Source organism: Galendromus occidentalis, unplaced genomic scaffold (assembly GCF_000255335.2).
Source record: "Galendromus occidentalis unplaced genomic scaffold, Mocc_1.1 scf7180000077448, whole genome shotgun sequence".
In the NCBI taxonomy this organism is placed as follows: Eukaryota; Metazoa; Arthropoda; class Arachnida; order Mesostigmata; family Phytoseiidae; genus Galendromus; species Galendromus occidentalis.
The window spans coordinates 680,865-820,189 of record NW_003805436.1 but is presented as its reverse complement, the minus strand read 5'-3'; the positions used below and the strand labels follow the sequence as shown (position 1 = coordinate 820,189).

The window sequence follows — 139,325 nt, the reverse complement described above, 5'->3', positions numbered from 1 at the left end:
CCAACTGTGCCGTTCCGGGTTGGGCGAGCCTTTGGACGGACGGATCGGTGAAATACTCAACGGCGTCTGATAAAAATCACAGTCGAGTTTTTTGTGCGACGAGGGTGTATGGGTGAATTTTTGCGCTGACTTCAGCTCCTTTTATTTTGTCGGGACAAACAGGAATCTGCTCGATTTTTGTTAGCACTCTTTGCCGGTCTCGAACTTTTTGCACATCCTGTCTCGCTCTCAGCATGCTTGCAGGAGCTCCACGAGGCCGGCAAAGTCGTCTGTCAGAGAGAAAGAGCGTGAAAATTGTGCTCTACGGACTATGGCTTTCGCGGCTAGCATTCTTCGCACGTTTGAGCTCTTTCGCACTTTGACTCTACTCACCTACTGCGATACGTACACAGACACGCAAGTGAGGACCTGTTGAATGCGAACCGTCCCCGGAGTCGCTCTCCGAGCCGGACGCCGTCTGGCTTTGCGGAAATTGAGCAAGTCTCGGATCTCACAATCCCAAGTCGATCCAGGGAATTCAGGATCGAGTTCGTTCCTCGATTTTTTTCGGTTTCGAAAAGTCGATTCCGATGGTGAACATTTGTGCCTCCCGGAAACTCGGTCATCGCTCACTAACGATTCTCAAGTGAGCGCCTGTCAGAAGTAATAAGAGGGGAGGATCGATTGTCGAGAGACACGTCTCCTTTTGAATTCTCGAATTTGATCGCCGATGCGGGCGACCGTTCGGAGAATGATAGGTCACAAGGCCATGAGCCGTATCTCAATACGATCCAATCTTTCTCCCATTCTTCCAGCGTATCGACGATTGTCCGGATACGGGTTCAGGGAGGAGAGACAGGAGAAAGGAAACATTGACACACTCAAGATCGTCGCGGCTACAATCGAAGCTTTAATTTTTCGGGTGCCTGATTGATCGTTCGAAACTCGGACCATCATTTCATTCCCGCGCCGGCTGCGAATCTCGAGCGTTTTACAGTGCTCCGGGCCAACGTTTCCAAGGAATCAATTCCTCTGCCGCCCCCCCCCTAGCGACGATGAGGAAATCGGGCAAGTGATTCGTCTTCCGGGACGTAATCTTCGTTGCAATTCGGATCACGAACTTATCCGAAAATCTTAAGAGAGAACTGGATACGGTGCAAGGAAGCTCTCACTTAGCGAAGCTTGCATCGCGGCCGATCCCAATTCTCAGAGAGTCTGACTTACATTAACGAGAAAGAAGGGTTCCGAGGTAGCGGCGGAGGATTCGAACGTGGAAGTTCGGAATGGAAAAGGTAATGCCGAAGCAGTAGCGCGAGAGTTAGGGGAGCGAGAAGGGATCTCGCTCCTAGAGGAACGAGTTTAGGAGGAGTAGGAAGGTAGTAATCGGGTTGAGGCTAACGTACCGATACGTCGGAGCTCGCGGGACGGAGGGAAAAGACAGGAGAAGAAAGCTGGAGCGACGTTCAGAAAAGGGTATGAAGTTGAGAGAAGATCATGGTACTACCGAAAATAACTCTGACCAAGAGTTTGGGTTGTTCGACGACAGAATTAATCCGCGAAGATGGAAACGAACGCAATCATCGATCAGGAGGTGAAAGAAACTGACGATCAATGGAGAAGGCATTGATTCTCGAACACGCAGCTCGAAAATTCATCCAGGACGAGGTTTCCACACCGTGATTAGTGTTTATGAGGCGAAAGCCTCCTTTCTTTCCCCGAATCCACTCACGAACTCTGTATCGGAAGAACCGTCTTGTGCCCGATTACTCCCACGAGGAAAATCCCACGTCAGAGAACTGCTCCCGCGGAGAGGCAACGGGGTCTTGCTCCAATGCGGTCGCGGAAATACCGGATAATAATCTACCCACCGATTCCAGATCTCAAGTGTTATGTTCCAGCCAAGAATTCTCCCGATACAGCTTGGTGGTTGGCGGGTGTGCGCAGGCGGAGATGCCGAACCTCAAATTAACATTTAAACAACATCTCGTCGTCGTACTGCGGCGTTCGGTCGGACGGCAGTCAGACCCAGTCGTCGACGTCGAGATGAACACGGTTGCGACGAGCCCTGCCATCGGCTGGTCGGCACTTCAACGGAGTCGATAGCTTCGAGGAGCGGAGAGGTGTTTCTGTGCAGCGGCGAGAAACAAACGAAGAAAGCAATCTTCTTTTTGGGAGTTGATATCAACGTCGAAAGCTGACGGTTGGCGAGTATCGAAGAAACAACGAGTGCTCGAGCAGAGACACCAGGGCAGCCCACAGAAGGCGACGAGAGACGGAGCGAGCGAGCGACCGAGCGACGAGCAGAGAGGAAGGACCCAAAAGCAAGCAGTCAAAAAGCTTGCCAACGAAGACGAGCAGACAGAAAACGCGCAGAGGAGGGACACTTGAACAGTCAAATACAACGACGCCACTTCTTGGAATTGAGTCGCCCGTGGCAACAACAAACTCTTGTCGTCCTCTCCGTCTCTCGTTTCGTCGCCGTCCTTCGGTTCGTCCTGCTTCTCGTTCCGCCCGGCTCGGGCCAAAATATACAGAGATCCACAGATAGCCTTGGATGCTGGGACTGACTGACTGAGTGAGAGGCAAGCACTTGTTCACCGCGTCATCGTGCCGAAGAACAGTGAGTCGGGACGTGGAGTTGCCAACCACTCGGCCATGCGCTGCTGTGGGCTCCGACTGCTGCTCTCAGAGCAACTTCTACTGCCATCTCCGCTGCCGTCGCCCCCGAATACTGCAACGACTAGCCGTCTCTTGTTCGAGCGAGCGACGTCGACATTGACAGTCAGCGTCATTGACATGACGTCCTGGCGGGCGAGCGGACAGGCAAGCAGGTGGACGGACAGGAAGGGGGAGAAGGGTGTCCGAGCGAACACTGTGTAAACGAACACTGCTCTCGCTTGATTTAACAACAAGGACTTTACACAGCCAGTCAGCCTGCTCGACCGCCCGCCCGCCTTCCTGTCTCCGTCCGTTCGTTCGTTCCTTCGTTCAACCGACCGACCGAGCGACCGTCCCTCCGTCGAACCGACCGTTTGTTCTGCCTCCCGTTCATCTATCTATACGTCGGTGTGTCCACTCGTCCGTCCGGTCAGTCTTTCTCTTCCGTTCCAACTAACGACCAAACGAGTGAGTTACCGAGTGCGTCAGTTAGTCACTGCATGAGCAGGGCTGTTAGTTAGTTTGTTAGCTGGCTGGTTAGTGGATGAGTGAGAGCGAACGGTCTGGTGAAGTCCGAGCGCTTTCGGTAAGCATCACCTACCGTACGAGGACAATCAAGGAAAGTGTGGGGGAGAGAAGCCCATTTCATTAGGCATCGGTGCGAGACTCCGAGTGTGAATGATCGATCCCCTCTCTGCTAAAATCATCCATAGTAATCCTCCGAATGAATATTCTGCCATTAATAGAGCGCGTGGCGTGATGAGCGGGCGAAGCCGAAGTTTTCGCGACCTTGGCGGAACATGATTGCCAGGAAATGACAGTGAGCTCACTCGTTTGTACAGGTTCAAGTCGAATCGGCCATCTTCGAAAATGGTCTGACCCACGTAAAGAGTCAGAATAGCGCTGGGAGCATCAATAACGAGTGCAAGCCCGAACAAGCGAACGGAGGGAGGAACGAACGAACGAGCCGACCGACCAACAAGCGAACAAACACGAACTGGGGAGGCTTCTCGCTACCGCTGCATCCACTTTTCTGTTCGACTTACACTTGTTTCTGCAGTCGCGCCGCTTGAGCACGCTTGTCCGTGGCCCTGATCGCTCCTTGTTCGCGAGCAGCGAACCTCCCGGTCTCTCATCCTGTCGCTGGCATCTCATGAGCACACGAGAGCCGGCAGGACCACGGAATGGAGGAGGAAGCTCTTGCCGAGCGAGCCCGTTCCTTGCCGTTGCTCGTTGTTTCCGGGAGCCTTCATTTTTCACCAACGATGTCTCCTCATAAGTCGGCTGGTCTCCCAGCGCGGCTCGTTACTCCCCGATGCTTCTATGTTCCCGCCATGATTCAAGAGAGCGTTCTCGCATGACGCGATCGGTTTACGTCAATTAACAGTGAATCGTTTCGCGAGCTAATCAACGTGGGGCTTCAAGCGGAATAGCATCCGGTGTGTATCAAGATGGTGTACATCAGTCGGCTAATTCCGAGCTCGGCTTCTATTTTCATCTATTCTGCTCGACCCGTTCATTTTTCTAAGCCCGCGTTTCCCTTGCCCGAACGCAATACTCGTGAGGAGCGGGCCACCGCTTCTCTCTCGAATCGGCCTTTCTCCAAAACATCGGTTCTCTACGGTAGCGATCGCAGCCCTGATCTGCCGACCATCATCTGATCTAGCCCACGGTGCAGAAGATTGGGAGAGGAGAAGGGGGGGGGGACCGCGTAAACCGTATTGGATGGAATAGCTCTCGAATAAGGAATACGGCTCAGTCTTTGAAGTGAGCCCGGGCTCGCCGGTGAGTCCGAACTCCCCATGAATTAGGACGCGTATTTGCGCAAAAGCGAGGCGCGCAAATAGTTTTTCGACTCATGTTCGAATCGCTCCTGTTCCGTCGCCGTCTGAATTCTATCGGTCTCCGCTCAAACTTGGTCCCGACTCTCAGTTCGCTCCCTTCTGCTCGGACTCACCCTGCTATCCGGAGCTCGGGTTCTCGAACTTTTGAGCATGCAGACCTCTTCCCTCGTTCCCTCTTCGCTCAGAGGCGTCTCTCTGTGTCAGTCACAGCGAGCCGCCATTGATCCGACGTTATAGACGAAATGTCAAAGAGAAGCAAGAGGGGAATTTGTCCTAAGAGCCGAAATTTCAACTCGGAGAGACGGAGCCAGTCGCTTATTTCTACCCGGGCCGAGAGTTCGTCTTCTCCTCTCTTTTCCGCGGGAGAGGAAAAGTTCGATCGATTCTTTGTCTGTCGCTGTTGACGGTAACGATGTTTTTGTTGCGTGAAATTGGCGAATCGGGTTCCGGGCTCCGGATCTCGAGCCCCGTCGAAAACAATCAATCGGATCCACCGCGAATCAAGTTTGCTTTTCCGGATCGCACAGAATCTACCGCCTGTGTCACCCCTCCGCTCTCGCAGTTTCCCACCGTGGCGTAGCTTGATGGTTTAGCAATAACATATTGTTGTCCGACACCGCCGGATCGAGACCGGATCGGGCGAGCTCACGCTTCGGGGGGAGCATTGATTCACAGCGTGCTTCAAGGGCGGGATCATGCTCATGCCCAACGTTATCGTCTAGCTCGGCCCGCAAAAATACAGGATGCTTAAGCAACTGCCGATGGCGGCTCGGTAGTGACGAGGAACATGAGCGGCTCTCGGCAATATGGGCACCGGGGGGAAAAACAGAGGAATCGAGAGGAGCGTCCGAAAGCCGAGAAAAACGGAATTCGCTTGCTCGCTCGGTGCCTTCCTGCCGGCTCCTTATGGTCGGCTTGCTGGTGGTCTGAACGCAAATGGACTTTTGGAAAATTAAGTCTCCATCGACGGTCCAACGAAAATGGCGGAACGGCTAGAGTGGATGGGTCGAGGGTGGGTTGTGCGGCGACGGCGGCGGCGAGGACGGCAGCACGACCGAGAAGGGAAAGAAAGGAAGAAAAACGAACGGACGGGAGAACGGACAGAGAATAGTGATGAAGTGGAAAATCATGATTGAGGCCATCGACACTTCCATGCTCCATTGAGATTCTCCAAGACATAGCAAGAGCGGCAGCCGTCTCCGCTGGTCACCGTAGAAAAACGGCGCTGTGCTGAAAGGATCGCTCCGGTGGAGCCTCGGTCGCGCCGCTAGATCCGAATATTTTATTCCTCCAAACCAATCATCGTAGCAAATAAGAATACCGGCGTCTGGTCGGGAGGAACATGCCGTAAATCCGGCGGACATCCACCAGATCTGATCCCCCAATGGAGGTAATTCCATTTCGGCATTACATCCAAGGCTCAACATCAATCAGGGAATTGGATTGCCTCATGAATCGTTAAGCGGTTTCCTCGTTCTTCTTTCTGTATGTTCAAATCGTGGAACTGCCCCCTCCCCCATCCTCGATCCAACCGTGTCGAATTTCCAGAGATCTTTCGATTGTTGGGAGGCATGTATTCCAATCTCCATAAATTCAATCGAGTAAACATCTCGGAGTTCGTCGCTGGAAACGAAGAGAATGAATATTCGTAGAACGAGACAGCTGACGAGACCCGACATCTTCACCTTCAAAGGTCGAAGTTCGATGTGACGACGAGCCATCCCCCGCCTCGATCACGCGTTTGATCTTCTTTTCCCGAGAGTAATGCTATGTTCCTCAGATCATTCCTTCTCGCCGTGGTCTTCTTGGCCGCGGAACGATGTCCTCGGTTAACTGACAGAATCAAAAGCCCCTTGCGGAGCATAGGGACATTGCTCCGTCGTGCTGTGTGCGATTAGAGCTGGTCCCGCCACCCGCTCCGAAAACTCCTTCCAGACCCATTTTGACTCTTATATTGACTTGATAGCTCGCTCGATCCAATCTCTTGCCGTTCCTTTCAGCCGTCGGTCGACGGCTGACGGTCTTTTCAGTCTGGCAGCGCCCAGCGCTAGCGACAGGTTAACCATAGAGAGCGATACGGGCACAAAAAGTACTCAACTTCGTCACTTGAAAGACGGCCATCTGCACGAGACAAGGAGCCAAAATAGCTGCTCGCTATTTATCCATCAATGAATCAATATATCTATCCACTGGCTTTTCCCGCTTGTCTTCCGAGTCTTCCTTTCTGTTTCTCCCATTATGTCATCTTCATACGTCTCCGCCGTCGCCCCTCCGGGTCGGCGTCGTTCTGGCTTGCCCTCCGAGGTCGCTCCAGCTGCTCGGACATCTCCGGCTCCGTGAGACTCGGGTTTCTCTTGGAAGGATCTGAAAACAATGGATTATCCCTGAAGTCCATTTCGGGATCCACTTTCGTTCATCTTTGCCTGCTCCACTGTACCAGACCTCGGCGGACTCACTCTCCATGGAGAGCACTCCTGCCGCTAATGCGGATGCGCAACACCGCGGGGACTAACGGAGTTGGAAACGTTGGGGGTGGGGGAGGAGGAGTTCGCCATATCAGGAATAGGAGGTAAGGACCCTTATGGATGACGGGAGGCGGAGCAGGGCGAGGAAGGCAACACCGAGCCGTGGGGCAAGGACAAAAAAGCCTATGAAAAACGATGGAGAGCGGTCAGAGCGAAGAGCTTATGGTCGGCTCTCTGGTTCGTTCATCGGATCCACGAACGGCCATCATGATGAACTGTTGCACGCCAACCAAGTACCATAAACGGGATGCGACAGCTCAATTCTACCGGGCAGCCCCCTGCAGCACACGAAAGACGAGAGCCTGCGGCGAATGAGATAAACGAGCCCAGTGGTTGGAAAAATTTCGGAACGAATTACTTGATTGATGAATTGCCTTGCGCGATGCACGAAAGCAGCCGGCGGTGCGGACGATGTACGGATCCGAGCACGATGGCGGGGAAGAAAACTTCCTCAATCGCTGGAGGAGAAGCGGAGTGGTAGCCGGAACGATCAAGCAATGTTCCGTTCGAGTTCTTAGGGAAAACGAGGCAAAACCCACCCAAATCTTTGAATCTCGACTCCCATATCTCATTTCCCCGTAGGTACGTGATTCCCCCGGGACATTCCTGACGGGTCCCGGTGTCACGAAAGTTCCACGGTCCCGGGAGCATCGCGTTCGATCGGGAGATCCTCTTCTCCGTTCGCTTCCGAATATCGCTCCCCAGCGATATGAGCTTCTATAATTAGGAGGATTCGAATTCCAATAAAAGAAGCTCGGGAGTATGTCGACCTCGGCCCGAATCCACGTTATCGCTCTGGTCGTCCCTACGCTTTTTTTGGCCTACTCGATCGATGGATATAGATCTGAGCCGTTCGTACAAAACAGAATCGATCAGGTGACTCAGGGTGGTCGAGCCTCGATTCTACGATACCTTAAGAGAGATCGCACACTATCATCGAATAGCGAGAATGAGCACGACCATTCAATTCCTCCGTCGCCATGGATCCCACGGAGTAGCTTTCCTATCGAGAGCCAAACCAAGCCGGGTGTTCGAACTATGCTCTGAATCCTCGTACACTAAATTATGCTCTGACTGTTCCTCCTCGTCGCATTCCCAAGCGCTTCGAACATAATTCCACGGGTGATTCCGGGCTCAGGTCCGTAGCCACACCGAAAACTTCCCCCTAGAACACCAACACGAAAAAGCTTTTCAGTGACCAATCGACTGTGAGAGGTATCCGATCGCAGGGGCAAGGATCGCTATTGACGCACATTATTCGATTGATGCGGAATCGTAGCGTTCGCTTTCGCTGCTTTCTCTTCGGTCGGCGTCCCCTCCGCTTGGGCCTGAGAATGGAGATAGATATGATGGGGCGAGAATATCTAGAGTTCACGCGCCGTAGACCTTACGCAGAGGAAGTCCATTGGAGTAACCTTCAGGTAAGGCCTTAGCGTCACTTACATATTTAGATGACTTGGCATCGCTTCCCGTGAGTCAACCTTCGATGGGGATGTAACCTTTTGACGCCTTGTGCGCTTCGAATCAGAGCACAAACGACCCTAAAATGGGTTCGGTTGGTACCAGCTTGCCGCCATCATGGTCTTCGTTGTCGACGTGTAGGACACGACATGCAGCCAGGGGTCACGAGGCGACGGATCGCGCGCCTTCACTTCATTCTTTCGACGGACCGAAGCGGCTTCAGCTCTTCTTTCTTCTTTGAGGTGATACATCGACGGACTTCCTGAGACCCAAGACATCCGACGCTCGCCCGGCGGCCGGCCGGCCAATCCATTCCCGACCGGGGAGAGAAAGGCACAGAAAGGGGAATCGAGTATCTCGCTCGGCCATTCGGTAGGGCTGCCGCCAATGCCAATTCGGTTTGTCTAGATGTGTGTACTCTATCACTCTACAAGGCAGGACTGGCAAACCGCGACGCGTCATGCCTAGGAATTCTCTCAAATTGACTGACGAGGATGCCGGTCGGGTCCTGGAGGGAGCCTGCGGTACTTGAATTACGGATATCCGCTCTCCTTCCGATATTGACCAGATATCCTTCTTCGCCTCGGTAGACGGGCGAATCGTCGGAAAAGTAAAAATCAATTTATACCGAGACGCTATAGCTGTCGATCCGGAAGTCTTCTCGACGGGCGGGGCAAACGCGGAGGTAATGGTGAGGGGGGTGAGGGGGGAGTGAGGGGGGAGTGAGGGGGGAGTGAGTAAACAACACGGCGGGGGACACGGGGAACCTGAGGTAGGGAAGGGGGAATCGGCCGAAAATCGAGGAATCATCACTCATTGGAAGTCAGGGGAAGTTGAGCGCTCGAAGAATGACGATGTCAGGTGCATACGGCTTCGCTTAAACAGATAAGCGCCTGCTCGCTCGTTGGGTCCTCGTCCGACCGGATGGCTTTTGGGAGTGTTGTCGTCGCCGGGCGTGTGTGTTTACCAGTGTTTGCTAGAGTGAGCGTGTTTGTACGTATGTGCGCGAAGTCGTTCTTCCTTATTAATGGCAGTCCTATATAGTGGAACGGCCAGTTGGTATTGTAGCCCGGAGAGTGCTGCTGTCAGCCTGTCTTCAGTTCATATGTCGTCTGTTTGTTGCTTGGCTGACTAGTCGTTATCCGCGGCAAGAGCCTGGTGAGAGGATGGTCGCGTGCTTACTTTTGTCACTTGGCACCACCGCCGCCGCCGCCGCCGCCGCTTGATTAGCACTGTGACGAAATGGCGGTCTCCCCCGCGGTATCGTTCGGCCATCGTTGTGCTCCACGACGACCCTCTCGAATGCCGCAACATCGATCGATAGCTCCACTGATCCAGCGACTCGATGGAATTGTTTGTCCGAGCTGAATATTTTCCCTCGATCGCTCGAAGCCACCGGCCGGACTGGTTGAGTCGATTGTGAATTCGAATCCTTCCTCCAGCCAGCGGTCGTCCTCCTTCCCCGTCCCCTCCTTTTCGGAACAGAGGCTGTCTTTGATCAACGAGCTCGTCAAGCAAATAAGCGAGGTGGTAGCCGATGCTCCGTTGAATGTTATGCATTGTACCTATTGAAGCCGCTGGAAATGTATTCAGAGTCCGGTGAGACACGGGGCCGGCCGCCGAGCAACATGGTCAGGACAGTGGCGTTGATGACACCGTGGTGATGATATCCTTCCCTCCAGTCAGCTGTATCCATTTGCAGCAGCAGTAGCAGCCCATCTACAAAGACACCCATCCACCCCCCTCGGCATCGGCTGCCGACTCACTCATGCACCCTCCATGGGCCGGCCGGCCTACCGTCCGGGCACCTAAGCGCCCTCCCTCTAAGCGGGATGCTTCACAGCAAAGCAGGCTAGCTCTTCCCGACGACATGATTTCGCAAGTCTATGTTCCATTTCGCTGTCGTTTTCCTGTCCCTCCCGCGGAATTGGCGGCGGGCATTACGCGACGTGTTAAGAGCGAAAAGCCCTCAACGGTAGCTTCCGCCTCGGCTGTTACCGGGAATCTGCGTAAGTATGTATGTTTCTGCGTGAGACTGTTTGTTTTCAGGGCGGGCCAGCGGGCGTTGGTTCGATGGGAGGGAGCAGAGGCTTCGGATAAATGCGTGTCGAAAAACCTCCGGCAACGGCTCTCCGGCAATCTCCGTACTTCGGGTACCCAGCCATCATCTGAACCGCTAGGCACCTAAACCGCTAGGAAAGCAGCCAGACGAACGAACGAGCCACCAAGCAAGCGAGCACACGGGAACCGACGGGTCGCGAGCTCGCTGCTTGATGACAAGGGCTCATATTAGCGCAAGTCGTATAGCGAGGTCATGGGTGGAGTCTGCGACGATAACTCTTTAATCTCGTAACTCGAAAAGCTGTTAGTGGGTCTGCTGGTCGCCCCTCCAGTCGGCTGGAGGTCTCCGCACGATTCCCCTGGAATAAATGATGCTTTCCGTATGATACCGGGAGGGAGACGGAGTAGTGATACAAAAACACTCTTGCGGCTGTGCCACAACGATATTGCGTGGCTGCAGCTCGAGCTGGATGAGGAACGAGGTTTTTCTCTTCTGAACTATCAGCTTGCTGAACACAGGGTGGGAATTTCTTTGAGGAGTTCGCAGGGAATCTCTTGAGAGGAGCTCGGAGCTGTCGAGTTACGCCTGACAGTGTATCCGTTCCGTGCAAATGATAATAATTGAAATGAGAATCCTACACTCGGTCGGACGAGGCTTGTGCATGAGCCGGCCGCTTAGCAGAAACCATGTAACGGTCGCAGATGGTGGAGTGATTACGTGATGGATGGATGGACGGCGCTAAGGGCCGACAAAGGGACAGATGAAGCGACGAGCCAGGAGCGATATGTAATGTCTCATATTAACATTAGCAGCGAGGCGACAGCGCCAGCCGAAGAGCTCGGCTTGCGTCTCGATCTTGGTCGTGAATCGGAACGGCAGCTCGGAATATTCGGGCGGATGCTGAGCTCCCTCACGGTCGGAAACGCTAAGAGGGTCCATCGACAAAAGGGCAGTGCTTGGTCTCACTCAGATCGCCGTCGAGACCGGTGCGGCCGCGAGCACACGGCGTCCGATTGAATTACGTCGCAGGGGAGCGAGCGGACCAGCGAGCAGCACGCGTTGGCCGAAACTTTTTATTTTCGCTTGTAAACTACGAACGACGTTTCTTTTCGGCTATTGCTGCCGCTCCATTCAGTCGCGTGGACTTTCTTTGCGGAAAGCTTATTTTCGGCGACGGAACGTCGTCGTCGTCGTCAACGTCGTCTTGGACTCACCGGTGTTCTCGAGCCCTGTCGTCATTTCCATAGCCGGCGTAGAAAAGGCCGTAGAAGGCAGCGAAGCAGTCATGGTACGGGAGAGTCGCACCACGAGGAAGAACAGGGCAGAATGGGAAGCGAGGGAAACGTGTGGCGGGCAGGGGACAGTACAAGTTTATAAATTAGAAATTTTATAGTCGTCGCCGTGGAGAAAAACGAGCGACGACGCGAAGCTCACATCACCACCACCATCGCCGCCACCACCATCACACTGGAACCATTGCACGAGTCTACGAACGACGCCCGCCTCCGCTTTTCAGATGGGGCCTGTCGAAGACCGTCTGTCGACTTAGTTATCTCGAACTGCCGTCGCTATAAAAATGTATTTCCGCAATTTCGAGCGCAGCAGCGGCAAGCAAAGCCGGCGAACGGGGGACGAGTAGGCAGCCGAGAGCGTCTTCTTCCATGAAATCCCTATAAACTCCTCTGGCAAACTTCGTCCGAGCCCGATTCCCCACATTCGGCAGGATAGCGAGCTTTTGTCATGCGGAGCGTCGTGAGAGTAAAGCACTGTCAAACTCTCTCGTCCGCGGAGGAATCTAGCAACTGACAGAGGGCTGTAAACAATGTCAAGTCTGAATGGAATGGTTTTTCCTTTCATAGCGTGGAAACTTCGAAATAAAACCAGTCTTCTGGCTCAAATATTGGTCGGTGTCGCTGCTTCAATCCCGGAGCCCTTGCTCTCCTCTTCCCTAGGTCAGACGCGTTCCGCGGAGGACGTTCGAGGGCCCATCGCCCTCCGACGAGGTCCCCGACGAGATCGTCATGGGGGATATGGGTGGCCGCAGCGTCATCATCTCATCTGACGCCCGAAGCAAGTTGGCCGCCTCCACGAAGATGCTGCCGCGGTGACCTTTGAGTCTGATCATTCAAGGGCGGGCCGAGTTCTCCGGAGAAGGTTCCTCCGAATGAGTGAGTTCCATGAATGATTTACGGAGCGCTTCACAAAGCCAAACACCGGTCACAGCTTTCAGAAAATGCTCGACAGAGGACCTATGTACCTCACTGACGAGTGAACACAACGACAGAAGTTGCTCTAGGTTTGGTTTTCCGAACGATTTTACCCTTACAGGGAGCGGTTTCTAATTCCTGACGCTCGAAAGGCCGGGGTCAACTTTTAGAGTTTTCCGCTCGAGCAACGTCTCATCTAGGACTGGCTCGCTTGTTCCTTATACCGATTGTCAGTCGCGCGAGCGATCGGCCATCTCGTCAGTATCTTTTCGAAAGCGTTTTACGTCATAATTTCGCGAGGGTCGTCGCCCAAACTAGGAGTATATTCCCTCCCTCCTCCACCAGACGTATTCTTCGCTGGTTGTCCGCACCCTCTCTCTAAGGGAGCTCTCTCTAGGGAAAAAACGGTATCGGCGTCTGCATGGACTTCCAAAAAGTGAACTCCTAGAAAGCCGAGGAATTCTCCTTCTTCGTCCTCGCACTGCTCTCCTGGATTCCCGAGATTATTGGTTCTGATTAGTACGATTCTTCTCTCGTCAGTTTCGCTCCAGCTTTCCACTTCGGGCTCCGAGTTCACGTTCCGAATTTTTTTCGACTCAGTCGGTCGCCCTCTCCCCAACTCTCGATCTCTCTCCTCCGCACGCGAGCTACGTTCCTCTTCGCAAGCGGGATAGGTCCTACATTGGAGTGTGCTCGCGTGTGTGTGAGCTGAAGAGATTTCGAGTCCCAAAGACGAGGTCACGTATTTACCCTCCCAGTCGACGACTTCTTGTGCCTCCTTTAGCTCATTCCCCGTTCCCTTCGGCTCTCACTCGTGATGCGTTTCCCTTCGTGCTGAAATCGAGCGAGGTACCGCAGATATTTATGAACTGAGAAACTGTGTCCTTGTTTTCCCCCGTGAAAGTCCTATGCTCCGCCCTGATGTCGTCTCCAGACCTCGTCCGATTGGGAACCCGGCGCGAACTCCGGCAAAAGGACGAGACGTAAATTCAGTCAACGGTCGACGCAGGAATCCTGCGATGCTGGGTGGATGAGCGGTGCTGTTTCAGCTTTATTGCTTCATTGTTCGGGGGGTTAAGCCATGCGCCTATCGTCTTGAAAGGTAGACACAAAGGGATTGTAGCACAGCGGCGGTGGCAGCGGCAATTGCAAAAGCAGAGACAGCGGCGATGGGGAAGGGGGCACGGTCTAATCTAGCTTTTATGAGTCATATACCGTTCACGTGACGCCGCTCGAGGGCCAACGCACCGTAGTGCACCGAACCCTCACCTGCTCAGCCGGGCTCAGTGAGCCCGGCGAGATACATGCGATGGAGGCCGGGGCGAATTCCATCGACGTCTTCGTGAGTTCGCAAACGTGGACGGGCTTAAGGTGCCCCACGAGGCCCTCGCATCCCGTCAGAGCAGCGGGATTCAGCGAACCGTTCTCCCGCTCGTCCTCTTCCTCTCGGCGAGCACCTGGACGGTCTGGCGATCGATCAGATTCGATAGAAACGTTCTCCAGCCGCTCCTTACGAGTTATTCCGATTCCAAGACCCTCTCAGGTCTTTTTCTCCGACGTTCCACCACCCCGACGCGACGTCGATCCGGCTTCCTCATTCATGGTCTCGAATGACCGAAATTCCTTCAAATATATGTACTACACGAAATATACATATGTACACGTTATATGGAATGGCAGCGCGAAACCCTATGGTGAGGTGGAGCTCGAGCCGCCATGACCATGGCTGGGTGAGGAATTCAGGTTCCAAACGACGTTAATGTGATCCGATTGGCTCGCCGCCGGCATGCAGGCGCAAGACAGAGCGAGGGAGGGAGGGAGCGATAGTCTTGGTCGATAATCTACGGTGCATCGAACGGAGTGCTGGAGGAGGTGCGGGTAGTGGTGTTCAATTACGGCTGCTCCGTTTGCTCCTGAGCCATTTGCCCACAACGCGTGAGCTATGAGCTGCGAGGAGCTCGTCTAATGAAAACTCCCTGAACACCTCTTTCGCTCGGGTGTTCGGTTCCCGGCTCGCTCAGTGACTGCGAACGCACGCCTCACCGCACCGCCGATCGATTAGTTGTGGCCGATGTTTGAAGTCTCCCTAAAATATGTTACCTAAATCCCTTCCGAGTTCGTTCAGATCTTGACTGAACGCGTTCCTCCGTCCCTCCATGCGTCCGTAGGTCCGGGACGCGGATCTCTCAAAAGCTTTTGCAATTTGTAAAGTCAACGACACATGTCGCCGACACAGTAGCTCTCATTGAAAAACGTCGACGACGACGAAGAGGAAAAAAGAGGAGCGAAATCATTAAGACTTTGCGGCGTCTTGTTCGGCCGTCTCCGACTCTGGGTCGAGTTTAAGGCTGAATGGATTTCGCTCGCGTTCCCAAGTTCGGTTGATTCTCCGACTCCGATGAGAGGAAAGGCGACTTTTCGGCGAGTAGAGTTGTGATTGAGCTGGGGATAGAGACAGACAGACAGACTCACAGACGGACAGACAGACCCTCAGACGGACTGGCTGACTGAGAGGAGAAGTCACTCACTCAGAGCGACGAACCAGATAACGGTCGGACGGCTGCCGCACTCGCGACCGGCCGACGCTAGACCTCAATGAAACTTCGATTGGAGAAGACTCTCAAAAATCTCCATCAGCTATTTTTCGCTTGACGCAACGAGTTTCGTTCGTTTATTTTCGAGTCTTCGATGTTCGAAACCCATCATCTGTTGGTCCTACTCCCCTGAATTTTCCTGATATGTTGATCCGACATTCTTTCGGCTTCCCCAATTTGCATATGGCACAACGTACCCCGCACAAAAAATCTGCATTTCGCTCGAGGGAATGCGTTCGTGGAAAGCCGTAGTCTCTCGGCCCGATTGAATTCGATACCATTTTTCCCATAAGGCAACGGGCTCCCCGTGATGAGACGATACATTCGACGATTCTCGCCTTGAATACAAATTCGAATTTCACTATTCCTTCTAATTCGTATCACGCCTAGAGCACGCGTACGTCTTGTCCGTAGAGCGGGCCCGCTTGTTCCCTCTTCACCTAATCGGTGACATGAGCGTGGGTTTAGGACGAAGCCAAAATGACAAATCACGGATTTTCCACCCTGCTGGTCTCCAAGACCAACTGCTTAACGGCTTTGCTGTCGCCCCGTTCCCGTTCTCGCCCACTCTCCAAATCGCAGCCTTTGACGTTTTTTCTTCCCTCTTTTGGTCTCCTCGCTCCGCTCAGATGGTTCAATGGATTCCCGTTCTCCGCGAGGAGCGTACATGTAGCCGGCCGGTCTGTCACGGCGGAAGTTTCCGTTCTCGAAGACCTTCTCCCCATTGAATTATTTCTTGAAACTTTAGTTAGTGACGAGAAAGATATTCAAGCGAATGACGGCGATGCTGACTTGATGAGGGAGTCCATCGTTGGAGGGAAAGTGTTTCGTTGGGAAAATCGCCCGTTGGGGAGCATTCCGGAAGTCGTGCAGGAGTACGCCGGAAATGTCTGTTAGCGGTGGTCGCGGCGGCGGCGGCGGCTCCCTGTGTCGGTCGGTCGGCGCTGCCTGGAGTGCCAGCAGCAAGTTAAGCATAGAGCCCAAGTCGGCGGCGGTCGGATTCCGGCACTCACTCAGCGTCGTCGGGAAGACGACGGGAAAGCTGGCGGGATTGTTGGTCGGTCTACGAGAGGGCTGGGCGACCGTTGGGAGTGGATGGCGTTGGCCGTAGCCACTGGTCAACACATTGTCTCTTGGACGAATGAACGCGGAGTGCACTCGACCGAAGTCTTCAGTCCATTTCGCGATGGGGTCACGTAGCTGCCGCTGCTTCTGGAGTTGCCACACTAACTGCAACCGGCCACCACGGCCACTGAGGCTCTTCATCCGACGCTTGAAGCGCTGCTGCTGCTGCAAGTCTCATCTCGCTTTCGGGACGTCTTCCCTCATCTGAGTGAGTGTGAGTTGGCCGGCCCACTGTTTTATCGTTCAAACTTGTCAAAATATCCACCCGGATGACTCTCGCGCAACTTGTGGTATCGCACGCGCGTTTCTCACCCGAATGAACGCGCGCCGATACTTTATCCGACTGAGCTAGGAACTCATTCGAGCTTTAATTGGGGTTCCCTCTAGAAATCCGGTTACGGTGGGCCGTCTCGGAGGAACTGCCGCGCTGGCCTTGAGAATGAGCTCGAACTATCGGCGCGTTCACAGGAGCTCCGAGGCTTCGGGTGATCGCTCGGGCCTCCGACAATTCGAGCACGAGTCAACCACCGAGTGTATCACTTCCTATTCTGAATGAAAACTGCGGATTCCAGAATCGAGATGTCGCGCCGAATCAGTCGTCGAGGCGCAGCCGCATCGGGTTTATCATACCGTGAATGTCGCTCACGCGGAGACTCGATCGCGCAGGGTCTCGGGAGAATTGCAATGTGTCAATCGTAGGTTTCGAACTCTCCGAGGAACTTCTATTCGTCCGATGCGAAGGACCGAGTTCAACCGATCCCACCGTCGAAAGTCCAATTTGTAGTCCGAAAGGGAGGAGCGAGAGTCTGGAATGTCCTCCGCAGCTGGACTCAACGGCCGGAACCAGTTGGCGATGGCAGATTTTCCGGACGCCGAAACTCGGCGGAAAACCTCGACAGAAATTTTGCCATGCAGAAGGAGAGAATGATATACTGTATCGACTGCTGTGGGGATATTACCGGCGAGGCGCCTTCGCGATTTCACGCGAAGACTTCACAGAGAGAAGGACAAGGGCCGGGAGAGAAGGGGGATCCTCGGGCGAAACTTTATTTCCCGAAGTTTCCGCTAATTGATGTAGTTTGTATATGGATTTCTGATAGCCGCCTCCGCTGCTCCTAGCAGATGGTGAGTCTCGCGAATCTGAGACTATCTCTCGCAAAATCATGCCGTTCCGGTCGGATGAATGGTCACCTTTCTGTCACCTGGATTTTCGGACTATCCTGAAATAGTTGTTGTCGGTGGTGGTGACGTGGTTTCGAGTAAGCCTCCGTTTTACCTCGGGACCGAAGATTTTCTTGAAGGTCAAGATAAATCCTCCCTCTCCGTAGTCACACAAAAACGGTGACCCGGGACTCCAGCGTCAAGCGACACGACTCTCGCTCGCGCTCTCGTTTTCTCCGGGTCGCCGGTCCAGCGCCCGGGCGGCCTCCGTGGGATTGACCTCTCTACGGGACTCGCGATCCCTGGCTCAAGGCCCTGTCACGGATCAGTTGTTGAAGAGCGCACCTTATGACCGCGCGATATGCGGTGAAGTTTCTATTCCTTAGGGGAGTTTTCGACTTTGGGCCTGGACTCGATTGAATCTCCGACGTGTGCTCTTTCTCTTTCTGCCAACGAGCGTAGTCGAACGGAGTCGAGCACGAACGAATCTAGACATCCCCGAACGTCAAGCGCTCGACTCGGCTGCTTAGAGCGAACATTGCGGCTTCCTCTTCTTGCGCCCTCTTTTTCATTATGGTAATGAAAATGATAGTCGTCATCCTCCAGCTGCAAGCGTACTGGCGCTGATGTGTCATTCAATATAGAGCTGTGGCGACGGTGGTGGTGGCAGCGGCCGGCGGCGGCGGCACGGCGGTTCCTTGCCCCATCTCTCTTTCCATTCTCACCATTCACCCCGACCCAGCGCCACGTTCTCCATATACAGCGGCCTTTCTCGTCGTCCTGCGACCGCAGTTCCAAGCCACTGATTTCCGCAGCTTTGTTCATTTCCTCTGTCGTGTTTGACCGTAAAAGCAAAGGTCTCCGCTCAAGAGTTCGTAAATGGTCTCGACCTCAGATAGTATCGAGCTCCTATTGAATCGAGGGCGGGCGGAGAAATAAGTTCTGAGGAAATTCCCGGGGAATTTCTCTCGGCGCGAACTCCGCCGCCCTAGTGTTATCGAGTTCCGATAACATAAGATCAATGATAGTGCCCGCTTCGGAGGAACTGCCACCAAACTATAAATCTTCACTGAGAACAGGTGCAACAATTAATGAACGAAGCATAAATTATTAATCGGGGCTCGGATAACGCGTGCTGATTCGCTACAGTCATCCAGTGCATGCGCGCGAACAAGGGGAATCGATCGCAATTAACAGCACGATTCCGACTGGGAGCCTCGGTCGGAATCGATTTTCCTTCTCATAATCGAGAGAGACAGATCTAGACGACTACATCAACATGGGCAGTAGCAGCATTTTGAATTAGGGATTGTTCATTTACTAAATTGACTTCCTCCGCGTCCACAATGACCGACCCGTGTGTCTTTTCCTCCCGTTTCTCGCTCCTCAGAACGATTTCGGGTCGAACAAAAACTCCAGGAACATTGCGAAATCAATTGAGGAGCCATGGGAGCAGGCGAGGGCTTCCATGGAGCCGGAAGGAGTTCTGAGATATCGTGAAAAAGCGACATTCATAGGGAACGCTCAACGAAACGCTCGGTAACGCTCGCTTCGCGATTTTTCGAGAGTCTCTGAGCCTCAGGACATCACAGGGAGGCTTGAGGACGCGAGGGAAAATTCGGAATCGACGTGGCTTTATTTGCGACTGTCGACTCGACTACAGACCCCATCGGATGTCTATTTCAAACGAGAGCTGAACGGATGAACGTGCGAAGGAACGAACGAGCAGGTAATTACACAGACGTTGTAAACCCTCGGTGACATTGGAACGGAAACCCGTGCGTCGTCGTCGACTTCGTCATCAAAGTTGAACTCCGAGTCCGGGCGAACGAACGACCGACCGACCGATCGATATTCACCTCTTATTGCTCGTACGTGATTGATCTGCGCTCCGCTTGCGCCCAGCAGCCCCACGTTTAATATCCGGGAATTTTTCCTCCCGCGGAGAGTAGGCATGGGAAAAATGACGCTCAAAATAAGTGTCCGTATAAATCAAGACGGTGCCGCTCCCTGGGAGCCTCAGAATTTCAGACTCTCGCGACTGATATCCGCTCGAGAGATACTGCTCGCTTTTCCCAATGCAGCAAAAACGTCAACGGAGAAACTTGTGTCGACGAAAGTGAAAGACCGCGGCACTCACCGCCCCTCATCCGAGGGCTTATCGTGCCGCCGCGGTCGGAGCGCGGAGACTCGACGCACCGTGTGTAGGTATGTTTTATTTCGGACTCGTCGGCTAATCCTCTGTTTTGTGTCCAGCTCGAATGGACCGTCCCGATTCCGACGTCACGTTTTGCGGTCGATATTCTCCTATTCATGAACTTCGCCGGCTGAAGTCTCTGTAGATCGGAGGGATGATCGGGAAATTCCCGAGAGTATCCCGCAGGCAGACGAACGAGGGAACAGCAGATTTCGAGATAATAGTTCGTCGGACGGTAGCAGTCCGCCTGCTCTCAAGCCATACCAACGGCTCTATGTGCACTATATGTAAGCAAATGAGAGTCTGCAGAAGCGCGTTGGCCCATAGGACCTTGGAGGAGAAGGAAGTCCATCGAGTAATTGCATCCTTTCATCCAGTTGCAAGTAGCATCTGGTGGCTTGCCGGGTTAGCCGGCCAACCTGCCATCTTCGATCCCGCTCGATGGCGGCGCCGCGTAGACTGATGCAGGATCGAGTAGCTGGCTGAGAATCTCTGCAAGGAGTTTGCCACTGTTGCTTCCCCTGATTCGGTGGCCAGCGAGCCGCCCACTTACGGCTATGAGCTAATAGCCCTCTCGGGGTACTACTGGACCCAGTGGTCCGGCCAGAGGCTCAGCCCTTGGCTCGAATCCTCTCGTCCAGCGGCCAGTGCGAGCTTCGCAGGACCGACGGGGCACCTATCTGAGAATCCGGAAAGTGTTTCCCTCATGATTTCGAGCTCTCCATCGTTAGTGCCAGCCGTGTTGGATCCAAGTTCTCGAGACTGGGAATTCTCATCCTGACGCCTGAATAGAGTGGATCAACCACTTCCGAGAATCTATGGTACATTGAAACTTTTTGAACATGGACACCCGCTTCGTCCCCCAGATTATGGTTTCCATTTGGGAAATTTGTTTGTTGTTTTTCAGGAAATCAGGGGAGACCATCTCTCGGTCTCCCAGCATCGATCGATGGTCGAAGCCTGAAACATCTTTGTTTTGAGTCTCACTTTGCCTTTGAGAGATTGACCGGTCTCCGTCGGAACGGAGAAAAATGCCAAAGGGAAGCGGCTTCCGAGAAGACGGTAGTAAAGTTTATATATCTTGGGGGCCTACCAGCGATGAAGGAAAAATCCCTTTCCCGCACCGATGCCCAGCCCCTCGAATTCCTGATCTCTTGGCTGTCTTTCCGACTAAATCGATGGAAGCTCGAGAAAACTCTCCCGTTCAATCTCCTCCTGAAAACCCAGCGATTCGACTCTGTAAGCTCAAAGCCCGTCCGTCCGTCCATCTATCTACTACTAGCTATCCTTTTTCTCTCTTTCTCCCTTCTCGATCTCCATGCTTGTTCCGGAACCGAGAGGAGCCACAGGGTGCAGAAGACACGAAGAAGAGTTGTGAGATAAAAAAAAGTTTGTCAAATTTATTATCTGATTTCTTTCCTTCCTTCACCGACCGTTTTCCTGTTTCTCAGGACCGTGCGGCATCTGCAGCGGTGGTGGCCTCGTCGAGTCCTCCGTAGTTGTCTATTGCCCCGTTCCTCCCTCTCTCCCTCCCTCCCGTCGACGGTGGCATGCCAACGAAAGGTGGAACGGCGTTCTCGAGACGTGGCCTCCGTCGTCTTCGTCTTGTCATTTAGCTTTCAGGGAAGCGCGGTCTTTTATTTTGGACGAGCAGCTCTTGAAGACGCCTCACACGACCCGGCGCTCATCGTCAAAGATAGCTGAGGCGCCAAGTTCAGGACGGGAGCAGCGACGAAAGTGGAACATTAAGCTTCGGCTAGGTGTAGGGACGGGGGCCCCTCTAACAGAACTCAATCGTTTTTGAGAGCAGCTGATGATTTCGCTGATGCAACTCCGACGAGCAGCCGCGGATCTCGAGTCGCGGATCCGTTGATATCACCGTCATACAAACGTCATGAGTTCCGAAACCCGAGCGGGCTCTGAATGAAAACAGTTTCCACTGCGATCAAGCAGGAATTGCAGCGGCGCGGGACTTTTTTGACGTCGGTCGTCGACGACCGCCACGACGAGTGCCGTCGTGAGGGGCGCCGAGTGGAATTCCGGCCGTCCCGAGATCCCTTCCAGTCAATGGGGAGTCTGGTAGCCAAGCCGCTTGCCGAGCCGGCAGGTCGGGTCCGCGGCTCGTCGCAGTTTATATAGAGCGGAGAGTCAAAGAGTCATGACCACTAGCAGCACCAACGACGGCCCGAGTCTGTCGGTCAGTGGACGAGCGAGCGGTTGGACAGGCGAACTGTCCGTTCATCCTTTTGATCTCTGAGGAGCGTGATTCGCTTTTTGAGAAGGAGCTCTACGGGAGGAAGCCGACCAGGCAAGCAAGCAAGTAGATAGGCGAACGAACAGATGAACGAACAGACCGACGGTAGCGACGAGCAAAAGAAGAGGAGAAAAGAACGAAAACAGAACCATAGGCTCCCCCGCGCGCCGTTGTCGTCGTCGTCGGGTGCTCGCCAGACCCTTCTATCTTTCGGCGTCGTCGTCACCGTCGGCGTTCCATTTCCTGTAGGCGTGCAGTGGTGTGCCGCTACGGCTGCCGTAGTGCGGCATCCTTAGAGAACTAATATCCTTTGTTTGGTTTTTATTTGATGTCGTTGTCTGAAGTCACATCCTCGCCCTGGGCGACCGACGCGGCGGACCGACCGTCAGTCGGTCGGTCGCTCGGTCGCTCGGTCGCTCGCTGATGATGGTGTTTCTCTCCGCCGTCGCACCCTTGTGGGAAACACAGGATACCTACGTATACGGGGAAGGTGGTCGACCCAAATAGAAGAGAAGTGGAAAACCGCGGATCTACCGACTTTCGGATACGCTCAGGAGTGCGGCGTTCAGACCCCGGCTGAGCCGATGGAGACCCGACGTCTCGGTCTCTGTCTCGGGCAACTTCGGCAGGCAGGCAGGTTAACTTTGACTCTTGCCCTGTCTTCGTTTCTGACCCCGTGTCGTCATCCTACACCGACCGCCACCGGCTCATTGAATTACAAAATCTCTCTCGGCTCGAGACCACTAGCTGGCCACCGAACGCCACCGATAAACGTTCGTCTCGCGCAAGAAACGAAAGCGACCGCCCGCAAGAACAAGCTCCGTAGCAGGAATTCTGTCCGGGGAGTAGGGGAACAGGAACAAACAGAAGAATTCCAAATGCGCTCCCAACGGATATCCTCGCCGACTTCGGCGTCAACGAGAGCCAATCTCCGTTTGTGCGAGCACTCCCCCACTCCGTCGCTAGGTGTGACGAGCAGCGGGAGCAGACGAGCGACGACGGCGACGACCTCTACTCGTGCGAGTCGACAATAACAAGGAGAGCGAACGGGAAGAAAGTCTGATTGAGTTTAAGCATGAGCAGATCCACTCACTGGTTACCCCTCCGCCCGCGCCGTACTAAGCAGGAGAAACGTGGATCAGACACGCTGACATTCGCTCACTTGCTCGCTCGCTCAGTTGCTTCCTCCTTTGCTCCGCTGGCTGGCTGGCTGGCCGGTCTACTGGGTCGTCCTAACAGGGAAACGATTCGATGCCGAGCGCTGCTGCGTACGTGGCATCCGGAACTGGATCTACAAGACAACTTATTCGCACACGAACACACAGACAAACATTCGCAACTCTTGGGAGAAGGAAGTCTGTCGGGCCGTCTTCCTGTGCAGCGAATCGGCTCTCGCTGGGCTTCTCAGACATCTGGTTTCAGCCTACATCATTAAGACGAGAAAAAACAGCGACTGCGATATGATCCATTCCTCCGGGATTCATCGCTTCAGCATGAGAACCAGAGAATTCTCGGGTGTTTGACGTTAAACGCCTTCAGAATGGCTTCAGTAGCCGGATTGAAAAACTTCGTCCTCCAGGTTGCGATGTGTTTTCCACATTCGCGGGGCTAGAACCTGCGCGCAAGAGATTCTCATGCTGGGGGCTTCGAGGAGCTGAAAATTCACGGGAGATGCTCGGATATTTTCCGTGGAGATCCGTACGCAGCGTCGGGAAAGTTCGAAAATACTCGTAAATAATGGTCTCCTACGTTCATTGATGTATTTTCTGACTGAGTCTAATGGCGTCTTGATGGTGGATCAAGATATCTCCCGAAGAATGGGTTCATCTATCGCCACACTTCAACTCCATCCAATGAGATAATCGACGGGAGGGTTCTAAATTCCGTTTCCCGATCTATTGGTCCGCCGTTCCTCCAGTAAGAACGCTCAACCCCTCGTTCAGGGGATATTTCATCGGACGACGCAGCGAGCCTAGACGCTGCGGCTGTATCGTATACCCGTGACGACGCGCGAAAACTTCATACCGACAGACCTCAGATTCAACCGAAGTTGGATACCGCGCTAAAGCCAATTCCGACCGTATACAAGCCGTCTAGGTAAGTTTGCCTATCCTCTAGCATGGCTCACCGAGCTGAGCTTATCGTTCGTCTTTGCCGCAATGACTCTCGTAAGTAGAGGCGTCCGGTTAGAAGCTTCGGGTATGATGGAGATCTCCTGCTTCTCATGCTCCGAGGAGAGGACGAAGCTTTGAGACGCACGATGTTCTTCCGGTTGTCTGAACAATTAATCTGTTCATGATGATTACGGAGAAATTCGATGGGTAGTCGGGGCTATTCTCTTAGAGCCTGGACAGTCTCTGAATTTTTTTGGCCGTTCGCAAACCAGGAAGTCGCTCCATACGATCCCGATTGAACTGAGATCGGATAATTCGACTTTCCAGGCGAAATTCCGACGGTGCATTCCGCAAAGCCCACCGCGATCGAAGAGCGAATCGTGCTCTCCTGAGGAAAGGAATTTCTAGAATAGTCGAGATGCTGTGCTAGAGCAGGGGTTCTCAACCTTTTTTGCCCCGCGGAACCCTTGTGGGGTTCCGCGGAACCCTTATTATTGGTTTCGGACTCTATCTTTCCAAATTTTCCCCTTAATCACCTTAAAACCTCCGACCACGATCGCATGAAGTATCCTGCATGCATTAGAGCTCAGAAAAATCATTCCAATCCGATAAAATTAATAAAAGTCTGAGCAGCCGAGCAGGGGCTCGCGGAACCCCAGGGTTCCGCGGAACCCAGGTTGAGAACCGCTGTGCTAGAGTCTATGGCGGCGATTTAGGGGGTTTCGTTTATGTCGAATCTTCCGCCTTCCGATTCGTCACAGTCCCAGGTTTGGAGGAGTTCTCAGTGACTCTCTCTCTCAGCTGATGGATCTGTTTGAGTCAAGCGCCTCTCGTGCTTGGGAAGACGTGATAGTACAGAGCGTTTTTCACGGGAAATTCTCTCGGTCTGAGATCTTCCTCTTATCGCCGCGCCGTGATCCGTTATCTTCGTGGAGGAATGATCCCAGAGTTTCCGGCGGGTCAACTCGAACAAAAGAGGCCGGCAAGGACATCAAATCTGGCTTATTAGCCACATTACGACAATTCATACAAGTTCAACTCGGTCAGGTGGGTCATTTAGATGTAGCTAGATGGATTCAACAGGGGACATTCTTCGGGGCATCGGATATGGAGTTTGTTGTGTCCTTCTGTTAGAAAGCACAAGGTATATGGGTGTGGAGAAGCGGTTTAATGCTGGACGTTAGTGTCTCGGACGCTAGTTAGAGGAGTTTCTTCTAGATTCTGTGGGCTCTTGCTTCGATCGAAGGCGGAGTCCTCAAACTCGAGGACAACGTGAGCACCGGAAGAGTTCGCGAAGACCTGTCCGCCGATCGTTTGGCCAGAGCGTTATCGACGGCGCCCTCGCCGATAATAATAATTTACCGAGATGAGTATTTAGCACACAAGATCCACTCTGAAGGATGAATTCCGGCGCGGATGAAGATAGGGATTCTGCGACCAATTGATGACCAAGAGACTTATTGCTCGAAACAGAATGAGGATCGACGAGGAGTGAGGGAGAATGCGACTCCGATGATCATCGAGCTCAATCCGATGAATTTAACGTCCTCGATGAAGTCTTCTGAAAACAGTTTTTCGCACTCGCTGCTTGCGGGGATCTCTCTTCCCTCTTGGTTTCCTCACTGGTTTCCCAGCTTCGCATAGGGAAACTACGAGGTCCAATAAAACTCCGGTGTCGAACCTCGATCTCCGTCCGGAACGCACATAATATTTCGATAGTTCGGTGGCCCGTGCTCATATGCTCGCAGGTGGGCGAACAAGGAAGCGCGCTCCCATTCGTGCACGAACGCAATGCAAGCCCACGACGAACACCTCGGGCAATCCAAAAATAGTCGACGCTACACTTGACGTCCCTTGTTCGCTCTCTGCTCGACTGTTCATCGACGACTGGTCAGAGGGCCGGGTGCACGCTTGCTCTGAACCCGCCAGCTATTCGGACGAACAATCCAAAGAGCGAGCGACCGAACGGACGAGCCGACAGACGGAGCGAGCCACCGACCGACGAAACGACCTTTACACATCAGCGAACTGCTGCTCGTGCTCCTCTTGCAGCTGCCGCTGTTACTGCCCTCGGGGTAATCCTGGTGATTTTCTCCGGAACAACACGAGGGCCACGCGTGTTCGTATCAGAATAAGAAATATAGCTCCTTCATTCCGGCTGCAGGTCAGCAGCAAGGCGGGCCGTCAGGAGAACGAGCGAGCGAAGCGACCGGCAGGCCGGCCGCCGCACGAACAGATCGGCAGTGAGTCCGGCGACCGGGCGGGCGAGCGAGCGCACAGGTCAGTCAGTCACTTATCCCTTGAGCCCGCTGTGTCTCTCGGTGATTATTGCAAATCATTAGATTCAAGCTCGACTGGCTTTGTATCGCTGCCACCGCTTGCTAGGTTCATTCATTCTTGGCTTCCTCACTGCGGCTCGTTTGCTCTCCTGATCCCTCGTGGACAACACCACGGTGGAACTCTGCTGAGATTTTCTCCGGCTGGCTGGGAGCAGCGGAATTCGAGAGTCATCGGAAGGGAATATTCTCGCCATGGAGGATCGTTGGCGGCGATATCGTCCGCTCACTTACGAAAAAACAGTCGATCACGAAACGCCGAGCCAGGCTCAGCGTTCGGGACCCGATCGATACGCATACCGCCCAGGTGACCAATCATCCATCAGACGTTACTTCAGATAATTTTGCGGATCATGGGCCATAGGCCGTAGATCGATGAAGATCTACGAACGATCTACCTACTGCGCGGTATTCTCGGAGACGCAAACGACGTCCAGAGGCTAATGTGCCCAACGTCGACCGACTGATTGAGCTTAACTCGCGATCCACCGGGGCCTGTCACAAAAGCAAACGTAACGGTGGGAGAGGGTGACGGGACGCCCAGTCTGCTGGTCAGGCGGGCGGGTGGACGAGCCGGCAGACGAAGCATCGGAAGAGCTCTCGATGCAAGTCGATATCTTTTATTGCCATGCGGTCAAAAAACGCGATCCCGTGGAACTTCTCCCCCGCCCGTGACCCTTCTGCGGAATAGCGATCGGCGCCGTGTGTGTCACTTAGGTTGATGAAACGCTCCAGCCGAAACGCAGTGCCCTCCGCGCCTCGCCTTCCATACTTACTATATCTCCCGTTTGTTCCCTCTCGTTTGCCCGACGAACGAGGGGCTCGTCGCCGGCTCCCTCGTCCGACGCCCCCGGTCGGCGCCCCTCTCCGATCCGGAGCCGAGCCATCAGAACATCGAGGCCGTCGCTTGTTCGTCGAGTCCAATATTTTTTAAGTGTCCCTTTGGGGAAAGTTCAGAGTCCGCTAGTTGGCTGCCGTCGCCGCCGACGACGACGCTCCCTCTCACGGACGTCCTTACGCAATGACCGCACATCGTCCTGTCTTCAATAATTGGCTTGCTCTCTTCGGCCGTGTAGGTTCTCATGATTCCGCACAGATCAGATTCGAGAATATTCCTCTCCTCCGCTCCCGCCGAAGATTACATTACAATGAGGGACGAGCGGTTGGAGAGAAGTCGAGTTTGGAATGAACGGGGTTGGATTGACGAACAGTCCGGCGGTCTATCTCCGCCGCTTGCTGACGTACCGAAAGAGTGACCCACCGACCACCACCGACAAAGTGACCAACTGACCAACCGCTCGCGCGGTCAGGCAGGCAGAGGAACCCGCGGACGGACGGACGGGCGGGCGGGCCGGCCGGCCGACGGGCGAATAACGAAGCTCGGCTTTTATTCTTCGGGCCTTCAGCAGACGACGAAGAAGAAGCGGAGAGAAGAGAAGCTTAGCAGCAAATTAATGATAGCAGGAGTTTTGCCAACGTTGGCAACTATGATTGAGGTCAGTAGTCTCCGCCCCTCGGTTCTTATTCTATGCTGTGCTTTGCTTTGCCGGTATTGCTGCGGCGGCAACGGTCGGGAAACACGAGATGTGTCCGGCTATCGATTCAGAGAGAGACGCTGCTACCAACGGCGGGTAATGATTGGCTCACTCAGTGGTATCAGCGGCGCGGCGGTGGCAGTAGAGCTGGCAGCATACGCAAGCACGTAGCTTGATTAGATAACCCCACGAACCCCTCCGCCCGTCTCCACTTTGCCTCTACTTTTCCATGCTCTCTATCTGCCGCCCCGTCCACCGACGAGCCACGACGACGACGACGACGAGAATTGCTGATATACAACGAGTGAGGCGGTAAAAGGAGACACCCAGAGACAACTGACGCCAAATCCGGGAAATGAGAAGACAGACTCCCGGACAGACGAAGAGGCCGTACCGCAGAGTATACGACTGTTTCGCGAGATCGCTGACTGCTCAGATACATGTAGACGTGTTCGCGTCCGATTGATTGTCTTTCCACGCATCTGGGTCGCCCTCAACGCGACGTCCGGCGGAACTGGGAACGCTCGGGTCGGACTCAGATGACTGCTTTTCCGAGTAGAGTGGCTCCGCGTGGATTTTCGTTTAGAAGGATTTCGGGTAACAATCCGGGTTCTTGCGGCATGGCGCCCCCAACGAGCTCAATTTCAAGGGGAACGCTCGAACTCTTGCGAGTCGACCATCTGTTGAAGTCTCTTCGCTCTGGGAGTGGCCGGCCACACGAGAAGAACTCGTCGATAGAAATTATCGACAGGAAGAGAGGGAACAATGAACGCCGAGAGAAAACAGATTTCCTCTCGAAGCCCGAATCCCGAGTAACTTTTTCGCTACTTCCCCACTTCCTGTGCGGTCCGATGTGTGGACTTGCTTCCACTGTGCACTGGGAATAGATAGATAGGCGGAGGAAGACAGATGGAAGCTACGAGAAACCAATGTTTGATCAAGGATATAGGTGAGACCGGGCACGATTTGTCATTTCCAGTTGCGATTCAGAGTGGGCAGAGACAACACTGGATCCTCGTTGACTCCAGCGACGTTCGTTAGAGCCGGCGACCGAATGAACGGAGTCGCTCCTCCCGCCAACCGAGCGACCCATGGCCCCGGCTCCGAGATCGAGAGACTTGGTCGCCAACAGAGTCCTCGAATTATTGGTGAAGAGTTTCTTCGATTTCGCGCGGAGGAGATTGGCTCCATCCTGCGAGCATTCTATGGGTTCTTTTAGAGATTGAACGCGAGTCGAATCGAGCTACGACTGCATAGCAGATGAGAGATCCGGAGATATCAATCTTCATGCAGATCCGCCAAGAATATTCCGTATTCCTAGCGACATTCCTCGCTCCTCTTCTCACATGTCCGTCCGATTGATGGGCAGGCCGGGACCTCCGCTTCAGATGCTGTGTCAATCCCACATTCGTTTTACGAATCTGCCCTCGTGACGTAAGTGGCCGTGACATCAGCAATTTCCAAAGGGTATCCGAACAAGGAGCGGGAACAATTCGCCGACTGAGTAAGCAGGCACGGATACGAGTCGGACGGACGAGCCGGTAGACGACAGGGCCGGAGTCCGACCGTCCGGCGGACAAGCAACGAGCCATTACATAAATTGCTGGGAGTGTGTATTTGCCCTCGCGAATTTCGGGATGGATTGTCACCATGCATGTTGTATTATTGCTTGTCGCCACGATTTTCATGGGCCAGGGGAAGCCATCCCAGACCTTCCTCGATCTGGCTCAGCAGCGAGCTGGTCCCGTTCCGACGGTCGGTGCTCGCCATGATTTCGATGGCGATCGAGCCGCAACTCGCTTCCCTCCTTCGCCTACGCTCCAGTCGCTATGAGGAACCGGAAGGGGAATATTGCCGTAAGAAAATTGAGCGTATATATTCATGATCGGTCTCTGTGTACAAATTCTGGAACCGGATATCTTTGCCCTCTTTTTTTGTCGCCGCATCTCACCGATGAACTGGGGTTCAGTAGTTGAACGTCCCCCTGCCGTCGGTCGACGCTGCCGTTGCCGTATCCGTGTGCTGTATTGAACGATGTAACCGAGCGTTTTTCGCTCGCTTGTGCTCGCTCGCTCGCTGGGTCCCCCGCCCAACGCTCCCGCGCGGCGGGGCTCTATGTTGACAGAGTAAACATTTAGTATAAGTGGCAGTACGTGCCGCCCGTTCAGTTTTCGGATGAAAAGGCGGAAAGGGGAATTACGCAGAATGACGGACATGCTCGGAATCTCTGCTGGGGTGACTTGTCGATGGGTGAGATTGACCGATTGATCGGATCATTGGCCGACCGAGGGACGATTCTTCCCTCGAATCACTGGTTCTTCGGCTCGACTGATTCGGAATGTCATTTGTCTCACCGACTCAAGCCCGACACTGCGATATTCGGAAGGAAGGAAGAAATGCCGAGAACCGAAATGAATTCTCGAGGGAAATTCTCACGTTGTCTACGCGTGGAGAAGGAGTAGGATTCTCTCTGAGTGGGAGCGATTTCGAACGCTTCCGGATTCATTATCATTTAGCGGAAGATAACGATGAAGGTCCGAGAACTCGCATCGTGCAGATCGCAGTTCTTGCCTCCAAGCAGGTCATCTCCTGTTTTCTGTGCTACGGGAGTAAGTCCCCGAACTTCGTCTGCGAGGTTAGAAACTCGAGCATGCTAATTTCATGTCTGAGGTTGCAAAATCAAGCTCGAGCAGCTCCGATGGCAAGTACAATGCTGAAATCATTGACAATTATATGGGCCGAAAAAGGGCGACCGATGTCGTGCTCCGGAAGGGTTTCGACCGATACCTCGGATCAATTTACAACCGATTAGTACTCAAATCATTGAGCGAATGGTTTCCTTACCTCTTGTCCTTGGAATCCCAGGCACGGAGCGGCACTGTGCGTGCCTGGATTCGGAGAAATTCTACATTGTTCTCATCGTTCTCGTGGCCTCCTACCTCGGATCTTTAGCGTACGCTGTGAGCATAGCCATGCAGATGTTCCGAAGCGTGCCGACTGTGTTTGATTGAAAATTGTTGACTCGAAACTAAGCCGGCGCTTCGTCTCGTGTGTCTTCGCGTTTTCATAAAGATTTTCCCTTATTCTCGTCGTTGATCGTTTGTCCTCGGCTTGTTCGTTTCCGAATGCATATCGCGAGTCGAAGTTCAGCCCGTGCTTTCGGAAGAAAAGCAGTGATCATCAGAAGCTGACCCTACCTGCCTTTTTCCGATCGGAGGAGACGTAGGCCCCAGAGGGGCACCTGCCTTCCCTTCCCTTCGAAAGAGTTTTTCTCCGGGCGGTAGAAATCCTCCTTTGTGGTCGGCAACGTCAAAACTCCGGAGACCTCGTTCGCTCCAAAGTCGAGCCCGTCCGAGCAGTGGAGCCGATTCGAGTAAAGTTTGCTCGCGTGCTTTTAATGGTTCCGTGCAACCTTCGATTTCGACTCAGTGAGTTGTGCTAGCCTCCAGATGCTCCTGTCCCCGAATATCTGTTTGCTACCCCTAACCTTTCCACCATGCCGCTCCACTCGACCATACATCTCTTGTTGCTTCCCGGACTTCGTGCGCCGCTCGAATGCGTTTGACTGTTACTTTTCTTTTCCCTCTCACTGACCAGGCCTCACGAGCGTTGTTCTATCGCAGCATCGATTCTGCAAGTGACGAGTTCCTCTATTGTTTCTTCCGAAGTCGCTACAAGGAGCCATTCCCTCACCGTCTTCGGTACACCACGAGGATCCCGCTCGCTGATCTCGCGAACGCCGGAAGCGCGTCCCGGTCCTGTATTTTCCCCAGACGTAAAGTGTATAAGGCCAAGCGCATGAGCACTGCCCGCGGCTTCTGTGGTACCGGTCGGGAGAAAGGAGGCGGTAGAGCGACTGGATGGGAGCTCACAAAACCAACAAACTCGACAAGGGTTTCGTTTCGCAAACGGAAAAGAAGTTGCGGCCGAGTTCAAGGGTCCACTCGACCCGGCTCGTTCACCGGAGAGCCTGACTCTTGGACGCGGACCCGGTCCGAGACGCCTCTACTACGTACTCACACCCCCTATTCTTCATACCGCTGGTCAACTATTGAGACCGAATATTCACGATTTCGACTTGCTCTCGTGCAGCACGAAAGTCCGCGGTCACGATTGCTGCTGCTGCTGCCTGTTTGTCAACTGGGTTCCTCTTACAGCTTGTTTGACATCTCATATATTGATCTGACAGCCCCGCTTCGATCCGATAGGGGAGACAGGTAACGAGCTCGCGATCGGCCTGATAATGACAAGGGAAGTAGCCCATCGGCGTTATCGGCCGTTGCACCTCGGGGTCGCTGTGGCGGAGGGTGTAGCCGGTCGCTTCGACGTCTTCGGTTCGACGCAGCGGAACGATTCTGCAGTTCGCTCGACGAGGAATCCGAGAACCGGGGATCATTTCCAGGAACATTCCAAGCGGAGTAGACTGGCTCGGCTGACGAAGTAGCCTAGAGGATTCGAAGGCAGACGGAGAGACAAAGACGTTCGCGACAGATATTGAATAAACTCAGCAGACAGGTCGATATCTGCCCCGCAAGAGAACCTGCGAGTGATAGCCTATTTGTTCCCAACACCGACGTACTGGAATGCTCGATGAGGAATCTGTATTGTTCGTCAGATAATAATAAAGGCTACGTCGGATAGGAAGCGCGCCCGACTGATCGGGGCTACATATTCTCGGACATCTCGGATTCCGGTCCGAAATTGGACGTCGTCAGCTTGCGAGAGCCTGGTGTCCGGTTGGAAACGCCTGCTGGCGACGTAATAGACGTCGGTCGTTGCGAACGATCTCGATTGTTTCCTCCAAACTATTACCATGCAGCGAGGCAACACGTGAATTTCGACAGAATCCGATCGGAACAGAGACGTCGTCTTTGAGCTTATTCGATTTTTCCTAGAAGCCACCTGGATTTGACGCCGACAGCAACGTCCAGTCAAACGGTCGAGTTATCTCCTGCGTTTGCGCGGGCTGTGATGCCTGAATACGGGTTGCACTCACGCTATCACTGATTTCAGTGAAGCCTCCGCTCCCTGTCTAGCTGGACTCTCGCTGCTGCCCTCAATGATTCGAGATGGATTTCTTTCGAACGAATCAAAGGAGCTGCTCTTCGCTACCACGGGACGGCAGCTCGGTCTACGGGACGCTTTTCGATAACATTGCTGTGATTGTCTGTAGCGATTGAGAAATCGAATCATCCGTCTGCTCATCTCCTCCAATCGTGTATGCTTCTCCCCAGGATCCATTTCGGAGCAGCGATATCGCAACCTTGTTGCGCAACATAAACGTCAAGATCAGAGTGTTTGAATCGTGCACACGAGAATTCTTGCGGCATCGGGGCGATTCCCCGTGGGGTCCGAAAGTCGCGCTCCGATCCCAAAGGAAAGAAAATCCCGAGCATCGGTCATTGAGAAATTGATGGCGCAAGCGGAGCAAAACTCAACCTGATGGATTCAGCGACGATCCTCGTCGTAGAACGATCGAAGTTTTCAGGGAAAATTCCTCGACTCGGATGATATTTCGATGATGATCACTTCGATCCTGGACGACAATCTTTTTTTGGAATCTGTCTGACTATTCCCCCGTCTCGATCTCACGGGAATTATTCTAGCCCTCCCATTCGGGATCCGTGCCGAATTTATCTGAAATTCGATCCAGCGAGATACGCGGATTCCTTGAGAGCCGAGAAGGGAGTTATTATTGTTGCCATCGTTATTATTGAGAAACTCGTCTGCTCTCGAGGGCCTTGGTAGAGGCACCTACCTATACACCGCCGGTGCTTTTATCTCGTCCGCTAGGGAGCTGTTGCGGGTGTGTTTTCATACATACAATAAGAGTTTTTGCGAACTTCCTATGTCCTCCCCCTCACCCGCTCATTCGTCCGGTCTTACCGCCGCCGTCGGTTGGTTTGACTCTATCTTATCGCCGCCGCCCCCCCCCCATCCTGTTTAGTTAGTGCTTGCATAACCCTTGATAACGAGCAACGTGTTGTCCGCTTAGCACCTGCTGTACGAACGACGACTTTTGTTCGCAACGAGCTCGGCTCATTTCGAGCCGCGGATCCCAACTACTATAAGATCATACGGACCCGACGGCGAAACCCTTTTCGGTCGAGTCCGCTGTGGGAGCTGAGCAGGTTGTATTGTAGCCTTCTGAAAGTTACGTCAGCTCCCTAACGCGGAGCGGAGCTCGGACCTCGGTCAGCTCGAGAAGGAAAGTCGCAAGTAGAGTGGAACGGCGGTTATGTCTTCAGGCGGGTCAAGCCGGGAACGGCGGTGAGGAATAAGCCCACCACCGGTTGCTTAGCTGAATGGACGGGCTATCGCGTTTTGCAATTCTCTATTGTCGCCCTCTGCGGGTAACAACGTCGCACACAATGGAACGAGATGGGAGTGAACGTAACCTCGCCCAGAGGAACGGGCCATGGATTCCGCATACAAGTAGCTGCACGGCACGGTAAGTGACTGCGGATGGCTTGGCGAGCGTTTTCCCCCGATTTCTCCGTGCTGTCCCGCGGACCTCGATGCCTTTTTAGTCTCCCGCTGTCCGGTCTCTGGGCGGGAGAAAAGCTCACTCGTTCTTCCTATAGACTGAGACTCCGACAACGAATAAAAGTCAGCAATTCGATTTTACGGCGGAACACCGGCTCCGTTATGTGGACGGAATCCGACTCGCTTGCGACAGCAGAGGCAGTATTATTGAGGTCGACGACGAGGACGGCAACTGTTTCTTCCGCCGTGTCTACGTCACCGTATGTGTATGGCGATTCTTTGCACTCCGTCGACAGATTTTTCCGGCTCCAGAGAATAAATCTACGATCCTGCTGGAATTTCCGAGCCTATCGCACCCGAGTCGAATGATTTCGGGCTCGTCGCGTCGGCTCGTTGAGAGATCCGCGGTAGTTCCTGCTTATTCCTCTCCGCGTAGGACACGGCCAGGTCCACGGTGGTTTGCCGCTGTATAATTGGAATCCGAACTCGGGTTCTGGTACACCGTTCCATAGTATGAGGATAGAGACAGGGAACACCGAGAGCCGGAATGGGGCTTTAATTTCCGTTTTCGCAATCGCTCGCCGAGTCAAGAACTCCGGCGTCCTCCGTCTCCCCCGAAAGTTCCCGTCGTCGTTCACAGTTCAATACCAATGAATACATTCAAGTCTTTCGACACGTCAAGGAACACCGACCGCTCGCTCGGGCGCCGGCCGCGAGCTCGGTGCCTGCTTACAACAATGGCTGCAGATCAACGTCGGATCAGCTCCGCATCGGTTGGGAACGCGAAGATAATTGCTCGACGTCGCGGCATCGACCGTTACTGATAAGTGGATCTCGATCAGATCTCGAAGACGAATGACAACACAGACAACGACTTCGCCTTCGTGATCTTTCCACTCTGCCAAGCAGCCAGCGAGTCCGCCTGCGAGTCTCATGCTCATTCGCCGTCGTCACCGCCGCCGCTTGACGCTTTTCGCAAATCCTTTGAGTTTTGCCTCAGCTGCTGCTGCCGCTGCGGGAGCGGCAGATGGTACAGCCACCGCCATAACGAGCTAACAAGCCGGATGGGGAAGCGTCGGCGGCGACGACGACGACACGGCAATCATCTTTCGCTGTCGTTTCTGTTGTTTTCGTCGTCGTCGTCGTCGACGTTGTTCGTTGCTACGGATGTCAAGTCCAAAGCTCGCTCACAGACCTCTTCACTCCAGCGATAAGATAGGACCTCAATAAATTATGTACTTGTCTCTGTTGTTGTTTGTGTTGTTTTTGTTCTCGGCCAACCCCTACAAAAGCTACTGTTGTCGGCTGTTCTGTACTCGGCCAGCGGCGAATCCCGAGATTGGAGTAAAGATCCTCATTGTCCGGCAATCGGTGGCGCGATTCCGAACGAATCGGATTCATTGCAATTAGCGTCCTCGAGTATGCGGCCTCTCTGCGAGCCGCGCGGTTGCCCTCGGCTCGACGCTCCGGCTCCGGAAGCGATAGATTTTCTCGCAAGGAGGACAGAGCAAACTGGAAGACATAATCGGAGAGACCCGGTGATTTTCCCTCATCGACCGCGGGTAGAATCTGTATTCGCTGTTCAACGAATATCCCTACGAAAAATGGATCCTGCTCCAGTGCTCCGAACGAGAGGAATCTTCTCCCATGGTGAGGTTGCGGTCTGGGTGTGTGCTCTTCGTGGACGCTGTAGACTTATATTTGCTCAGTATCGAATGGCGAGGCCCCTCGCAGCGGAACATGAACGGGAACGGCTAATCAATCTTCTCATCTAACCGGGGAAAAGCTAACGAGGACCCTCTTCTGAGCAAAGCCGAGCTCCGTCATCCCCGATGCCTCATGTTGCGGAGGCGGTCCTGGTTTCGAAGTCAGTTACATTAAAGGAGGCGCGGAATAAACTCGGGTCTCGCCGTCAGCGGATGCGCGCAGATCACGGCGTCGTCGGTGTCGTGGCCTTGCCCTCCGATGGGATCCAAGTGAATTTCGCAATCGCATGAACGAGGTGAGAGAGGAGTGAAGAGAAGATGTCTTCAAGACACTTCATTCGTTCATGAGGAGCGAATTAAGAAACAAACAAACAAACAGACGGTAAAACAAACAAAGACACCCTGAGCATGCTACACGCATATTCGTCGCTTTATTCCAGGCCAGTGCTCAGGCAAACCCGGCGATGACGGCGAGTCTGCGAAATTGGCGGACAGCGGAAGTAGCGGGCACCACTTCGCGGCTTTTGTACATATTGGACCCTTGTACTTCTCTTTTGCCTTTACCGTTCTTCTTTCCTCGTTACAGAGCAAGCGTCTTGCCAAAACACAGCGACCGAGGAGCGGCCATCCCACCGGCAAACCAGGAGATAGACCGACCACTTCGTTGAGGCGAGGGTGAGCGCACTGCGTCCAAGACTTTTCACGATGTTGCTTCTTTCATCTCTGTACTTCACTTTCCGAGTTGCAACCGAGTCCTTCAAGATTCTCTTCGTCTCTCTCTTCTTCCCCTGGCTCCACTTGCCGCCAAAACGATTCACGAGGCAGATCGTAATCATGAAAGCACTACTTACTCGAACGCTCCGCGGAGCCATTTGTTTCCTATTTTGAAACTTTTCTAATTTTCCATGAAGTCTTCTATCCTTCCATCAGGGCCAGAGGGAAGTCCCGATGCCTGAATGCAGTTCGCGGAAGCCGATGTTCTCACGAGTCCTCCCGAGCAGCCGGGAAACGAACGCGATGAGTCATTGAGTCTCAGAGAGTTCTTGGGCCGTCTGCCCCTGACGTCCCATCGAAGATATCCGAGCCAATATCAAATCTAGGCCTCTATTCTCCTCCAGCGTCGGGGCGGCTGGGCCAGCAGGAGCAGAAAAACAGAGCCGGGGCGAAAATCAAAGGACAACCAGAAAGCAGAGCAGTCGGGAGAGGATCAGCCTCGTCGAACACCGAGTTGTCAGCGAACGCGTCAGCTGTCCGAGAGCTCCAAATTGTGGGTTTGAAGGTCCACGCCTTCGAAACTTTGCGTTATCAGCACGAGAGGAGCATCCTCCACGAAGTTCCGTCGAGATGGGAGATATGATTGACGCCCGATAGATGCAGAGCCGTCGTTCCGAGGACCCCCGGTTACTACCTACTAGAGACCGATTCCACCTGAAGCACTCCTTGGGGCATTCCTGTCCCGAAAAAACCCAGTTCCCCTCCGATCATATCACCATAAACGCCGCAACTTTCATGCAAACACGCTGAACATGCAACTTCCGTGAGGTCGTGCTCTCGGTCAGCGCAGGTGTGATCGGGATGGTCCTAGTTCCGACTCACGACAGTCCCCGAACAAGCTGGGGTCGGTCGTTCGTTCGGTCCGTGGCTCGTTCCTTCGTTGAGGGGCTCTTTCGCTCTTGATACCCTCTGCCTCGGATGGCCGCCGGGCCGGCAAGCGGGCACCGAAGCAAGCGGGTTCTTTCCCATCGTGCCCTATCGCAGTCAGCCGAACAGCCGCCAGCCTGCTTGCCATCTCGCCCGCCAGCCAGGCAAACGGGCCGACTGGCGGGCAAGGAAGCTTCATTCGTGGAGGGTCTGCCTTGGACTTAGCACGGGCTCCGTGAGAAGCTCCGGTGCCTTCGGCGTGCCTAGCTCTGTCGCTTTCTCACTCGACAGTTGTGTGACCCTGACGTCCTTCATCCGACGAACACGAGGACCTATCGGAGTAACGGTGAGATCGAGCTTTCAGTGTGAGCATCGTGGTGATTGATTGAATTCGTTTCCGTTTTCGACTTTTCGTCCGGCCGACCCGGTCGCTTACGAACAGGTTTCTGTCCGAGCCGTGAGTCTCGCCAGTCCGAGCCGTGAGACCCGTAGCTCGGATTGAGTTGCCGCCACTCGAAATTTCGCGGTGTACTTCGTCGTAGGATCGATGTCCTCCGATGTGTTTGTGGAAATTTCTGCTTGTGAGGTGAAGACGTCCTCCTCCTCCCGCAAAGTAGCCATCTGGCGCAGCTGTTAAAGCCGACGGGGGCGTCAGCAGCGTCGCCGTCGTGTGTCGTTAGTTCGTAATACCGTTCTGCGGCTGTTCCCGGGCTGAGTTTATTTTGATGCACTTTTTCGGCCTTTCGAGCATCTCGCACAAGCATCCCTCCGATGGCTCGGCTCGATGACGAGAACACGTGGCTTCGAATCGTGACGAGTGAGTAGGGGTTTCCGGCGGGAACGTCGGAAAAGGTGACTGCGAGAAGAACTGGACAAAACAGATCCCGGTCGTCTTCCCGCGGTCGTGTTGAGACGGGTGGCCGTAATGAAGACAAATCTATTCATGATGGCTCTGTTCTTGTGAGGCAATAAGTCTGAATTAGAGAAAAACCTCCGGAGCAGACTGCGGAGCGTTGCCGACAACGAGAACGACCGGGAGCAACGAGGATGGCAACGGACGGACAAAGCGCCGATTCTCGCCACAGACCCTACCCCTGCCCTCCCCGGAAAGGAGGCGATCGAAATAGATCTTCGTGCGGTTGCTCGCCTCCCGCAATTCCTGGGGAGTTTACTGATTTCGCTCTGAGTCTTCCATCTTTCCCGAGCCCCTTGGATCGTATGCGAGGCGTCGGTTCGCTACCATTGTCCGCGGCAGCATAACGGAGAAAACCGCCTTGCCCAAGTGTCCGAGAAGCGCTCACTTGGGGAATTTCTGAGCTTAGCCATAACGCTCGGAAGCGGCCAGGGGAGCTCACCTGTCGAGAGGGTGGAGTTGTTGGTGCTCCTCCCGAATAACCGAACGACTACATGGAAAGCCGTCTAGCAAGGAGGGGCGGCGACCTCACGGTCAGCCCGAAGTTGACCACGAGGCCCGTCGTCGGCCTCGGAGTCCCTGACGACCGTCGAGAATATTCGTCTCGCGTGAAGGAGAGCTCAATCCCCACCGGAGCAAGCGAGCGGATGCTCGTCAAAATCTTGTTCTTCGGGAGAGCAAATACCGGATAAGCGTCGAGGATGTATCCGGAAGAACCGCCCAGAGGCAGAGAACTCCGCCATTTTGATCGAATATCAATTCATTTGGGATAGGAGTCAGAAAGCGGACTCTGGCCGAATATCGATCGACTCTTCTCATACCGGGATCGAGAGCAAGTATCCAAGTAGTTTCGAGTCAGGAATTCCATTGGGAGCGACACGTGGGATCATTTCTTCCTCAAACGCTTCTGCGCGGTTCCCACTCGTGCTCTTGATGACCGGGGTAATACGCTCGGTATGAGTCTGTGACCTCGAGCCCCAGTCGTTTGAGTGCGGCCGAGTGAAACCACTGTCTGTGAATTCTCTGACGACTCCGCTCGGCAGCCGGATAAATTCCTGCTCGGCTGAGATTCCAGCTGCGAGCAAGTGTTGTCGCGCCGAACTAGTACATGCACGCACACGACCCGCAGACTTTCCACTTCTTCCCGTGTTGTTCGCCGCATGCTCTCTTCTAAGTTCCACTCTCGTTTCCGCTGGTTCGTTCGTCTGTTCGACCGCCTTATTCTCCTGCCTCTTGTCGCCCACTTGGTCGCCGCTGGCGCGAGGGGTTCGCTGCTCTCCCTCAGTCACTCCGGACGGCAGGCAGGCGCCGGGCGAAAGGAACTCGCTCGCTCGCTCAGCTTGTGATATCTTGTTTGCTTCTCTCATTTTTTTTTCGCTTGCCGTTGTTTTTCCTCTCTCTGGCGGGCGTTGTCTCGAACGAGGGGCTCGTTCACTAGCCGCTCGGTCGGTGGGTCGCTCCGACCATCCACTCGCCGCCGACGACTCGCGCCGGCAACCATTGAAGCCAAAAAGTAAACTCGAGCAAAGTACATAACACGGTCCATTCAGTGCTACACTCGCACAATAACGTGAGCATGCCCGCCGACGTAGACTCACCTTGAATTCCTCCAATCCGACTGGAGGTAGCGGAATCTGGAGCCGTACGGCCTAAGCCAAGCACCTACCCGCCTACACCTGCTTTCTCCTGTCACTTTCTCCTCTCTCTGTCCTCTGCTGACTAGTTCCTTCTGCGTTCGTGGAGATTTTCTTCTTCCGAGAGAAGGGACGTTCCCTCTGTGCGCATGGCGGCACTTCCCGCAGCCTTCCGCGCAGAGGAGGGAGAACATACGGAACAAAATGGAAGGATGATAAAACAGACGCGCACTCATACCCATCAGAACATTTGTCAGGATCGCTTCCTGAGCAGGGATTTATGCCCTGAGAGATTTCCGTAGCTCTGAGCACCCGCCCGCCACCTCGAACGCCCGCCGGCCTGGAGCACTCACTCACAGTCCACACTATTGCCCGCCAACGTAATGATCCCATGAGGCAGAATTTTCCCTCGAATTTTTTTGCGGGACACGAGTTCTGACTAAACTACGGAGCGACCTCGCACTCCCGGCTGACAGCTCTACGTGGTGCTCTCGACGCAGTCGGTCGGTCGCTTACACAGCGCACTGGAGTGCGAGCGCTGGGATAATACCGGGGAATTGACATGACAGTAGCCGTCGAGAGGCTGAGCAGACAGGTTTATTACAGTTTTTTTTTTCAATTCGTCCCTGTGTCGGCGATTTGGGGAGCCTTCGTTCGCAGCAGATGTAACACTTGACTCCGAACAGCCGCACCGGGGGAACCAGCTTTCTTTCTCGTTCATTCCGCTCTCGACTGCTCTTCACTCTTCTTCGTCGAGTTGGCGGCATCGGGCCGGCGGAGAAGCGGGCGCGCAGAGGGAGATTTGAAGCAGAGTGCCGCAAACGGCTGGAGGGAAAAAATTGCGAATCGGCCAGATTTGTCCAAATGCGCCCTTTTGACAAATCCCTGTTGGGGAAGCATTGCACGAAGAACGTTTAGCTCCTGACTAAGTTCTTCGTCAACGTTCACAGCCGACTCGACGGTTATCGTCGAGCGCCCACCGTCGCTGGCCTGCGGGCCGACCGACCGAGCGAGCGGGCAGCCAGGCGCGTGGGGGGCGTTCGGGAGCTAGCTCGCAAGGCTGGCTGACGGGTTAATTCGATCATCATCTCGTTGTCGACTTTTACAGCGCCGCTGCTGCCACTCGGCGACCGGAGGCTTCCGAGACAAGTCAGTCAGAGACTTCCCTCAGCTCTTTTCTTTGGCCATTTGCATAATGTGCAGCTTCCTCCCGACTTGGGAAAGCGCTCCGAATTTCCGTTCCGAGGCAGTTCGCGCTCCTTGAGGGAGAGAGAATTTAAAAACAAAAATCTTTGAACATCCGCATTTCCGGAGGACGAGCTTCAATTAGCGGAATGTGGCGAATCAAGTGCTTGCTTGGAGCGCAGCTGACAAAAAGGAATACCGACCGAGTCCGCAGCTCGTTGACGCGATGCGTGACGCGTCGGGCTCCTGAATTGCTGCGATTCGATCTCTGCCCCCTTGCCCCTCTAACCTGCGCCCACTTCTTTCTCCCCTTGTGGGAATGCTCGTTGAGGGAATAAGACAGTCTCGTCCATGTTTCTGTCGGAGAAACAGAGATACAGGGGAGAAAGCAATCCAAAATTGTTGAATGTGCCGCTCCCTCTCGCGGTATTCCCCAGACGCGTTTTAGGGGCTTTACGTCGGTCGCTCGTTTCCTCCCTCCTACTCCAAACGGGACCCGGGGAGGAAACGACGGCGCACTGCACCGGAGCAATCATGTAACGTGATGATGAATCGCTGCTGATTGCCGTAAATCAGACTCTCGGAGGCCGCTCTCCTTCTCCGAATCGGGAAGACCATTTCGATTTGAACTCGTGAATTAGGAGCTCGCGGTTCGAGCCCCACGAGTCGTTTGTCTTGCCCGGCGTAGCCTGCGGAAGGTCTCGCGTAGTCAAACCAGGTAGGAGGCTCACATCGAATGGAAATCGCTACAAATGAGTCGAATCCCGCGCGAACTCGCTCGGAATTGATCACCGTCACAGCTGTCGCGCGCTGGAATGAATAAGACTGAATGAGGAAGGAATGACGACCACAATGAGCGAGCCAGGCATGAGGCGTCAAAAGTAGAATGTTTCCATTTTCAACAACAACATATCCGACGCACTTCGGAATCATGCGGGTGGATAGTCCCGCGCGATTATGGGAGAGAAGCAGAAGAGAGCTCTAGGAGCAGCAAGACGCTCCCGATAAAGAAATGAGCCGCGCACTAAATCGCCGTCGTCAGAGAAAGATCGATGAGTGCGTGATGAATCGCAGGAACAATTCTTAGCCCTTCGAGCTCTCACGTAACCTGGCTCGTTCATTAGGCCCCTTTTTCCCCTGCTCTCTCCTCATTGGTCTGCTTCGTCGCATGTGCGTTCGTTTTCCACTCATTCACCCCTCCTCCGGGCCCACCGAGCCCCCTCCCTAACCTCATTCATCACCCGTATTCCTCGATGCGCTCGTGGGCTCGTCTCGACCAGCCAAGCTGCTGATCCGATCCGGAGCGAATATTGACGTCAGGTCGACGAACGAGCTCCGCCGCTTTGGCCTTTTAATCTATCTGATGCGCGCAATGGCCCGACGCTCGCTCATCGGCTCTTACGTCACGGAGCCCTGTGAACGTTCTCCCTGCGTCGACTGATTCGCGCACTACTTCAATCAGAGAGAACGACGTTGTAATAATTGCTCAATCGCAATGGCTTCTATGAGTTATGACTGAATCTTTCAAGGGCTTGTAACAAAGAAGATATAGTACGAGCGTTTGAGCATTCGAATGGGCGCAAATTGTTACTGCATCGACGTTCACGGTCATGGCGCGAAGGTCAGCTTATCGCCGGTCAACTTTGATATTTTCGACCAGCGCAGCGCCGTAGGCTCGCCGACCGCGTAAATCACCTTGGCTTCTTCGGTGAAGACGAGTCCCGGAGCGGGAGAAATCGCTCCGAAGTATTCCATGCCCCTCAGAGCCTCCCGAGAAAACGTCCATTTATCACGTCCAATAAGAAACGACGAACCTGGACGTCCGAGACGAGCAGAGAAAACGATTGCCGCGGCCGAACGACCGCACGGCCGACCACAGAGCCATCACAGCTTCGAAGCAGGAGAGCCCGAAACTCGGAATCTGCGGCGTGACGCGCTCCCCAATCTTTCAGGAGAGCCATGAAACCATTTAGCGGAACATCGGTACGAAATAGCTCGTGCGTATTTTACTGCCATCCGGGATCTCTAATCTTCGTCATGATACCGAGACGATTGCCAGGTTCCGTATTCCCGCCGCTCTTCTCGTCGATACTTCACACCTTCCCCGAATTGAGATCCCGGATTTGAAAGGGAGTAGGAGAATTTTAGGATGGAGCCGGAGGATGTCTAAGGAAATCTCGTCTGACGTGGGGGATGTGATCATGATTCCTCTATCCGGAGACAAACGCTTTGGTTTTAAAAACCTTCAGCACCGAGCATCTCCTGCTCTGAGCGAGCCACCTGGTCCGCGCAGCGGCCTTCCCCGCTTTCGCGTATCTCTCCTCGACGGAAAACTATCGCGAACCGCCGTCGGTCTTCGTCAGACCCGCGAGAATATTGAGGAATACACAGAAGGGAAGGAGCGTTCAGTGTGTGCGAGTGTCAGACGGGAGAAGGACCCGATCTCACCAGGGGAGATTGACTCAGGATTAGGCAACCGGACCGCCTGCGCGAGCCGGTTTGCACTGTATTGTCAAGTCTGCGGACGAGTATACTCACTGAGTGGTTGTATGTGGGTGTGTGTGTGAACTGAGGATGGGTGACGAGCTTAATGGCAGAGGGCGATGATGGTCATAGCTTTAATTAATATGCTAATACGGCCAGATAGAATGTGGGCTCTGTTAGCCGGGGAACTTCTAATTCGGTACCGGACAAGGGCCGCTGCGTCTCCGGGCGACGCTCTCTTGCTGTTACGGTGGTTGTTGCTGCTGCTGCTGCTGCACTCCGTCCGATACCGTTGTCTAGCCGTCGGCCGCCGATCCTTGAACGAGCCGCCGGCGACCCTCCGGGGTTATCTTCACGACACAGTGGAGCCTCTGTAGTAAACGTAGGGTCGGGAGAGCCCAGGCCCGAACTTCCCAGATCCTTCCCCTGAGTCTCTCTGTTGGCTGATCGTCGGCAAATGCCGCCGTTCCCACCATGATCGCCAAAAGCATCGTTGTCGTCGTCGCCGGCAGCAGCAGCGGCTCCTCGCTATTAATTGATGCAGCCAACGAACGAGAATGGCATGCCTCATAAAATTTTATTACGTTTAATATTTTCACATTTAGCCGGCTGGAGCCGGCGCTCATAGAGCGCGCGGCCCCGCAATGTCCATCATGATCATAAAGTCGACGGGGTGTCCACAACCACCACCACCGACAGTCAGTCAGTCAGTCCGACAGTCACTCCCTCGCGCGGCGTTTGCCCGACGGATGGAACTTCAGCGCCTTCGGGGCCTGTGTTAGTCCATATGAGGCCGCTAACCTTTACAAAGCAGGCGTTCACTTTCTCGAGTTGAACTCTCGTTATATCCATTATCCCGCTTCAGCTGAGTCTGAGAACTGTAACTCCCCGGGATCCTCAGCCCAACTCGGGCCGGTTTGACGTCAACCTGTTGTTGTCATCGACTGTTGAAGCCGGCTGACTATTAGCTGCTAGTGGTATCATGGAGAAGCTCACCTCTGCAGATCGGCGGCAGCGGCGACCGACGGCAGTCAGGCGGAGAGCTGTCGGGAGGAAATTTGCTGTCGGACGATAATAGAGCGTCAGAGTGTCGGCAGGCAGAATGCTCGGCTAGCTAGAAGGGATGATGAAACGGGACTTCGTTCTTCCGCTCGACCTACCTCCTTCTCTCTCGACGCCTGAGCTCGCCTTCCCGGTGGTTGTCATCCCACTTCTACACACCGACCCGGAGGTCTTCCGTGTCGTCTGGCTGACAGAGGATAATGACTCGCTTGCCGTGCTCCCAACATTTTTGTCCCCATCCGCTCACCTTGAGCGTCGAGCGTAGTCTGAGATAGCAACGGAAATTCTTCCCGCGGTGGAAGGAGTTGCCCCTGGCCGGTCGACCGGCCGGCAGACCGCTCCCCGTATACGGCCCTACCATCGACTTCGAAAGCCCGGCTCTCCCTAGTCGACGAGTTTCAGCATTCAAACGACAGCCCTATCTTCTCTGAAGGCTCCGAGTCGCTTCTGAAAGCGCACCTGCGATCATTCTGGAACATGTCGTCCGTCAAACTCAACGAATGAACTATTGACTGCGTCTTCAAGAGAACCGCAAGTGACGTCAATAGGTCTCTTTCCTGATTTCGAGTGGAGCGTTTTCGCTCGAGTCTCTGTGAGGAAAAACACGAAAAGGAGTCGCGTTGACCGTCAAGAGTTTTGTCCCAGGTTTTCGTCAGCTGTCGAGGTATTAATCCACAGAAGTTATGTTGTCTAATTAGCGACTTCTGAGGACAGTTCCTCGACTCGAAACGACAGCATCACGCTCTTCGCCGTTTCGATTCGAGCGGTGGAGGGACCTCCTCGATCAACGGCAACAACCGTGGCTGTCAACAATTGTTGAACTCAACATCTAATGAAGGATAGTTGGAGTGGCGTATGTCCCTCAATGACTTGAGTTTTTCAGAAAGATACGCGCATGTTGCGAAATTTTTTCCCACTACCCTGTAGCGATCATTTCCGCATGATTTTCGCTGGCAATACCCGCAGCTTTTGATTTGCTCCTCTTTGCACGATCAGCACGTCGTTTTATCGGGTGTCCGACGCTGGAAATGTCTGAGTCGAATTCTGCAGTGCGAAACAAGCCGGCCTGATGCCTTGTCTCAACCTTTGAATTCGAACCGAGGTGAGCAAAGTTTCAGGTGTGTTGGGTTCCGCAAAATACACTCGAATGTTCGATCAGACGTTCCAGATTGATTTCTTAGAATCCCTTCTGTTCCATCGACATATTTCTACATTTTTTGCTCAATACGAAGAATATTCAAGTCGTTGCTGGTATCGATTCCCATGAGATTGCACGCATGGAACAAATGAGGAGGACTCATAGTGCTACACGCAATCCCCCGCAGAACCCGCTCATTGACAGCCGGTCCGCATTGTGATATACTGCGGGAATTGAATTCATTGGGATGATTTTCATGATTTCATTACGGCATCATCTGCAGTGTCCCGCCCCGCGGATTCCAGACAATTGCCCTCGACGACGCGGCGCTCCGCGATCGCTCCCTTTTGGGTACGAGACGTCAGCCTCGATCGCGCAGTCTCGACCTCAGTCTGTCATCAGACTGTCTCCGGATCTCTTGGGGCGATTGGAGAGACTGTCCCCAAAGGTTTCCATTACACTGGCCCTCCCCCAAAACGGATCGGAGACACTTGAAGGAAATGAGGAACGTCCCGCATCTTTCACTGTTTTGATTAGGTTCCGGAAGAAGACACTCCATACATTTCCTCTAGGTGTATCTGCTCCAGGCCTCCGGCTCCCTGCGTCAGGCTCGGGGTCAGTTCTATTTTTTTTGCTTACTCAGGGGAACGATGGAAATTCCTGCCTCAATCTGCGGTCTGGAGCCGCAGCTCGCCTTGACACTCTTGTGTCTGCGTCCGCGTCCCTTGTTCGCTACTATACTATTTTCCTCGCCGGCATAGGCTTTGGCCACATATACATTGAACAGATTTTTCCGTTCCTCTCCCGTCTGCGACGACGAGACGGCGGAGATTGAGCTGCCACCTGCGCCCTCTCGCACAGCTATTACCCATCGTATTCCAATTCAGGCATTCAGCGCATGTTTGTGCGAATGGACGCGACCATATATAAAAAAAGAAGGATCTGTTGCGAACGATTGAAATCCGAAGGGATGTTCCATGTTTTGAGAGGGAATGTTCCGCGGAGGGCTTGCGAAGAATCGAGATATGAGCAGAGGACAACACGAGAAGGTCGACGGGAGGACAATTTGATGCTCTCCGGGACCACAGCGCCAGGACAGCTCAACCTCCTCGAGCGTACATCTGTCCAGCGGAACGACGGAGCGACTGGATCCGCGGGCCGGATTTGTGCGAGAACCGAGGGCTCGTTCATCTGGCCGCGCACACAAATGATACAATAACTCAAACACGCCGAAGACGGCGAAGCTTCAAGTCTGACGCATGAACGGTGGACGGCCCAATTTCTCTGGACGACTCGCGATCGGTCGAGCACGATATTCTCTGGACGTTTGCACCGAGGAGCCCAACCGGAGAGGGGCCTTCCGCAATTAAGTGATATCATCGTCGCCCCTGTTGACTTCCTCGCGACTCTCTGTCGGCTCCCGATTGAGGTGCAACCTGGTCGGCCGATCCATTTAAGTGAAAGGATGAGCCCGACAGTTGTTCGGACCTTGAACATTCTTCGGCCGGCGACGACGGAATTGAGTCGACAATTGAGCCAAGGAAACCGATCCGGTGACCGAGGTGGGAGAAATACCGGAGTAGTAGAAAACCTAGCGGTACGGCTCGTGGCCGAGAGAGCCACAGCTTAGGTTGCCAACAGTATCCGGTATTCGAGGAATGTGAGGTGCTCTCGCACGTCGGTATCTAGCCAGGGAGACTGTTTTTTGAGTCTCGGTGTGCCTGGCTCCTCGAAAGACAGAAAAGACTCCTGTGCGACGCGTATCAACAAATCTCAATACTTGCGTATAACTCCCGCCGCTTTGCCGATGGAACCAGCAAGGAATGGTTAGAGGAGGCTACGTGGGCTCCGCTGGTGTTTCGCTCTGAGTCACCAGCAACAATTGGACCCGAGCGGAAAGCGGAACCCGCTTAAAGTCGTTGCACAGAATCAACAAAACGTCGAACGTTTACGAGCGGCCGGGAGAGGGCGTTAATTCGAGCGGCCGGCCCTATTCGAGCTGCGCTAATAAAATAAGACGAATAGATATAAAATAAAAAGAGGCGGCTGGCGGAAAAAGCTGCAGTCGGTGTCCTATAAATGCGAGTCGTTCCAAGCCGGCAGCGGACTCATTCTGCCGGTATATAAGATTTGTTGTTCTCTTCACAGGATAGAAACCTGTTGGGATAGAATCCCCACCGCGCCTGGGAGCTCGACCGACCGAATGCTGAGTTTATCCGACCGTCAGCGTCGCGTTGTCTGAACGCGGGCGTCGTGATCTCGGTTTTTGTAAAGCAGTCATTTCCGTGGAACGTTTAGTCATCCTGGCATCTAAATGATCCGGAACCAACGATTTCTCCAGAGCAGGATATCGGCTGTCAATCAATCTTTGCGGTGGTGTCGACTATGTCGCACCGTATCTTCACGGGATGTCGAGGCGAATGAGCAGAAGAGGCTTTTCGAAAACTGCTAATCGACATTAGAAGCGAAGACCAGTCGTCAGAGTGGAAGCTTCCCGCACCCCGAGTCGCCGACGCGGCAGGAGGATTGCGGAACGTCGTGGGAATTCGAGGGAAGTGGCATAAGACAGAGTATCGAAAGACCGGGAAAAGCATCTGGGAAACAGACCGACGGACTCGAAAGCCGAAGTGCCACTCCGTGCGCGGATTGATGTGTAAATATATCATGCTGGCTTGCTTCAATCTCTTGTGATGGTTCCGTTTCACTAGCGTCTGCGCGCTGACTCGCAGATCTGTTGCCGAGGTGGATCCTCATCTCGCTGGGAGCTGACGCCGACAAGAGACGAGCATGTTCCCCGTTCGGAAACTGAACAGGCAGCTCATTTCTCACATGGCCATCAGAATATCGATCCCACGCTCTCAGGATCGCTTTCAGTTCGCTGTAGCAGTGGTGCGCAGAAATCGATCGGCACGTGCTGGAGTCGCGGGACAGCACGAGGTTGGAGTATTGCAGGCACCGGAGAGCTCCCTGCAAGGAGGGTGTCAACCGTCGAATTCCATCAGAGGGACGGAGCTGAAGAGGCTGAACCAACAGGGAGAAACGCGGAACCGTATAGAGAGACAGAAAGAGAGCGAGCTAATGGGAGCATATCCGCTCGGATTGATCGTAGCGCTTCCGTAACGATCGTTCGTTTCGTACCTACCTGCGTTCGACCACTGTGTCTGTGTTGTAGTTAGACGCTGTTATTTCGCGCTGGATCCAACCACTCAGACCCAGGGGGAGGGCGGCGGAGGAGAGGGGGGCGTCGTCGCAGGCTCACCGTGGGGAAGGCAAGGGGTGAAGGGACGGAGTTGGGCCTGGCCTGCTGGCCGGACGGCCTGTCGCCTGGCCGGACGGCGGGCTTGCGGCCTTACAGAGCGACCGACCGACCGATCTACTCTCGCAGTTGTTTCGTCTCGCAAATTCGATTAGCTCGCTCGCTCACTCAGGCTTCCTCTCTGCGGCTCTAAGTAATCGCTTAACGGCAACCAGGCTGGCAACGCGGCTCGGCTAAATGCGTTGGCTGGCTCTCCTCTTTAGTCGTCCTTCCTGCTCATAGTCTTCGTTCGTTTCCTCCTCCTTATTCGGCGGGCGCAGGGGAGCCGCCGCCGGCCGGGCCCTTGAAGAGAGGAACTACTCGAACAACCCAACAGACGAAATGAGGCCCGCTACAACTAGCGGAGTCTTCGTCGTGGCTGGAGTAAGGACAATTCTCTTCTCTGAACTGGATGGGAGGGAAGGAATAGCGGAGCATCGTCGCACGAGAGAAAAAAGAGCGCTGGCAGGCAGTTTTCCTCAAACGAGATGAATAGTCCATTTGGCCACACGATGAAAACGCGTGCGACCAACAGCAGGCCTTTTAGAGTAGTCGCGTGCGCAGCTGCTGGTCCCACGACGGCGCCCCACCGTTCCGAATACCTTGTTTCGACTCCCTCTGTGACTCCCGCTCGCTTCCAGATCGAGGTCCGGCTCAAAGATGATTGATGCACAGTCGTACAGTCTTCAGAGAAACTGCCGCACGGGCGGGCCCTCGCTCGTTACGTGTAAAGGATTGCTCTGCGGCTCGTTTCCTTTGTGTCACTCCTGGAAGAAGCAACAGTAGACATATGGCACGGAGCCCAGCCAAGCAAACGGGAGAGTTCCCACGGTGATCTGGATCCCGAACGATGAATCCCCAATCTCTTCCCGGCCGTGGTCCGGTGGGAAGGCTGAGAAAAATCAATTTCTAAAGCGATGTTTGAATCAATTCATCAGCTTTTCGAGGAGGGAGGAAAGAGGGGCTAGAACCCTCCGAGAAATGTGAGGGATTTACGTTGCTGCGCTTGATTTCCGGTCTCTCGAGTTCTCTGCGTGTTATTCCTCCGCGGCCCTATCTGCTCTAAGAGCTCATTCCCACGAGGAGCGTCTCCCCGTGCTACAATCCAAAAAGTCGACACGTCAACTGAGTGCTCCGTCCGGCGAGAGGCCAGTACATCCATTTGGATGGTGACAGCCTCCTCTTCATATCACGAGTTATTGCGCTTCCTAAACCATTTCCTCTCCCGATTCTCTTTCCTCTCGGGACGACATGGAGGAACAGCCGGCCGGAGAGCGAGCGTGTGGAATTCCTCGCAATGAACTCGCGACTCGCAATCGACGAAAGCGTTTCGCGAGTTGCTCGACTGGAAATTGCACAGGGATTCCCGGGCACGCTCAAAAAGTGGATTCCATCTGGTAAGGAAAACACACCGACGGATGGTCGAGTGCTTAGCGCGTTTGTCACTTCCCGTGCAAACGTGCGTTTCACTTCGTGAAATGCCGCAACGACGCCGCTCGTTCGAGAGGTGGCGTGGATTCGATTCCTGTTGCCGACAAAATATTTCTTACGGAGTTTCCGTAAGGAAGAGCCGGTACTCGGCCTTGATCCTCCTGGGTACATTTGCTCTATGGATCCGTCCTCGGAAGAAATGTGAACTACAGTACCCGGGACGTCAAACCTTGGCTGTGTGGTCCAGCCCGAAAAAGTTTGGTAAGGAAATCACACGCAAGCCCTTGAAATGAGACCTGAGAGACTAGATGGCCGGCTCGAGCTCCGACGGTAACCTCGACTGAAAGTCCACAAAGGGAACGCGTGAACATCTTGAGACTCGGTGAAGTGCTTAACTTCTCTTTCGTGCGCCGGAAGTGGGGCTACTTCTCTCAAGAGCTCCATTTTTCCACAGAGCAAGCATCGTCGTAGCTCCTTTCTTCTCATGTCGGAATATCCATCCATGGCGAGATGTTTCAATGGACGTCACATCGTGTCAGCTCACTAAGAAACCGCCTCTCTCTTCGGGTTTGAAAGCTTTCTTCAGTCACCTCGCTTCTTCTTGTTAGTTTAGGAACAGCGAACTGTGGTAAGGTAGGAGAAGCAGGTTTTTGGCGCTTCGGCACGTGTTGAAGAGGGGGACGTTCTGTTGAAGTTTTTTTCTCGAAGCCGAGAGCCAGAGTGGAGTTCGCGGCATTCATCCGGTCGGTCGGAGAAGCTCCGAGCGAGTCGTCGATAATTTTTGACCTGCACAGACTATTTGGCTCGATGTGATCGCTCCCGATTAGGGCCTATCCCTTTCTGCCCATCCGCATCGTCGTTACGGGTCTCCTTCGCTCAACCATCGGCTCCGCCGAGCGATCTTTGGCCAACGAAGTGATTCGATCGAATCTAACACATCTCATTACTAGATACACACGTATGTGAACGAACGCCATCGTTCCACGATAGAGAACCGAAAGATTCCCGCATGCGGTTAGAAGAGCTCACGGGAAGACGAAGCAGGCCCGGAACGGAGGAGCGGGCAATCCACGGGGAACATCAGCGAGCGAGCGGGGCCGAAGTGGGAAGCAAGAGGAGGAACGAAACCCCCAGCGGATTCATCCGTGAACGAGAGGGAGACCGAATTACGCGGCTCGTACAGAAGAGCTGAAATCATACCGAGGGGATCGGTTTCCCCTTCGGTTCCGACCACGTTTCCCTTATCCGGGATCTACACATCAATGATGAGGGCAACGGCATGATGTGTCGTGCGCGGAGTTCTACGACGGAACGAAGTTGGGGAAGCGGAGAAAACTCGGGCTCCGGAGGGGCCTTTAGGGATATTCAGGAGGATTTGAGGCTCAATCGGGAGAATCGCGGCGGATACGGAAGGGTACGAGCAACAGGGAGGGAGGAACTAGTGGCGTTCTATTTCCGCTCGGAAGAAAATCCCTCGACGCATTTGTTCATCCATGCACCGTCTATCTGCTGCCGTCCCCGGCCGTCCCTCGTCCCCTAAGTCATCCATTCAGTGATTACCATTTATCGTAACCCTCATGCATGGATCAATTCCTCCGAGCAGGGGCCTCTCCCGACATTGAGCTCGACTGACACGTTCGATGCTTGCGCCCCGTAATCGAAATCGTCCCTGGCAGCATACGGCGACATCCTGCGCGGCCGCTTCGGGTATCGCCGTATGCTGCCTGCGTTCCTCTAGAACACCCTTCTGCAGCTTTTGTTCGCTCGTTTTTGCCGGGGTCGTCGGGAGCGAAAGCTTTCGTGCTCGTATCTGTCCGTAATTGCTCCACATTCATCCGTTGTGACGAGTTGAAATTTGTCGTGGGAGAGGCACGGATCGGCGACCACGGTCCGACTTGTTCACTCCTGCCTCATCGGGATTCCGGCTCTCGATGCGTCGAGAACGCGACGTTGGCCGCGACCGCCGTATGCAGACTCGTCGGGCGAACGAGCCGGAGTATTTGGATGTGAGGACACAGAGGAACTCGGTAGCAATCGTTCTGAGAGAAGAGTTTCGTCAATCTGCTGGGTGCTATATTTAATTGGTTATCTGCGATTGATTATTGTCGTCGTCGCTGCCTCGCGGGTAAGTGTTTATTAAGAGAGGCATCTGTTGGTAGGCAACCTGCCGGCAGATAAGGCGACAGTTTGCTGCAACAATCGGGCTAAGTGCGGAGTTGAGGTTGTTCGGCGGCGGACCAGTCGGTAAGTCAGCTGACCACCCTCCCGCCGAGCCGTCAACTAGTTAGCTAGTTGGTCGGTCGGTCGGTCGGTCGGTCGGTGATCGCCGAACGGGTGCGTCAAACTCCTCAGTTAACCCGGAGAGCTTCTTCATCTGCAATCAGGATTCGATCAGGCAGATACTCGGTCCACTCGCTCGCTCCCAATGCCGCCTTCCCCTCCCGTTCCCCCTTCTCCGCCCCCGCTCCTGCAAGCAGGGGATGTGTTCATGAGAAGAGGGATGGGCAGTGACCGGATTAAGACATCGCCGAGTTGGATGTGCGGCCGAGGACGCGGAAGCAGTGGCGTAGCGAGGGAGGCGGTCCGCCCCGGGCATCACAGCTCCGGGGGCATCACAATGCTCGATGGGAGTCCCAGATAGCCAAATTTTCCTCGAGGTTCGATCGTAATGAATAATGCAGACTTATATTGACTTCTATCGCAATCCAGATCGTGGAATGACAGATTTGGGAAATTTTCGGAAAAAATCTTAGGGGGGGGGGGCATCATATAGACGTCCCGGCACGGGATTTCGGGAATCCGCCCCGGGCATCATCGAGGCACGCTACGCCACTGCGCGGAAGAATGTGGGGAGATCCTCCGAGAGGCGCTCTCGATTACGAGAGCACGAGAGGAGTACCTATCTACCTCCAGAGGAACAGGACGGGACAACTTGAGAGATAATTTGAGAGATGGGGCCGGAGAAATTCAGGTCGGTGTCTGAATGTGGACAGCTAGGGGTGTGAGTGGAATCTCTGCTGCAGGTGTCTCGTCTAATCCGGGCATTAGGTGGGAATTACCGAGCGAAAGGAGCAGATATGCAAACAGTCTAATTAACATACATTGCTTCAGGGCCTTGGAGCCAACTCGGTCTCGACCAGCGGCAAATAAACTGACTGACTGCGAGGAGACTGAGCGATACCGGGAGTCAGACAGGCCGATTCGAGGCAAGTCCAGCGATTATCTCACCAGCCCACCGACCTACCTACCGACCGATCGACAGACTGCGACGCGAGGTGGTCTTGGAGGGTGTTCATCCCTCATCATCGTACGATACCCGAGGCCGGCCGGGATCTCACCTGGAAAAAGTGGATTATCCTGCGCTCAGAGCGATTCTCCCCTGTTTCCATAGATTATAAACTTTTTTCCGAACGCTCCTGTTGGAGGCACTGAAGACATAATAACGGCAATACCAGTCGCTCCTGGAGGAGTTCCGCGGACCCAGCCGCTGGAATGAGTCGATACCGCGAACATGTAGAGGATCTCACTCAGTGCCACGACCCTCGGATGGCGGGCTGTAAAGAAAAAGTCTAGACAACACACCCTTTGGGTGCCTCCGGAACGAAGCAGGGGATGAAACGGGAGATAACCGTGGGAGAAGCGAGAAAAAGGAGACGGGGCATACGACCACGACATACTATATGACAGCAGACGACGTGACAAGAAGCACAAGTTTCAATGAGATTGGCGGGCAAGTGCGATTTTCAAAACGTCATTTTCCTCGCCGGCTCACTCGAGGTCGTCCCACGTCCCTTCTGCCTATTTGTCCTTTGTTTGACTTTGGCAGGCCGGCTTCCCGAGCGGCCGACCGACCGACTGCCCAGTCGAGCTATGCGCCACCGCATCGTTCCGCGTTCGAATTACCGCTCCCGCTCCTTCACCTATCCGTCGAGATTGTTTGATCGAACTCTTCCCTGGACAGTTTGTTCATTCAGCGAACGCTCTATCGAACGGGCGGGCACGCAGGCCGCCAGCAGTCAGACGACGGCCCGTAAATATATCATCGCTTGGTCGACCGAAGAGCCTTCGGCTTTTACAGCCCTCTCGATTCCGTTAAAAAAAGGAAGACCGCCATAGCTCGCTCCTCCTTTCCCCGAATCGTTCTCTGTTCTCCGAAGGTCCCCCAGCTCACGTCGCCGTCGTCTATGGACTCGCTCTTTTATTTTTCTTTCCTTTGAACAAAATCCCCAGGGCTGTCCAGCAGCAATCGCTATGGGGAAACCTATCGACCGATTGCGGCTCGTCGGAAAGGAGGACGTGTAGGTACAACACCACTTTCTAAATTCATAGGTTCTTGCACAGCGATTGAATACGACGCTCGTTCGACCCGGAGCCGATAAAAAGTTCTATCCCAACGGGTACTGCCCTGACTTAGAGGTCGGAAAGCATTCCGGACATGCTTCCTCCACCCAAGCTATCTGAGGGAGCTCGAAATCGGCGAGCAGAGTATATAACATGAATTCTCGGATCGTTCGGACTCGGATTCCAGTGTCGATCATTCTCGGAGTGAGTGAGAGAGCTCCGCGGGAATCGTTACTATCCGAAACTCCTGCTGATAACGAGCATAAGTTATTTTGTGACGAATGAGTCGTTCATCACAATCTACTTCTAGTAGGATAACGGTGCGCGAGGGACACTGCGAGAGGAGGGGGTGAAGAGATACGCTATGGCTGAATGCTCCGCATGGACGTGGCGTTGGCGTGCAGACGGTTTCCGTCGCTCGTGGTGGCGGAATGACGCTACTTTCCGCGAACCGCTGCGGTCGTTGACGCTAAGGATGTCTTCGCTGATGTATTCAGAGTTGCTGTTGCGGTTTCGCTCTGCGTTACTGTAGCGACCCATCGTTTCAGCCGAATGTACACAATAAGGACGAATTATGTGGTCGGACGAATGTCACCTTCAACTGGTGGCTGAAACTGCTCGCCCTCGTCGCTCCTCAGAAGGTTGGGAGTTCCCTCGTAGCCCACTTCTAAATATCCAGACAGAAATTATTCACGAGCGCTCATGAATAATTCGCTGTCTTCTCCGGCTGAGGTGTGGCTGTCCAGCAGTTCGAGGGATCTTTGTCCACCCATCCATTCACTATTAGTTTATATCAACTGATTAACTGATCACTCGCCGCACGAATTATTCTCTGGGCTTCGACAACCTACTAATGACTGAGCTCACTATTCACGAGCGGGGTGGCCTGGTACCGATGCGCAAGGACAGAAAACGCACGGGAATCATGGAATCGATCCGGGACGATCGTAAGGGCGAACGTTGTCCCTCCGCTCATGCACGTGTTCTTCTCACGGCATGGCATGTCGGTCTTGAACATGATTTCTAGCCCTGGGAGACAATACAACGGAAGCTCCGAACTAGGAACGAAGCTGTCCGTGGTTCGAATGTGATTTTTATCATCCACGCGGTCAGCCGCTCCCTGTTTTCCCGCGAGCCGCTTGAACCGCTCGCTCAGAGCCCGACTCGCGAGCACGGAAATTGAGTTGAATGTTCTCTGTAATCATATTGCTAGATCGAGACGTTGCCCTCAAACGATTTCGGAGCTTGGAATTCAAACTCAATTAGCGCCGCCGGGGCGTAACTACGCTCGTTCGAGTCAAGATTGAAAAGTTGTTCCGAGAAACTTCTCCGAACATTTTTCGAGACAAAAGTACTCCGTAGGCGGCGCGGTGGCGGCGTTGCCGGGCGGAGGTCGAGCCTTCGGCCGGTGCTCGTTGGATTCCCATTGGCAGGCTCAGCGACAAAGGGAAAAACTCACTCGGTATCTAACACGGTGAATCGTGAGTGGCGGAGCAACTCGCTCGCCAGTTCGGCTCACGGTCACGTGAAGTTCCCCTTTCTCTCAATTTGGGGCTTTCTCTTGTTACGGCTCCTATTCTCGAGCTTTTTAATTGCGGAACTTCGATCCGGGACGCTCTAATCAGCGTGCGGTTGCTGACGAGGGCACGGCGATTCCCTGCGACAACGGTCGAGAATGCGTAATGCGGATTTCTGAAGAGCTTGCAAGCCTCTCCCACGGAGAACACCCGGCGTGAGATCGGAGAAGGGGTCGTTAGAAGCTTCAACGAGATCGCTGACTGCCGTGCCTTTTCCAACTTCGCTCCTTATCTTCCTCCGCTTGTTCTAGTTCAACCGTTCCGTTTCTTTCTCGGCACGATCCCCAGCCCGGGCTCCCTCCTCGCCCTCCAGTAGCCGTTGTCGTCGACATCTGACCCCTGTGAGTGGTCCGCGAGGAACGCCGACTGGTTGATTGCCTACGTGGGAAACGTCCGAAAGACCTCCGGGAACCGTTTCCGGAAGTTCCTGCGCATCGAATGTTCGGCCATTTTTCGTCTATCGCAATTTATCTTGAACGCCACAGTCGGGCTCACTATCAGAGCTCCCCAACGACGGTCGCGATGGCAGCGGCTCAGTGCGGTGATCCCTCTAGAGCCGAAATGTGCGATTCCGCATCGAATAACCAGACCATCCAAGAAGGGAATGATCGCGGTCCGGATGAGGACGCAGAGCACGTGACAGAAAAGAGCGGACAGCTTCTGCTGGGACTTTCGGGACTTTAGACAAGGGTTGAGTTCATATCGGAAATTCTGGACAAGGTTCCTCCCTGTTAGCAGACGTCGGAGTTCGATCATCATAGCCGCTAAACTACGGTGGGAAAATTCAGCTCCCGCGACTCTGCGCTCCGTTCCAGAGCATCAGGCTCTCCCGGCCGGTAGGATACTATCCTGAAAATGAATAAATACACAGCACCGATCTGGAAGTATCGGGAGTGGGAACATGGCTTAGTTCTTGACGTCAAGTGTTCGAGGCAGATAAGGTGAAACTAAGGTCAATATCCGTTAACACGCTGGTGTTTTTTTTTTGTGTTCCAATCCATTCCAATCTGTTCTAGTTGATGAAACGAGGGCAGAGCGAGGTCCATCAGTGAATACTCCGCGGTCCCTCCCGTTATCTCCTCTTGGGCCCGTCCAGTTTTTTCTGCTCGACTCGGTGCGGCTCCAGTCCTACTCGACGTGCCCCACCCCGAGCGTGTTTTCGCAATTGCCCTCGGTCCCATCTTGTCGTCGATGCTCGTTGTCGTTGTGATTGTTGTTTTTGTGACTGTTCGAATTTCCGGTAACACGAATGGATGAATAAATAAATAAATGTATAAAAGACGCTTCTGCGGGAACAACACTCCCTTTTGTTTCGTCCGTTCATTCATCACCGGCTCACTCCTTCATCGAGTCAGCGTCGATGAAATCGCGGCCGAGTTCAGGCTTGCCGTCTCTGCGGCTGACCCCCGAGGTCTGCGCTTCATTAACGAAACGGATGAGAGCCGCTGGGAAGTGGAAAGGCTGTGGAGAGCCTTCCTCTTCTGTCACGGATCCTTAGGGCCCACGCACGGCTCGACGAAGGACTTTTTTCGACCATGCTCGTGAGTACCGCATGAGGAGGGACTTGATCATAAAAGTTAAACTCTTTTGCATAAAAGCATCGTTGCGTTCGCTTTCACCCGCTTTGTCGCTTGCCGGCAAGTCGACTCGACGGGTCCCTTTGCATCGGTTCCTCTCCGCATCCCGTCGTCACAAAAAAAGGAGAGACTTTCAACTAACAGGCAAGTTAACGGCTCAACCAATTCCCCTACCACGGCTGCTGTCGCTGTTCTGCGAGCTAATTCCTTGTCATAAAAAAAGGAACCAAGAGCAAATCCACCCGTCAGACAGGAGAATCCGGGCCCTCTACTTCCGACATCGGTCCGGAAGGTTTCGGTTGCGAATGCACTCTCGGAACAAAGTCGAAGTTGTCTGACTGCCTCTTTGTAGCGAACAGAAATCAGGGAGCCGATCCAGCCTGTCAGGCAATGAGTTCGGAATCGAACAATCCGTCCGCCCCCAGCCTCATTCCCCACAGGAAATCTTAAGGAAAATCCATGATCTCCGTACACGAGCTCGGTCAGAGGATGATTTCTTGGACGATTCGATGCGTCGCGTCGTATTTCTGTGAGAGGAACTGACAATCGAGATCGTCACAGGATCTGCAAAAGCTGGATTCGACGATAAATTCCGTGATAGGCTCGAATTCTCGACCAGACCGATGGCGGTGTGAATTAGGCGAGGACCGCACATCAATTTTCGAAAGTTGGAAGATGATGACCCGGTTTTGCAGGCCAGGACCTGCTGCCGCTTCTGCAGAGTCGCGACTTCGAGCGATAGTCGTTCCAAATGAGCGCCTAAATGAATAGATGGACAAATTGAGATTCATGCCGTTCACAAGCGGGAGAGGCCATGCACCCCACTCATGATTGCGAGAGATACCGCACAAAGTGGTCCACCACGGGAATAGAGCTTTGAAAGGGTGGATACTAGCAGTCGCAGATCGTTACCGTACGAATGGGATTCCTTGAGAGACTAGCGTCTAGGAAAAATAAACTCGCTCCACGGAGCGGCAAGAAGCACGGAACGAGAGAGGGCGAGCGACTGGAGCCGACTGAAAGAGATGGGAATTTACATGTCAAAGCAATGCAGAGACAAAGCGGACGCTGACTTCCGACCGCCATGCCATGACCGACGCGGTCGTCGTCGCGCTCCCGAGACCACCATCGGGGGCTTACCACGCGATATTCGGGCCTCTAACTACGGAATCACTGATTGCTCGGAATATTGGGCTACGAGACGCACGCTGACTGAGTATCGCGAGCGTCCGCTCCGCAGCCATTCGTTTTAACGCGTCTGGTTCCTGTTTCCATTCGCTTCCAGCGATGATTGCTCTCTTATCGCGTCCCGACCCATACTGCCGCAATTTGACGTACACCAATTGAAGTCGAGACGTTGAAGATGATCGTCGCCGTCGTTGTCGCCGACGACTACGTGTACGGGCACCCGGAACAGCTCAGTGACGTCGACTCGAACGTTGTCGTCGTCACTGCTTAGCATCGTTGTCGACGAGGCTGTGCTGAGCCAGCTCTGCCCGAATCAGCCATTTCCTGTACGATGTCTGTGGAGTCGGTGCCCACGTCCGGATTGCCTGTTTGCGGGACCTTTGGTCGCTCTCGGTCGGTGGGGGCTTTCTTCGTATCCGAGGGGGGCCATTCGCGTGGCGAGTTCGCCTCCGCTCATGCTATGATCGTGGTTCGTCGCGTGTTATCTATCTATTTCGTCTGTTTGTGTCTTGCTCGCTCGCAATAACTACGTGAAACTCTAGATCCGACCAGGCTATTCCGGGAAGAGCAGGCTCCGGCTTTCTCCGAAGCCTTGACATAATAATTATGACTTCTCGAAAATAGGAGCTCTTCCGGCGTCGTTGAACAACGCACAAGATTCCTCCTGCCCACCACCCCTCTGTGGATTCCTCGGCGCTCCTCCTGAAGTTTAAGTTCGGGCATCTCCCTGTACGGACTGATAAACGGGGCTTGCGTCGGTGAAGAACTTCAACGACAATTTAGACGATCGGCAGACATCGTTGAGGACCGCCTCGGATTGGCTCACAGACGGCTGGGGGTAATTTAGCTTTTGGCCGCGGGGACCGCATCGTTCCGAATAGAACAAATCCAGGAAACCGCTCCGTGAACATGGTCTCATTGTACGCGTAGCGCTCGGGATCCTTTCCCTTTAAGGGCTTTTCTTCTTCGGGAAAAATCGAAATCGGGCTAAAAATCGCAAGCATCGTGAATCGTGATCTCCTCGTCGGGACCTTCAATCCTAGGCTCGGGAAAGTTAATTTTGTGACGTCGACAGACGACATATATTCCGCTGCTCTGGAAGTTTTTGAACAGCGTCATTCTAGGCCGTGGTCCAGCCGCTGTCATCGGAAGCTGCCTCGACACGAGAGTTTTTAAATTTCCCCTCTCTCACTAGGAAATCCCACAAAAAATCACAACGGGATAATCTCTGTTAGCAAATAGCCGTTTAAGAATTATCCATGAACTCCCTCGTGCACACAGTCGCACGCAGGCGCACGCAGTAAGTGGAGTCTTTTATCATTGACGCGCTCTGAACGGGCCTGTATCGGTCAGATAACGCGGATCATCGCCAGTCTGCAAGCTCGACTGCCAACCGGGCCGACCTGCCCGGTGCACGCCCGCCTGTCCATTCACCCCACCGTCCCGTCTGCCGACTGGAAGCTTCTCGACGAGTCGGTGGTTTTTGTAGCTTGTCATCTGTTGCCGTGTAGCCGGGCGGCTCAGACCGACTAACGCCGATCCAGGCGAACGGCGGGAAGGCGGCTACGGTAGGTACTCCTCGTCCTCTCGCGATAATGTCCTACCTCTCACGCTTATTCGGCGTCCGGACATCGCGACGACAATGAAGATGATGATCATAATGACGACCATGATGTCGTCGATGACGACGATGCTGTTGACGCTAAGAGAGCCCTCGGTCTTTGAGCCTCACGATCCTCGAGCGTCCTGATAGATTCACCGCTAAACACTTCTGACCGTCTGCGAGCGTCGGTCCTGCGGCCATGCTCCCCTGATCGGGGGCTTCGAGGAGCTCCGATGATATGTCAACCTGTCGTTGCTTGACCGCTCACTGACAGCCACCTTGCCGACCATGTCTGCCTGTCCGCTCCTGTGATGCATGGCTTGGCAAGGCAATATCAATGTGTTTTTTTCCATTATCAAATTCCAATATTTATCTAGCGGAAAAAGGAGATGGAGCCGGAGCTGAAGGAGACAAGGGTTACAAAAAAGCAGTTTTTCGCTGACAGGGACATCGAGCTGACGCTGCTACAACCGCGGCTGCTGGCGGAGGTTCAGGAGAGCTAGCTTGCGGCGCGCGTTTTCCCCACCCGTAGACGACGAGCGAGGACAGTGTTTGCTCGGTTCGCCACCCGGCCGATTAGTTTTCGACTCACGCGATATTCGCCCGCTTTTAAGGTTTCCTACCCACGTGCGAAACGGATTTCCGAAACCATCGAACGGGTCGGAACACCGATGAGAGCATAAGCCTCTCCGGAAGGATTCTGAGACGGAAGACCCATGAGGGTCCTCCATGAGGAGATCGGATACTTCATCGGAGCCTTGGGAAACGATTCCGGAACGCAGGCCCAGCCGGAGCTTGCGGGACCCCGCGTAGAACTTCTCAGCAACAACAATGGCGGCGGCGGCGGCGGCAGCAGCAGCAGGTTATCAAGCCGTCAAAAATGTTGGCCGTTCTCATTCCACTGGGCCTGAATAAAAAAACTTGTCTATCTCCATCCCTCGTGCGTCGTTTCTCAATTTGACGAACGTTCAACAGTGGTCGCTCGGATCGCAGCTTGCCAGCCGTCGCTTCTGTGCCTTCAAGGAGATGATTGATGAAACAATCAGATCGGCTTGATTGTTGGAGAGCGGAACCTTCTCTGTCGCAACGCGGAGAATCCCGCAAGTTCCGAGCGGGAGCAATGAGCAAACAGTCGGGGGACGCAACAGCTCCCTTCAGCGCGATGCCACTATAAATACGAAATCACTGTTTGAGTGAGCAAGTGAGCGAGTGAGACCTGCCGATTTCGAGGAGGATCGGACTGAGAGGAGGGAACTCGTAAGGATCGTTCCGAGGGCAGTAATGTAGGCGAGGAAAACTAACGGAGGACGGGTACGTGTGAAGGGATTGGAGAAGGGCAGCGTTAACAACCGAGCACGCACCTGCCGACGTGAGGTATGAATTAGGGAGAACGCGGAGCTCTACGCCTAACGGGACTCGTCTGTACACACACATTGCAGCGAATCGGAGCTCCGGGAGCTAGCTCGTGCAAACCGAGAGAGGGATTTCGTCTGACTCCGCCAATTATTTCGTCTCCGAATCCGGTCCCATCCCATGAGAATCTGACCGAGGGTAATCTATTGGATTTCGACGATTATTGAATTCCTACACACCCAGAATACATGGTCATCTCGGTAGGCGCGTAAGAATCCACAAGACCGGCGGCGGAGTTCGTCGTCGGAGGGCAAAAGTTCTAGAGAGCACGAATCTCCGTAGAGTACTAAGGAGGCTTTGACGTGCGACATCGAGGCGATAACGAAGAGGCGGCCAGACTTGTCGGGACGCTTGCTTGTTACTCTCGGAAGGCGGGCATCTCCGGCGGTCTAACGTGATTATGCCGCGGCTCAGCAGCGGCCGTCGCCACCGCCGCCGTCGACTGCACATCTAATAAGTGTCGACTACCAATCCTTATTTATTCGTTGGACGATACGGACCTATCCGACTCGAGTCCCTTAGCTCGCCGGGTAGTATTCTGCCAACAGCGCTCCTCGACTTGTTGCAACAACAGTTCCGTCCACGGCGACACGACTAAATACATAGCGGTTGCTTGAATTCTCGTCAACGGTCGTCGGTGTACGATTTTACGAGGAATATGTTCGCCTCTATTTCGGAAACAGGTCGCGGCGGTCTTTCGTCAATACACTCGGGATGCGATGCAAATTCTCTCGACCTGCGGCGAGCAAACAAACTCGAGCCGTAAACTGCGATGGAGCGCGCGCGGGACAAACCCAACAACCTCGACCACTATCGCCACGAGTCGTGGTCGGTCGACGAACGAAAAAGCGACCGACCGACCGACGCCAGCTGTGAAACGGGGCTTATGCTGCGTATATCTGTCTGTCGAGGGGAACACAAGCCGCTCTCTCGTCGGTTCTTCGGCGACCGCTCGTCGGCCGACCGGCCGGCCCCGTTGCTGTGTCCGGCCGACACCTCGAAACCGCGTCGGTGACTACCCGCCATCACCACCCCCACCACCACCGACCGCGTACAACGTATTGACTATAAATAGCGACTCATTCTCTCTGCTCAAGTCGAGCGAACCTTGTAAACATCGCTCCGAAGAGTGAAGTCGACTCACGACGGCTCCACGAGGCCCACGACCTCATCATCGAGGTCCTCCTGTGCGTGGAACATACCCACATGGACTCTTTCAAAGTTTGCCTCGTGGGATTCGAGAGCACGCGGTCATCTAGCCGTACGCGTGTCTGGGAGACGGATGAGCGAACGAGCTATTGGCCGGTCGGCGTAGCGGTCGTACGATCGTCGTAGCGGTTGCTCGATCGTCGTCTCGCCGCCGCAACGAAATATCAGGATAGGGGAGATGCAAAAAAAAGTCTCGGCTCCTATTCGCGTGCAAACGACACTGGAATTAAGTTGCACCATTATTTAATATGAAACGAGTCAATAAAGCCGCCGGGGGGCGGCGACACGATGCCGCGACCCTTGGCGAGGGAGTCTGCACGGAGTCGGGCGGACAGAGCTCCGCCATGAAGGAGTTGCGGGGGGACCGACAGCGAGCAGGCAGTCGGGCCGGCAGGGCGGCAGACAGGCAGGCAGGACTCAGGGACCAAAGCGGGAGGGGGGTCTTATTTATTAGCAAGTATATGGAAGCCCAGGCAAGTTGCCGAGCGGGCAGGCTTGCTTACTCGATGGCAAGCTGCGCGGTTTGCCTTTGGCGAAACTAACTTCCAATAGCGTCCTCGTGGCAATTAACCAGCCAAGCATCCAGCCCAGCCGATCCTCTAACCCATCCTACAATTAACCAAGCAGCCGAGTGGTAGGCCGGCCGACGAGCAAGCGTTGTGCTAACCGTCTACGCAACACTCCGTTCATCCACAGATCCCTTCCCCGCTCGGAATTTCAAAGGACTTGCGCGAGATATTCCTCCTAATCAGGTCTGACAGCCGGTCCATCAGGCGCTCCCTCGGACCTTCAGGAATCTTCGAGGCACTTGATCTGTGTGAACGATGAGAGGATGACGGCTGAAAACAAGGCAAGGAATAACGTCGTCTCTAGCTAGTCGTCTCCTTGTCCGCCTGGGTGGGCAAAGCAGGCGGGCGCTGGGTGAATGTTTGGTCGCTCGAATGGTCGTTGACAAGCAATCAGTAGGCAGACCCCCGCTGCTCTTGTGTCGGCTGGGAACGGGGCCCCACGCAGAAACCCACGCGGAACAGAGAGCGTGCGAACGGCGCGTGTGTGTGCATGCTTGCACATCCCACCCTTACGCTGCAGCGGTGCCGGTAGCTCCTTAGGCGCTGAGCGGAGAGGCTACGTATCAGTGAACGTATCAGCGGCAAGTCAGTCGAGCAGAATTTCAATCAGGATTCCTTGGTCACGCGGACCAACAAATTAGCCCGCAAACCCATCTACCGGCATCATCCTTCCAGGTGAGAGATCTGTACATCGGCTCGGTCGATCCTCCATTCGCTTCTCCGATTCAGCTCTGCTGGATGAGCTCGCCTCAGTCAGTTACTATGATAACTAGCTCCCGCTGAAGACCGGGCTCTCGGGCAGCGGCGCAAAACCAACGGTTGTTCTGGTGAATAATTGATACACTTAGGGTCTATCAGACAGGATAATCATACTTTCTCGGTCGAATGGGGATCGTATTTCACCTTTCTCGAATGGGCAGCGAAGCCTACACAAAAAATCGAAGGTGGACTGGGCTCTGAGTTGCGCTTTCGACCTTTTTCCTCCGGCGTATCCAGAATCGAGACTTCGCGATTTTCCGTTGCACTTGTCTCCAGGGGTACTCCAATCGAGGAGAGAGGGAAAATCGTGGACCGCCGGTATCCAAAGAAGCTCTACGATCCCCGGAGCCGTACGAAATCATCTCACCGAAAGTATTCGGAGCCTGACGCTCATCGCAGCCCGAAACGTTGAACTCGTTCCGTTCTCCACCCTCGACGAGATGGAAATAAGGAAACAGTCGAACACCTGCTGAGAGATACGATTCATTTCCCCGGGAGCCTTCTCCGCTAGCGTAGCTGGCGTCGGAGCGTTCCGCACAGAGAAGGCGAAAATTGCTCAGAATTGATTTTCTGATAGGAGGGCTTCCTTTTTTCCGCGTGTGTGTTCATTGAGCGACGACGAGACGAAACCGACAACCGCGGAACAGGAACGACGAACGGGAAGACCTGGAAAGCAGATAAGCGAGAAGGGAGAGGAACGAAATTCGCTCCGAAAAAGCAACCCCATTCCCGGAGAAGACGCTCGGTATCTACGGAAGGGAGCCAGAGGAAATAATCGCTACATCCCTCCTCACACCTCGAACTCGGTCGAACGATCCGATGCTCCGATCACTGCAGACGGCAGGGCTGAACTTCGCTGTCGATTGTTCGACGATGACGTTTCTGAAGATAGCGAGCCCCGTGTCTCGCGCGACTCGTTCCTGAACTGCACTCCGAATCTGCGACACGTAATGCAGTGCCGATGAGTTTCCCGAATTCACCTAAAGTGGAGCAAATCACATCCGAAGAACATATTGAGCTCGTTGTTCAATCGTTGTCGTGGCTTTCTTCTCCTCCGGGTCTCCTAGCAGCTGTGTTCCGCTGTCTCGCACCGTGTGCACCCTTCCCTCGGAAAAAATCGGATGTCCTTCGATGCCTTCGTGGATGATTATTATCAGGAGATTCTTTGCGAGCAGCGTTGCTCCGAAGCGTTGAATATCTTCGGGACACTGGACACACGGCAATTTCTCATTCTGGCCCGAGTGGTCATCGCAAAGGATCTCGCGGACGACCTCTTCGAGGAAACAGTGACTTCCCAGGCAGAGAAGTGTGGAGCCCCGGACCCTGCCCGGGACCCCCCGATCGTCTCTACTTACTATTCCTCCTGCGCTTCTCCTCCTCACTCGTCGAACTCCGTTGCTGAACTTTTCCAGCTCCACGGTATCGAGAGAGAATTTTGTGATGCTGGGATGTTCTTCCGAGAACAGAGCGATTATCGATAGCGGAATCCCCTTCTGTAGCGAGCTTCGGACTGGGTAAGCGACACCGACCGAGAGGCAATGCTTCCGTACAATCGGTCGCTGCTTTCCACAGGGAGATCGCTGGGGACAGCCTGGTCTCTCGAGTGATGCAGCATGCTCGAGGCAATCGAGTCCATTCAGCTTCCATGCGAATGCTCGTGATCGTTTCAGGTCCTGAAGGCGCAAGAGAGAAAGGGATGATTCTTATCGCCTGTTTCCTCATCAATCACTGATAGCAGCTTGTGGGAGTCAGACAGCTTCCATGATCTCCCAGGGAGATTTTTCACCGCCCTTGTGCCCTTGGACCAAAATCAAATTCTCTCATTCAAGGGCCCTCTCCCCTAGAATCGATTTCAACAAGTACCGAAACGCTCGATTGATGAGGATCGCTCGTGCAACGGTATGCGTCGGTCGCCGAGGAGCTCATCCCGAGCGGAATGCGTTCATTCGACGTGTTTACTAAACCCGGTCCACAACACGTGCCGCTCTCATCTCTCCCCGTCGCAAGTCGTTGTTCTACTTATCTGCAGCGATGATCGAGAACACAGTCGATGTAATGCTCGATTTGTCGAATGTTCTATTGGGTAGCTCCTGTGAGTGATTCTCGGGAAGTGTCGCCGTATCCTCGAAGACATCGTGAGCTTCGTCTTGAAGTGCGATACTGCCCGCCCGTGAAGGGCTCCGCAATAGCAGAAAATGGAGGTCTGTACGATGAACGATGTGAAAATTTACAATCTAGCGGCGGGCAAGAGCCTCCCGGATTGGTTGTCGGACCGGAAGAAAAGAGCTCTGGTCCGGAAAGACTCCAAGGTCCGTCATCGTATCGAGCTTATCCAAGAGTTCGAAATGCCCACGGTGACGACCCACTTGCGCGTAACTCCGGACCAGCAACACATACTCGCCTGCGGCGTGTATAAACCTCGAATACGATGTTATGAAGTTTCGCAGTTGAGCATGAAGTTCGAGCGGTGTCTGGATTATGAAGTCGTGTCGATGGCTTGTCTCGCGGACGACTACTCGAAAATGGTTTTCCTGAGCACGGACCGCTACGTCGAGTTCCATGCGCGGTACGGCAGATACCACCGAATCAGAATTCCTCGGAGTGGAAGGGACATGAAGTATATGCAATGCTCGGCCGAGCTTTTGTTCGCCGGCGATGGGCCGGACGTCTATCGGCTGAACCTGGAGCAGGGGCAATTCCTGAAATCATTCGAGTCGCAAGCAGTATCAGTGAACTGTGTACAATTCAACGAGGACCATAACCTGATCCTGATGGGCACGTCCGATGGGACGGTCGAGGCCTGGGATCCGAGATGTCAGGCTAGAGTTGCGAGCCTACCGGCGACACTCGAAGCTTTCTCAGAAGAGATGAAAGCGATTCCCGGAGTATCTGTGATTGCTTTCAAGGATCCCCTCTCTTTCGGCGTTGGCACAACGTCGGGACACGTCCTGCTGTTCGACATACGCGCAGACAAGCCGTATCTGTGTAAAGACCACATGTACTCGATGCCGATCAAAACCCTGGATTTCCACCACGACAACCGAGTCATTTCGGCTGATTCGAAAGCTATAAAAATTTACGGCGAAGACGGGAAAATGTTCACGAGCATCACGACAGCCCACGACATCAACGATGTATGCGTTTTCGGGAAATCTGGACTTATTCTGGTCGCTACCGAATCGCCAAAAATTCAACCTTTTTACATCCCAGCTCTGGGAACAGCTCCGCGGTGGTGCAGCTTCTTGGACAACATCACCGAAGAACTCGAAGAAACGAACCAGGACACGGTTTACGACGATTACAAATTCGTCACAATCAAAGAAGTCGAAGAACTCAATCTGACCAATCTCGTCGGGACGAATATGCTCCGAGCGTACATGCACGGATACTTCATCGACGTCCGACTCTATCACAAAGCGAAGCAACTCAGCCAGCCCTTCGCCTACGAGGAGTATAAGAAGAAGAAGATCAAGGAGAGGTTGAACGCCATGAGGGCAGACAGAGTTCCCGATAAGACGAAGGTGCACCTACCCAAAGTCAACGCTCGGGTTGCGCAACGCCTCATTGAGAGGGAGCAAGAACTGTTGGAGAACGCCGCCAAGGAGAACCGAAGGAAACTGAAGAAATTCGTGAACCCGATGAAAGACTCGAGGTTCTCGGAAATGTTCGAGAATCCTGACTTCGAGGTTGAGGAAGATACCGAGGACTTCAACCGGTTACGCAGCGTCATTGCGACGTTACAGAAGCCGAAAAAGGATTCTTCCGAGAGGGCTGTGGAGGTCGACGCATTCAATCCCGATGACAATGATGGAGGCATCGCGGACAATGACTCCGTCAAGTCAGACATGTCGGCTCTCGACAGCCTCAGTGAAGGTTCCTCCGATGAGGAACTCGACCGTGGGAAGAAAACTCCGAAAGATCCGACGGCTGGTTTCACTCAAAAGTCCGGGAGCGATATCCTTAGAGGTTTCAGGCCCACAACGAAGAAGGTCAGAACTTCGAAGGTCTCTTTGGGTGAACGACTCAAGTCTCGGAGCGGGCTCGTCGAAATGAGTCGAGGCTTCACATCAGGCAATCGCATGATCACCTACGAGAGCAAAAAAGGAAAGAAAGGCAAATCTGATGCTGATCACATGAACGAACGAAGGAAGGTCCGCAGGTCCGCCAAAGGATTGAATATGAAAAAATGTAAATAAAAAAATTATAGGAAATATTGAAACAACGAGTTTTCGATCTCGCCATTGGAATCCATCGCACGATCATTATGGAAGAGCGGAAGTAGGAAATGAATCGTCCCCGTAACATAAGTTCTTTATCGCAGAAGTTTTTAACTGTCACAGCTTCCGATTGAGCCGCATATTTTCCACGAAAGGGGCCCGAGGGTGCTGAGTCTGGGCGATTCACTTGAGCGCTTCGCTGTGCATTCGGATGTGTTCTTCGATGAAGGTCGCGATGAAATAGTAGCTGTGGTCGTATCCCTCATGTTTCCTCAAGTTGACCTTGACTTTGTCGTTAGTCACTCTGTGTAGATTGTCCGGGAGCAAATCGTTCAGGAACTCGTCGTTGAGCCCAACGTCGATCAACGCGGAAATCGGTGGTCCCGCATAGGTTTTCGCGAGGTCCGTCGCGTCATACTCGCTCCATGCTTTCCGGTCGGCACCTTTTGAAAACAAAAAGAAAAATGAGTCACGTTCTTTGAGCTCGTAATGAAGCAGGGGGCGGAGAGTTTTCTTCGGGTCCGAGAATATCTCCAGGAAGCCGCGATTTGGCGGTGATTAAGGACTGTCTTTGGTATCGATCGACAACGTCGACCTGGGAGTTCTCACCCAAGTAAGCAGTGAACGCTTTCTGCCCCCAGCCGCACTCGGTCGGGTTGCAGAGGGGAGCGAAAGCACTGACGGCCCTGTATTTGCCAGGGTTTTTCAGAGAGCAAATCAAGGCGCCGTGTCCTCCCATGGAGTGTCCCATGATGCTGCAACGGCTCGTGTCGACGACTTCCGAGAAATTCGCTTCGATGACCTGAAACCCCGAAGCCTTTTCAGTCATCGGATCAGATTTTGTTCTCGCAGCTGCTTCGACGAATAGGATGCTACCAGGTATTCGAAATGCCTGTGGGCTGCCACACCTGTGGGAGTTCTTTCGTCACGTAGGAATACATTTTGTAGTTTTTAGCCCATGGCTCCTGGGTGGCATCCACGTAGAAACCGGCGCCGGTTCCTAGGTCGTAGCTGTCGTCTTCGCCGGGAACATTGCAATTCCCTGGTGAGAGGATAGTGAAGACTTAAGCCTACATATGTCCCAGCGGGATTGTAGCTCTGGAACTGTTGGCCTTTCGATATGGAAGGTCTCTGGCAGGATTTATCTCATGCTCACGGGGGCTTGTGTCGGGACAGACGATGGCGACTCCATACTTCTGAGCGTGGGCCTGGGCTCCGGATTTCGTGATGAAGTTCTGCTCGGTACACGTCAGACCGGAAAGCCAATAGATGAGAGGTACCTAGGGACGGAATTGCGTAGACACAGCCTGCGGTTAATGTCGTGATAGGGGTTCCGTCGATCGGCAGACGCGGGGGAAATTCAATAAGCATCGTGAGAGTTCGGGCAACCAAGACGCCGACGCCAACGCTTTATTTGGTGAACCGCTCTCAACTGGAGAAGGCCCGGAAGAAGACTTTTGAGTACCATCGAAGAGCTTTGAGGCGAGCGGATGCCTCGAAGAAGGAGTTATGACTACTAACCTTGCCGTCGCATTTTGGGAGGAATATAGCGAATTTCGCCTCTGAGCCCAGGGTAGAAGAGGCATGCTTGAAAACTTTCTGGAAGCCGCCGAAGATTTTGTTGCTGGACACGAGCGTCGCTGCCATGTTGTACCGATCTGGGAGTTCACGAGTTCAATCACGGTTCCTCCCGAGGGCTGTGAGCTAGAATACAGCACGAATTTCGAGGTTGTGTCCGAGTTATCAGGAGCCTTCCGAGATCGAGGCCGATGCAGTCGCTATTAGGCCTCCGCCAGAACAGTTCAAAGAGGGTTTCCACTTGACCGGTTCGTTAAGAATCCTACGGAGGATCGTCACACGGACCTTTAGAAACTGTCTCACCGGATAGTACGCCTCGGCGGAGAAGAAATGTCACCGAAGACAGAATTCGCCGGTCGCGCTATCAGCTGATCGTGCGGATGAACGCATTAAAGCCCGCGAACATGGCGCGGTGGTCAGCGCCGCAGCTGTTCTCGAAATGATGTTAGAATCGATCCTTAAACGGCCATCGTATCCGTCTGACCGCCGATCTTCCGTGAATCTCAGTGCCTCAAGTGAATTATATGGACAGGGGGTTTTCGAGTGAATGATCCTCGTGCATCAGAGCTTTCTGCATTCTACAGGAGTTTCATCATGATGACGTGCATATGAAGATACATATCTTCAGGAGTCAGGAGCAGCTATGATCAATTAGGATCAATATGTGCGTGAGCCACGGAGCGTCGGAACGCCATACTGTTCTCTCGCGTCGGCTTCGAGGGAAATCGAATTCCTAGTCCGGAGGTGAGACGATCGCTTGATCAATAAACAGGCAAGATTTTCCACAGGGCAAAGCGGTCGAATACGGTCACTCTGCCAGATAAAATCTTCTGGAGGAAAGATATCAATTCGGACGAGGATGCTATTTTCTGAGATACAGGAAACTGCTCGTAGCCGTGGAGATGGCTTCCGGAAAGAACGTCATGAAAATAATGGATCATACCTTTGGAATGAGACTCATACAACGTATACTTGCGAGGAAACGTGAAAGTTTCTTCAGAGCCAATTTGGAGCCTGCGCGAATGGCGGGCGATCATCCTTAGTGTCCTCCACGAGACCCGATTACATACACGATCTTCGATTCTCTCGGTCCGAGTCACTCCTTCCGGAAGGAGGATGAATAAAAGATCGGTTGGATACGAAGTCCCGAGCGAATCGCTCTCGGAATTTGATGCCAAGAATATGTGCACATAAGCCGACTCCAATTTCAAAGAATCGAGGGAAAGATAATCCTGGACATTTTTATGGGTGCATTGAGGCGGGCAGGGGCGCAAAGACAGCTCTGACTTATGCTATTCGAGTTGCGAACAACCGCGAGCCTGACCGCTCTCCAAAGCACCGGGGTCGAATCCCCATGATCGATTCACCTTCAGCGCACTAGCATCGAACGACCACCGAGCGACCGACCTGTACCTCGAAATCGCAGATTTCCTCAATTTCCTTATTTACCGAAATTATCGCCATTCTTTCCTGTCAATTTCCCGGCTTGATCTCCGCACAGCAACCCCTTCGAATACTCTACAGTTGTGATGTTTCCTCTGCATCTTCGGTGATGCCGTCTACGCCTCTGGCTTTCGATTCAATTGCTCATATTTAAGAACAAGCACAATGAGCCGGAAAACGGATCGACTGGCCGGGGCTCGATACCCGCCGACCTCTCGTGGGATCCTGGGTCCTGGGCTCAGGGCGAAGCCATCGGACGAAAAAAGGACAGGACGCCCCATCTGTGATTCGATACGGCGGAAGGTGCCGGTAATGGCGTCGTCCGGTCGGATCTCAAGCGAAGGTCCAAAGGGTTCGATAAGGATCTTCCGACTGAGATATCTCATATGCTTAATTTCGAGTGCTCAGCGACATCCCGGTATCCAGGATCCGGGATAATTGTTCGGCGTTCTCTCGGAGTCAAGGTGATGACTGCGGCTACATCAACATGATCACACCGTCGGAAAAAAACCGGCAGGTGGCACGAGACAATCCTGGGCTCTGCGATGCCTCACTCAAGTCGTTCGGCGTCTCTCTCAGTCTCTCGGCGACGGACGCTCTAGGGATGTGGGGGCTGAAGGGGAAAACCGTGAAATCAAATTGGAAGAGCGAATGAATCAGGCAGAGACCAGCGGAGAAGACTCGTCATCGTCTGGCCCTCGACTCTTATGAATAAGGCACAAACTATCAAAAACAAATAGGTATCATTCGAAATATTGATGGAGAGGGTCCGGGTTCCCACCGGCCGCCGCGGCCTCGGATCAGTGCGCTTGAGAGTTAGATACGGATAGGGACAGAGACGACGGCAGACGGAAGGGGGAGCACCTGTCGCACCGGGAATCGAGATCCGTGTTTCGTCATCCCACAGCGAATGAGGAGGATGCCGAGGATTTTCCGCTCGACTGCTCCAATCATTATCAGAGACCGTAGGGGGGGGGAAGTCATAGGCGGAAGGGGAAGCACCCGACTAAACTCGGATGCTTCCCCTGTTTTGCTTTCAATTCATCGCAAATCTTCGCACGACACGGGTGGCGTGGAGCCCATCGACGATAGGGATCGGGAGCGGACACCGACGACAAACGATTCCTGGCGTGCTCGTTCCTTGCTGACCCGCGTGCTGAAGAACTCAGCTGCTCCGGACGAGATATTTGGGCGCCGAGTGAGTCTTGACGGAATCTTTCAAGTTTATAGCTTGCCCCGCTCTGTCGGTCGTGTCATCCTTTCGATGATTCATGAACTGTGAAAGGTGCTCGACGCAAAACACAAGATCCGTGTATTTGCTTCCCGTACGGTGCAAGTGACGGCCTGCGATCGTTTTCTGTCCGCTGGAGGAAAGTTTTCTAAGGTCAAGCCGGGAAGGGGAATTTTTCTGTTGCTCTTCGAGTTCAATGAACCCTTGTAACCGGAATCATTTCTGTTTTCTGTCTGGAGACCTACTGCGGTGGCGGAGCTCGATAAGTAGAGAGGGGAGCTGGATAAGTAGAGAGGGGAAATCGCATGTTCAGTCGTTCCAAAGATGAATCTTCATTTTAGTCGAGCAAACGCCGCGGTTCCGGCGGGAGCACAGACGAGGTGGTCCGCTTAGCGCCGATTGTCTGAAGCTCGCTTTTCCTGCCCACCGCCGGTCAAGTTAGAGGCATCGTAAGAGTTCGCACAGCGATTGGCATTCATGGTGTTGAGAGTTCTGTGATTTCGGGGAGAAGTCGATGAGGAGTTCCAGTGTTATGATCAGTCTATGAGACGCTCATTCGGGCTACGATTAGTCATTCTGTAGGAGATGACAGACCCGGTCGTCTTATCAGACTTCTTGGTTGACACGACAACGTTCACCATCGACCATGAATCAGAAGAAACTCAGGATGCTGTGAGAAAACTCCGGAATAAGTGAGTCTCGATTTATCGCTCCGCCTGAATGCATCTCGGCCGTGATCGTTCGTTTCCAAGGAGCGACGCATTGAACGCTGGATTCATTCCGAAACAGGATGGAGGGCATCATGGAAGGATCTGAAGCTGTCGTTCCGGACAGGGAGCTGGTGAAAACTCTCCGCTACAAGAAATTCGATGTTGACAAGGCCTTCCGGATGGCCGCAATGACGTGCCGCAACGCACTCGCGCAGAATTTAGCGCACATGCCTTTCGGAAAAGGGCCGAAAGACTTTGGATATGTTTACGCCCTCCGTAGCTTCGAGCTTCTCAGACATCGTAATCCGAAGGATGGATCAGCTGTGGTAGTTCTCCGGTAGGTTTCCCTCTCACCGCTCCCGAGTCTTGGTCCCGATTCCGAGGAGCTCGACCGTTTCGATCGGACGCAGATCATCGGCGTTCGTGGGGAGGCGAGAACGATGCTCCATCAGGGCTTTCGAACATCATGTCAGCCTAAAACTCGCAGCTGTGAGCACTCGAGGGCTCAGTATCTGCCGATGGACGAGGCTTCGAAATCTGAAATCACTTCCGATGTGATGATCATGAATTTCCACACAGCGCAGGCGACTGGACCCCCGACAGCGGGGTGAATTACACTCAAGTGCTGCAGGGCTCAACCTACATCGTCGACCACATGCTCGAGGATGATGAGATACAGAAAAATGGAGCGCGAGTCATTCTGGACTACAAAGGACTCCATCTGAGCTGGATACTACAGTTCCTTCCCCCTCATAAAATACCAGTGAGCTCGGAGAGGAAACTATGAACTCGCTATAGAATCTCAAGTTCCCGCGTCTGCTGAATAATTGATGCAATACGGGGCGACCAGCTGTCAAGTTGGCGATAATCTAGGCCGTTCCTTGCAGTCGGTATTGTCGAATCTACAGGGGGGCTGTCCCCTGAAAATCAGAGCCATACACATAGTGAATCAACCAGTGACTTATAACGTGGCTTTCGCCCTGGCAGCGCCCTTCCTCAGCAAGAAGGTAGGTATACCGGAATTCCGCGATTTTCTTTCTGCCGCCGTGATTGACGCAAAGTACTCCTGCGAACGATTCGAATCGAGTGAGGTCAAAAGACTTTACCTTTCAGAACGAGGCGAAAATTCAACTCCATGGATCTCAGATAGAAGCTCTGCACGAGTACATTGACCGCTCTATCCTCCCAAAGGATCTTCTCGGCGAGCAAGAGCCGCATTGCGAATGGTTCTTCCAATCGCTCAACAGTCGACATGATGAGTACGTCGCTCGGAGCGAGCTCGCGAGGAAGGCGAATCGAGCTGCCGGCAATGAGGTTTGAAACAGAGCAATGAGTAGTTCCCCAAAAACTGTACATGATTTACCCGGATGTTTGTTCTGGACAGTGATGTTTAGCATGTATATTTGAGGAAGGATTTAAGCCAAATAAATGAGGCAAGCAGAAGAATTCCCGAAGCCTTGATGCGTTATCCCTCGGGTTGAGCGAGTCCTGAAATGTCATGGCTGTTCTCTGCCTGCTCGTATCTCCTCTATGAGCTGAGCGCGATCCGGAATATCGGGTTGATCATTCCGGTGTTCGTCTCGCTACTTCGCTCAGGACTCGAATAGACAGTGGAGGCTCGCCGTGGGCCACCAGCGGACGGGAGGATACGGTGATTCGAAAAGCCGCGCCATAGATTGCAGCCCTTTCTGCCGTACTCGCCTAAAAGAGAAAAGAGCTGGCGCGATCACGCTTCGAAGTTCCTTTCGCTCTCATCGGCGACGGCACGTGGCCGGCGCTCCGGCTCGACCGCGTGCGGTACCAAAGGTTAGTTTCCTCGATTATTACAGGCGATCCGCTACTCGGAAATCGAGTGACGCCCTTGTCGACACACTTACCAGCCCCTCTGATGAAATGAACTACCGCCGTTAACCTTTCTCGTCTTACAACACACACGTGTACCTGGAGACGCATAGTTACACTGATTGCGAGGCGGTGCGTTTCGGATAGGAATATCGAGGTCAGGGATTTTCCGCTGACAATTCTTGATGTTTCACAGGGATCGAAGCTCCTGGGTCTGTATGATGTTTGGATTTGAAGACTGTGGGAGCAAATCACCATGAGGTGGGGAAATACTAGCTGTATGGGACGCGTTTCTCTAAATAAACAATTCTTTCAAGGCGAGGATTTTCGCGTGTTTTCCTTTGGGTAAGCTTCGACATTCATGCTAGGCTTCGGAGTACCTCTGTCTGACGTGGACTTGGCACCAAGTTATCCTAGCGAAAAAATTGGAGAGGCTTTCAAGAGAGCCGCTAATCAATGGAAGCTCTCGACTCACACTCTCCAACATCTCTCTCTCGTGCATTCTACACAGACGAATTGTCTTGAACTCCTACGAACCCCGGGATCGTAACAATTGCGCTGCCCGATTCTACTCTTTGGAGGACAGAGAACACACCGGGAACTCAGCCATGACCGTACGTCCAACTGATGCTTGGTCGGGCTCTCGATGTAACACCTTGAATAGGAAGCAACTACCATGAATAGAACCATCGAGAAGTTATAGAGATCAATCCGCGGGTTTGGGGTCACCCGAGAAATGATCTCGCGAGATATTCGAGACTTCCAGAAATGATATCCACTGAACTCCTACGAACCCCGGGATCATAACAATTATTATGTTGCCCGATTCTACCCTTTGGAGGACAAGAATCACTCCGAGAACTCAGGCATGGCCGGACATCTATCAGATGCCCGGTCGGGTTCTCGGTGTGACACGAATGAATAGATCATATTGTCCGCGCTGTTAGGGTCCGCTCGGACGCGGAGCCCTGATCGATTGAACTCGCTCCTTAGTACACTGACTGGGACCAGGGAAGAGACCAAAATCTAAACCTGGGAGACTGAATCCTCCGTCCGGCGCCTTCTGAGCACGAACGGAACTTCGTGATTTACGTGAAGACTGCTCTTTCCACTCGGTGACACGTAAATGAGCCTTCCCTAGCAGCTACGGTCAAACGGATAACGGATGAGTCTCTCTCTTGTTAGATATAATCTCAACTTGGACAATCGCATTTATTTAACCGACTCCTCCTCGAGTGTGTACAACGGCTCTTTCATGAGGAGGCTTGTCTGCGAGGTCATCGATCGATGGAACATAATGTAGTTTCTCAGCCGAGTTGACCCGTGGGTAAAGTTTGATGGTGCTGCAGCTGAGGTTGAACCTCCTCGACAGGTATCGGCGGAGCCGATGGAAACATGAGCATTTGTTGATGGCTCGCGTGAGCTTGCTGAGGCGCCAGACCGGTTTGAGGTAGAAGGCCGTGCTCTTCCATGTATCTCTGCACTGAAGTTTCCACTTGGTAGAGCGGCTGCGGGTCGAAGCCGTTGAGGTCGTGGAATCTCCGTAGGACCTGATCGAGAATTGTTGATTGTTACATACGAATGAAATCAGCCGCAAAATTCAAAGCGAATGCCTCAGGGAAGAGATTTCCACCAACCTCGAGAGCGCTATGGACTTCCTGTTTGGACGGTGGCACCAATTTGCTTCCAGTGAACTGATCGTCGATATACGATTCGTTCACCGGGAGACTCGAATCCTGTTCCAACTCCATCTTCTTTTCGAGTTGTTCCACCAGTTTGAGATCTTCTGTGTTGAAATCGAAGGGGAGTTTTCCCACGTCGGGCAAGATGTCAGTCTCCGCCACGAGATTCACGCCGAGAACGGTCTTTACCAAGGATTCGAGCGTTCGCGAGACATCGGTGGCCGTCAGTTGTCCCCAAGCGAGTTTCACGAAATGCATGCACCGCAGTAATGAGATCTGTGGAATCAGGCCAAAAGTGTCGTCTCCTCATCCGCGATCGAATTTAGGCGACGACAGGGAATCGCTTCTGATTTTTGATATATGAGCCAGGGAGTCTACGAAAATATTCGACTGTTAATCCTACCGTGCTAGCGGCTTTGATCCTCTGGAGCGAATGGTCGCACATCACCGCTAGTTCTCGAACGAGCTGCTCTCTGTAGAACAGCTTGAACTTGGATATCAATTTTTCCAGAGGTCGGATGTGGTACGGAAGATACACAAGACGAACATTCTTGAGGACTAGCTGCGGGACTCGGTGGGCCTGGACGAAGAAAAGGTTCTGGTGGTTCCTATTCCGTCGACTGGGACAATGGCTACTCAGGGGACCGGATAAGAAGAGCGCTCTGTATCGAGACTCGGGGACGCTCCCGAATTCCTCGCCAAGTACTCACTGGAATGTCATCTGCGACGAGCGCAATCTTCTTGTTGCTTTTGCCGCATTCGGCGTCGATCTGCTGAAGCCATCCATGGAAGATGTTGGACGTCATCGTCGCTCTTGGCGAGTTAGTGTATAGAACGGGATACTTTTTCACACCCTTGAGGCAGGCGGGTTCTGAGGTTCGTCCTATCAGGACCGGTGGCATTAATGACGTGCCACTCCGATTGGCACAGAATAGTATGGACACTCTCTCTTGAGGATCGACGTATAGCTGTCCTTCTTTGCTCGGTACAGTTCGGTAGAGCAGAGTAGCTTCGTCCATGCAGAAAATGTTATCTGCAAGAAAGGGGGGCGAAAAGGGGCTCTCAACGAGTCGTCTTGATTCTCTGGCTATATACTCGTCCCATTCACCAATCAACTCACTTGTCGAGTAGTTCCCAAGAACCTCTCGAAACTCTAGCAAAGCGGCGCCGCCCGTGCTCGTGCCCTCTTGCACGTGGATCTCGACCGCGCTCGAGACGTGGCTTTTCACGATCGCATTGTTACGGAGCTGCCATCGATAGTACCATCCCTTGGAAGCCTTCCAGTCGGTGAGGCCCAATTCTTTGGCTATCTGATTTGCTTTCGTTTTGATCATGACTCCTGTGGACGATAGGGAAGCACGACGATGTTCGACTCGTAGTCTCGATGTAAAAATGAATGAATATAATATTTGTGAGATGGTAGAAAGCCTTCGACTCTAATGCGCCCACCGTTTAGCGCAGTACCGGCGGTCACTTCACTCTGATACCACTTGAGCAAGGCCTCCTCGAGCTCCTTCTGAGGTCCCATCCTCGCTCTCTTCCGCTCGAGGTTTCCATTATTGATGAATTGACACAAAATCCGCTCCTGATTAGATTTGATCCGCGATATTTGACTCTGACTAACGCAGAACTCCTGAGCTAGCTGGAATTGCTTCGCGCCAGCCATCAGCTTCGTCAACACCTCCACCTGGACCTTGAGGGGGAGATCTTTTCTCTGTTTGCATGTTGATTTCGTTTCCACGTGCCGGCTAGACGGACCTGGCAATATCTCTTCCTCGTCCGACATCTGCAGTCCGATGTCACGCTCTCAAGTCGATGGCAGAGCGACTCAGTCGTCACGAGTGAAGAAGGCTGGAATTGGAAGACATCTCCATAATTTTCGGAGTCATTCGCTCGGAGGTTCTAGGATCGGTCGCACCAGAGATTTCATCAGCAATGTATTTAGTTTGGAGGGGGAACCTGCACGCTGTACCATACGTTATAGCTAATCACTGCTCTCTGGTTTGAAGCGATCGGGACCCATCCAGATCATGAATCATGACCGGCCCCGATGGTATGAATATTCTGAGATCAATCCATCTAGACCCCGGATTCTACACCCTAGATTCTAGGGAATGAGTGGCGTTTACGTCGATTCGCCGAAGAGTTCCCAGTTCTTCTCTCGACCCTTTTTCGATTGACATGGGATGTTCCATCGAAGTCATCAAGAGCTCCCTCCACGCGAGGAACAAACTGCTTTCGTCACCCTCGTCATTGATCGACGGATGACCTTACCCCTTCCTGAGAATCTATGGCATGGAATACTCTCGAGGTCCCGCTCGCAATGACCTTGAGATCTTTGGGACGGGAACAATCTGTCGGAGCTTCTGCGATACCGTCGGAACGTCGCACACCTCGACAAAACCTGATCTGATCATTCTGAATCTTCGAAAAGATGAAGATTCTACGACGTCCTATAGTCTCTCGATCGCAGCCTCATAGGAGGCGCCGGAGACTCAAGTCCGAATTGGTTCGTGTCCGAATGCAGATGCTCCCTCAGCAATGAGCGTAGGGTTCTTCCTCGAGGCCCGACGCAAAAGTGAGGACGACATCAGATTCTACAATGTCTGCGATTTTGTTTTCAACATGTCTCCGACCCGAGTCAACCGATTCTGCCTAGAGCCAGGAGATACGTCGGTTACCGACTCCCGCCGTGACTCTCCACGGCCTCGGAATCGAATCATCCATTCAATGGCCAACCCCCAGCGATACGGACGAATGGGTATTGCTTGGTCTCCTAGTTCCTACCGGAACTAGATCTTTCCACCGAAATCCGTCGAACATATGGCGATCGGAATTTATATTCGCCGCGAACTGAGTCGATTCGCTTTAGCTTACAGGTTGTAGAAGTGGAGAGGTTTCCCCATTTAGATGCGTTTAACAGGGTAGAGACGACCCGAATATCCATCGCACTAAACATCGCCTGCTTTCCCGTTCTCCCCTTCTTAACAACTCTGGATTCTCTCGCGTCCGTCACAATCAGCAATAATGGAAAGACCCTGTTACTCACAGCTTCATGGGAATCTTCTGTGAAATTCGGAACTCCAGGAGTCGAATGCTTTTTCGAGCGAACATCTCCAGCAGAACAACTGGACCAAATCCTCATGATGCGCGCTCCTTCGCCCGCTAGTCTCATCTGCGTGTTGACAATCAGCGAGAGTTCTCTCAAAATATCGCGAGAACAGAGGCTTTTGTGAACGTCTCCGTCGGGATCGAACGGTATTTTCGACAGCTCTCGGAGCGGGAACTTACTCTCGGTGCAGTCCCTACAGGGTGAGTTTGTGGCCAAAAATTGCCTCACTATGAGCAAGACTGAACTCTCCACGCGACCTATGATTTCCCGGACTTTCGAATCTGATGTTCAACTGCGCGGACTCCGATAGTGGATTATTGAGGGGGGAAATAATGTGCCGGTCTCGGTTCTGAGTCTCGAAACCTTCACGTTCCGTGATCTCCCCCGGGCGATATATTGACTCATAGCCCGCTTTCACCGCGGAACGTCGAGTCATCGGCGATCGGAATACCTAGGGAGTTTCGGCGTCTTGAGCACGCAGCAGAGTGTATATATATCAATCTACGAGAAACTCTGCATTTATAATTTCCATTCGGAACACTTTGGCCAGGGAAGCGTGAACGATATAGAACTAAGCATCCCGTCTCTTCTTCGGCAGGTGAGCTCCATCCCTGGAAATGGCGAGGCCGAAAGCGAAGAACGTACTGGTTCTCATAAAAAGCGTCGTCTCCGGTCATATGTACAGTGTTTCGCGACCGAGACTCGAGAACAAGATCGAGACGTGGCAATGGGATCCATGGATACAGCGGATGAGCATCTACAAAGAGTTTAAGAAGATCCAGAGCATTCGATAGTATACGGGTGCTGCCGACCACTCGGATTATAGATTTGCAATAAATGTTTCGCCACAACCCAAGACAATGTCATAATTTCCTATTCTGAATTCATCAAATGAAGATCCGTATCATGGGAAATGAGTGAAGTTAGCAGGTCTTCCCGACACGAGAGGATAAGCGAATATGTATGAAGCTACCCGGATACCCGAGACACTTTCAGAAATCCTAGACACGAGCTCATTCAGTGCGCGCGCGTCAGACAGCTTGCCTGTTTAAATTTTTTCGTTCCGAAGTTCTATTCCCATTCTGTTTCCGAGAGTTTCGGCCCATCCCCCTTTAGGAGAGGCGCGGAACGAACGAAGAAACAGAGCTTGTGACACCTCCATGGAGACGGCCTGCGACTCTTTTTTGTGCGCTGGAATCAATAGCTCGAAATGTGCCCCTCGTTCAACTAATTATTATCAGTCGGCTGATGTGCTATCCAAATGATCATGGTGCGGGGCTGGACGATATGAGGACATACAAGAGCCGAAGGAGAAGTCAGGAATAGGGTGTCTCCACAATAGAGAGCGATCGGGATGGAGCCGAATCGAATTCATGCACTCCCCAAAGACGTCGTCAACAGGTATTAGATCTGATCAGACAGCAGTACTCCTTTTCGGCACTCGGGGCTCATACTCCCTGGGAAGAGGAGGGCCGCTCCCACTGCCGAGGACAATCGGAAAGCTTTGTCACCATCCCCTCTATTCTTCAGGATCGCTGCAGGAGAAGTAATCCAGAGGCCTTGCAATGCCATCAAAGAAATGCTCGAGAACTCAATCGATGCACGCAGCACAAAGATTGCTGTGACGCTCAACAATGGCGGTCTCAAACTCATTCAAATTCAGGTCTGAGAACGAATCTCACAATTTTCTCTTTCGACGAAGGCTTTCTCTTCGTCATTGGCCCAGCCTTCACTGTCCAATGATGGATTCATTTCCAGGATGACGGATGTGGAATCTCCAGAGAAGACATGGCGATTGTGTGTGAACGCTTCACCACTTCGAAGATCAGCAGCTTTGACGACCTGAAAAAAATCGCGACTTTCGGTTTCCGCGGCGAAGCTTTGGCCTCGATTACGTACGTTGCTCACGTGAAAATTTCGACGAAGACCGAACGATCCACCGTAGGATACGTTTGCCAGTACAGTGACGGCAAGCCACAAGTGAGTGCGATGTGATATATTTTGGCTCTCGTAGCAGAAACACCAGGCGCTTGGAGCATGTGTTTTCCTATACAGGACGATCCGAAGCCCGTGGCGATGAATCGTGGGACTACGATTTCTGTCGAGGATCTCTTCTTCAATGTTCCCCAGCGACGCGATGCCTTCAGGTCACCTGCCGACGAGTTCCGCCGCTGTGAAGCCGTCGTCTCGAATTATGCTGTTCATTTCCCGCGTATCGGCTTCTCTTTGAGCAAGCACGGTAATGCTTGGAGATATTCGGAGGGCTCCGACTCATTCGGATCCCAAGCATCAGTTTATGCATTTCCGTTTCACGGCGGAACGCGATTAGGGTACTCCATCATATCGAGGGTCTCTTCGGAGACTTGGTATCTGTAGGAAACCTCCTAATTGATGATCACTTTCGATTGGTGAAGGCGAAAACAGCTTTGCTGTCAACACGCGCAAGAACTCCACCGTCTTGGACAACATTCGAACACTCTACGGCCAAGAGATCGCTCGAGAATTACTGAGCTTGGAATTCGTCGACGAAAAAATAAGCATAAAGTTCGGGCCTTTGCCGGAATACATTGATGCGGGCTCGTCGATCCTCCGGGAGATAGACTAAGAAAACGTTCTTGGTGTTGCAGAGCGACTGGCTATGTCACAAAGGCCAACTACAGTAACAAGCGGAGAACTCAACTCGTCCTCTTCATAAATAATAGGTGAGCGCGGTTGGGGATGCTCTGAGGGTGCGGGCGGAAGTCTCCCGGTGTGAGTCTACGATTCTCTCGCTCCCAGGCTCGTCGAGTGCGCAGCGATTCGAGGATGTCTGGACGTCGTCTACCAGAGATATCTCCGGAAGGACGATCATCCCTTCGTGTACCTCTCGCTCGAGATGCCTCCGGAAAACGTCGATGTCAACTTGCATCCAACCAAAAGCGAAGTCGGCTTCCTCCATCAAGAATACATCCTCACGAGATTGCAGGAAGAAGTGGATAGAGTCTTGTTCTCATGTGACTCGTCGAGGTGATGGTCGGAGCGGTTCGTCAGGGAACATGTCACGAAGAGCCGAGGTTTCGCATATAGGCTTTCGGAGCGTTCACCCCGCATCTTCCTCAGGCACTATCTGACCAAACAGTCAGTCCTCCCGGCTAAAATCTGCGACTCCGTGACGCCACCGCGGAAGGACGAGCTGAGACGTGACAAGGAGGTCGTCAGGGTGGATTCGAGCCAAGAGAAGATCACGACGCTCTTCAGCCAGCAAGGAGCCGCGGGGAGCTCGAATGAGAAAGTCGAAGTTCTGCTGTCGAGCGTATGTAACGATCCAAATTGCCTCCCCGCTGGATGCTTCAATGATTGGAGCTACTCCCATCGACGATCATGGAACTTATTCAGGACTTGTTCCGCAGATACGCGAACTGAGCGAAGAATTGGCTGCGGGCACGGATGCTGAACTGAGTCGGAATTTGTCGAGAATGATTTACGTTGGCTTCGTTGCGAGAGATCGATCCCTGATCCAGATCGGAACTCAGCTGATCATGGTCAATCATCACCGATTGGCTCGCGCGCTCTTCTATCAGAACTGCTTGGATTCGTTCGCTAATTTTCCAGCGTTCGAATTCGAACCTTTGAAATTGGAGAGCATTTTGACATTGTCCTTGAAATCGGCGAAATCCGGTCTCAACGCCGACATGGACAACGCTTCTGAGCTGGTGGAGCATGCATGCAAGAAACTTCTGAGCGTCTCCGAGATGCTCAAGTGTTACTTCTCGATTGAAATCGAGGAGGACGGTTTATCTCGACTCCCTGTCGTACTGGACGGTCTGCGGCCTCGGATAGGAGCTCTACCCCTGTTTCTGCTGCGGCTCGCCTCAGACATCAATTACGAGGATGAGAAGACATGTTTCCGCGGAGTGTGTCGGGCTATCGCGGACCTGTACGCCGAGAGCTGTGATAAAGATTCGTTGAGGAATATTGTTTTTCCTGCGGCGAGGAAGAAAATCAAGGTGTCTCATAAATTCAATGAAATAATGGTGAAACTGACTTCGACTGAGGAGCTGTACAAAGTATTCGAGCGCTGTTAACCTCGAAATGACCCGAACGAATAAATTTGGCTTTCGAATAACGCCTTTATTGTTACTATGGTGATGTCAAATACAAACTTGACATGCCCCTTCAGCGCCGCTATCTCGCATTGGATCATGGTACGCTCCCTGCCGCACTCATGTTCATGCAACGATCTCTGGGATTCGCTCCGATTGGGCACTTTTTCCGAGAGCATGGGGTAAAAAACTGTCCGTTGGAAGGAATAGCGGGAGCATGTCAGACGGATGACACTTCTGCTCCAACAGACATGAAGAGGGATAGAAAATCCTATACATTCAGCGTGAAGCCCCCATAGCCAAGAGGAAATCCACATAAAATTTTACATTGAACAAAATTACAATATCTTCCCGAAGCTTACTAAACCTCGCGCGAAACTCGGCATTATCTGTCAGAGTAGTAATCTGCTTCTCGATGGTGAATTTCTTCATCTCTCTCAGGAAGAACTTACATTGCTCGGGGTTCAATTTGGATTTCACTGCTTCAAGTGCTTCGCGCTGCGCCGGGATCTTCTCCTCGTAGAATGATCGGAAAGAGGCAGAATTGAGATCAGGTGGCGGGAACTGTTCGAAATATTTGACCAGTTCTGGGGAGGCTTCCAGTCCCCAACGAATCAGTATAACAGTAAACTTCGACGGGAATGTGTTCAGGTTTCTGCTAAGTTTCTTCAAGCTGGAGCTCCGAACGGGATCCTCGCTCAATTTGACCCGCGCTAGAATCTCCAGACCGAACCGACATCGATTTTCGGCGACAAACTTCCCCAGGCAAACGAGTAGTTCGACGGAGATATCTGCTTCCGCTTCCACGAACATCTCCGAGAGAGATTCGACAAATGTTTCGAAGTTCCGGGTCTCCCTCAATGACTTGATGAAGCCTATCAAGCGCTTCCGCCACGGTCCCGGAGTCCGGCAGGCCTTCTCGACTTCTTGGAAAACATTCTGCAAGATTGTTTTGGTGTCTTGCCTCCGGCTGCTTTGACTGCTGTCGACGGCATCCTCACTTTTCGCGGCCACTAGTTCCTCATCGCGACGGGACCCCAGCACAACCTTCTCTGGAGCAGATTCCGTTTCTTGATCCCCGTCCCCCATCATCTCGTGCAGTGGAACGTTCAATTTCCGTCTCTTATTATCGTCCTTCTTAAGAGCAGGGCCGGGTGCCGATCTCCTCTTCAATTCGAACAGGGTGGGCAGGTTATCAAGAGCGCTGCTTTGTTTCTGCTTCGAAAATTGTTCCACAGCTTCAAGTACGCTCTTCCCCTTCGGAACGTCTGTGACAGCTCCCGCAGAATTCCCAGCTCCGTAGATCTCCACCAGCTTCTGGCTTTGCTTCTCCAGCTCTTCTCTCACGTCCACTAACGGTCCCTCGCTCTCAGATCTTTCCCCATTGGACGGCAATTTGTGGGAGCTGTTTACGAACGCTGCGTTCCCCGACGAAAATGACGTCAGTCGGCTCGAAACGCACTCGTTGTGGGCCTGGAAAAAACTAGAAACGCCGACGATAGCTTTCCGGAATTCTCGGAGGGTATCCACGCGATTCCGGACCCATTTAGAGAGCTGGGAGATCGTGCCCTGCTCGGCGAAGCGTTTGTCCAGGAACAAAATGACTCCGAAGTCATTTCGGTGTCGGATGACCCGACCGATGGCCTGATTGATTGCACGAATCGCCTGAATCTGATACCAGGTGTTGCCATTCATACCGTCGGAGCCATATTTGTTGAGATAGTCAATTTTCAGCTTGACTCGATTGTCCTGTCGTGGGGCGTACGGAATACCCACTATGATGACCGCTCGAGCGAATTCGTCCGAAAAATCCACACCTTCAGAACTCTTCCCGCGACACACAGCGAACAGCATGGCACCTTGAGCGTTATTGATGACTGCATCTCTGTAGCATTGTATCGTGGAATTGAAGGACGAAGATCCAGGTTCTTCCTGGAGGAGCATTTTGTGGGCCTTCAGCCTCCGCATAATGCCGAATTCCTCCCATTTTTCTACGAGCGCCTTCATGCAAGCGAACGACGGGAAGAAGACCAGCACGCCGTGAGGTACTCGGCGGGACATTTCGTTCAGCGTGAGACCCAGGCTTCGGATGTATTTCTCGCTAGAACGATTCTGGTACGTTGAAATTAACTCCACATTATCGGGTCCCTTCGGCACACAGAGAACTTGAATTTTGTCCGGGGTTATGATGTGATCGTTACTCAATTGGATCTGAAAGGGGATACCAAGTTCTGTCGCCAAGGTTCCCATAGGAGACAGGGTTCCACTCGTGAGTATCACAGAATGCACTCCGGCTTGAACTATAGATTTCATACGCACGCCTGGTGCCAAACACACGAAATGTAGTTCCCATTTTTTCTTCTTCCGCTCAACCACAAAAACCTCTTTCGGTCCCTCCTTGGGATGCTCGAAGAATAACTTGAAACTCTCGCGAAGCTCCTGTGCGGTGCCACCTGAGTACACGGTCGACAGCATATCAAGAACTTTCTGTAAACCGATCCCCTTCGGACCCCACGGACCCTGAGACGAGATACTCTGTATGTACTTCAGCAACGAGTCCAGCAGGCCCGTGATCCGCTCATGCTGGGCATCGATCTCTGAGGCTTGCAGCATTTCTACGATGAAATCCCCATCGTAATGCTTGTCCGTTTCAGCGGCTTTGTCGAATCGGGTTTCCAACTCGCCCAGCATGGACTTGAGCACCGAGAGCTCAGCGACGTTGAATTCCATGTTGTCCGCTTCTTCCGAATTGGCAAGGTTTTGAGCCACCGCGTCGATTTCCTTCATCGCACCCGCCATGTCGGTTGAAGACATCGCGAACGAGAGTGAGTCCTCGCAGAACGACTCAATATTATGAGCTTCGTCGAATATGACGATGTTCCGCTCGAGCCCAATGCCTTGAGCGCGTCTCGTTGAAGGATCAACAACATAGTTGTAGGGTACGAACACGACATCGCTTTTCTTCCTCAATATCTTGGTGGCGTAGTACGGACAACAGCAGTGCTTCTTTCCGAGGGTCACCAGGTCTTCGATATCGACGACGTGATTTGTGGTGAAGTCTTCGTGACTGACTTTGGTCTCGTAGTTCCGATGGTATTCGCAAGCTCTCGAATTCACCAGGATCTGGCACTTGCGGATTTTCTGGGCTGAGTTCGGCAATCCGTTCACCTCAGGATTTATGCACAACTGATCTCTGGAACCGAGCACGACGCTGTTCATGTACCGGTATTTGGTTCGTTTGAGTTCGCGGCTAGCCTGGGAGAGCTGGGAATGAGTTCGTGATGAATAGAGAACTTGGGGATAGAAATCGAATGACGATGAGGTCTGCGTCGGAGTTTCTGCAGCACTCAGTTTTGGCAGAGAGCCTCCGGCGTCTTGGGAAGAGAAACTCTATGTTAGTGGGCTATCGTGGTAATTCCATTCAAGACGGCACGTACGGTTTCCCTGTAAGCTGACTACGACTGCGCGGATCTAAACTCACAATTCAGCTGCATTGCAGCTTTGCGATCTTCCAGCCATGCTAGCGATGAGCATAACAGGCTCAGAGTTTTTCCGGTTCCGGTGGGGCTTTCCAGGAGTCCGTTCCAACCTTTTTGTAAACATTCGAGAACGGCTGACATGTAGTCCTTCTGTAACTCATAGGGCTCGAAGGGGAAGCTTATGTTAACCATCCGGATCTCGACAAGAGCTGATCGAGGTTTTGAGGATACGGGAGCATCCTCGTCAGGATCACCGTCTTCAGACATCGCCTCCTTCTCCTTCATTCGGAACGGAGCACCGAACCGAGAGATACTCCAGCTGACAGCGGACTTCGTCGGTGAACAAGTTTGAACACGTAACTTCGGCTTATCGTTGATACACCAACAGAGGGGTCTTCAGGTATCGCCGAGAGTCTCCCCTCATCCTCATTCGGGCTGACAGAAGTTTGCCCTGAGAATAAAATCTCTTTCCACTCTCGATTCGCAACAGCCCCGTTGGAGTTCGCGCGCGTTTGTGGTGCTGTCGGCTAAGCTCATTATTCTCTCTCTGCTAGATCAGCGGCGCGACCAGAGCGCCCCCAGGCGAACTGGTCCGCCGCCATCGGGCGGTCACAAGTTCGCGGTGTCTTGACGAGCGTGTGTCCCTGCCCCGAATTTCTTCCTTGTTACTGCTTACAAGGAAGAAATTCGGGGCAGGGACACACGCTCGTCAAGACACCGCGAACTTGGAGAAATTCGGTTCGGCGACTAGTTCGGCGTTCCGTGTACTCTGCTTGAAATACCAGGGAAGAGGGACGGGGCGCCGCGCCGAGGAAAATCTGCGGCTGCCAGCGGCTATTCCATTAATCCATTACGCGCGGCGCTCAGGTTCGGTGCAAGGACACATGCCAACTCCTCAGATCATTCACGAATCGTATTGAATATTCGTCAACAGAGGAATTTTCGCAAGCTAGACACTTTTTCGTCGGGGAAGGCTCGAGATCCCGGTCGTCGAAAACTTCAGGGAAAAGTCTATGAATTGAGTTCCGCCTCTCGAATCTCGACTACCTAAATCTTATCTTCTCGGAGTTTTCGTTTTTCGCATGCAGAGCAGAGGTGTGCGACTCGTGAACCCTCGTGGAACTGATTGAAACCCTCGAATATGCTGGAATTTTAGAGGGAGCTCTCCGAATCTTATTGACAAGAAAATGTTCGCTGATCGCCGATCTGAAGGAAGAAGGAGATCTCCAGCTCATACAATTGGTGGAATTACAGAGAAAGACGGAGCGGTTAAGAGTACCACTATTCTGGCCCTGGGCTGAGACGAGGTGGAGGCGACCGTGCCGAACGAGTCGAAATCGACAAGGAATATCCTTTCAAATCTGGCAGAATCACGTCAGCGGTAGCCCAGAGGAGTTTTCCCGCGGCGACTGAGTCGCGGGAAGAAAATATGCAGCCGGGATTTTCGGTCGCCGAAAACCTTGATGCCTAAGCCCTGAAGGCCTGCGGGAGCGAACTTCGGCATCTGGGCTCCCTGAGCTTCAAAGCATGGAACCCGTAGCACGAGACCGAAGAGAGGAGGGAAAAATCTCAAGGAACGGCTCGGGATGATCAGGAGGCCGAATTATCGCGGAGAAATATCATGTCACCTCACTTCAAGCGAAGAACATTATAACTCAATAACTCTTCTTTCCTCTTCTTATCTACCGCGATAGCCTGCAATTTTTGGTGGGCTGGATGCGCACAAGGTGGCGATCTGCTTTACATTTCGAGCTGCGCATCGTCGATGCGAATCAGTGGCACTGGAGCCAAAGCGCCCCTGACCGGATGGAACGTTTCATTCCAGAGTCTCTGTGGTTGCCCTCAAGAAAGTGAGCAATTACGGGACGACTCCAAGAGTGCTATCGATGATGATGGTCGATGCATAGAATTGAGATCATTGGTCCAGGAGCCCAAGATTCGATCCTTGACACCGTCATCGGAGAGTGAGGAAGTGGCTCCTTAGAGTGTTTTGGTCCACCGATCCTCGGGGTGAAGCTGTGTGGAAGTATTGTCGGTGGAGACGGTCTCTCGCCGGTGCGGCAAACTCGCTGTAAGATAGTCCGAACACTATCGAAACTCGGTATCGCTGCTCGAATTCCTCCCCCGTCGTGGTTGACTCGCAACGTTTTCACGGTGATCATCCACGCATCGGTATACGCTTCCCTCAGGATCACGGTGTGACCCTGTGAGATCTCACTGATGAGTGAAAGAATCTCTCCGGTCTGGAGATAGCGTCGTCTGCTAGCGCGACCGCGGACACAGAGACAACACCAGAAACCGAAAGAGGGGCTGTGTAGTGTGACGTTACAGCAATCGTCGAATCGAAAACCTGAGAATATTCTCCCGGAAGAGCCCTATTCCATTCACACATTCAAGCCCGGAGTTAGGTAAACAATGATGAAGAATGGATTTGTGGTGAGTTTACCGTCTGGGTGGTATCCGCGGTCTACGGGGAACCGGCATCGACTCGGGCTCCTGTCAAAGAGATGAGTGACAAGTTCCGAGATCATTGCACCGTGGTGTCTATCTTTCTGGAATAGCCGAGGGCTATTTCCACTGCAAGGCCAGCCCGAGATAACCTCCCCCGAAATGTTCCCCCACGTGGGTGCTCTATTCCGCGCGGGAAGAACTCACGTGAAACCTCGAAGCTCCGCCCAGGCTCTCGCAGGCCGCGCTCTGACGGATGGTCTGGAGGAAACGACGGTTTCCCGGATTCACTACCGGTCGGGCATGATTCTCGTTGCGCACTCGATTCGGAGGGAGCTCGGGACAAGACCGATGACTCACCAAACCCATGTGTCTCACGGGCGACATCTTCCAGGGACCGGCGAATGCTCAAATACCTCCTCTTGGAGACCTTCCAAAATCATTAACTGTCAACCGGAAAGACGTCCAGGCTTACGACCTGAACCCGTTCTCGTTCTACGTCAACTACGATACGAACAAGCTGCGGAATGTGGATTTGAAAGCTCAGGAATTCGGTCAACGTTTCAAGAAAGATGATCACGCGGAAGAGCCCCAGCGATGGGCTCTGGTTTCACTCGAAGACCGCTGGTATCGAGCTGAGGTCTTGGAAAAATATTAGTGAGTCAACACTAGGAATAGAGGGGTTGATGATATAATATCTTGAACCTACGCCTCGTGGAACCGTCGTTTCTTATTCGAGCCGTCGAAAAGTAGATATATCTCGTTCCCCGAATTCTTCCTCGAAGTTCGATCTCTCCCTGCAGTAACCGAGACGGAGAATGCTACCGAGCGGAATGTTGCCTGATCGACACTGGCCGCAAGCTCCTTGTGGACATCGAACGTATATTTCCGGTGGGTTAGCAATTCATGTTTCCAATATGCGGACTGTAATAATGATCCAATTGGAAATTCGGTGAACATTCATGATATTCCGAGTTTCTCGCGCGCTAGATGCCTGCTGAAGTCCTCACCGCTGGTCCAGCCCAAAGTCTTCGAGTTTTCCCAAAGAATGTGGCGGAATGTAACCGACAGCTCTTCGAGCTATTCGAGTGTTATCCTGAAGTGAAATTCCGAGTGGAATTTGAGGAAAATCTTAGCAAGAGCTGCAAGAGCAAGCCCCATCTCGTCGGATCCACAGCGGAAGTTTTCGTCGGAAACCAGGAATGGATGTCGCTCGTCGCGCTCCTGCAGACCTCGTGAGTACAGCTCTGTCAGAGAGATCATTTCGCTCTAGCTATTGAATGAAGGCAATGTGATAGCGTCAGGTGTACTGAATCAGGTTGAGTAAGGGTGATCTCATTTCTCTCCGGCAGATTTATCGAAGTAGATGAGAATTCGGTCGGTGACTCTCGGAACCAGAAGGGACTAGCTTCGCGAGTCGATGGCAGATCTTTGGAGTCGGAAAGCGAAGCCGACTACCCCGAGTCAGACGATACGGAGCGTGATGGGGGTGCCACCGTTCGGCGCCGAGAATCGCCATCCCCTGGGGAATATGTTGAAACGCAACAGATTGTTGATCTCGTACTGGATGCGAGCGGTAAGCGTGGAGAGAAAATCCAATCCCCCGGAGTCTGCCGCGGATCAGCTCGGAGAACCTCACGTAGAGCATCTGCAAGGATATCGCGGGTCTTGGCATGCATACGTTATACGATGAATATGATCCAGAATCTGCTCGAGAATGATAGTCTTTTGATTCCGTATCTGAGCATGGACGCGAATATGTTCCCAGGTGATGGTGCGACTGCGCGTTCTACTTCCTCGCTGGTCGTCGCCGCAGTTCAGAGGCAAGCTGCTGTCAGTGGTCCACGGATCATGGACAGCGACGATGATTCGAGCAGCGGCGGAGACAATAAAGTCCCAGGCCCGGAATCTGACGAACACGTCGCGAATATATCGTATATTCCTCGTGATCAGAAGATTCTCACTGATGTGGAAGGTGAGTTCCCTGTTCCAGTTTACAGCGATACCCCGGGGCAAGGCTTGTCCTGGGCGGCGGGTAGAACCTCAGAGGGATCGACGCAGGAGCAAACTGCGTCAGTAATCCGCTCAGGGTGATTTGAGCACTTCTCGGAAGAGCTTCCCGAATCGCCCCTGAGGCCCTAATTTCCAAATACACATACAGGGGAGAATCAGGGAGCTATGATGACTCAACGGAGTTACGAGAACGCCAAACAGGTTGCCAAGCGCAACGAGTTTCGCGACCGATTCTGCAGAAAGTATGTTCAACATTTGGGTTTGATAGTTATGAGTTCTAATTAACCAGATAGAAAAATTGGAGCTCTTATTTTCTACCGGTTTTCGGTGTCTTTCCTCCAACATCTCGACTTTCTCTCCCAGTTTCCTAAGAACGGGAGAATGTCTGGAGGGACAACACTGCCCCCACCTCCACGAAGTTCCTCTCGAGAAAGCTCTGACGGCAACAGGCCACACGGTCGACTTCCAGGACTTCCGAGATATCGACCTGAAAGGAATCGAGTGAGTTCCCTTAAATGACATCTTGAAATCGGGGGGAGGTCTGCTCCCTGAACGACAGTACAACAAATTTTCAGCGTCGGCTTCGGAGTTTGCACTCATGTCGATGAGAGCGGTTGTGTTCACCTTGTGCTGCCCTACGGAGCCCTATCGATTTGGGGCGTCTTGGAGTGCAAAGGGAACCTGGAGCTCGAGTTCCGTCAAATCTCGAGAGAGCTTCCAGCGCTTTACGATCATCAAATGGGGAACAAGAACAAAGTCGACCCGAACGGAGATGTAGCTGTGGTTTGGGTTGAGAAACCTGACAGTGGACGCTTACGGAACGTGTGCCAAGGATGGTATAGGGCGAAAATATTGAAACGGGAGCAGAAATCGTGAGTTAGGCTGCATGTATCTATTTCTGCGCGAAGGTCGAAATGCTCGGCGTGGGAGGCAGTATGTCCGCTCCATGGATCCCGTCTGAGCAATATAGTCGACTCAGTATTAATCAGGCTTGCTTGCAGTTACAAAGTGTATCTAGTGGATCACGGGGCAGAGCTCTCCATCGAGAAGGAGCATGTGTATCCACTCGCTAAAAGTCTTCTCAGTTTCCCCAAACAATCGATCAGATGTCAGCTTCAAGGTGAGAGCCGTCGAGCCGTCTCGAGCGAGGCGGGTCTTCCCTTTGTCGTGACTACGAATGACTCTGTTCTTCCGTGGCCATAATTTTATCCCTCGAGGTTCGTCCGGCATCTTGACCTCCGACCTTAGACGTGCTCATTTCCAGGCACCAAACTGATAGGAAACGAGAGCGCGATGCTCGACATGCTCAAAGGGCACATCATAATCTTTAAGCTGTACGAGTACAGCGTGAAGGACAACCTGCACAAAGTAGAGCTTTTTAAAAAAACCGAAGATGTCTCAATCCACTACGGCGAGGAGCTGGTGAAACGAGGTATTCTCGCTCGAGCCGACACCCCGTAGAACAAACTGAAGGCACGAATTCCCGCTCCGCTGCTGTTCTGCGTAGGAGGAATTGATTCCGATGAGGCGATCTTCCCCGCATCTGAGTCAGACGACCCGGAACCCGGACACCAACGAACGTGACCCGCTGACTCGGTCCTGTAAAATCAAGAAATCTGATGTTATCTTGTTGTATATCCGGAGAGCGCCCTCGAGTCCGCTCGACGAGATGTAATCCTGAATATACTGCCGAGGATTTTTGGAGAATAAATGAATAAACGTTTTTGTCACGGCCCCACTACCTTTCCGCCGATTCATCGAGCGAATGGCTCGCATCTAATAATTTGCCTAATCGACACGCGGGGGTTAGCGTTGAAGAGGAATGCTCCGGGTCGTAAAGGTCAGTTATAAGCCGAAGAGAGCCGAGACGATCTCGAACGAATGGAATCTTCCCCGTAGTCCTGTCTCGATAATTAGAGGCAAATAGTGCCCGAAATCTTCGGGGACGAGCCAAGCCTGAATAAGATTAGACAGGCTAGCAGCCCCGAAAGTCCATGGGTCAGGGATTCAAGAACAGGGGCGGGTCCCGGCTGCGTAATGCATTGAATCAAATACGCCATCGAAGCCTCTCAGGGAAGAAGACATTACGCGGAACGTCCGTCTCGGCGGCTTCTGTGAGGGGGCTTTGCTCTGTCGGTGGCTCCCCGAACATTTGGGATCTTCCTTGAGTATTGACAGTCAGGACGCTGCTTTCTCCGAGAGCCTCGGCTGTCAATCTGTCTTCGGAGGGGGAAGAAGTATCGCTCACCTGCCCCGAAGTAGAAATCAAATCTGAATAGGCGAAGTATCCATCGGATTCCAATCGTATATTCGGAGCCTCCGCTGGGCAGGAGGCTGACTCCCCCTTGATCTCCTCCTCCTCCTCCTCCTCGAGTGTCGGTTAGGGCTCAAAGTCCCGTTCGGGAGCGTGACGCGCATCTTGCTCGAAGGACACCGCGCTACGTTCCTGTTACGCGTAGGATGATAATAACAATAGACGCTTGTGCCTCAAGAAACGATCTATTTGTAGACGACTCGTTGAGCCTCTAAGGAGCTTCCCACTCCGAATCGGGGTCTGTCGGCTAGTATCGCTGCAGGAGTCCCTCGGTGTCGCGTATCATCCTTGAGGAGGGTTGTCCGTCTAGTCCCAGTCGTTTCAGTAGCTCTCCTTCCTCGAAAAATGCTTCGTTGCATTCGAAGATGACGTGGCTCAAGGTTCCCGGTACCATTCCTCACTTGACACATGTAGAATCGAGTCTCGGTTCGGAGTGAGACCGGGTGCTTCTTGTCCTCAGCATCCCGGCTCGACTGAGAACCAGTAGGCCGATACTCTGCTGTTGTCATGATTCAGCCAGAATTTCGAGAAGCCGGAATCCGAGGAGCCCCAATCCTAGGAGCCAGAATTCTCAAGAGCCTGAATTCTCAGAAACGAGAATTCTCAGAAGCCAGGATTCTCAGATGCCAGATTTCAAAAGCCGGCATTCTCAGATGCCAGATTTCAAAAGCCGGCATTCTCAGAAGCTAGAATTGCGGAATCCGGACTCTCGGGAGCCAGGATTCCCGAGAGCCGGAAATTCCTACGCTATACAAGTCCTATACTGATTGAGGCTCCCTCCTGCAGCGGTACCTACACGATTTCCTACATTCGATTCCCATGGGCCTCGTTCTATCCCAAGGGGAAGCATGGGATGGAGGGAATTCCCTCCCATGCTTTCTGAGGAACGATGACCTAGGATTTCCCTCAAGCTTCCCATATCTTTGCTTATGATAGTCTCGTCTGATACATTGGATTGGATCAAAGCCTTCACTCCTATTGCTGGAAATCGAAGGCGTCGCTGAGAATATACTCCTTAAGAGTGATTGATTCGCTCCCCAAATTCTCAGTGAACCGATTGAGCTTATCGTTCGAAATTTTGTACTTCTTAGAAATTTTTTTTGGGGCTTTCCCCGCTCGGTGGAGGAGTCTCGCGGCTTTTCCGACGGATTCTTCTTTTTTCAGAAACTTCATCATTTCAAAGAGATTCACGGGGTCTTTTGGGACAATCTTCGACAAAGTACTGTGCCAACCTTTGACGTGGTTCGTCGCTGCTCTACCTCTGGATCGCCGCAGAAGGGTTCGAGACCCAGAGTCTGGAACTTCCGCCAGAGGCACTGCCAAAGGTGGAAGTTGCAACCTCTGATTTGTGGCAGAGGAAACTCCGTCTGGATAGCCCCGAGTGTGGCAACCTCGCAATCTATTTGGAAAGCTCGAGGAGCAAAAACTTTCCCGTTCGCAGCGGCGATGGTCTTCAGTGAGCGAAACATCCTACAGTATGTCCCCTTGGTCTTAATGGGCAATAAGAAGAATGCCAAGGGGAACATCCCACCCCGATAAAGGGCATGCAGCGTGTGTAACTGGAGGAAGAGTCGCGGGACGACCCTGAATGTCCCGTCCATGAAGAGTGTCGTGGCGTCCCACAAGATCTCCATCACCTCCTTTGTTCCGGAGCCCTGAATTTTATCATCACTACTGCCGGCGAGAAAGTGTTTTATTCGAAAGCGCGCCTTCTCCATCTTCCATCGAAGATGGCGGGCCGCTGTTCGCGTGCCACTAACGGGCGCAAGCCACTAAACAACTCCGCCAAGGCGCAAGATTCCACCGAAGGACTTGGCACGAGGATACCAAGCTTGAAAATGGGCCGATAGCCCAGCGAGGAGATCTGACGTCTCCGGAGAACGACCACTTCATCGACGAACTCCGTCTCGGTAACGATGGATAAAAATAAGGCGGCTATGAAGTGACCCTCTACCTCCAATGCCTGACCGTTCACAGCGATGCAGCTCGATTCCATAGGAAGCAGCTTCGGTGAATTGAGGCGTTTCCACTCGGCTGTCCCGATCGTAGTCGAATCAGCACCGGAATCGACGCGTAGCCCAATCGGGAAGCCATTCATGAACACCGTCGCGTGAGCGCGTCCACGAACCCTTGAAGTTTCTCCAACGCTTGAACTCAGGAGTCCGATCGTGTTGAGACCCTTAGGTGACTTCTTCTGGTACGACGAACAAACTTCCTTGGTGTGACCTTGGCGTCGGCAAAAATGGCAGGTAGCCCTCGAGAACCGACAGTAACGGCGACGATGAAGACCACTACAACTTTCACACTCAGAAGAGCTTCTGGTGCACGGACTCCGCACTTTATCAGAATTTTGGGTGCCCGGGTTTCCGGGTCGGAATCGAGTCTCGGTCTTCTGTTGCTTCAGACCGATGATCGTGACCTCACCAGCCTTCGCAGATGGAACAATCGCCGATCCTAGAGTACGGGTCGAATAACTTACGAGGATATTCCGTAACTCCGGGATTGTCAGCTTGGCCTCATCGTCCACCGCTTTCAACATGACGTTCCGTAGATTCTTGAAGGCTGGACCCGACGCATGGTTGATAGTCAAGAATATATCAAACATCTCCCCTGTCAGGCTGTTCCATTCGAATTGATCTCCCTTGAGATTCGCCCAGTCCACAATCATCGAGAGGTGCACTCTGCGTGAGAATCTTATGTCGTCTCCGAAAGACGGACTTCGTGGGACGAGAGGTCTTCTCTAAGGTATCAATGATTTCGGCGTGCCCCTTTGCCTCCGGCTTCTCCGGCGACAGCCGGCTGAGGAGCCTAGCGTACTCAACCGGGCCGAGTGCCTCTGGTAGCAGCTGTGACCGCAGTCGCCGAGGCGACCGAGTTTCTTGCGCCATTGCTCGAGCAAGCCTTCGTCGTAGCGGGAAGCGGGCACCTGGGAGTCGGGCATCTGGGAGTCGGGCATCTGGTACCTAACCAGTTTTCGGAACTTCCGAGGCTACGCTAGTCGGTTGCATCAACTCAATGAGTTCGTAGCGGGTATCCGGGAATGCCTTCTTCCGACTGCGCTCGTGGGGGCGAACAAATACCCGGCACTAACTGTTCAAGACTCTGAACACTACCTAGATGCCTAGGAGGACATCTGGACAGACAAGTCTCAGAAATTTTTAGAGCCAACTGCGAGCGAGAGCAGTGTGGGAATCTAATAGATTCGAGATCTTTAAGACCTTATGAAAGGCGGTAGCCGCACCAGCGCTAGCTTACGCCAACGCGTTGACGGTCATGACACGGACTTTGGAAACGGCCCGTCGTCCGTGCCGCCGCAGAGCGAGCCTTTCGATGCTTCGGCGATGTCCTCATGCTCCTGTCAGATGTGACCGAACGAGCCGACAGAGGATGGCTTCTTGATCTCTCCCAGTTGATGACGACGACCGACCCCGAGGTCCCACCTGACGGCTGTGATCCTGATGACGTCGCATGAATATTTTCGACTTATATCCGCACCGAGTCATCTAGCGGAAGACGGTCTCCTCCATTTGGCTGCGTGAGAGTTGTGATTTCGTGTCGTCCGAGGTGATAGAATCCGAGGCTTCTTCGAATGATAATTACGTCACCTGCTTCGGAGTTCGATGATCCCTCGAGTCTCATAGGCGCCGGAGTCCCGAGCCGAGTCCAACAGCCTGTGGCTGCGTGGATCTTCTGCACGGCGCAATCAACAGTAGAAAGAGTGAGATGTAACGATGAAGTACGGGACTTGAAGAGGACGTCCCGACCGCAGAATCGTAAGCGCTCCTCACGGAAGGGGCTTTTCACCTCGTCGGCGGAATCCGACGCCCCCAACGTACTCAGTCGACGCGCGTGACGAGTTGCTCGTGCACTCAGCGGAGTTCAAATCCAGTGGCTGCGCGTCTAACAAGTACCCTCGAGAGATGAAATCCGTCGCGGCGAAAACGCGACACGCGTGGTCGAGACTTCGCGGTGAGGGTTCGGAAATCCCCCATTGAGATCGGAAAGAACATAAATAGTAGAATCATCGGAGCTTCGGCCCACATGTCGGTTCGTGCGCACACCTACGATGGCTGGAGACAGACTGCTCAGGTTATTGCTGCTCTTGGTTGTTGTGCCTCGATGCACCGGATCGCCCACGAGGAAGTTGCGGCAGCACGAGAAAGTCGATTTACGGTATCCGGATCAATTCCCCGACATCGCTGCAGCGGCACAGTACGTGCAGTACACATCAGAGGACTTGGGTAAATGCAAAGCTTTTTGATGCTTTCCTTCAAGGTAGCCGCCGGCTGTCCCCATCTAGGCCAGTTGAATTCGATTGATGTACTCAAAAGTGCTTCTTCTTTCTCAGACTCGCCGTACGTCAACCCTAAATATGCGAAGAATCTGAGCACAAAGCAGAGATTCTACGGCGCCATCACGTTGACCCTCCCGCTGCTAACGATGATTAGCATAATAACGTTCTTGCCGGCCGTCACTACCGGAGGAGGATTTGGACGAAGGAGGAGACGCAGCGTCCGGGAGGACCAGGAAGACGCTATTCAGCGATCGGAGGAAACACTACAGCGAGCCTCATCTGCCTTCGATAAGTTCGAGAATACATGAAGATGCAAGAAAAGAGCGTAGTCCGCTCCAGCCGCTCACTTGAACGCGCGAGACTTAATGGATGGACGAGACTCTATTTATTTGAATTCACTCGGTAAATGACGAGTTATTGGAAAGTCTCTCGGGAACCAGCGTCTTGATCCGCGGGTTCACCCTCACAAGCCAGCATATGAGAAGCCAGATTCTCATGAGCCAGGATCCCAGGAGCCAGGATTCTGAGAAACCAAAATTCTCAGAAGCCAGAACTCTCAGAAGCCTGAATTCTCAGGAGCCCGAATTCTCAAGAGCCAGGATTCTCCAAAACTGGAATTTCAGAAGCCAGAACTCTCCTGGAGCAGAAGTCTCAGAAACCTGCATAGTCCTCTATAATTTCAGGCTTCTTCCTTCAGCGAAACGAGAGCTCGATTTCCAGTCGAGTTCGAGGAGTGCCAATGTCTCGCTCACAAGAAATGTGCCTCGGAACACGAATATGCAAGCGTTGGAACTGCTCCTCTGAAATCCTCGTTTCTTATGGAATCAACTCGCTGACGATTCGACAATCATTGTGGCTGAATTTCCTGCCGTGTACCTGCCAATACACCGTATCACATCTGCTTTCGCTTCGGAACCTTTCCTCCAGGTCGTTTGTTGTTGAAACTGGAGTTTCGACGTGAAAACGTCTTTAAAATCATTCGAGTGACCAGACGAATAAACTTCGTCCTTCATGCAACGAAATCTCGTGATACTGTGCGGAGCTAGAACTCCGGAAATACGCGACACAGCTCGTACGGCAAGGTGTCGAGAGGTCGGTTTACGGGAGCTTTGTTCACTCAGTTTTTTAGTGAAACCTTGATGGGTAGCTGGGTCTCCCGCACCGATTTCTGCATACCCCCGGAGAGCTCAGGAAACTCGCATGTATAGACGATTTAAAGAGCAAATATGAAATGTTTGGAGTCAGCGCCGTTTTTTTCGGGTCAATCAGTCCGCAATCCTCCAAATGCGTGCCTCCATTGATCGAAGTCGTCGACATGGGGAGCTCACGCGATCTTGCCCTAATCATAACAAAAAATCAGCTCGAAGCTTCTTCGACCGCTCTTATCGTATTGTGCTTCATCCAATTCTGCACTCATGAGGTCATGAGGCCAAAGAGCCGGAGTACTCGGGGACGGAATGGCGGGCGCTCAGGCACGAGGTTGCCCCGAACCTCGCCGGGGAACGGCGTATATGTCGGTTCAACAGATGCCGAACTCGGCGAATTGAAACACAATCTCAATTTTTCTTTATTAGAGTTGAAGAATTTTGAATGAATGATTAGAGCTGAAGGATTTTCCAAGAGGGCTTCCACACCAGGAAGTCACGTCTGTTCTCCTCAACTATCCGCCACCGTGAACAAAAATTGTCGAAGGACGCTGTATGTTAGCACCCGGGCGCCACGCGGATTCCTCGAATCAAACGCAAGAATCATTGAAAACAGCCCATTGATTGTAAACGGAGAATCGGGACTTTGGAATGAATTTGGGATCATCGGTGTAACCCCTTTCAACTCTGGTTAACCTCCGAGGAAAGGGTGAGAGTTCATTGGATATTTGGCGGTCGAGAAGGACGGCTCGACAGGTGTGTCTTTGGTTGTGATGCCACCCAAACGGCGATCAATGATAATGCCTGTCGTGTCAATGGATGGAGAGACCCTCCGCCCGATGTACGTGTTGATCCCCGAACCGAAAGGGAAATTCCCAGATTCCAAACCTCCGGATCCTGCGAACATCGTGTCCTTCGCCGGCAGAACCGCCGATATGAACAAAAAAGACCTACGGCAATTCTACCTGGTCGTCATAAAGCCGATCATGCCCCAAGATCGTGAAAAAGTTCTGCTTCTCCAAGATTCGTGGGCTCCGAATAGGGACGATGAGTTGTCGGAACCTTGAGGGAGGCACCTGTTGAAGGGGATAATCCCTGGAGGAACGACAGGCCTCATCCAGCCTTTGGATGCTCACTTCATCACCTCAGCGGTCTCGTTGAAGAAAGACTTCAGCGTGTGGGTCTCCTGTTGAGCAACGTCGTTGCGACAGCCACCGACGGAGCCAGTGACATGCTCCGTGCGGTTGACATCCTGGGCGTGCAGAAGCAGAAATGCTTCGCACATGGGCTCGATCTGGTAGTGAGGAAAGTCATTCAGGGGAAGAAGGCATTGGCCTTCGACGTCGCGATTCTCGACGTCTCGAGAGAAGAGGAAACAGACTCTGACGAAAGATGGCAAACCGTTGGGGGAGTGGGCTCAGACACTGAAGATGAAGCCGAATCTCAGACTAATACAGAGGAGGAGGCGAGTCTTTTCCTTGGCGATCAGATCGTCTCCGGAGGACCGTTCGGCGCCCCAAAAAGAAGCCGAACCTCATGGATGAGATTCGTCGGGTGACTTCTCGAGAAGAGTACAATGGAGTCGAACTACGACCCATTCTGGATTCCAAAACTCGCTGGTATTCGACAGTTGTCATGATTTAAAGGGCCTTACGTATCCTTCCTGCCCTAGACAACGTGATGTCTCGACACGGAACGCTAAGCAGCGCTAAAGACGCTCCCGCATTGGAGAATATAGCTAGGCTTTTGTCTCTCCTTAAACGAGTTATACTCTTACTTTGCAAGAAAGAAGCCACGCTGGTTCACGCCGACAAAATATTCACGCTTCTTATTCAAGAGCTAAGGACATCTGAGTCAACCTTAGCCTAAGCTCTGCTGAGAGCTCTCATACAAGAACCGAACAAACGTCGGACTGTATTATCAACCGTGCTTGCGATCCTTGAAAACTCAGAGTACGACTTCGAACTGGAACGCGAAATCAAACAGGGGCCTGCCTCGGATGAGTAGATTCTGCGTACTCTAAGAAAAATTGTGGATGACGACGCAGAAACTTCCCCGGAATCGTTTTCGTTTTCGCGGGTTAGTCGGTAATCGTGTCTCACAGAGGGAGCAGCAGTCCAGGAGTCGCCTTGGCGAAAATAGTCTGGGCAGATAATTCGTTTTTTTCAAAGGTTGCGGAAGCCGTGGGTATCTCCTGGAAAGCTTTCGCGCGATATTGAAAACAATCCCGCCCACATCTGTTCAACCCGAAAGGGGTTTCAGTCATATGCGACATGTCTTGGGCGAGAATCGTGTCAGTCTCAAAGCCGAAGCATTAGATGATATCTTCATGCTCAAAAGGCATTCGGAGCCAGCTGGTAGAGCTTCCTCGATCTCCCGTAGTCGTAACCCAACCTCGTGATATACTCAATGAGAGTACGTGGTCATAAAGTAAAATTGTTTATATCCGATTCGGAGTCCGTATTTCATCGCCACCCCTCATAGTCTCAAGACCTATTGGGCTCACTCTTGACAACTCAAGAAGATTGCAATTCGCCACATCAGTCAAAGCTTAGGAAGCTCTGAAACTCTATGGAAGTGCCCGTCTTCTAGATCAGTCAAAGTGAAATATCATGCACCTCGGGTATTCTCAAATAGCTCATGGCATTTCCGAATTTTATCCGCGGATCTGAGCTTGACAGATCCGCGGATTCAAAGGCCTCGGGTGTACGCAGCCGCGGAATCAGCAGAAGCATCGGGTTCTTGGAGTGTACGGGGGTGCACGGGGGTGGTCTCGTCGACCACTGAAAGAAGCCTTGGTACAAAGCCGATGTATATTTCCCTTTCTCGATGAAATCGTGCCGCTGTGGGAACGTTCCTCCTTGTTTCGAGTTCCCTCTACCTACCCACGAGCATCGACCAGCTCTGGTCAAACAAACACACAATCGGAGCCGTGGGGGGAGATCGTCGTCGCTCCTCAAGAGCTAGAGAGCGGAGCTCCTGAGCGACTGCGAGCTCGTAGGGATGAAGCTCAAGGTCTTCGTGCAGGATCCTCCCCAATGTGGTCCTTGCAATCCCCGAAGAACTTGAATGCCTTCTCGCTGATCGTTGCGGGTTGCGGTGAAAGGGAGATCGCTTGTCGAACGCGCTCAATCTCGGCGACGGTGCGCACTGAGCAGGTACGCGATCGCTGTCTTTCGGTCCTCCCGGTTCCCCGGAGGACATTCGTCCACGATTGGATGGATGCACGAATTGAAACTCGGTCGCGCAGTCCGAGACTAAAATGGCGTCGAAACGCCCTCTGAGCCGCGATCGGTAAAGAAAAGTGCGCTCGATTTCTGAGAAGTTCTTTGCAGGCATTCTCCTAGGGGGCTGAGATGATGTGATTGAGCGATTTCTAGCCTTAGGGACCGCGAACTCCGTACGCAACGCTTCATTGCGAGAAATGCTCTCACGCCAGCAAAACCTTATTCGTTGTTCTAATGGAATGAAACGGAAAGAATGAACTAACAAAAATGAAAGAAAGAAGGACGCGATTCTCGAACGCCAATATCCACTCTGATGTTCTTCCCAATGAACTTCAACACAGTTTGCGACGGAGATGACTTGAGATTGGACAGACTGGCACTCCATTTTCGACAGCGTGCAAGGATTCCGTCGAAAAAAATGCCATGGAATCTCATGATTCGATCCGAGCAGGGAAGACGACTATGCTGTTTGGGTCTGGGCAAAACCTATGCAAATTCTGCCCTCCGAAGCCGATCTGATCGAGTGGGGTCTCATTTTGAAGGTAATTTCGAGGGGAACATTTTCCGCATGGTCCCGGATCCGATCGCACCTCGTGGTCCCCGTAAATGCCCGAAGAAGTTTTACCTTCGGACCCTTCTATCTCGAGAACGGCTGCAGCTACAGAGTCGAGCGATACCGCGATCGAAAGCTCTCGACAAGAGCTTTCGTTTGAGACCCCCCTCGACCAAATTGGCCTCTTCTAAGGCTTTGAAAATAGGGGACCCCAGTTTTCTAATACTCCGTTCTAGTACTTCTACACGAGACGCACCTTTGATACTATGTCAGATAGAAGTCCCAAGTGTCCCCCGACCATTAGCCATCAAACCGGGAAAATCGAAGGGGTGCATCTTGCTTTGAAAAAATTATCTCTACCCCGGCTAAAATCCGTATTTTTACGGAATTTTCCCGATTCGCCTCTTTTTTGCCCGATTCCTCCGAGATGAGCGCCGGGAGCCCGTTTCTGAGCCCGGAATCAGAAAGCTGACGCCGAGAGCTTTCGATTGCACCCCCTGGTTGTCCGATTCGGCCTCAGGGACAGGAGAAAACGTCCATCCTCAGAGTTTTCATCCAATCCCATTGAGGAAGCACATGGATATTGCAATTCAGGGTGACACTCATTAGGGCTCATCGGGTATGGGGAGATAAATACGAACTATAGTCCTTCACAAAGATTTCGACTTTATTCAGCCATTAGCTCCATCCGCCTTTGACTCCGTTTCGCCTCCAGACGGCAAAAATAGGTTTTCCAGGTTCGCTGCCGGACGAGAAATGGTGTCGAGATAACTCGCATGAGCGAGATAGAAGACCGCAGCAGCAACGTGCAAAAGAAGAATTAGGATTTGCTGTCTTTGCTCACTGAGGGCGATGTCCCCATCGTCGACCGCGGATTCCGAGACGCTGTCAAGAGCATGGACGAAATGGGTTGCCGAGTGGTTATGCCGGCAATGAATGGTAACAGTGAGCAACTACCCTGCGACGAAGCCAACCAATCCCGTCTGGTTACGAAGGTGCGGTGGATCGTTGAGGCAGTCCATGGACGGGTCGCGCAGAGGTACAAGCTCCTGCACCATAGCCTTGATAACAAGCTCCTAACCAAGGTTGAATCTCTGTGCGGAATCATCGGATATCTGGAGAATGCATATGGACCCCGATCGTGGGGAGAGGGCGAACTGAGCGAGGTCGTCATTGACCACATGGAACATCGTATGAACCTGCCGAACACTCTCGGGTCGCGGGTTGAGAACGAAGGATGGAATCGACGTCGGACCCTCCTTCAGAGGATTTCCGCCCAGGACCTGACCGACTCCCCGAAGTTGACTGAAAGTCAGCTTCTTCTGTTCGTTCCTGGACCATACCAAATCAACCTCGCACGGTCCTACCTGGCGGAAATAATGGACGGCGACGGTGACATCGAGATGAAATTCGTCAGGGAGGCGCCGAACGTCGTTCAGCTCCAAGTAAGGTCCCGCCACGTAAATCGCAAAACCAACAGGATTTACATCCTTTACCATCCACGCGAGAACAGTATCGACGGAATCGCGGAGTACTGGTGCGAATGTCCAAATGGTAACAGGACGGTGGGCTGTTGTTCGCACGTTTCCGCTGCGGTTTTCTATCTCTCTCATGCGAGACATCTCGACACCATTCCTCGTCCGGCAGCGAACCTGGAAAATCTATTTTTGCCGTCTGGAGGCGAAACGGAGTCAGAGGCGGATGGAGCTAATGACTGAATAAAGTAGTAATCTTCATGAAGGACTATAGTTCGTATTCATCTCCCCATACCCGATGAGCCCTAATGAGTGTCACCCTGAATTGCAATATCCATGTGCTTCCTCAATGGGATTGGATGAAAACTCTGAGTATGGACGTTTTCTCCTGTCCCTGAGGCCGAATCGGACAACCAGCGGGTGCAATCGAAAGCTCTCGGCGTCAGCTTTCTGATTCCGGGCTCAGAAACGGGCGCCCGGCGCTAGTTTCGGAGTAATCGGGCGAAGAAGGGCGAATCGGGAAAATTCCGTGAAAATACGGATTTTTGCCGGGGTAAAGATAATTTTTCTAAAGCAAGTTGCACCCCTTCGATTTTCCCGGTTTGATGGCTAATGGTCGGGGGACACTTGGGACTTCTATCTGACATATTATCAAAGGTGCGTCTCGTGTAGAAGTACTAGAACGCCGTATTAGAAAACTGGGGTCCCCTATTTTCAAAGCCTTAGAAGAGGCCGATTTGGTCGAGAGGGGTCTCGAACGAAAGCTCTCGTCGAGAGCTTTCGATCGCGCTATTGCTCGACTCTGTAGCTGCAGCCGTTCTCGAGATAGAAGGGTCCGAAGGTAAAACTTCTTCGGGCGTTTACGGGGACCACGAGGTGCGATCGGATCCGGGACCATGCGGAAAATGTTCCTCTCGAAATTACCTTCCAAGAAAAATTAGACCCCACTCGATCAGATCGGCTTCGGAGGGCAGAGTTTGCATAGGTTTTGCCCAGACCCTTTGACACCCCCAATGCGTCGAAATCTCGTCGGAACATGGGAAGACGCGGGCAACAATCTTTTCCGACTCCGCTTCGGTCACAATGAAGTGGAGAGACAGCCAAAGTCGATGATTCATATGACTCCAGAGGAGCTTGTTTCCGCGACTTTTCTCATTTGTGTTTTGTTGCTTCGAAAGAGTATCGACAAAGATATCGGAATGGAAAAAGGAACACGCCGTGAGTTGAAGTACTTCTTAAGTCCGCATTCAAGACGATTTGAGAGCGGACGATCGGTTTTCATGGTCTTAAATGAAGTGTTTCTTCGAAACCTAATTTCCATAGAATCAGGAGGAAGCAGATCATTCAATACAAGACATGCCCTCCGTGTCCCTTCGCTTCTTCGGAATTTATATCCACGCTGGCGCGGTCCGTCCCCCTGTAGACCTTTCGTAGAGACGAGGCACCATTTTTTTTAGAATTCACTCCAATACATTTGGCGATGACTTGTCCGGCGATGACTTGTCCGGCGATGAGTTGTCGGCGATGAGTTGTCTGTGTCCGCCGTATGGGTAGACGACACGACATTTTGAACCTTCTTCGAGGCATGTCCGACTGTATCAGAAACATGAGGATGGGATATCATTGTATGATTCCGAGGAGTAGCCTTGCAGTGCTTAAGGACCATCCCGTGTCTCGATGACTAGCAGCTGGCCCTGATAATGAGGTTCTGGGCAACCGTAACCCCCGAGAATTTCTTGCAGTCCTTGGCGGTGTCTTCGGAGCGAGGTTCTCTCGACTAGGTCAACCTTCCGGGTCTCAAGCCCGACGCCGCGTCCGTGATGAAAGAGCTCGGCAAGTTTATCGAGGAAAGAAGCGCTCCAAGGCGGAAGAGGAGATAGACAGGATTCGGAAGACGTCGGGGAGAACGGGGTCGACTTTGGTGCGCGAGAGCAAATGCTGGGACTGGGAGACTTCGAGATGAGGGTCGAGCGACTAGCGAGATATACGTCCCCCTGGCGGCTCGCGGCGCTGCAGAATCCAGCGCAAGAGGGAGGTACGTCGAAGAATCGACCGCGACAGGCCGAGGAGGTAGACGGTTATGCACGTCGAAAAATCGTGTCAAGATGATACTTTGCGTATCGCTCCCCGTCTCTCCGTACTCCTAGTCCAGCACCTGTCCCTGCAATGCATGTATTCATCTGGATTTGTTCAACTGAGATTCTCCAGGTATGGTCGATGAGGACGAGGACTTGAAGCGCGAAAAGCTCCTTGGTGGTGCCCCTCGAATCCGCGGCCGGGGAGGTTTTTCGATCGCCGGAGCGCGCAAGGTATGTAGAATGTTTCAGCGGCGGTCAGGCCCGAATGGCCTCGGTGTAAAAACCGCCGAAGACATAGAGACTCCGGATCTCTTATCCGTCCTCGACGTTCCTTTTCGTTGGAACTGTTCGACGCTACGAATAGTGCGCAATTCTCTCGCTGTGGTCGAGCCCATCAAGGGATTGTACACGAAGTCTCTGACAACGGTATTTCTGGTGAGCGATGTTGACCTGCTCGATAGACAAGAGCTCGTAGCTCGTCGAAAGCCTGCGCCACGTGGAGAAAGCGCCTGAGCGGCGCTCCAGGGCGCACATCACAATCAGGAATTCAGACCTCGCGCTGCAGGTGGATTCCCGGTTCTGAACGATCGTCAGATTCTTTGATATGCAGCTTGATGAATCATCAGACATTCGGTATGTAGAATTTTCTCGTTTCAATTCAAGGGAATCGACGTCGAGGGCTTGAGAATCTGGTTTCCTTTATGTGATTTGTGATGCTCAGATCTACGCACCATTTCATCATCAATCATTCAATTCCATCATCTGTTCCTCAGGCATTGTCGCGGAAAGTGAACCTCGACACGACGGAGGCTCTCTATATCAACCAGTGTCGTTGTCTCCATCAGCGCAGAGGGGTGCTTCCACGGCTTGCGAGATACCTGGGAAAGCGCAGCGTTTCATCTGAGCTGGACGTGATGCTCGATGACGCCCGCATAAACTTCGCCGGACTTGGTTAGGGGGATTGCTTCCTGGATCGGGGCGACATCGCCAATCCCATCGCCAAGTTACGAATTATCGAGACGCGCAGAGCCGTGAGGACCTCTTCGACGTCACTGCCGACCAGAGATTCATCAGACGATGAATTTTATATCAATTATATATTACAATTACCATTCCGTGGTACCGCTGAAGACGGCGTCGGAGCGTCATCTGATTAATGCTCCGCTGACCTTGAGAGCTTTGCGGCAAATCAGGGAGTAAAGACGAGAGCCCTCCCGCCGACCTTGTACGAGTTCCAGGACACCATGCGACCATCGAACGTACCGGCTGAACGCTCTTTCAGCGCTGCAAGGTTCGCCACAAGGCGTGCCAGGAGGGTATGAATGACTAGAAACAAGACTTTCTACTCCTGAACTGTTTCTTGGCGAAAATCGACCGTGGGAGAAAGTTTCGATATCCTTGATTTCCGAGCCAGCTCAGCTAAGGCCTACACAGGAATGTAAGATACAACAACCCACGGAGGGGAGATATAAATGAAACGAGTTCAACTGAGAAACTACCTCGTAAAAGTATTGAGTCGCATACAACTCGACTACCATCTTACTGGGACCGACGTGGCCTGATATGATCTCTTCAAAAGTGAGCGTGCGCAGTAGTGCAATATGTGAAACTAAATAAAGGGGACATGTGGAACCTCATACTAAAATCCAATATAGGACTAATGAGACAAACGCATTTACGAATTCACGACTCTCTTGATGAAGCCCTTCAGAAAGCGAGGAAAAAGAGCCGAGAGGTGAGGGGGCTCCCAGAATCGGTATCATCAAAATTCGGACCATGGACTATTCTGCATGTTAGCCCGCTGTCAACCAGTCCCTTCTCCCCTATGAGGGTGCCGCTCCAACTCAGATACAAAGCAAATCCGTAATCAGTATTTCCTGAGATGGTGACTCGAGCAATGAAAATTCTTTGAGAGTGGAGCATTCGAAACACTATCGAATGGGAGTAGGCAATCTATCGGGCGATTCCCGTTTCCTCCATCATCGAGAGGCAGTCGATTGCGGATTCTGATTTTCCGAGACGTGAGTGAATTTTGTCTGATAGAAGTGCCACCGGAATCGACCTGTACGCAATGAGCGATTCCCACCTCCCATGTCAACAGCTCTTCACGATTTGGGGAACACAGCTGATGTACTCATTCCAAAGTCCCAATTCTCCGTTTACAATCACAGAGAAAAGGAAATATACTAATTTCCCGTCTTTCTTCAATGATGTTCCAGTACTGGCTTTGATCCTCGTGGGGCTGAATTCGTCTCGATGTGCGAACCGGTCATTCCAGAAACGATGATCCGACTGAAGATCGATAGTCGGGCTACATTAAATTTCCCTGAATTCCGTGAGAGCTCTATCGTCGGGAGATAGAACGATCGCCTGCGCATTATGTAGCACATAATGCACGAGACGACCCTGGCTCCTATTCGAAGAATTACGGTGTCTAAAGGAGTCCCCGACGATACGCAGACGGACCTTTCGCTCCGGAAGGTAATTCGAATTTGGTTTATAGCCCCGCGATTGGGAAAGCTCGACCGGTTTTTTCGAGAGTTCTCATTACGCATGATGGAATGTTCGTGGCAAAACAATGCTGGGCAGGAAGAGCGAGGCATTGCCCGCAGCCTTCCTTGCAGTCAACAACCAATTTAAACGAGTGCCCGAAACAGACAATTATCATAGGTTTATCATAAATAGATCTCTTTTTGAGGTCTGTTTTGTGGGGGTCATTTGAGTGGGACGATCTCGCTGATAGAAACTCGCAGGAATTTTCCAGGCTCGATACGGTGAACGAAAATTCGTCCAGGCGTGCATATGCTCCCATCCGCTTTTCGAAGATTCTCGAGTGTTTGGAATACGCGTATCAGAAACAGCGTACGGCCAGCGAGAAGGTACAGCTTGTGTGAGGTCGGCCCGCAATCTATGCGCATCTTGAGGATGCACCTCGAACGCGAAAGCGAGCCGTCCGGCTATATAGACCGATAAGGAAAAGTCTTCGAAGCAGTAAAACTCTCTCCGCGGACAACACATCGCGATACTTAAATTTGTGATCATCCTCCGAACTGGCAGACGCAAATGACGAATGAGTTCTGACTAGGATGAGCTGGCTCGAGTCGCTCCTGAGAGACGAAAAATCGTTCCAAGTGTACAGAAAGTTCAGATTTAAACCCGTATAATTCCATCGATTCAAAAGTGAGTTTTCGGATTTGCCTCCGCTGACAGCCCCGGGCTGGAGTTCCGTGTCTCGGTCCTGTCGCAGACGTCAAAGTTCGCACAAGAAAAAGTAGTCAGAGCAAATCGCTCGGACATGCGGGAGAGATACGCCAGGAGAGTGCGAGAGCGTAGCTCAGAACCGGATACATGTCTGGCTATTCCAGGAATCCAGATTTCCAAGCAAAGAAAACTACCCTCCGTAACCAGCCTATCGACCAAAATCCCTGATCGAGCAACCAGACGACGCATATGGATTTCGTGGCCGGTTGCATTGGCGGCAAGTATTCTTCCCCTGATTCCGACGTTCACGAGATGATCCAGAATAAGGCGGGCTGACCTATTCGGACGAATTCTGAACGTTTGCTTCTCCGATCAGGCTGCGCTGGAGTTCTTGTCGGGCATCCGTTCGACACCGTGAAGGTACGACTCCAGACGCAGGATCCCCGGAATCCAGTCTACCGGGGCACATTCCACTGTCTGAGGAGCATAATTGCCAAGGACTCCGTTTCTGGATTGTTCCGCGGGATGTCCTCGCCGATGGTCGGCGTGTCGGTTGTTAACGCGATAGTTTTCGGAGTTTACGGATGTACCTCGAGACAGTTCTCAGACCAGGATTCACTGAAAACGCATTTCGTCGCGGGAATGGTGGCAGGTAATTCCGCAAACCATCAATCAGCCAACCGGAGAGTTCTGACCGGAGCTCGATAGTTGACCACACTTGGAGAAGTCATGATTAATTTCAGTCGTCTTCATTACAGGCTCCGTACAAAGTTTCGTCACGAGCCCACTGGAACTGGTCAAAACTCGACTGCAGGTACAAGCCGATACCACACCGACCGCGATTACACAGCGAGCCACTTACGCGGGGCCGGCTGACTGCGTGCGTAGAATTGTCCTGAGAGAAGGAGGTCTCAGAGCCCTGACAAGAGGACTTGGATCGACTCTCCTCCGTGACGGACCGGCTCTCGGTGCTTACTTCGCAAGCTACGAGTTCTTCACGAACAGCTCGATGTTTCGATCCGATGACGAGCAAAACTTGAGCACGTCGGCGCTCCTGATGGCCGGTGGTTTGGCAGGTGTCGTCTCATGGGTGGTTTCATACCCCGTGGACGTTATCAAATCCCGAATACAGAGTTCAGCCACGGCGAAAGGATTGACTCAAACGGCCCGATCGATGTATGCGCAGGAAGGCGGTCGCAGCTTCTTCCGAGGTCTCAACTCTGCCTTGATACGCGCCTATCCTACGAACGCAGCGATATTTTTCACAGTGAGCTTCGTTCAGGATCTGCACGCGAAATACGTGAGCGGGAAGGCAGCGTTGGTCAAAGCAGAAGAACGCATCGTCGAAACTGTACAGCAGCAAATGCATTTCCATCTACACTATCACCAGCTGGGCGAACGCATGCATTTGCCAACAATCTCGAATCACTATCACTAGGAAAATATGTATTCACGCACAAAAGACGGTACCAAGCCCTCGCCCTCGTGCCCTGCTCCATCGAGGCCGAGATACGAGGAAGAGCCAATCGCTGGGAACGCATTTTGTCAGGAGCTGTCGGCTACGCTAGGCAAATTAGAATAAATTCCGACTGTTTTACCATGGATGAGCTGGCTTCGATATTCAACCTGTACAGATAATATACGATCTCCGCACAGGCGGATTAGGCACATTTTCAGTCTTTGCTGTTCCCTCAATCTGAAGAGAGATCTCCCCATCTGTGGAACGATGGAAAATCATCCTCATGACGATGTCCGAATTGCGGGAATTCGGTCAAAGAATTCATTCGAGGACGACACCATCCATGTACGCCTTCCCGATGAGATGACCTCGCTCGCGATCCCGCGCGACATATGAACGACATCGGTGCTCGCTCGAGCGTTCCCGCAAAATATTAGCCTCTTGACCCCTTAGACTGGTCATGGGTCGTCATGAGTCATGATCATGCTGTCCAGGGCGCGGAGGGAATTTTCCCACCACAGGTGAGGAATGGAAGCGTTGCTATTTCTCTAGGATCCAGGAATGGCTCTGGTGTAAGGAGCCGCCCGATCTCGCCGCCTGATACTCTCTGCCGACCCATCCATAGGTGAGGACCTCGTTTTCCTTCGTTCCTTTGAATCCATCCGCCCGCTGCTCTCCTCCGAGCGGAGTGCACAGGGGAAGGGACATGGGTGGCGATGGGGGAGCTCGGGGAGCAGTAGCGGTACGAGATCCAAGCGAGCTGATTACTTTTCGAAATCACAAAGGAAGCGTCTCGAATTTTCTCAGACAGAGCGGGCAGACGTCATTGCACGACGCGTACGTCTATCCATCCGACCTGTTATTTTGAAAAGGAAGGAGTTCCCAGTGGACGAAGGAACACGGAGCGCTCCGACCCGGTGGGACCGGTGGACGAATTCGAAAACCGAGAGGCGGATAAGGCGGCGGCGGGCGAGGGAGCCGCCATGTTTTCGAAGCAGTTCTTCGTCCTCGCTCATGGCTCGGCCTCTCAGGAGGCTTCTGACGTCACAGTTTCTTTGATGTTCACCGACAGCGTCCAACAAAGTGTGTCTAGAGTGTTGGAAGCTCCTTCCGAATAATCGCAATATAGCGATCACGAACATCCAAGATGCTCGAGTTTTAAAGGTACGTATCGTTCACGATACAGATGATAGGAACTGTAGGGACCGAGGCATGCTCAGCTGTGTGGTTCGTAGTGACAGCTTTCGAACAGCTCCCGATAGACTCGGTCAGCGGGCAGCTCCGATTTTCTGACAGTTCCAAGTATTTGAGAGGCGGTCGCGGAGCTCGCGCTCGGACCTCCTCCGCGACGGTACTGAGCTCTGTTTGCAAGCTTGTTCCGATCTTACACTCGTTCGGGAGGGGAAGGAGCGCTCCTCCCTCGATTTACTATAGAATCGAATAAATAAATTAGATCAATAATAACAATAATTGTGGGAAACAAGGCCGCGGTTCCGTAGCTTCAGTCGTGTTCACTTTCATTCACTGATAGTGATTCTTCGCGAGTCGGCTGCAGAAAAATTATTGGAAACCTTATGGAAGCATTTCCTTTCGCGGAAGCGAAAATTAGGAATCGTAGTTGACGGTCATGGTGGAAAGTGACGCCCTTTCATTGTCCCACTGCCGTTGGCTCAAGTAAGCGAGCGGGGCCACGACCTGGTCGCCAAAACGCTCGGTTTCATTGTCGTTCCACATAGGTAGGAAGCAGTGCTCCGACGGCTCTACCGGAGCCGCCGTTCACGCATTCCCGCACCCGGAGAGCTTATTTCCTGTCCAAGCTGGATCTTTGGATCTTTCGCGCCTTTCAGAGTGGATCTCTCGTCTCTGATGTCCAGTGGAGCTCAGAACTACAATGAGCTTTGCGACCGTTCAACAAACAGTGCTTCGGCACCAACAACAGTCTGGTTAGTTCGAGTAGTGTCAATCTCTCGTAAAGAAATACTCTGTCCGTCTCCGTCCGAGGGCTTGAAACTTGCTCCATCTTTGACGGTTCGGAAGTGTATTCGGTTCATCTCAATCATGTCGTGCCTGATACGGGGTACTCAATCGGGGGATTGATGGCCTTTCAGTCTCACAACAACAGCTGCAGCAACCACAACAGAGAGGAGGGCCTGTGGTCGGCACCGATCTTTCCCGGGAACAGGAACTTGTGATGTGGCAACAGGATTCGTACTTGGCAGGAAATACTGGTACGGGTCATGACTCAGGAATCATGAGCGCAGGGCCAGTGTCTTGCACCGGACAGCCGGAGGACGGCTTGATGTTCGATTGGGATCACGGTTCGAACTCGGGGAGGAGCTACGGAAGTCATATGGGAGGAGATCAGAGCGTTGACGACGTTGGCCAACAACTGAGCCAAACGAGGTCGCAGAGAGTCCGGGCCGCGATGTTTCCCGAGACTCTCGACGAGGGTCTCGAAATTCCATCGACCCAATACGACCCGAATCAACCCACAGCGGTACAGCGTTTATCGGAACCGTCGCAAATGCTGCGACATGCCGTTGTGAATCTGATCAACTACCAAGACGATGCCGACCTGGCCACGCGGGCTATCCCAGAGCTAATAAAACTGCTGAATGACGAGGATCAAGTAGTGGTCGGGCAGGCGGCCGTCATGGTTCACCAGCTCTCGAGGAAGGAGGCTTCTCGGCACGCCATCATGAATTCATCTCAAATGGTGGCGGCTCTCGTAAAGGCCATGACAACCTCGAACGATCTGGAAACGACGCGCAACGCTGCCGGCACGCTTCATAACTTGTCGCAACACCAGCAAGGTTTATTGGCCATATTCAAATCTGGAGGTATATCCGCGTTGGTCAAACTTCTCTCGTCGCCAGTGGAAAGTGTGCTTTTTTACGCAATCACAACGCTCCACAACCTGCTATTGCACCAGGATGGATCCAAAATGGCGGTCCGACTCGCTGGAGGACTCCAGAAAATGGTGTCGCTACTCCAGAGGAACAACGTGAAATTCTTGGCAATCGTCACCGACTGCCTGCAGATCCTGGCCTACGGAAATCAGGAGTCGAAGTTGGTCATTCTCGCCTCGGGAGGACCAACCGAACTCGTCCGGATCTTGCGAATTTACTCATACGAGAAACTGCTGTGGACCACCACCAGAGTGCTCAAGGTAGGGTCAGGGTGACGAATTTCGATACGAGAAATCATCGAGATAGATACATAGTATAACAAATGTATATCATTCGATATATATCTCACGATATTCATATCCTAATGAAAGCTTGGCCGATTGTCCGCAGGTGCTATCAGTGTGCTGCTCGAATAAGCCAGCTATCGTGGAGGCTGGTGGTGTGCAGGCGTTAGCTCAGCATCTGAACAACTCATCTGAACGCCTGGTCCTCAACTGTCTCTGGACACTTCGCAATCTATCTGATGCTGCCATCCGACAGGTGATCCTTCGAGAGAGCTCGAAACACTCTCCCGACAGAATTCGCTTGAGAGTCCTCCATTGAGTCGAATCGCGCTCGGGATCTTCCACCCCTGATTCCGCAACATCGACTCTCTCGACCTCTACCGAGTACTTACGAATAATTTTTCCTTCCAGGATAATCTCGAAGAACTGCTTCGAAGACTCGTTTCCCTGCTCTCATCCCAGGACATGAACGTGGTTACATGTGCAGCCGGCATCCTATCGAATCTTACGTGCAATAACCAACGGAACAAATCCATCGTTTGCCGCGTGGGAGGATGCGAGGCCCTGGTGAACACGGTCATCCAAGCCGGCGACCGTGAAGAGATCACCGAGCCTGCAATTTGTGCCCTTCGACATCTGACTTGTCGCCATCCGGAAGCCGAACTCGCCCAACAAGCAATCCGGAGGACGTACGGCTTACAAGTGATCGTCAAACTCCTGCATCCGCCGTCTAGGTGGCCTCTGATTAAGGCAGTCATAGGACTCATTCGGAACTTAGCGCTTTATCCCGACAACCACGCTCCTCTACGGGATCACGGAGCCATTCAGAGGTTCACCCAAATTCTCCACAAGGCCTATGGTGACATGACGGCGAGCAGAGCGAGCGGCGGTCCCGCACCCTTGATCGACGGTGTGGGAATGGAGGAAATCGTCGAAGGCACCGTGGGAGCACTTCATATTCTTTCGAAAGAGGGCCACAATCGCGCTTTGATTCGTTCACTGCACGTCATTCCGGTCTTCGTTCAACTTCTGTACTCAGAGGTGAGTCCGATTCACGCTAAACCTCATCTAGACGTTCGGACAGGGGTCCGCCCTGCCCCAGAGGAAGTCCACATTGGGCACTCGCTTCGAGCTCGTATGAAAACTATCTTTCAACGCCCCCACAGGTTGAAAACGTGCAGCGAGTCGCAGCTGGTGTACTATGCGAACTGGCGGCGGATCGTGAAGGCGCCGACCAAATCGAAGCAGACGGAGCGACAGGACCCCTTACCGAACTTTTGAGATCTGGGAACGAAGCAGTCGGTAAGTCGCTCGACATCACCGGAAAATCCGTTGCGCGTGTGCTTCTCTCGTAGATTCTGATAAGAGCGGGAGTCACATGAGAGCAAGCTTCGAATAACACTGAGTTCCTCTTACAGCCACTTATGCGGCAGCAGTACTTTTCCGAATGTCCGATGACAAATCACAGGACTACAAAAAGAGACTTTCCATGGAGCTCAATGCCGGTCTGATGCGACCTGGAGACCACGTGACCCCTCAACCACCCCACGGCGACCCCATGGATCTAGGCTTCGACCCCGACGGCTATAACCCTGCAATGTATCCGGCACCTCCTCAAGGAGTTCCGGGTGGACCCCGTCCCGCTCAGAACAACAATAATAATTACGCAGCCCAGGGTGAGGCGTTTGTTTTGAGCAACAATCTCTAATCAAAACATCGAACTAGTCCTATTGAGGTGGGAACGACCTCATACCTCAAACATTTTCAAACGAATGACCCATGAACAACTTTCGAGAACAAAGTTTAGACGAGCCTAGAGACGTGGTGGAGAAAAGCCGATAACCTTATTCGAGATGAGGGGCTCAGGCGATCTTAATACGACAGAGACGAGAGATCCATTGAAAACGACTTTCACAATGAGTATACCAGACTCCTCCCGAATCAATGCCTGATTACTTTGAGGAAGTTCTGTCGAAGCTTAATGTACTGATGAAACAGTTCAGTCCAATAACATAACTGGAATATCTACATCACCATAATTTATAATACCGCACGCGAAACGAGCGCGAAACATGGATGGCTGTAAGAGAGTGGATTGGGACGAGCGAAACACAGCTTAAATTTATAACGCGTGGTCCCAGCCGGAAGATCTTTTGTGAGTGCATATCATCGAATGGCAAGTAATTCACTACGCTCCTACTTCCTCGGAATCCGGACCAGGGCAGGTTATCAATCAGCCCAGAGCGTCCATTGGGGAGAGGACTCCTGTCCAGAGTTTTCGTCTCAGCCCTGCTAGAGCGGCGACATTCAATTAGAACCTCGAAGCGATCCGTACATGAGGAACGAATCGCAATCGAGCGAGGTCACCGAGACCGCACCCAGTCGTGAAAACAATTTTTAGGACGGAGAAATTTTAAATTTGTAAGACTAACCTTATCCTCGATCACCCCCGAATCACTGACGCTGCTCGAGGGGATTCCGGATTGAGGTGAGTCTGAGATTTCGATGGTACCCATCTCATCTGTTGTCCCGCGCTCCCGGAGGAGGACATGAGGCAGACGTTTCGTTATGAGATGAAACCTTCTCGCATCCAGCCTGATCGCTTCTCTCTGCTTTGAGGAGCGATTCGCCTGTTCATCTCGTTCCGTTCATTTTTTGGGTCAAGAGTTTTGTTAGCGAACCGCATGAAGATCGATTTCTCGGAGTCGCATTGAGTCTTCCTGCCTGCCGGAAACCGGATGGCAGGCGCGCTGATCTCATCGATTATTATGGCTTTGTTCCTCGGATTGCGTGTGATTTTTATGCGAGAAGCCTTTAGGTTAGCTACACCGGTCGATAGAATAATATGGAATACTGAAACATAATGTATTTTTCCAGGCTATGGGCAGGAAGTCAAAATCGACAATATTTCGACCGGGGCTTTGAGTCCGCTGATGAACTACAGCAGTCCAATGCACACCGGGGTGATGGACGTCGAATCGGAATACGACAACCCTAATATAAACCCAGATACTATCAATTCCAATTGGTACACCAGTGATTTGTAGACAGTCGATGTGTCAATGTATATATTGAAGAATTCCTGAAAAGCAGACGAGACCGGGCCCGTTCGCGTCGGATTGAGCGGAAACGCCTCAGGATCCGTGAATTCTGTAGATTGAACTATTCAAGAGATGAAAAAATTCTGAAAGTCTCGCAGCCCAGAGTTGTGTTCATGCAGGTCTCGCCTTCGACCAGCCGAGCGATGATATGCCCAGTTCACAGTATACATACATATTTCTCTCTAATAAAACCTAACTTATCTATCCTGGAGTTCATGCTGGAGTATTGCTTCACCCGAACGAATTTCAAGCTAAGGCATGGTTACTCGATCGGATCGATCGAGATATTAGACCGTCGAAGAAAAGGCAATAAGATCCGCTTAAAATAAAGATATATATTCTGTGTATATTTTTCCACCATCGGTCATCATACATCTGCTCCGCTGCTCCTGCTGGACTTGGGCCAAGAGAATATTACTTTTTACAATAAAGTGGCCCGGAACGAAAACGTTATGCAAAAACGTCGCGCTACTCCTAGCTGATCTTGAGAACTAGCTCTTTGTGACCTCAATATTTTCGCTGACGAACGAAAGAGTACGGTCTATCCATATGTCTGCTTCGGTCGCTGTAAGTACCACCGAGACAGACTTGAAGTAAACACATCGTTCCACATGTCCAGCAGTTCCCGCTAGGAGTTGCTCCTTCGAAGAGTCTACGTAAATGCTCTCGGCGATACTTCAAGGAGTTTCTTATGGCATCAGATACTCATTATTGTGTCTTCGCAAGAACTTATGCGCGGCGGAGACGCAATGCCTCTCGGTACATCTACGCCTAACTAAAGGGCGTTGTTGTTATGCGTGAAAATCCCGTTCGTCTGTGTCAGCATCCTCAGTTGCTTCATGGCTGACTCTTGAACACGCTTCCGTTCTTTCTGCCGTTGGTTGAAGTTCAACAAAGTGTTGCGTTTCTTGTCCGCTGCACACACCCTGTAGTTCGAAGATACCATGAATTAGAACGACAGTGATGTCGACAATGACGGGCACCGTGCAATCGTTTGCCGAGAACGAAACTGGGATTGAGAACCGGCATCGGATCGAGGGAAAATCTTGCGGAAACAGACGCTCACTTTTCCAGGATGATTAGAGCAGTCATGGCATTGACTCGCAGGTACTTGACGTTATTCTTGCCGTAGTCTTGAACGTAAGTAGCCCAGTCCTCGTCCATGACGAGTTCGACCAGCTGCCGGAGCTCAACGAAGAACAGCGGCAGAGCGTCTTGGTCCTTCAAGCCTTGGACGGGCTCCGAGTTTGCGAATTGCTCACATTGGATAAGATCGAGATTAAATTGTTCGATAGCCCCCGTCGATATTGATTTGACTTCATCGTTTCGTAGGAGATCCAATAGCCTCTTGGAAAGGTGTTGGCAAGCGGTCATACAAGCCGTCTGAGCCACTTTGTCCTGAAACACATTATTACGTCAGATAGCGCGTCCCAGCCTCGGATTCCGCAACATCCGTCACCTGTATGTTACACGAAATCCTAGAAGATTCCATGGAGAAGGATGAAGTTTGAATAAATGTTAGCCGCTCTGATGAGCTCCTTATGCGTCCCATCACCCCGAAATCCGACCAGAGAGCTCATTGAAAGCAGCGGTAGCAAGATACAGGCCCTGAGCTACGACCTCTTGAATTAGGCGTTCGAGCAAAGCACACACGCTCCGACAGTGTCACGACTAAGGCTAAAACATGCATTGGAATGACATGCTTCTCCACGCACAAACCACAAGAACAAGCACGTAATCAGACCATCGATCGCTGGAAGGTGTCCGGCGACAGGATCGGGGACCTGTCTGGAGAACAGACAGAATTCTCCCAAGAGAGACAGGAAGTCAGACAGACTCAAAAGACACCGCCACCGGAAGAAGTCGGCTTCTGTGAGAGTACGAACCTTAAATTCGGCGACATCGTATCGAACCTGTGAACAGCATGCATATCAAGACGATTCGCGAGAAGAAAAACGGGAACGAAATAAAACGTTAGAAACGAGGTTCCTCCGGAAACTGAAAAACTCAAACACTGAAATACAACTTCGGATCACGTACGTCCCCGCCACTAATTATACGGCTAAATTTCGCGATGTCACGACTAAGAGCTTCAGTATCCGCCCACGGAAGCCAAAAGAAAGTGAACTGAGGACGGCGGATTCGGTGAAGGACATCATCGCATGGTGTTCCGCGAGCCGTAACTGAAAACTCCGTATAATGCGAAAATTCCAATCGGCATGCATTTCTGAAGCAAACTGCGTCCATGCACCATCCAAAAGGAGACTGCACGATTTTCGGGAGCTTCACGTCGACGGGAAAAAACATCGACCATCATTAGGAGATGTGATTCGGATCGAGTTCCAGCGCTGAATTCCTCATAAATAAAAACTCCATGATATGGGCCCTGTTCGACGCCGGCGAATTTGTCCACGATGCGGTCCAAATGCGAGACGAACAGAGTTTGTCCGGGAGATCGCCGGATGGAGTCGAATGGATCCAGGATAAGCATGAATCATGTATATGTGAGACGGAGCTGGAATTTGCTGAGAGCGGGAACTCACCGGCAGGTTTGTGAAAGCTTGGAAGACATTATTGAGGAAGGCTATCAAATCCAACATGTAGGGCGACGCGGTTCCCTTGGCCTCCGTTGCTTGCCAATCGTAATTCGCCAATTCGATGCTCTCGTCGATTTTTCGTTTTATCTGCTCATAGATTTGGTCCTCTGCGTCTTTCCTCGAGTCCTTGAACGTGGATTTGCCTTGCAGCTTCGATACATGATGCTTATTGCTTGATGACCTGGTGGAATACAGATGTGGATAATCGAAGCGAATGTCTTGCTTGTTGTGCTCCTGATGAAATAGCCCAACTCCTCGACCAGAACACTCACTTGAAGATGGACTGGATGTGGTCTTCGAGGAAAAATGACGCATCCTCGAGATAATTTGTGTTTATCGTGATCTGAATCAGCTGGAGGAGACCCAATGAAGGCTTCTTGATGAGAGCAGTCAGGGATCCGCTCAGAGTTCGGGTGAGTAGCAGATTTGTGGACTTGCGAACCTTGTCTTCGATTTCTGATTGACTGAGGGCGGGGAAAAAAGCTCTGGTTATGGAACAAACGCTCTTTGAAGACGAGAACCTGTTCGACGATCGCAGGAGGGGGGGAGTACGCACCTTAGATTGAGGTCTTGAAGGAACTTGAGAGATTCGCCGATGAAATCTTTCACATGCGTGTAGACAGCTGGTACGAAACTGGAAAACGGAAACTTCCTCGGGAAGGGAGATCTCTCTAGCACCTCATCCCTGAACGGGAACTTGCTCAGCACCCGACTGAAAAAGAAAAGGCATACTCGATATTGTCAAGAATCCTCGACGGATAGCGGGACAGGAGAGCCAGTAAGTGAAATCCACTCATGTCCCGGAATCACCTTACGAATCACCATCCCGGGCGATCCAGCTTACCAGTATTCCTCTTCCGTATCGACTTGCATCGGATGATACGTATCCTCTTCGAAAAGTTGGCGGAAGGAATCTTTGCACATTTTCATGAGAATTTCATTGTAATGCTCGTAGACTTCCATCAAAAGCGACATCAGAGGATCTACTTTGTAGCCGTAGCCCTGGAACCAAAACTCATATTTGAATTTATTCTCCAAACGGAGAGGATTCGAGCGAGGATCCTCGGATATGCCAGATTCCGGCCTCAACTCACTTTCAGAGTGTACGCGAAGATTGTGATGAGCGTTTTGATTTTGAGGATCATAGGCGCCTCTGTACAATACCCAGTGCTGGTCTGGAGGGCACCTATCACTCTTTCTACAGCTTCGGCCCACGAGGCTGCCAAATCATTCTGAGACAGGAGGCCTCCAGCAGTATGTGCGATGTGTTCCTCAACAACGAAGAATCCTGTGACTTCATTGAAGTACTGACGATACCCATCAAGCGAAGATAAAGTATTCACTGAAGGCGTTAGAGCTATTTTCGCCTGTTCAGCGCGGCTGCTCTGATAGTATTCCTGGAATTTCTCTCCGACTCCTAGAACTGTGAATATATGGTAGCAGCGGTACACGGGACTGAAGTCAACGATATCTTGAGCCCCTTTCCCGAGACCGTCGTCAAGATCGGATTTCGTTTTGAGCTTCACTGCGCCGCTGACGGAACCATTCACAAGGCCATCAACTTCTCGATGATATTGCTCGGTCGCCTGGAATTTCACAGAGACATTAGTCGTTTCCCGGAAGTGGTGATCATTTGGTTCATGATGATTAAAGCTGGGAATTCACGGAAATATTCTTCTCGAAAATTTACGGCAATTTTCACCCCCCATTGTCTTCCTACGGAGGATCGCCTGAAAATACCGTGAAAATTCACGGCTTTTGGCGCGATCGCGCCTACTTCCCAGCCCTAATGATGATGAAAGATGAGCGACAACATCGATCGAACAGCTGGAGATAAGTTCGAGGATAAACCAGCATTAGATACCTGTTGTATGGCGCTCTGTCCAATGCGGGCCGAATACTCGTGGATACTTTCGAGAAAATCTTTGAGCTCCGTCATGCTGGCCTCTTCGATATGTTTCCTGAAGCGAGGTAATTTCTGCTCCATTGCGCTCGCGAACTTGTGTTTCTTTATCAGAGGCAGATAAGTGTGCTCCAAGAGTTCGATGGTTTTCAGAGCCGGGTAGTAGCTGGAAATTCAGAACATGGTCTCTAAGCGTCATTTCGGAGGATTTCGGCGGAGCTATACAGAGATATTTTTGTTTCGTGATTCTTATCACCAACCGTTTCTCGCTCATCTGGTCCGACAATTTCGAGTACATGTCTAGCACGGGTAGACAAACGGACAGCGCCTCTATCGCGGCCTTGATATTGCATTGGGTTCTCCGTACTTTGACAAGAGCTTCACCCTTAGCCAGGGCTGTTTCCGTGCTGTGACCAAGCTCTTGGTGGATCTCAGAGACTTCTTTCTACACGGAAGAAATATCAGACATCATCCGACGCTCTCAGATGCGATCACAAAACTCGGATAGGGGCTGGGAGATTCTAGATTAAAGATTAGACAGACCTTGAGCTTGGCAGCTTGACTTTTGACTTGCAGCAATTCGTTGATTGAATCGATGAAACCTTGGTAATGGAAGTTGCACATTTTCTGGATATCACCCGAATGCTCGTCGATACGCGCCCGGAGTTTCTCCAAAAACTTCGCGTGATCGTCCCCATCGTAGATGGCTCTTAAGAAAGAAAAGAAGAACAATGAGCAAAATCAAAGAAGGAGCATACCGATACTCAAAGAGAAAAATCGACGCTTCGGAGAATCCGTCGGAATAACTTCCCGCTCGCAGGAAGTCCGGAAACTGACTTCTTGCATAAATCAAGGCCGTCTCGCTGCGATTCAGAACTGTTGTCCTGAGGATAATTGGCAGTTATTGTCAGAGCAACATTGCTCTACCGACCAGAAATCCGGGTTTGTCACCCTCTCATCCTCCCGAATTCTTCCATCCGGTGAGCTGATGTAATGCCTGCGTGACGAGCTGACGAGTGCCGTTGGAATCTCTTGTTTCTACGAAGAGTAGGCAATTCAAGAGCGAAACAGGTGAATTCGCGGGCGCCGAATCTTGGCCGAGCTAATGATTGTGCTTCTCTAGAATTAGCTGCTCCAACCAGCATTCAGTGTTTTTGCTCATCGGCGAAACCGCATGACAGACGCTGCGGTATCAGACCAGGACTTTCGCGGATTCCCTTGCGCTAGTCCGGGAGGTCGATGTCTCTCAAGGCTCGTAGGTGAGACCGGAAGCCAGGAGACCCCTCGGAAAATCTCGGAGACCGCTTGCCCGCGGAGGCAGACTTCTCGGGGAATTATTGCCGTCATCCGATCATGGGTGTCACGTGCCGTGAAAAGCCGATCTGGGCGTTCGCTGACTTAGATAATCATCAGACCGAGCGGGAACAATGAGAACGTCTGAGATGTAAACAGAAAGCTGAAAGGGCAATGATGACAGTCCCGAGCGATTCGGGGGACCAGCGTGTCGATCTGCTTATCTCACTCTAGTGGTTTCCGAGCGCGCTGATTTTACCTGAGAACATGACCGACGGATGTTGAATCGCTAGTTTCGATCTCCTTAAGGAGATGTTCGTGCTCCTGCTGTCTTCGCTTCTCGGCATCTTCGACCGTAGACAGCAAAATTCGCTCAGCCTCCATCACGATGCGAACCGAGTTCAGAATTCCGCACTTGCAGCTGTCACATCATCCCGAATGCCTGCTGGAGCAGCTCACTTTTCCGTGGGTCACAGCTCCGTCAAAATTCTGACAGACTACACTTTCGACACTCGATTGACCAGCTCTGAACAGCCGAACTAGCGCTCGCCGCCTCGTCGCAGCAGCACAAACGGGGAACGGAAGTAAGTCGTTCCCCCGGGGGAAGAAAGTATATTGAAAGATACGGTCCGGGGATCTTATGTGATCCTACGAGGATCCCGTTCCAAAAGGACGTATCCAATTCTATGGGGACCTTCGTTCCAAAAGAACGGAGTCAACATATGCTGTTGATCTTTGCTTAGCACCGGATGTTGAGCGGGCGGCCCGAAAACTTCTTCCAGGCGCTCCGAAGATATCCTCCCTGGGAGGTGAACGCGGGCTCCCGGGGACAATGCCGAACCAGCGGATGATGCTCCCTAGACTATCCGAAGCCGAGAGAGGACCCCCCGAATCCTTGCTTTGCAGCTTCTCAGTCTCCCTCCGATAGTCAAGTGATATAGAACACGTAAACAATGCCAAGTTAACGATCGCCTCTTGGTCTCGTCTCGGGTCAGACGAAGCACGACTGATCCCGCATCGCGATCTCTCGCGGCTCTGTGTGTCTTGTAACGTATCGTTGATTTGGCTGTCAAGAGTGCGTCGTGAGGTGCATTGTACGAGTGCGGATCGAATCGTTCCTTGGCCTCCCGCTAAGCAGAACACTCGAGAGCCGAGGGTTCGGCGCTAGAATTCAAAATTGGGTGGAGCTGGCTAGCTCGTACCCTATTTCGCGTTCGAAGATCCCCATTGGTATTCCATAAGTATTTCTTAGTACTCCTGTAGCACGTGCTAAGCGAGGCTGTCCATAATCTGCACAGCGAAATCCCGGAAATTCAAGGACGAAACTCCGCGCTCTTGACTCCAGACCCCGCAAAATCCTCATGAATCCTCAAGAATCCGCGACGATGAGCCTCTTATGGGAAAATCCCTCAAGAGAAAGTTCCAATCTCCAGGATAATAGTGGCTCGCGTTTCGGGAGGATGTTCGCGACTTGCAGACACCGGTGCAACATGCCAAACTGAATCCGAGGATTCTCGCTTGGGCCGTGCTCACGTGGAGGAGAGTGAAACCTCGAATTTCCCCATCGCATTCGCGTTCTATAACGATGATATCAACATCGCTGAAGCTTAGGGATCCGGACCAGACTTGGAGCCGGTATGCCGACAGCTAGAGCCCTATCCTGACCGGCGGGTGTTATTATTACGGCGGGTGGCTAGCGCGTCTGACCCTTCTCGTGCATTCCTCCCCTTCATTCGTCGGAGCCACCTCGTGAAAGGCCTCTTACAATTCGTGGAGTGACGCCGATCACGCGGGACACGGCGCCGGCGCGGATACGATTCCTGCTGCCGACGGATTTTCTTCACGGAATCTCCGGAGCCGCATGTCCTCGGCGTCGATCTTCCAGGGCACCGTTATTGCTCTCTAGACTCGTTCCCGGGAGCAAAGCCACTGGCGATACCCGAGATGTTAACATTCAGCTCGGTCCAAAGCAGCAGAAGTTGCAGAGTTCGAAAGGGGCATCTTCGAGACTCGGTCTCCGAAGATTCAAACCCACCCCCCTCTGATCAGGAACCCGGAGTCTCCTACCAAAGCAATCTGGATTACGCACACTTTCCGACATATTTCTCCGTTTTCCACCCGAGGAAAGGATGAAGAGTCATTTCAAAGAACCAGTGAACGGCACAGAGAGGTGCAAGACCTGCTAAAATAAGTTCCTTTCACGTAAAACGGAAGCGTCACCGCCAGGGCCGAACATCTCCCATCCGCTGGCCATCTGGCGGCGACGCTTGACGGAAGGGACCTCGAAAGTTTGGAGGGTGGCGTCGCTTTCCACTGTCCCTCGGTCATCTCGAATCTGTTGAAGTCCCACAGCGACGTGGTGCACATTCGTCTGAGCGCTACCGTGGAATTCTCTTTCAACTCTTTCTCTTGTTCGCCTGCGTAGGTAGTCCCTACTGTAGCATAGTATGATTCCGAGGCACTTTGTGGGATTTCGCAATGGCGGTCGACTGTCCCTAGATGACAAGCCCCGGCTCAACCCCACTGCCGGGCTCGTTGAAGCCTATCACGGCGGAGTTGAAGACCACCGGTTCACCACAGAAGTGTTGACCTGCCGAGGGAGCTCGGCTGATCTACCCCACCTCGCGGAAAGGGTAGATCTGGGGTAGTATGGCTATGAATCCGACGTACTCATTCTGAAGAGCTTGGAAACAGAGTTCAAGAAGCTTTTCGGAGAAAGACGTCCGGGTACTCGAAGACCGAATGCTCCGCTTTTCTTCTCCTTTCACCATGGATGTCGCAGTGGCAGCGGACAGCTAGCCGAGCCTCAAAACAACACCGATCTTCGAAACAAGTTTGCGACGGTAGAACTCTCCCGTTTTTACGAGTCGTTAACCCCAGAGGACCATACGGGAACCCGAAGGAATGCAATGAATACGCTGGCAGTCTTCGGGAGTACATGTCTTTGCGAACGATACTTTTTGAGGATGAAGAACATGAAATCGGTGACGAGGTCTCGGATGAGACAGTCTCGTCTAGTAGCAGCGTCGCGCACCGCCACGACCTCTTTAGAATCGGAGACTTCAGGGGTAATGGAGGTCGTGAGGCGTCTTACATGGTCCGCAGGCAAACGATGACAGGAAAAATATCCATGTTCCTCGTCAAATACGGGAGGTTATCGAATTCCAAGAAAGCGAATAAACTGAAGGCATCTTGTTGTCCGATGGCGCTCCCCAAACTGTGTTTTTACCTCGATCGGAGATGGAACTCCGATTCGACCCGCGAACCGTTCCAGCATCCGGGAACAGCCCGCCCCGAATTCGAGTTTGACACCTAATTATCCCAAAGTTATACTCTGTCCACCTATTCTCAAACTATGAAGAGCCCTCGGTAGAACATCCACTCCACACGGACAGTGATGTGGTGCGACAAGCTCCAGGCCGAGCCGGGGGCTCGCAGCTGAAGGGAAAGTCGCGATAGTCGAGAAGAGTGCCGATTGTCCTGGCTGGGGAGACTCGACGCCAAGGAGTTGCGCAGCTTGAAGGAGAAGGATAATATCATCCGGCGAATCGGAGATACTATTGAGCAAGGCATCGTGGATATATTTGCCGGAAATTTTCCTTCGCGAGCGCTTCTTGCCTTTCCTTCCGGCGGGGAGAGTCTCATTTGTGGCCCGGGAGGGATTCTGAGCTCGCTCTCGTGCCACTACCGGTATTTTTAAGGATGAATCTATGTATGAGAATTTTTGCTTACTGACGACAACAGGTGCGGTGACGACACCCAAACTCGGGTGAATAAGAATGTGGGTATATCGAAGATTTTTCTCGGCGTTGAAGTTCCTCCTTCTCGGGGTGCGAAGCCGCCGCTCAACTCATTTCATGACGAAACCATAGGTCTTCACTTCGGGAGCTGCACATCGTCCCGAGGAGGAGCTCCATCTGGGGACGCGCACGGAAACGAATTCGAGAGGTATTCGAGGATATATATCGGAATATGCCTAATTCCGAGTGCGAGCCGATATCTCCGAATGATGCAGAACCGCTCTTGAATCCACCCTTTTTCTGGTCTCATTCATTCCTTGAACATGTCTTTTTCGCACAATCTGTTTCTTTTTCTGTTCGCAGCAGCCGAGAGCGTCTGATGCAAACCCAATGTACGTACGTTCGTACTTTGATTCGTATGCCGTAGATATTCCAATACAAGCCCGCGCTCCTCATGATTCTACGCGCAGATGTGCAATGACGGTGAAAAGGAAGAAGAGACTTCAGGAAGCTGGATTTCGCGTGACTCCTGAAACTCGAGGTGTGTTCTGGACCAGAGCTTCTCGGAAATCTGACTCGATTCCCCTTGAAGGGCTCCTGCCCGAGAAGGTCTGCTATTGGAGTGAGGCTTTTGTTCGACTCGAAAATCCCGCCGAGGGGCTTCTATCGGAGACGGGCTACTATTGGAGAGGGGCCCGTACTGGAATTCTTACGGTAATTGCGATCTGTCTAATGAGCTAACACGTTGGAAGGCTATTCCGGCACAGTTGAGCACCCCGTCGGGTCTCTCGAGCGGCGAGAGCTGTTTGTGAGTGGATTCTAATAAGGTCGCCTAAACGCACAGCGCTACCTGACGATACATCGATAAATCCGTGTCATCGATGAGCTCCATCAAACTCGCATCACCGACTTCCGACCGTAGTTTCTTGAGCACAAAGTGGTGTCAAAAGGGGTTAAAGTCCCGGAAAATTCATGATGTCGGTCTTTGTGAAAATAGAATTACCCTTTGCACGCCCGCTTCCCCTATTCGCCAAGCAATGGCTCGAGCGCAAGGAGGATTTCCTGAACTACGCCTCCGACGACCTTCTCGCGGAAACCCCCGAAAGCACACAGCCCGACTCCATGCAGCCCTGGGCCGCTAGATCAAAGCTCCGCGCTCTCCATGCGGGTGTTCCCGGTGGGATACCAGAGGAGATTGCAACTTTGAAGGCAAGCGAGGAGAAGAGCGCGGAGAAGAAGCATCGTCTCGATGCTTACGGAAAGAAAAACTGTAGGAAACAAAATTTCATCATATGCTTGAGCGGAGGTCGAGCGCTTCATAGAGAGAGTCATGGTAGTCGCTGGAAACTGCGATTTTCAAGCAGATTCTAAGGACTGATCCGAGACAGGTTGGTACTCGGTGTGTCCAGCACAGATCTTGAAGAGAAGCTACTACAAAGCAATAGAACAGAACTCGAACATTTTGGATGTTCTCGGACGCTCCGCGTTCACGGGCCCGAGCTCCGCCGAAACCGCAGTCAGCGCTGCAGCCGAAAACCGGCGAGAGAGCGAGCACTCCGTCAACAAGATTTAAGGTGCGCGAATGAAGTACGACAGAAGTGCTAGACGGAACCTCAGTGCTCGGAAAAAGAGGAAGACCCCTCAAGAGTGTGGTTTCTAAGACCGTGACCATCCACCCGCCCAGTCGGTCATCGTTGATGACATCCTAATACGTGGAGAAAGCCACGAGGAAAATCTTTCTGACCTGAGGGAGTATTTCAAGCGCTGTCGAGAGGGAAACCTGAAGCTCAATCCGGGCAAGCTCCGTATGGGAGTCTCCAAAGTAAAATACTTGGGACGAGAGAAAAACTCCGAGGAGATCCGGGAAAATCGAATAAATCCGAAACACGAAACCTCCGGAAGACAAGGCATCTTGGGCTCCACGAACTATCGAAGTCAAAAAGCTCCGGGAGCTGTGATGCTGCTGGACGGACGGCCAGTGCAATTCTCAAGACTCGCGAAACACTGAAAGTTATCTAGATATATTGGAAGCCCCAGAGCTTTGCTTGTAATCTGTCATGAAGAATGTGGAGATCGATATGTGGGAATGATCGCGATTTTCAGTAAGTTGCTCATGAATCCCAAACGAACCATCCCATAGGGCCGCGATCAGTTTCGGAATGCCACTGAACATATCCGTCAGATACCTCGTTTTCAAGCTACAGGCCAGAACAGAGGCACATTCACGGTAGGTCCTTCGCGGTAGACACTCGAGATCTCTCAGGTCCTGAGCCTAGGAGCCAAAATGACATGGAATTCTGCCCCTTTTTCCCCTCGCATCCAAAGCTCGTCCCTCAGTTGCAGCACTGCAACCTCCAGCAGCCTCATTCAGAGAGATTTCGCGCTACTCCGCATTATTCATAATAATTCAGGTAGATTGCCCAAACTCTAACGTTGGCTGTCCAAGCTAAAAGTCTATCTGACCGAAACTCGGTATTGGAGACAAATAAGAGACCGCCCGATTGCGCTCGAACCATCAGCAAAGATCACGAACATCATTGTATCAACTCTCCCATCAGCCGATTCTGAATTTGTTCAATATTCCCCCCGCACGAAAATAGAACGTTTGGGTGTCCCAAGTCTGAGCCAGTCTGGTTTTACACTGACGGTATGGCAGGTAGCCACCGGGAGGCCAGCGCTGAGCTCTGCTGCTTGAATTCACCGAAAACTTGGCTGGCAAGTCTCGCCAGCACAACACACAGGAACTGGGGACAGACCGATGATGACGTGATCTTTGGCGCGGAGTCTCCTGCCAACACCTCGCTCGGCTCCACGGGGCCCCGGGATACCGAGCCGTCAGTGATAAAAATGGATGGATTAGAAATCGGCCCGTGACAGCGGTCACGCTCCTCGATATCGACGTTAATTGGTAGCCAATCGCTGATCCTTAACCAAGCACCTAGGTGCTCCGAAGCGAAGTACGGATTTGACTTCGAACGCCGAACGGTACTCTACGGTCGACACGGCCGTTGCTACGGCAACGTTTATTTCTTATAGCCGAATGGAGGGCGCTTGCAGTACGATTATCTTCATGAATCCATCCATCGAGTATGAAACTTCTCCGCTGAAATCGTATCGGACGGAGAACATGGGAAAGGAATCGATCTAGAAGTTCGACTTACGGTGAGATATTCGATTCGCTCCCCGCTTCAAATCGAGGTGGAACACGATCGATAAGAACCGTACCTTATCCCGGGAAGCGGGGCGGGATGCAAGGCCAAGCTCTTCGACCACGCGACTGCGCGGGTCAAAATGGAACGTTCGCTTGCAGAGCCCGCAGGAACGTTCCCGGAGCGTGCCTCCTGGAGATCGATTCTGGAATCGCCGAAACACGGGCTTGAGCTTTCCTTCGGGTGAGATGTCGATCAAACGTCTGACTCTCTTCCGAGGATCTTGGAGAAGAAAACTCCCTTGATAGTCCTCGAGATTGAATTTGGATCCATCCGCAGGCCACTCCAAACAAACAACGTCGCCCGGAATCAGCTTGTCATGAGGATATTAAAAATATCTCCTCAGAATAGGACGCTCGAGCGGTCCAATACTTCATTCGACGAGTGCTCTGAGACCATCAGCCGGTATAATGAGTATTTTGAGACGCTACGGCTGACTGAATGTTCCCGCCGTCGGTCGGAGTATTGAAGGTCAATTGGCCGCATGAAACAAACAGCCGGCCGGTGTGGGGAAGCGGCAAAGAATTTCCAATCGATGAACAAACAAATCTGGTCTCGCATGTTGGTTCCACTTATTCACTTTGCTGTCTGCGGCCGTCATTCCCAACATGCGTTCCAACGCCTATACCAATTCGGAATACAGAGTCCATCTCATCGAACTCCCTCGATTGGTCGGTAGTAGGAAGGTATCTCGCCGATACCGGCATTCCTGAAAGTCACAGTCTTCTGACGAAGCGCTTTACTAACCTGAGAATCGGCGAGATCGTGACCAAACCCCCGATTTTCTCTATTTCTCCCACGTAATATTCGTGCCGGCGTTCTTCGGCTTGAAGTTCGGCTTCTTCGGGCGTCAGAGCATCTTCGACAACCTCGACCACATCTTCGTCTTCACTGTCGTCCACATACGACAGGACTCGCATGCTGTGTCTTGATCTACGTCTCTCACTTGTCTTCGCGCTAGCTCGAGGAAGGATCAGTCCCTAACAATTATCCAGTAACTTTCCACAACATGCTCAGGGATCTGCTCCCTTCAGCCCCTGATATCACAGAGTTTCAGGGCTCCAATCAGTTGAATTTCGCGTTATCCTCAGCAAACTGATTCCTCGCAATTTCCCGATGGTCGAACCGAATTCGATTTCGTTCACGAGGAGACGAATCGCACAGCTCGTCACAGAGGCTTTGAAGGCACTACAGTCGGAAAGCAAGCGAAACGCCGCTGGACGGAGTCTCATCACCTTTGGACCCATAGAAGAGGATTAAATGACACTCACTTAGTAAGACAGACACTTTCCCTATGAGACGTCAGCCCGCGTTCCGCTATCCGCAGCGATGTTGAACCATCAACGCTTCGCGCCTAAGGCCCGGAAGGATTCCTCAAACTCATTATCCGCTCGAATCGTTAATTCGATGCCTTCCAGACCCTAGCACACCGTTTCGGGGGGAATGATTCGTGGAACGAGTTCTTATTTGCATGCGATCCTAGTCAAGCGATAAGGGAGGAAGCTGGAGGATATGTGTGTGAAGATCCGTATCACTCATGTCTGGCTATGGAGTGGTCTCCAGCCGCTGCGCCGCTGGATGGAGAAGCTGAGCTCGGACCGTGAGATGCGGCCATGATTCGATCGGTCCCTCCGCGCTCGAGGAAAGCTTCCGTCAGGGACTCGAAACGACCTCGTCTGTCTTCGCCGCCGAATTCAGTTCAGCCGCAAGAGGCTGTACTGATCCGCATCGAGAATCGGCCGGAAACCTGTGATAGTTCCCGGCCACACTGGAGCTGACGATGAGTCCTGCAGCATCGATGACACTTCGGCTCCTCCCGCCGATTCTGAGGCATTCGGTAGGAGGTCCCCGGTGGAAAACTCCGCCTCAGCTGTTCATAGTCCTGGATGCCTTATTCGGAGTGGATCAACGCCAGATGTCCGGGAAGAGCACCGAATATTCCCTTGTCGACCTCGATTCGGTAACCAAATCTCCCTGGGGATGCTGAGTCGTGTGACGTGTTCCTGTGTAAACTTTCTCGAAGCTTTCCGCGAGTCTCACCTTCCGTTTCTTCGAGGGTATAATTCGCGCCGCACAGCGCCTCGATAGTCGGTATGGATCAGCTGAGAGGAACTAGAATTCGAGGACTCACCACCCGAATTACTACAAACCTTCTCAAGTACTCAGACACGACATTCACGATGCGAAAACAAAGATCCTGACTCTGGCGACTCCAGTCCCGCTGCTCTGAAAACGAAGGGCGACACGAATATCGTGGGAAATGGAGAGATCAGATCCGCCGCGGATTCAGAGTAACGTCGATGCTCGATTCGATGCCCTCGTTGAGGGAACTGGAATCTTTCCCCCTGAATCGAATGTTCGCCATATCGCGAGGTATCAGCATAGGGTGGAATGGAGCCGGGACTCAGGCTCAAGTCCAATGAATCGTGAGGTCACTGAATCGAACAATGACTGTATTTGTTCGTTCATTCGTGGAGTATTCTAAGGCACTGCCCATTCCTCGATCGAGCGACAAAGTGATAAGCGATGACGTCAAAGATCCGACCGGCCTCAAGGCGTTCACCCTCTCCCGAGCAGCCGCCCACCTCAGAGCTCGAAGCCTGACACTCTATCTGAAACAGGGCCCTCCCTCGCCGTGGCCTGACCCTCACTCTTTTGAGACCTGCTGAAGCCTCACTCAGCTGTACGAGTGTGTTCGCTCAGAGTTTCACGCACCCGCAAATCAGTTCGGTGAGAGTAGCGAGGAAACGTTTCGAGGACAAAAGGATCGTCTCCAAACTCGCCTAGGTGAGTTACCGATTCGGACCCGATCCCAAGCGAAAAACCACAACCTCAGCTGGACCTCAGATGGTAGTGTTCGAAATCAGAGTGGCCTCCTCCATCGGGAGGCAGATACGCAGTAATTCGGGAGCATCAGACTCCGCTCCGCCGCTCTCGTGGAGTATGAATTCGACCATTTGTCGTTATTTTCTGCCGCAATGAACCGATCTTCAACCGGAGCTGAGCGTTTCCCGTACGTCGCCACCGTACCATGGGGCCCGATCGAGAATATTTACGCGTATTGTACGGTGGGGAGGCAGTCGGCGAAAGGGTGGGCACGGGCCACTCGGGTTCCCCAGTCCTGTACTTGTGATGCCCCATGGCTCGCCGACCCGCTCCGTGCGCACAATCGGAGGAAAGTTTCCATACGCGCTGAGTCGAGTGAATATGATTCGTAGACGAGGTTCTCGGGCGTGAGTCAGCATCCCTAGAATTCTGGCTTCAGAGATCATCCTTCCGATTTGCCATACGAATGTAGGGCATACGAACGAGCTAGCGAACCTGTGTGCGTTCGCGGTCGTCTGTTTTCCCAGTCGTCGTTGACTCGAGAATCTTCTCATTACTTTGATCGGGAGGCATAATTTGAGGAGAAGCACACCGGAGGACTGAGACAGAGCCGTCACCAATTTCGCACAGATGCACATCTGTTCGACACAATGTTCAACGTCGAGACCGCCAGGAGTCAGGGTCTCCCGCGTCTGCGACTCGAATCGATCACGTTATACGTCTTTTCTGTAAGGACGGCATGTGCTTCCCCGTGAATCACGTCGTCTCGGAGCGAGAGTACCGACAATTGACAGGATGAATATCTGACGCTAAGATCGGCGCGCAATCACAAAGCGGGGAGAAGAGCAGGTCCTGCTTTTGATCTTGTCCTACTTTCTCGACACCTTGACCCAGCGTCTGGTCGGGGCTGATAGACTTGCCGAGTTTTCTTCCTTCTTTTCCTCCGCCTCTGGACCTAGAGGCGGTAATCTGGAGGAGTGAGACGATTCTCACGAATAAGCATGGAAATAGTCCCTCTCGCCGAGCAGGCCGTTCTCCACCGAAAATTCGATGGCGAGTGACGAATTTGCGCGAGCCTTTCCCGAATCGAGTTCGAATCTGCGGACAGGTGTCGGTACTGCTCGATAGCTCGATCGGTACGCGGCTGTCTTATCCAGACTTGCTTTCGATGCGAGTCTGGCCATCACAAGTCGCTAAACGAAATCCGTGCAACTATGCGGGGACTATTCTTCGACAAAGATGGTCTCTCACAAGGCGCTCTACACTCATATCTGGCCCCGTATTACGGTGCTCCAATAATTGCGCGCATCGATGTCCATCAGTCCATGTCTTGTCCGGGCGGGTCAGATGAAGAGCGGATCACCGGTTCGAATCCCAGTCGGGGGAAGTTCTTTATTTTTTCCCTGGCTGAATTCGTACGTCAAGCAGTCTGTCGACTTCGGACGGGTTCGGAATAATTATAATATGAATCAGGATTCCTTTATTCCGATGCAACAAGATCCCAGGAAGGCATCCAAGGTTTCGAAGCTTCAGCTGGCAGCGTAGTTCACGTTCAATGTTTTTCATTATGTTGAGAGGTCTCTGAAGTTTGTTGCGGGGTGTTTCACCACTTTGGACACAGTAAGGATCGCTCATCGACTCCGTATCGCTCATTCTTGGGTTCTCATGATCCTTGGGAGGGAAAATCGTGATACAGGGCTTGCGTCGCTCGTGGTATTACCAAAGAGCTCCAGGACGATCGCAGTGTCGAGGCGCGATCGAATCCAGATCCTGGACTACGATTTTCCACCCTGATTCTTTCCTAGGCTCGTTGCTCGATTCGCTGGTTGATCTACAGCGCAACGTAAGGGGGAGTGATATCGTTCGGCAGTTCCAGACTTTGGCGATCGGTATCGGGCGGGCGACCTCCCTTGGCGACGCAGGAGCTTCGATGATAGTTATTGGGATCTCTGAGCTCAGTATCCGATTCGAGTCGCGGATCACATTGACAGAATCGCCGGTTAAACGATCAATCCGTAGAATATCCGCCATTCGCAACTCACGAGGCTGGATACCGGCTGTACGTTCACAGACGTTCTGGTGGTAAAAGTCTCGGATAACAACGAAACGGGTGTTCAGAGATAGACGGCCATCGGCCTCAATCAAGCGCATCCGTGTCAACACTGAATATCGGAAACCTTCAAGCTCGCTCCCGCGTTCCTCCGGTCACGCGGGCAATCGTTCGCTCCCGCGAAGCTCGCATGCCAGACGCCGATGGCAAGGGAGCTCAGGTTCGAATCCCAAGCAGGGCGAATTTTCGTTTGAGGTTTCACCGTCTGGTTCTCTTCGCCCTCTTGTCGAGCTCGAATCGAAATCCATCCCTTGGAAATTCCGATGCTGCCCATGACTTTCTTCGCATATACTTCGAAAAGTATTCATTTTCGGGAACCCATGATTCATGATGAAAACGCGGTTCCTGACGATCCAGAGGAGATACGAATATGATATCGGCTTATATGTTCGCACTTCGACTAGATGAATGTGCCCGCGAGGGACTTTGGGACGACATCAGGTAATCGGAAATTGAGACTCCTGCAAGCACTGCGGAGCTCAAGGAGAGACAGCTCGCTTTACAAGCTGTCGACCTCGTTATTTTTACAATTTACAACCACCTATGAATGGATCGGAACTTTATCGGACTGATTCTCAATTGGAAGCCCTCCATCGGTCGTCAGGTCAGAACTGGGTACGTGTCTCCTTGAGTTATATGCTATATGCTGAACGAGTGACAAAGCGCTCCCCATGGCGTCTCTGACCGATGCCTCAGGCGCCTCGGTCGCTCCGAGTCTAAATGCAGTTCTGGACAATTTCGTCGTCCATTGCTGTTCAAGTTGCTCGGTATACCAATAGAGGGGTCCACAACAATGACGTCGACCAGAGATGTCCGTGTTTATTTACCCCACGACATCCGATCTCGCGTGTTTTCGACTGTTTTCTACTGAAAAGCTCGTTTTCGGTTCGACCTGACGGCAGAGTAGCACGTGGGTTCGACTCCGATACCAGCCGTGGTTTTTCCCTATGAATTCCAAGCTTCGTCAACCCTCGTATGGTCGAATACCAGCGTACGAACTCGGGGACTGGCGATTCGAGTGATTCCACTCTCGATATCCATGGAGGTAGCGCTTAGAATCAATGGTACAACGGTCAAGTGAGATCGACGCCTTTGCAATTTGTCGCTTCAGATCCGTCGAGTGGCAAGTTAGTCGGCATCGAAAACCAATTCAGGGATTACAGGGGCGTCCGCTTTCCGCAGAAGTGACGCCTCTTCGTCCTGCGAAACAAATTGACTCCTCAGTCATCATACACTCTCAGGAGAACACGAATTCTCTGCTAGGAGGAGCTCGTGAGCGCCACTCTGGGGGTTCGATACCAGCCGCGGAATGCTGGAGTTTGACAGGCCTAGACTCCTAAATTTTCCTGTTATTCAGTTCGTCGGCCCATCGTGGGAAGCTCCGCGTCTGTGCAAAATGAATGTTTCCTCCAGGATGAGGTTCCCCGGAATGACGCCGAAGGTCTTTCCAAAATTCTTCGATCGCAGAAAGGTCCCGAATGGCGCTCACAGATCGGGAAATCCGTCGGAGACTTCGGTGGATAATAATTCCTCTCCGATCTGGTCAGTATCGTGACACTGTCCGGCAGAATTAGCTATCTAGCTTCCGTGCTGGCGTGCTTTCTCGTTCCTGTGCCGAACACGTGACTGCGATCCGGCGTATCCATGGCGACCGCGCGGCTCGCGTGTGAGCGCTCTCTCCCGAATTCGTAATGTAAACACTTCGGGGATTTTATATTGAGTGTCTGGAATTCATTACGCTCCCGAAATGGAGTTTATCAAAGGGAGGCCTCCTCTTACAAGTATTCTAGTGATCCTTATCCCAATCGGATCGGCGATGGAGAATTACGAGAGAGCCGTGAGCGCTCCGGGTCCCCGGGCAGTCCCGGCATCATGGATATTCCTTTTCCGTCGGGAGACTCTCCCGAGCAGGATTGATTGCGATAGTTCTCGTTCGGGTTCCTTCAATTGGCGTACGAAAAATGAATGCAGTCGCCAACTCGAACCATTCGACTCAAAAGAAACCCTGAGTGAGATTTGAACCCTCGAGCGTCGATCGGCCTGGATGGCGCTCGTGGCGCGGTCGGAAGACAATGTCCGTCGATCGTCTTGGTCCCGATAGGAGCTTGAATCAGAAGACAAATGTGTCGACTGGTATTGAGAGACGTTGGCCATGAGACCGCGTCCCATTCTTCCAGACGTTGGATTTACGACTTGCACCGGTCCGAGAGAACTTGCGAAGTTTCCCTGGTGTGTTTGGCTGTCGACTGTTCGAATAACGCATCCTCGCCATTAGCGTTTTTCCGACGCGAAGTCCCTAATCAGATGTCTCGGGAAGAGACATCGGCCACGGTGAGCCTCGAATCGATAGAAAGCTCCGGACCCGTGATTTCGCGGCTCGGACGCTCTGCTTTCAGACAAGGGATCCTCTGCCGGAGGCGGGAGACAGTCCGGAGCGAGCGAGGGGGGATTCCGATTGCAGACCGCGAGTTGGAGCTCACGTTCTGTCCAGGAACTTCGGGTTAGGA

The 139,325-nt window shown here is 52.6% G+C and overlaps 10 protein-coding genes across 10 annotated transcripts; 6 read left to right on the top strand and 4 right to left on the bottom strand.

Annotated features, from left to right (window-relative positions):
- The first annotated feature begins 67,258 nt into the window (after positions 1-67,258).
- l(2)34Fd (nucleolar protein 10 lethal (2) 34Fd) lies at positions 67,259-69,470 on the top strand. Its single transcript, XM_003743595.2, has one exon. It carries the CDS (start codon positions 67,459-67,461, stop codon positions 69,457-69,459), a length of 2,001 nt encoding a protein of 666 aa, XP_003743643.1. The 5' UTR covers positions 67,259-67,458; the 3' UTR covers positions 69,460-69,470.
- Positions 69,471-69,563: 93 nt separating this feature from the next.
- On the bottom strand, positions 69,564-71,446 carry LOC100907516 (S-formylglutathione hydrolase). The gene is made up of 6 exons (XM_018639629.1): positions 71,344-71,446; positions 71,002-71,184; positions 70,637-70,760; positions 70,389-70,522; positions 70,090-70,282; positions 69,564-69,923 (listed from the first exon to the last, which is right to left on the bottom strand). Exons 2-6 carry the CDS (start codon positions 71,125-71,127, stop codon positions 69,664-69,666), a joined length of 837 nt encoding a protein of 278 aa, XP_018495145.1. The 5' UTR covers positions 71,128-71,184; positions 71,344-71,446; the 3' UTR covers positions 69,564-69,663.
- A 2,871-nt stretch (positions 71,447-74,317) lies between these two features.
- On the top strand, positions 74,318-75,762 carry LOC100902312 (alpha-tocopherol transfer protein-like). Its single transcript, XM_003743594.2, has 5 exons — positions 74,318-74,424; positions 74,522-74,779; positions 75,022-75,205; positions 75,330-75,449; positions 75,556-75,762. The coding sequence occupies exons 1-5, from the start codon at positions 74,318-74,320 to the stop codon at positions 75,760-75,762; spliced, it is 876 nt and encodes a 291-aa protein (XP_003743642.1).
- Positions 75,763-77,591: 1,829 nt separating this feature from the next.
- LOC100902172 (tigger transposable element-derived protein 4) lies at positions 77,592-79,752 on the bottom strand. Its single transcript, XM_003743593.1, has 6 exons — positions 79,416-79,752; positions 79,087-79,305; positions 78,677-78,999; positions 78,370-78,546; positions 77,922-78,242; positions 77,592-77,834 (listed from the first exon to the last, which is right to left on the bottom strand). Exons 1-6 carry the CDS (start codon positions 79,750-79,752, stop codon positions 77,592-77,594), a joined length of 1,620 nt encoding a protein of 539 aa, XP_003743641.1.
- A 2,565-nt stretch (positions 79,753-82,317) lies between these two features.
- On the top strand, positions 82,318-85,142 carry Mlh1 (DNA mismatch repair ATPase Mlh1). Its single transcript, XM_003743592.1, has 9 exons — positions 82,318-82,479; positions 82,609-82,741; positions 82,837-83,058; positions 83,134-83,317; positions 83,493-83,622; positions 83,706-83,780; positions 83,857-84,084; positions 84,178-84,370; positions 84,468-85,142. Exons 1-9 carry the CDS (start codon positions 82,433-82,435, stop codon positions 85,140-85,142), a joined length of 1,887 nt encoding a protein of 628 aa, XP_003743640.1. The 5' UTR covers positions 82,318-82,432.
- Positions 85,143-85,439: 297 nt separating this feature from the next.
- On the bottom strand, positions 85,440-88,906 carry LOC100901878 (regulator of telomere elongation helicase 1 homolog). The gene is made up of 2 exons (XM_029111541.1): positions 88,642-88,906; positions 85,440-88,534 (listed from the first exon to the last, which is right to left on the bottom strand). Exons 1-2 carry the CDS (start codon positions 88,904-88,906, stop codon positions 85,440-85,442), a joined length of 3,360 nt encoding a protein of 1,119 aa, XP_028967374.1.
- A 2,016-nt stretch (positions 88,907-90,922) lies between these two features.
- LOC100901732 (uncharacterized) lies at positions 90,923-94,561 on the top strand. Its single transcript, XM_003743590.1, has 11 exons — positions 90,923-91,075; positions 91,482-91,744; positions 91,891-91,978; positions 92,078-92,322; positions 92,440-92,663; positions 92,856-93,062; positions 93,249-93,342; positions 93,464-93,601; positions 93,676-93,972; positions 94,102-94,220; positions 94,365-94,561. The coding sequence occupies exons 1-11, from the start codon at positions 91,055-91,057 to the stop codon at positions 94,559-94,561; spliced, it is 1,893 nt and encodes a 630-aa protein (XP_003743638.1). The 5' UTR covers positions 90,923-91,054.
- A 16,613-nt stretch (positions 94,562-111,174) lies between these two features.
- On the top strand, positions 111,175-112,987 carry LOC100907373 (mitochondrial basic amino acids transporter). The gene is made up of 4 exons (XM_003743547.1): positions 111,175-111,366; positions 111,552-111,664; positions 111,764-112,039; positions 112,146-112,987. The coding sequence occupies exons 2-4, from the start codon at positions 111,637-111,639 to the stop codon at positions 112,823-112,825; spliced, it is 984 nt and encodes a 327-aa protein (XP_003743595.1). The 5' UTR covers positions 111,175-111,366; positions 111,552-111,636; the 3' UTR covers positions 112,826-112,987.
- Positions 112,988-114,737: 1,750 nt separating this feature from the next.
- On the top strand, positions 114,738-117,747 carry LOC100901592 (armadillo segment polarity protein). The gene is made up of 6 exons (XM_003743589.1): positions 114,738-114,789; positions 114,955-116,015; positions 116,146-116,295; positions 116,451-117,080; positions 117,206-117,341; positions 117,458-117,747. Exons 1-6 carry the CDS (start codon positions 114,738-114,740, stop codon positions 117,745-117,747), a joined length of 2,319 nt encoding a protein of 772 aa, XP_003743637.1.
- A 1,718-nt stretch (positions 117,748-119,465) lies between these two features.
- Sec15 (exocyst complex component Sec15) lies at positions 119,466-125,604 on the bottom strand. Its single transcript, XM_018639628.1, has 12 exons — positions 125,193-125,604; positions 124,184-124,349; positions 123,901-124,085; positions 123,602-123,806; positions 122,832-123,323; positions 122,582-122,739; positions 122,294-122,449; positions 122,010-122,201; positions 121,684-121,918; positions 121,027-121,053; positions 120,207-120,538; positions 119,466-120,066 (listed from the first exon to the last, which is right to left on the bottom strand). Exons 1-12 carry the CDS (start codon positions 125,315-125,317, stop codon positions 119,916-119,918), a joined length of 2,424 nt encoding a protein of 807 aa, XP_018495144.1. The 5' UTR covers positions 125,318-125,604; the 3' UTR covers positions 119,466-119,915.
- Positions 125,605-139,325: the final 13,721 nt, after the last annotated feature.

Excerpts from the sequence above, each read along its gene's own strand:
- LOC100907516 (XM_018639629.1), bottom strand. The coding sequence starts at position 71,127 with ATGGCAGCGACGCTCGTGTCCAGCAACAAAATCTTCGGCGGCTTCCAG. Across the intron at positions 70,283-70,388 it reads TGACGAAAGAACTCCCACAG|GTCATCGAAGCGAATTTCTC; the intron begins GTGTGGCAGCCC and ends TCGGGGTTTCAG. Across the intron at positions 69,924-70,089 it reads AGCGTTCACTGCTTACTTGG|GTGCCGACCGGAAAGCATGG; the intron begins GTGAGAACTCCC and ends TGTTTTCAAAAG.
- LOC100901732 (XM_003743590.1), top strand. The coding sequence starts at position 91,055 with ATGATGAAGAATGGATTTGTG. Across the intron at positions 93,063-93,248 it reads GATTCTCACTGATGTGGAAG|GGGAGAATCAGGGAGCTATG; the intron begins GTGAGTTCCCTG and ends ATACACATACAG. Across the intron at positions 93,602-93,675 it reads ATCGACCTGAAAGGAATCGA|CGTCGGCTTCGGAGTTTGCA; the intron begins GTGAGTTCCCTT and ends ACAAATTTTCAG.
- LOC100902172 (XM_003743593.1), bottom strand. The coding sequence starts at position 79,752 with ATGTCGGACGAGGAAGAGATATTGCCAGGTCCGTCTAGCCGGCACGTG. Across the intron at positions 79,306-79,415 it reads CGCCGGTACTGCGCTAAACG|GAGTCATGATCAAAACGAAA; the intron begins GTGGGCGCATTA and ends TATCGTCCACAG. Across the intron at positions 78,243-78,369 it reads GGATCAAAGCCGCTAGCACG|ATCTCATTACTGCGGTGCAT; the intron begins GTAGGATTAACA and ends CTGATTCCACAG.
- LOC100901878 (XM_029111541.1), bottom strand. The coding sequence starts at position 88,906 with ATGTCTGAAGACGGTGATCCTGACGAGGATGCTCCCGTATCCTCAAAA. Across the intron at positions 88,535-88,641 it reads AGCTGCAATGCAGCTGAATT|ACGCCGGAGGCTCTCTGCCA; the intron begins GTGAGTTTAGAT and ends TCTCTTCCCAAG.
- LOC100902312 (XM_003743594.2), top strand. The coding sequence starts at position 74,318 with ATGACAGACCCGGTCGTCTTATCAGACTTCTTGGTTGACACGACAACG. Across the intron at positions 75,206-75,329 it reads TTCCCCCTCATAAAATACCA|TCGGTATTGTCGAATCTACA; the intron begins GTGAGCTCGGAG and ends CGTTCCTTGCAG. Across the intron at positions 75,450-75,555 it reads CGCCCTTCCTCAGCAAGAAG|AACGAGGCGAAAATTCAACT; the intron begins GTAGGTATACCG and ends TTTACCTTTCAG.
- Mlh1 (XM_003743592.1), top strand. The coding sequence starts at position 82,433 with ATGGAGCCGAATCGAATTCATGCACTCCCCAAAGACGTCGTCAACAG. Across the intron at positions 83,318-83,492 it reads CTTCTCTTTGAGCAAGCACG|GCGAAAACAGCTTTGCTGTC; the intron begins GTAATGCTTGGA and ends CGATTGGTGAAG. Across the intron at positions 83,781-83,856 it reads GTCCTCTTCATAAATAATAG|GCTCGTCGAGTGCGCAGCGA; the intron begins GTGAGCGCGGTT and ends TCTCGCTCCCAG.
- LOC100901592 (XM_003743589.1), top strand. The coding sequence starts at position 114,738 with ATGAGCTTTGCGACCGTTCAACAAACAGTGCTTCGGCACCAACAACAG. Across the intron at positions 114,790-114,954 it reads TCGGCACCAACAACAGTCTG|TCTCACAACAACAGCTGCAG; the intron begins GTTAGTTCGAGT and ends ATGGCCTTTCAG. Across the intron at positions 117,081-117,205 it reads TTCAACTTCTGTACTCAGAG|GTTGAAAACGTGCAGCGAGT; the intron begins GTGAGTCCGATT and ends ACGCCCCCACAG.
- LOC100907373 (XM_003743547.1), top strand. The coding sequence starts at position 111,637 with ATGGATTTCGTGGCCGGTTGCATTGGCG. Across the intron at positions 111,665-111,763 it reads CGTGGCCGGTTGCATTGGCG|GCTGCGCTGGAGTTCTTGTC; the intron begins GCAAGTATTCTT and ends TTCTCCGATCAG. Across the intron at positions 112,040-112,145 it reads CGTCGCGGGAATGGTGGCAG|GCTCCGTACAAAGTTTCGTC; the intron begins GTAATTCCGCAA and ends TCTTCATTACAG.
- Sec15 (XM_018639628.1), bottom strand. The coding sequence starts at position 125,317 with ATGGAGGCTGAGCGAATTTTGCTGTCTACGGTCGAAGATGCCGAGAAG. Across the intron at positions 123,807-123,900 it reads GACCAGATGAGCGAGAAACG|CTACTACCCGGCTCTGAAAA; the intron begins GTTGGTGATAAG and ends CTGAATTTCCAG. Across the intron at positions 123,324-123,601 it reads GACAGAGCGCCATACAACAG|GCGACCGAGCAATATCATCG; the intron begins GTATCTAATGCT and ends GTGAAATTCCAG.